The sequence below is a fragment of the Pleuronectes platessa genome, chromosome 10, assembly GCF_947347685.1.
Source record: "Pleuronectes platessa chromosome 10, fPlePla1.1, whole genome shotgun sequence".
Lineage (NCBI taxonomy): Eukaryota > Metazoa > Chordata > Actinopteri > Pleuronectiformes > Pleuronectidae > Pleuronectes > Pleuronectes platessa.
The window spans coordinates 23,620,441-23,764,619 of NC_070635.1; the positions used below are offsets into that span (position 1 = coordinate 23,620,441).

Genomic DNA, 144,179 nt, shown 5'->3' on the forward strand with positions numbered 1-144,179 from the left:
TAGACTAATGCTGCCCCCATGTGGCCACTTACTTTTTTTCCCTTTGAGAATTATATTATTGGCAAGCTCATTATTCAGAATAAGTGAGCGATTCTCCAATTACAACCACTTAATAAAATATAATCTGCTGCCAATACAGCAGTGAAGAATGAGTACATTGGGAGTCCAAATATTAGGGGTTAATTAACCTGTTTACAATATTCACATGAAGCTTCATACACATAATTAACAAGTCGTGAAGCTATATTTACTTTATGTTCAGTACATATTCACCTAGAGCACTAGCATTTTCCCATAACATCTAGTGTGGAAGATGCATAATGTGAAGTATCTTATTTGATTTGGTAATGTGTCATTGGTGATCCAGTGTACCATGAGTTTTGAAAAAATAAAAATCTACTAGAAATGTCTTCAGATTCATGGTATCAATATATAGATGACAAGAGGGCCTCTTCAGAGCATATTTATTTACAACAGTTTTATGTTCAGAACAATGAATCCACTCAATATATCATTCAAAGCTAAATCTACCCCCAAAAAAACAACCAGTTAGTTTGTCAGTTTATAAATCGCTAATATTAAAAACCAGCACAGTTACTATCTGCAGTTGTCTTTATTTTACATCAACATTTCCCCAAATATCCTTGGTAAAGTTATTAAACATGCAAGACAAATTCTTAACATATCAAAAAAGTGATGAAAACATATTAAAATGATTTACAGAGGCAAAACACTTAAGGGAAAGAAAATACTTGACATAGAAAAATCACTATAGGCAAAATAAAGCTTTAAGCTGTTTTTGAGTTTCTTAATTTGATATGATACACTCATAAAATGTGCTGCTGTGTTAAATATGTCAATCCTAGAAATTTCTCAATTCATACTTTGGCTGAAATGAATTTAAAGTCCCAGATTTAAGACTAGTGAAATGAACATGTGCTGTTTTATCAACATAGATGTCACAATTAGCGTTCAGGTAATAAATGCATGAAAAAGGGCCATGAATGAAGTGTGTTCCTAAGAAGGCATCCCAAGATGATGTCAGGTTGACTCAGCCTCAGCTTTCTTCAAATGTGATGCGCAATGGAAAGAATGGATGAACTCAATGGCAGATCTAGAAACAAAAAGGAAATAACTATGAATTCAAATCAAAATAAAGCAAACAAGCAGCAAGAGCAAAATAGGAATTGAACGAAAACTGTGAAAAAATAAATCTGGATGAAAAAAGATATGCTTTTTCAAACATACATACACTGTACCTGTGTTACTGCGTGAGGATGATATGGACTCAGGAATCCATCCAAGTTGAGGGAATCGTATGCTCCGGCCAACTGAGTATCTGTGCTCAGATGTTGTCTAAGGGACTGAGGCAGCTGTCAAAGACAATAGAGGATAAGCAACAGTCAATTAGCAGCAATTGGGATTTTTGAACTGAATAAGCTGCTATCATCTTGTGTGTGGGATGGCGTACAGAAATGGCTCTGATGTGAAAGAAACGCAAAGCAAAAAATTATAAAAAAAACAAATTTTAACTTACAAGAACCAAAATAACAGGAGGCAGGTCTGTATGGGAGAGGAGGAGCAAGTCTGACACCATCTTGGGATTAATCAGGAACACTTGATTGATGGTGAATATGAAGAATCCAAAAACTTAGTGTGTAAAAGAAAGATGAACTCAAAAAAAAAGAGCAAAAGTCCACTGAATATAAATGAGTACAAAGCAATGACAGATGTGATTCTAACTTTAGGCGGTCTGCGTAACAATAATTCTGGCACTTCTTCTCAGTCTTGTATTCTTGTAGTGTCAAATTTTTTAGTATCTCACATGTGTATTTTTATTGGGTATTTTATTTAGTTACCCAGACACCATTTCACATCAATACATTCACAAACAATCTGTCCATATTCTATACAGACATTTAGAAAGTTGAAGGCATCAAAGTATTTTTGAATCTGTTTAAAAAACTATGTTGACGTACAGTATATCACACTATACTGTCGAAAAAAGATACAAAATAGACATATTTTCTTGAATGTTTAAGGTAACAAGGATTACTGGAAAAATATTTCTGTTTGACATACATACCTTATATATTAGTTTCAGAAAGCAAGTACACAACTTTTTAACATGTAAAATTAAAACTGTGGTCACTTAAAAAAAGCTAAATTCCATGCCTTGCTTTGAAAAATATGAACAGATTTTTGGAATCAGTACTTAGGGAAATTCATATTTTATATATTTAACAATGCTTGATTATGTCTCCATATATGAGGCAGATTTTTTGACATCTGCTATATATGAACGAATCAAAAGCCAATAGTGACCACATGCAGGGCAGAATAAATAAATAATATTTTCTTTGTTTCTGTGTCAATTTTTTTCCTATAAGAAATGCAACTCTAAAATGCATTAGTATTGTTGGTATAGTTGTTAGAAAGAAAAGGAGCTAATCAGAATCTGCGGTTGTAGCCAGTTGAAGAGGATGAGAAGGAGGAGGAGGAGAAGTTCATGCTGAAGCCAGAGCCGGCATCGATGCTGCCTCTCCTCGAGCCTGTTCGGGATCCGGTCCTTGAGCCACTCCGAGAACCATAGGCAGATCCAGAATTACTGACATTGTAAGGACTGTAAAGGCCTTTGCTGGATTGTGAGGAGGCCTCCAGAAGCCTTAGGCTAGTTCCTTCCTCGATCATACTTCTGTCCATTGCATCTTTGAAGGAGATTTTCAGTTTGGTTTTTGGACATGTTAGGTATTTAGAATAAGCACTGACATCTCTTAGTTTCTGGGCAGTGCGGGCATCAATTGTGCCCTTCCTGATGGATTCATCAAGGGTCACTCTGTCCTCAACGTCAGGTTCAATAAGTCCACCAGTAAGATATTGGATCTCAAGAAAACGCTGGCCAGCCTCGTAGTATAACCAGCCCTTCTTCAGAGCCTGGGAGGCAGACATCTTTACTTTGGTTCTTGGGTCTTCAAATCCATTGAATGCTTTTTGAGCCAGGTTGAGGCGATCAACAACGATTTTATCCACAAGACCCTTTTCTGCTGCATCAGTGACTGACAATCTCTCGCCACTTGTCGGATCAATTATTCCTCCTGTGCATGCCTGGGCCTCCAACAATCTTTGGCCTGTGATGTTGTCTACCAGGTTTCTGTGTATTGCCTCTGTGACAGACACTTTCTCCAGCGTGTCAATGTCTAAGATACCGGCTATGGGGCCAGTCAACTCTGATGGGTCATTCCATATGATTGCAGGGGCTTTAACGGAGGGTATTGGGCTCATGGAAGAGGAGAAGGTGGAACCAGTGGTGGAACCAAAGGAAGATGATCGTGAACGGAAGCCACCCATATTTCCAGACAGCATGTCAGCAAATTCTGTGATGGACAGATTTCCAGATCGGTATGTTTCAAGAGCCTTTTGGTCAATGAGACCACGTGAAAGAGCATCATCAACATCATACTGTCTCCCTGACCTCCTGTCAATGATAAGGGATTTGACATTACCATCAGAGGAAGTCGTTGTGATCTCTTCCCATTCACACTCTTGCTCAGCAAGCTCCAGGTAGGTTTGATGGTCAATGAGTCCCTTCCTGTAGGCCTCATACACAGTCATTTCTTTGCCAGTCTCTGGATCTACAATGACTACTCTGCGTTTGCGAACTGAGGTTTTGGAGGAGGTCTTCCTTTCCCGCTTCTTGTCTTTCAATAGCAGGAGCACCAGGCCAGTGTCAGGATCAGTAATGCACCTCTCCATGAGCCCGAGGTAGGTTAGGTTTTCCTCAGTGTTGGGATCAAAGAAACCTTTGGTATCATCAGATGGATCGGTCAGGATCTCGTTCATTTCCTCATCAAAGAACCCACGTTTGTAGGCTATCTCAACTGGCACTCTGTGACTTTCCTCTGGGTCAATGATTCCACCTGTGGCAATCTGGGCTTCCAAGAGACGGATACCATGATCTTTCAGGATGAGCCCCTTTTTCATGGCCTGAAACAAGGAGATTGTATTGCCCGAATAAGGATCTCTATATCCAGTCACAGCTCTCTCTGCAGAGAGAAGCTTGTCTTTGAATTCTGGACCTACAATTCCCATTCTCACTGCTTCACTGACAGTCAGTTTGAGATTTTTGATTGGGTCAATGACAAAGGCAGTGGCTGCCTGGGCCTCAAGTAGCTCAAACGCAGTTCCTGGCCTAATCATGTTCTTCTTCATGGCCTGGTAAATTGATAGACGTTCCTTTGTGGACTCCAAAAACACACCAGCAATACAGCTGGTGCCTTCAAGGTACCTTGATAGCCTCTCGCTCACCTCCTCCACTGAAATAAGACCTTCATTCAGTTGGGTGACAGTCTCCTGATCGATAATTTGTGACCTGAGCAGCTCTTCCATTGTGATTTGTTTCCTGAGACCTTTGAATGTCAGCCTCTTGTCTCCCAGTGAGAGGAGTCGCAATCCACCATCTAACTTGCATCTCTTGAGCAGCTGTGAATATGGTAGTTTCTCATCTGTGACAGGGTCAACAAAACCTTTAACTTCACTAGCCAGTTTCTCATTGGTTTCCTTGTTGATATAGCCTCTTTGTATGGCAATGTCTGTTGGCAGATGGAATTGGAATTCAGGATCAATAATACCACCAGTGGCAGTCTGTGCCTCTAACATTTTCAGAGCATAATCCTCTGGAACAAGATCCTTCTTCATGGCCTGGAAAAGAGATATGATTTTCCCACTGTATGGATCTTTGTATCCTGTGACCGCTCTTTCTGCTGAGAGAAGTTTATCATGGATCTCAGGTCCAACAACACCTTTACGAACAGCTTCATCAACAGTGAGTGTCTCATTCTTTACTGGATCAACGAGGAATCCTGTCGCAGCTTGGGCTTCTAGGAGGTTCATGGCTACTTCTTGTTTAAGAAAACCTCTCTTCATTGCTTGGTATATGCTTACCTTGGAACTTGAGTCAGTTGTGACCCCAGCAACACAGCCTGTGCCGTAGAGATACTGTTTTACACTGGTCATCTCCATTATGTCGCGAATATTCCTCTTGCCCTGTTTAAGAAGGTTATATGTCTCCAAGTCGATGATGCGGGCATTGTAGAGCTCCTCAATAGTTATTCTTCTTCTCAAAGTCTTATATGACAGTGGACTGTCATTTCGAATTATCTCCCTCTGCTCCATTATCTCAATAATAATGATGATCATCCTCTCTTTAGTGATTTTGCCAGAGCGATATTCATCCATTAGCTTCTGCCTCTCCGATTCTGGAATCATATTTGAATTCATGACATCCCAGAGGTTCAATGGTTTATCAGCAAGGCCTTCAATTGGAATATCAATCTGGGTGTCGGTCAGGTCACTCTCCGTTTGTTCCTCGGTGTAGAGGTATGTCTTCTCCACAACAGTTGGCGACTGAGGTTTGGAGAGTGGGAGGATGTACAGGCCAGTCTCTGGATCTCTTTGACATTTGTTTTTAAGCTGTCTATAGGTTGCATTCTCGTCACTTTCTGGGTCTGAGAAAGCCTTATTATCATCAGTTGGTTCAGATAGGGTCTTTGCAACTGCTTTGCTGAAAATGTTCTTCTGATATGCAACATCATCTGGGACACGATGGCTATTTACAGGGTCAATGATTCCTCCGCTAACCATTTGTGCCTCCAACAGTGGCATGGCGTGCTCTTTTAGGATGAGATCTTTCTGCATTGCTTCAAACAGGGAAATTTTGCTTCCTGTGAATGGATCTTTATAGCCAGTGACAGCTTTTTCTGCAGAGAGGAGTTTTTCATGTAGCTCTGGACCAACAAGGCCTGACTTCACTGCCTCATCTACTGACAGACACTGGTTCCTCACTGGATCTACAATGAACCCAGTTGCAGCTTGGGCCTCAAGAAGTGAAAGCCCTGTGGTATGTCTGAGGAGCTTTTTCTTCATAGCCTGATAAATGCTTATTTTCTCTTTTGTTAGCTCAAGGCAGATTCCAGCAATGCTATCAGATCCCTTGAGGTATTTATTGATGTCGGGATTCTTTTCAGTGACTTGTTTAGGTGTTGTTTTGCCTTGTTGAATGAGCTCGAAGGTTGGTTTGTCAATAATTTTGGAATCATACAGGGAGACTGCAGGGACAGGGGCTCTGAGTCCCTTGAAGCTGGACTGTTCTTGTTTTTTGGCCTCTTTGTCATCCACAATTGTGACAACAATTTTGATGATCCTTTCAATTGTAATCTTTCCAGACCTAAACTGTCTGAGGAGGTCAAGCCTTTGTTCCTCAGTGAGATATTCAGAGTTGATGATTTCCCAGATGGTCATCTTTCTGCCTTTAAATGGTCCAGAGTCAATCTCAACAGTGGCCTGAGTCATAGCCTCTTTTGTCTGGGCTTCGGTGTATGATGGCTCCTCCTTTGCATTGATTGCTTCATCAGAAAGAGGAAGAAGCTGGAGACCAGTTTTCTCGTCAGTGACACATCTCTTGAAGAGCTCTGAGTAGGTGACCTTTTCTTTAGTGTTGGGGTCAAAGAAGCATTTAGTTTCATCAGTGGGACTGCTCAAAACCTGTTTCATTTCATCATCAAAATAATTTCTCTTGCAGGCAATATCATGTGAAATGCGATGGCTTTTTACAGGATCAATGATGCCACCGGTGGTCATTTGGGCATCGAGTAGTCGGATTCCTTGTTCCTTAGGTATGAGATCCTTTTTCATTGCTTGATAGAGAGAAACAGTTTTTCCAGTGTAAGGATCTTTGAAACCTGTGACAGCTCTCTCTGCAGACAGGAGCTTTTCATGCAGCTCAGGACCAACAACACCTGCTTTGACAGCTTCATCAACTGTGTACTTCTGATTCTGTACAGGGTCAACCACATAGCCTGTTCCTGCTTGGGCCTCGAGCATAATCAAGGCAGGCCCCTGCCTCATTATATCATTTTTCATGGCTTGATAAAAGGACATTGTCTCTTTGGTTGAGTCAGTCACTACACCTGCAATGCAATTTGTCCCTTTCAATGCTTTATGGACATGCTCCATTTCAGACACCTCTTTGACTGTCTTTTTGCCCTTGTTTAATTTGTTGAACAGGTCTTTATCAATGATTTTGGATTCCAGAAGCTCAGCGGCAGGGACAGGTGCTCTCAGACCATCAAAAGTAATTTCCTTCTTCTTCTCCTTCTCCTCTGCAACTGTAATCACTATCTTAATGATCTTTTCAATTGTGATTTTGCCGGTCTTGTATTGCCGGAGGAGGTCCTTCTTCTGGTCCTCAGTGAAGTACTCAGAGTTTATTATTTCCCAAATGGTGACTGTCTTTCCCTTGAATTTTCCAAATGGCACCGACACAGTTGTGTTGCTGAACACATCCTTGGTCTCCTCCTCAGTGTATATGCTTGAGCACTGAGCAGCTTTGTCTGTGATTGGCAGGAGTAACAGACCGGTGTCGGGGTCAGTGACACATCTCGCCATTAGCTCAGAATACGTCAAAGGTTCCTGAGTGCTGGGGTCAAAGTATCCCTTTTGATCCTCTGAGGGGTTTTCCATAACCTTATTCATTTCTGCATCATATTGTCCCTGCTTGTAGGCGATTTCATTTGGTACACGGTGACTATTGATAGGGTCAACGATGCCACCAGTTGCAAGCTGGGCCTCAAGGACTCTGATGGCATGATCATGCTCTGTGAGACCCTTCTTCATAGCTTCAAAGAAAGAGATCTTCCCACCAGTATATGGGTCTTTGTAACCAACAACAGCTCTCTCAGCTGAAAGCATTTTGTTGTGCAGTTCCGGGCCAATCAAACCCTCCTTAACAGCCTCATTAACAGAAAGTTTCTGATTTTGAATAGGATCTAACATATAACCTGTAGCCGCCTGTGCCTCAAGAAGGATCAAGGCTGTGCCTGGAGTAATCTTTTTCTCTTCTGATGCTACATAGATGGACATTTTTTGCTTAGATGGTGTCAAAACACCGGCAATGCAATTCTTTCCTTTCAGAATTACTTTAAGTTTTTCGGTTTCACCAAGCTCTTGAGCAGTGGTTTTGCCATTTTTCAGGTTGTCAAAGTCCTTTTTGGGTAAAAGGCCAATTTCATGAAGTCTGCTTGCAGGTACCTTATCTCGAATACCATCAAAGGCTAATGGATCTGGTCTCTTTTCTACACTGTCTACCACATCGCTGGCATTTCTGCCATTGTAAACTGTACTTATTGTCTTAACTACTGTTACAGATTCTTTGGTGACTTGATCTTTTTGTGCGTCTTCAAGCTGCTGGAGCTTATCACGCAATTTCTGGTTTTCCTCTGCGAGAATCCTTTCCTGCTCTAGTCTCTGATTTTCCAGGTCCTGCATTTCTTTCTGCTTGCTAAGCATTGAGGTCTCAGCCTCTTTCTGCCTATTTAGGGCTGCATCCATGGTAGCCTGGAGTTTCTTCTTCTCCTCCTCCATCTGCTGTCTCTGGCGCTCCTGTTCATCCTTGAGGGCCTTGGCCTTTTTGACCTCTTCTTCAAACTGGCTCTCCAGCTTCTTTTTCTGGTCTTCAATTAGTTTCTCCTTCTTCAACAGCATTTCCTTCTCAGTCAGGAATGACTGCTGAAGCACTGTTTTCTCGTGTTCCATTTGTTTCTGCTGTGCATCGGCGATCTGATAGAAAAGCAAGAGAAAACAAGTTACAATAGGTTTTTGGCTGAAGCACATAATTAATTATTTAAAAAATATGTACAATTTGTGTATAATTTGTAATGGATAAAACTTGCACAATGCACTATGCTTATGCAATTAGAGATCAGAAATATTCACCAGTTGAAGTTATATATACATTTTTCAATTTCTCAATGTATATTTACGCAAAATACTACTGAACCAATTTTTTACAACATTTTGTGGAGGCGTGGGGCATGAGCGAAGGACATTCAATTATTGAGCAGGTCCTGAAAAAAAGTGTGTTTCCAGTAATGATTCTCTCCTTGGTTTAACATGGCCATATAGGTCTGGGCAGAGACATGCCCTATCTGAGCTTCTGAAAATATTTAAATTTTCTAGCATCCCAAGATTTAAGATTTATTATTGTACTGCAGTATTCTTTGTATTTCTGACTACATAAATATATATATATATATATCATGAATCGAAATATTTAAATGTTATTTCTAAAATATCTTATAAAATGTTACGGTAAAACCAAATTCATTTACACCATGTTACTGTCCTCTGATATCCTCTTCCAGAGAGGAGTTCACGCCTGGACCACAGCGGACATTTAGGCTAAAAACATGGAATAAATTATCTTGTTTCGCGTCGAATTTGAATGTCAGGGCATACAGACACCACAGGAGCAGTATGGAGGCCTGTTATGTTTTTATTCTGTAGTTTGTTTACGTTTGAAGAATTGGTCACTATTTACTTCAATTTTTTGGGATTTGGCTCCAACACTGTTTACCCCTGAAACTCCAAAAAGGTTTTGTGGTCTCGAACACTTCACCCACCCCTCAATCGCTATAGTGGTGAGTATTTTTTTACATGCATTTCAATGTGAATATAGTCAGCAACCTTCAGCGACCTTCCTGGAAATTATATTTATATTTAACTTCTTTTGTATGTAAAGTATATGTAATAATACTCACATTTAAACCTTCAATCTCTAAAACATTGTGCAGGCCTGGATCTAGACTGCTCAGATTGGGAGGGGCTATTAGACATCAGGGTAGGACAACTTTTGACAACAGTGGACTTTGTGTTGAGAGTTTTTCCAAGTTTTAAAGAACGCGCCTCAATAGGAAATTCAACCAAGCCATTGTATAATGTAAATATTGAATATAACAATAATACTACTAAAAGTGATTATTTTTTACACTTGCCACACACAGACTAGTGCAACCAAACTGTTTTATGCCTGCACGGAAGCACACATTCAGGTGAAGAGATCCAGTGAGGAAGCTATGAATGGACGCTGCTGTAATTAAACACAACACTGACGATTATTTAATGAAACAGGTGTCATTGGTTTAAATATGTTACAAAAGAAGTTCAACAGCCAAGTTTAATTTTTTAGATGAACAAACTGTGAACAACTGGAGACTTTGGCTTGGCTGTCCTTTAAGTAGCACCTGAAGGCAGCACTAATAATAATGAACGTTTGATCAATCTGTGCTTTTTATGAATGGATATCGGATCATTCAATTGAAGATCAATTTTAATCAAAGTATAGTTTAAAACCAATTTGGTTGGCAGAGTAGAAATTTGGGTGGGCATTGCCCCAGCCGACTTCTAGATCCAGGCCCGACATTGTGTTACCTACTGTAATCTGCAAAAACTTAGTTGAGTACAAAATAAAACATTCCTACAACTTTTTGGCAGCTCTGCCTATCGAAAGGTTACACTTGACTTCAACTGATTCACAGAACTTAGAAAATATAGAAAAAATATTTGGTCAGTTCAGAAAAATCCCCCAAAAATTATCTCTGGATTTCAAAGCAATGGGACCAGCAACGTGACAAAATAGTGAATCATTGAAGCAATGGCCCTCTGAGTAGAGCGGCTCTACATGTATGGAGATTCTTTGGTAAATTATTCAGCATATGTTTAGACTTTTCACTAAATTGGTTGAGGATTGTCATAGTTTTCAGCCATTTTACCCTATTGTAAATAATGAAAGGTTCATCTATTTTATGTACTGCAAGTTCTGAACCTGAAAGAAATATGAAGCATGTCTTAAAATGAGGAAACATTCCAGGGTATGAGGGGACATTCAAGATGTGATTTGCATGAGCACAGTGCACTGTAAATAAATACAATTTCATTCATAAAGATTCGATTTCATGTTTAGTAAAATAAGAGAAAGATATAGAGAAATTAAAGGAAAAAGAGTGTTAGTTTTCTGATAGAATTCACAATGACATAAGCTGCTTTGTTATGCCATTTTTGACACAATACCTCTTTAGACTTATATTGAAGTTCCTCAGCATCCTGTTTCAGTCTAGACTTCTCCTTCTCTAGGTCTGCGATTGCTTTTCGTAAATCATCAGCCTCTTTACTGGTATTAAGTCTGTCGACCGTCATTTTTTCCACGACTGTCATTTTTTCTTTGGTGGCTATTTCAGTCTCATGAAGACGAGCAGCAATTGTGTCAGCTTGTTTCCTGAATTTCTTTGCCTCCTCTTCAGCTTTGGCCTGGGCTTCACTGAGCTGAGAAACCTGAAGCTTGAGTTTTTCAGCTTCAGCTATTATCTCCAATTGCCTTTTCCTTTCCGCTTCAAGGGATTTCTGGTACTCCTCAGTTTCCTCTTCTAGACGCTGCTGCATTAGTTGTTTATCCTCCAGCAACTTTTGTGCCTGCTGTTGAGCCAAGTCCTTCTGCCTTTGGAGCATCTCTGCCTCAGCTTTAAGTTTAGATGCCTCTTGTATGGCCTGCATTTTCTCTTTGAGCATTTTCTCTGCAAGAGTTCTTTGATGATTTAGATCATCTTCTGCAATCTGTCTTAAGCGTGCAGCCTCTTTGGCTTCTACACTAAGTCTAGCAGCGTCCTCTGCAAGATTTTTCATAGTTTCAGCCTCTTCTTCAAGGAATTTTTGAGTGTTATCTTTATCTTTCTTGATGAGGCGCTGGTTTTCCTCCTCAATTCTGATTTTTAGTTTGAGAAGTTCCTCCATCTGAATCTTGACTTTGAACAACTCCTCCTCCACCTGGCCCTTTTGTTTGACAGCATCATCAACCTCATCCTTCAAGCGCTGCAGCTCTTCATCCAGGACAGATTTCTGATTATCAGTTTCATCAAGCTGAAGTTTAACCTTTGTGAGCTCTTGCTCCACTTGGAACTTCTGCTTTAATGTTTGCTCTGCCAATTTTTTGTGCTTAGCCATTTCAGCGTCGGCATGATGCTTCTGCTTGAGTGCTGAAGTTTCTGCTTGTGCTCGTTTGGCAGCTTCAAATTCTGCCTCCTTCCTCATTCTCTCAGCATCCTCTTGAGCTTTGGCTTGGATTGCAGCTTCCTGCTCAGCAGCTGCTCTTTGGCGTTCCGCTTCTTCTGCTTGCTGACGGAAGAGAGCTGCCTCTCTCTCTGCCTTCTCCTTAGCAGCCTCTGCCTCCTTGGCAAGCTGCTTGGCTTTTTCATATTCATCCTTAAGCTTCTTTTTCGTGATGCTGTCTTCCTTCTGTTGAGCAAGGACACTTTGAACTTGCTGCTCAGCTGCATTGCATTTCAAGGACGCTTGTTGGGCTGCGACAATCTGTTTTTCAGCTTCTTCGTCAGCCTCATCTTTCTGCTTTCGGGCTAGTTCTGCTTTCCTTTTCAGACGATCCAGCTCATCCTGGGCTGTCTTGCATTGTCTGCCTGCCTCTTCTTCAGCAGCTGTAATCTTTTTAACCTTCTCTTCCGCTTCCCTCCTCCTCCTCTCCTCCTCAAGGGCAAGCTGTCTTAGTTTCTCTGACTCCTCCTCTGCTCTGAGCTTGCTTTGCTGAGTTTCCTCTGCAATGTTTTTCAGTTTGTTTAGCTCTAGCTCCAGGTCAAGTTTTCCTGATGAAGCCTTCTCAAAGTTGAGCTTAAGAATTCTGATCTCTTCCTCTACAACCCGCCTCTGTTTGAGTGTGTCATCCACTATGGCCTTTTGTCTTTCCATTTCAGTATCAGAGGATTTCTTGAGTTGAATAATTTTTTCCTCAATCTCTTGCTTGTGCTGGTTGGCCTGGTCTTCCAGAGCTTTCCTCTGGTACGCCTCATCCTCAGCATGTCGCCGGAGCCTCTCATTTTCTGCCTCCTTCTCTTTCAGAGCAATTTCGGCTTCTGTTTTTAAACGAGTCGCGTCACTTATTGCAGCCAGCTTCTCTTTGAGAATTCTCTCAGCCTCTGCTCTCTGACGAGCAGCCTCTTCCTCAGCAACTTGTCTCTGGTGCTTGGCCTCCTCTGAAATGGCTCTAAGCTTGCTTGCCTCGTCAGCCAGGTCCTTCATCTTGGCGGCTTCAGCCTCAAGAAGTTGTTTGCTCTTCTCTGTGTTGGACATGGTCTCCTTCTCTGCCTTGGACTTGAGCTGAATGAGTATATCCATTTCACTCCTCACTTTGGCCAGTTCATCCTCCAGCAGTTTCCTCTGTTGTTGAGCTGCAACAACTTCATTCTTCAGGCGGTAGAGTTCATCTTCAAGGAGGGATCTCTGCTGCTCTGCATTGTCAAAGTCTGCCCTAAGACGAATCAGTTCTTGTTCTGCAGTGAGTTTCTGTTGAGCTGTGCTCTCAGCAATCTTTCTCTGCCTCTCCAGCTCTTTTTCGGCCATATCCTTCTGCTTCAGGGCTGAGTCTTCAGCTTTGGCTCTCTTCTTAGCCTCACGCTCAGCCTCGTCTTTTTGTTTTTCAGCTTCCTCTTGAGCAAGGCTCTTTTTGTGAGCTTCTTCCTCAGCCTGGAGTCTCAGGCGGAGGGCCTCATTTGCTTTCTGCCTCCATTTTTCAAGCTCTTTTTCGGCCTCTTCCCTGGCATCATCTGCATCTTCCTGTTGTCTCTTAAGATGTGCTGCTTGTTGTTGCAGCTGAAGGACAGCACCATGCTCCTGTTTGAGGGATTCCTCTAACTTTGAGGTCTTTTCCACAAAGGAGTGTTGTTTGCTCTGGAGCTCAGTGGCAGCAGTCTTCTGGGCTACCTCCTGAGCGACCTTTATTTGTCTTGCCTTTTCTATTTCTGCTTGCTTCACCTGCCTTTCGGCCTCCTCGGCCTGCCTCTTTAGATTTTCAAGGTCTTCCAGGGCTATTTGCTTTTGCCTGGCAGCTTCCTTCTCTGCTTCAGATTTCAGTTGGAGTTCCTCCTCTGCCATGCGCTTTTTCTGGGTCTCTTCCTTGACTTGTTTGCGGAGCTTCTCGGCTTCCTCTTGGGCAGCCTTCCTGAGTTTCTCAGCCTCGGCCGCTCTCTCACGAAGTTGCTTGAGCTCAGATTCTGCAGTCGATTTTTGATGTACAGTTGTCTCCAGCTGAATCCTAATAAGGTGGATTTCCTCTTCAATCTTGAGCCTGCTTTGGAGAGCTTCATCCACTTGTTGACTTTTGTCGTTGATCTGCTGCTCTGACATGTTTTTGAGCTCATGCAGTTCCAGCTGGATGTTGTGTTTTTGTTTTTCTGCATCTACAGCAGCATTTTCTCTCTTGCTTACTTCCTGCTGCATTTTGAGCTTCAGCTCCTGAGCCTCTTTCTCAGCTTTGGCAATGGCCTTTGCGTGACCTTCGGCTAACTGCTTCTGTTTGTCTAACTCGGCCTGCATCTTGGCCATTTTTTTCTGCTCTTCCGCTTTGAGTTTCTCTGCAGCTTTCTGCATTAGTGGAAGCAAATGGTAAAGAAAGGATTAAAATCAAGCATGACAGGTTAAAGGTAACACTTTACACTAACCAGCTCTAAACAGTGTGGCTTTAAGTTGTAATTACTATAGTAATTACAGCTTAATCACACTGGAGCGATTTAATGTACTGTATTACCCAGGCAATGTTAATGTTAAAAAAATTAGCTCAAAGATCAATCACTAGATGCAAATTAGATGCACAATCATCACAGTTATGTTAATTCATGATGCAATAGAAATAATTCAAGACAATTCAAGACAATTCAGGGAAAAATGGATGATGGAGATGTATCAATAATGTATGGAAACAAAATGTCACTTCACAACACACAGCAAGAAAATCATATGGCATGCAACTGTAGCTGTAGCATTAAGTTCCTAAAATTGCATAATGAATGATACATATATATCAAAATCTACATTGTAACTTAAATGCTTAAATTGTTGACAGCTATATTCCTGTTATCTTGTGTATGCAGTTAGACTTTCTACACATTTATTTTATAATCAATATCAAAATACTATTAAGTATAATACTATGTTTAATATGTATTATTAGTAATGGTATTGTCAAGATTCTATTTCACTTATTGTGTTGTTTGTGTTACTATAGATTGCAATACAATCTGACAATAAACGTATTGTGTGCAATTTGTAACATAATTGTGCTTAACTATAAGCATTATTCACACCATTCACTTAGTGTTTTTTTTATATTTCATTCCATGCACTCGGGGGTTCTCTCTAATCACAAAGTGGAATGAAAAGGGAAAAAAAAGTCAAGGATAAGAGGTTCAGACGATGTCATGGTTAGTTCAAATCTAGCTTATGACTGCAGTAAGTTTAGTAAGCACTGCAAATTAAGTTAACTAGGCTGACTATGCATAAACCTTGAGTAAGGGTGTTAGTGATGTGGAGACACAATAGATAATTGCATTAATTTTCTACATAATCCTGAAGTGAAAGCAAGAAAATGGAATGGAAAGACAAGAATGTGACACAGGTGTTAGTGACAGAGGGAATGGACGGACAGCACAGAAATACTATAACATAATTTACCTCTTTAATGCTGAAACAAGTAAAGCGTTCATCATGGCAAAGCACTGGCAAGCAGTTAAGAGAAGCAAAGAAACGATAAAAACATTAGGGTTAGAATATAACGTAAAACCGTAAATCTGTGTTAATTTAGAAAAAGAAGAGCTGAATACCATGATAACCAGTGAGAAACGACAGAGTCCTAGTTTAGATTTTCTTTAAAATAAAGAAGCCAGTGGGTGAAGGAAGAATAGAAAAAACGAAAGAAGTGAAAGAAAGAACCCCTTGTTTTGAATCTACAATTGCAGACAACACACACAATGAATGGAAATGGATTAGATCAAGGATTTCTGATCATACACTGTGTTATATTTGTTCATTCTAGTTTAAGACATTGGGAGTCAGGAAGTCAGTGGCTTCCAACTGAAAAATGTACTTCACTGAATCCCCATGAATCACATTTGTATGTAATATATATTCCTTTCTCTTTTTATAGACTTTAAGTCTTCACATGACCACTACTGTCAGTGTATAATATACTCCAAAAATATTTGTTCAGCTACAGCATGCCAATGTTTCATGCATAACCAGTGCAAAGGAACTGTTTTGTCACCCGTACATTAATGTCATGTGTGGATATGTGTGTGTGTAAGACACACAGACAAAACTGCGTGCATTCATGCGTTTTGGTGATCGGCGGTAAATTTGTTTGTAAGACGGTCGGTCGATTATTTGGTTGATTTGTTAGCTTAATGTTAGAATTTAGTTTGTTTGGGATCCTTGGCCTGATGTCACGCACCTCCTCGTTCTCCAAGCGGCGCTGCGAGTCGGTGATGAACTTGATGTACTGACTCGTTAGAGTCATCAGCTCACTGTACCTGGTCCTCAGTGTTACATACTAATACAGGGAGACACAAACAGCACTTAAACATTTGAAATTATCAGTGTATTGCATGCCCTAGGGCTCCTGGAGAGAAAGGGATGTTGTCCTTTATTTGAATATTCAGTATTTTCTAGAAACTGGAACTAAAATGTTTTTGAAGGATCATACCTCCTGAATAATGTTGTCAGAAGCAGAATCCAGTTTGGATTTCTTCACGGGAGAAGTAAGAGGCTCCACCTGAGCTTTGTAGGCGACCAGCTGGAGTTCGTAGTCCTATTAGATGAATAAAAAACAGTCTCCATACATCAGTTATGTCACAGACACTTTTAATAAATGCTCCAAACTAGAATATGTACAACATTTAATGCAGACTTTTGTCCTATAGTACTCACCTTGATTGTATCAATGTATGCTTTAGCATAATTTTGACACTCATCAACACTGTCTTTGTTCTTCTCAATCTCCTCCAGCAGTTTCTGTTATGAAAAATAGTTCAAATAAGACACATGAATTTGTTCTTTTTTATTTTCTATTCTCAATTAAGAACCCCAAATAAAAAAAAGGGCCATGGTCCAAACTCGATTTTGATCATTAATTGTCTGATATGTCGAACCCAGAAGTCACTGTTTCATTAGCTGTTTGTTAAAGGCAGCTGGATCAGTGAAATGTGACGATAATATTCTTCATCGGAAAGACTCAGACAGTGAGAGACAGAATCAGTAATAAAATATGAATACAATTATACCTTTTCCTGGGCAAGCTGCTCTTTCAGAGTTTTGCTGTCAGTGATGGACACGGCCTGGATCGTCTCTTGCCTTTGCTTGGCGTCGGCAATCCAGCTGATCAGCCAATCGTAGCTCTCGCGATAGTAGCCCAGCTGGCGGCCAAGCTGCTCCAGCTCCCTCTGGCGTAGGTCGACTTGGGTGAACACTGCCTTCCAGCGGTCCTGGAGGCCGGACAGAAGTTGGCGATAGTGGTCCAGCTCGGTATCCCGCTCGCTGTGCACACGGTACATCTTGTCGCTCACAGCGGACGCTTTCTTCAGCTCTTCCTCCAGGGAATCAAACACTGGCTGTTCACTCTCGGCCTCAACCCGCATTTTCTGTAGAAAGATTTGACGAAAATAGATATATGGGCCAGCGGTGAGCAAGCATGATCACCATAAATGATTTAATTTAATATTTCAGAGAACTGAGAGCTGGTAAAAGAATCGTATGCAGTGTACCTTCAGCTTAGATCTGTAATTCTCTACTTCCTTGACGTCACTGGGCACAGTGTGAACGTCCCGCAGGCAGTCCTCATACTGCTTGAGAACTCCCTCAGCGCCCTGGGTGTTACGGATGACCATATCCACAGTCTTCAGCCTGGGACAAGAAACAATGATTCCATAAGTAAAGGAGTACGACACTGGCCCATTTCCTCTGAAGAGTGAGTGGTGGCGGACTCACTTGTCAAGATAAATGGAGGAGAGCATGTGGGCGTGGTCCATCTTCTGCACAGTGAGCTCGAGCTCTGAGCGCAGCACAGGAGCTGAGGCAGACTGCTGAGGGGAGGACAAGACGTCCTGTGTCCTCACAGTTACTTTGTCCAGATCCTTCTTGAGGCCCTCAAGCTCCACCTGCACTTTCTGTATCACAGAGGAAGACAATAAGAGTAAACAATATTAAGAGTGTCGACCTGATTGAGTTTTAACATAAACTAGGACATTTTCTGTGCTGTGGACCGGATTCCAAAAAAAAAATACTTCAAATATGCTGGGGAAAACCTTACAACTTTAACAAACATGTGTAGTGATTCTCTAGATCGACCAGCAGCTCTGCTCTGATTTTATTGGTTTGGTCTCAGCGGGAACGAGTGCAATCCCAGTAGGAAGGAGGCCTGCAGGCTTACAATCTGCTATTCTCACTGAGCAGCGTACAAATTCAAGATCTCCAAACAGCTGCTCACTTTCATCGCTCATCAATAACACCTTTATTAAATTTTCATTTCGCTTCTTTGCCTCCGCTTGTCTTTGTGATTTCTTTAAGGGTTTTGTTTTGCCTCGAGGATCACTGAGCTGCAGAGGATCATGTTGTGGATGATTTCCTCTGCAGAGATGGTTCATTAAGTCTTACACCAAGCAAATATGAAAACTAGGCTAGTAATGGGATAATTTATTAACACTGTCATGAATCATCATAGTTCAGATATAATGCAGAAACATGCAATAACCATTATTTGAAGGTTATTTTCTGGGTATTTCTCAGCAGTTTTTAAATTGAGACACATTTCCACTTTTTTTGGACTGTATCCTCACCTTAATGAGAAAACAAGTCTACAGGCAACCCAGCAGATTCCTGCCATGTCTAACACAGAGGAGAAGCTGGTAGAAGCTCCCCTGTCTCTGCTGGTTATGTTTCTTTTATGATAATTTTCCTAATTTCTCAAAGTTAATATGACATGGATACTATTTTCCCCATGTCATATTGCTGTTTAAACACATTGCAGTAAATTAAACTGCATTACCTTCTGCTCTGTTGTCTTCTGAATGCATTCCTTCAGAGGCTCCTTGTCCAGGGGTTTGCGTATGCGAGCCACGGTCTTGGCCTCACAGTCCTCGATGTGCAGACGCAGGTCCTTGATCTCAGAGATGTAGTTCTTACACAGAGACTCGTTCTTTTGACCTGTGCAGTAGCACACACATTGGTTTAGAACTACAGGAACACACTAAAGTATACTGATACCTAGAGGTGAGCTTGAATGCATGGTAAGTTCAAGAATGCAAACAATAAGTTTGGCTGACATGACATGCTACTATGTAATGTTAAGGATTTGATATTTATACATTTTATTTCTGTAAACTTATAGCAATGTTCAGCTGCAGTGCATTACAGCTCGATCGTACATGCAGCTGGTCATGTGTTGGGTCTCAAACGCACACAGCTCCATATTCCTTTATAACATAGAGTATATAGAGGGTATTTTCTCCCAACGTAATTACACTATCATGTATTAGGTTGCTGCATGGCAAAAAGCACAACATACTGTAGTCTAACACACATCACATGGGTTATATTTGGTGCAGATCTGCCAGAAAAGCAGCCTGCAAAACCACATGCAGTCACACAGGACTCTAATCTAAAATTCAAACATCTCGACTAAAGCTCAAAGCCTGTACACACACGAGCTTGGTGAGCTGCAGCTGTGCCTGGCTTTAATTCACTCACCTTGGAGCCTAACAACCATTTGTCCTGAAAGGTGAATTGACATCATCAAGTTGCTGAAAACCTACTGTACCTACTTTATATATACAGGAATAATGAAAAGCTGACGCGTGGTGTAGGGAAATCATTTCTACCTTTCTCCATGGAGCGAAGCAGGTTGTCGAAATGCTGGGTGGACTTGGTGTAGTCTCCCTCGATCTGCATGCGGTCGTCAGGGCCAAAGAGCTGTGAGTCCTGGCTGTCACGCATGTAGTCCTGGTAGTGCAGCTCTAGGTTCCTCATCATCAGCCTGTATTCCTCTGTTTTCATGGTCCTTAACTGCACAGAAGGAAGAAAATAGGATAGGATATAGAGGCAGGAGTTCACAGTGTGAAGAGGGTGATGCGGTAATTTGAGTTATTTGCAGGGAGCCAGGCTCCTAATCCTATTTAGGATTTTGAATAAACTGTATATATTTATTTTAAGAGTTTTCTCTTCCAGTGGAAAAAAATTATCCTGTAGTTATGAATTCAACAAAAATCCCTTATTACATGAGCTGGGTGCAATATAGTTATCTAGGCTGAGGTTCAGGTTGTAATTAGTTTTTTCCAGTTAGATACTATATTTTACTGAGACCTTTATGTTGCACATTAAGGTCAATGTGTGGATAAGTGTAAAATGGTGTTAGTCCTCACCATGGTGATGTTCCAGGATCGAATCTGTGTGAAGTCTCTCATCAGGTACTGCCAGGACAACATGCTCTTCATGTCAACGTGGAGCATCTGCCACATGGTCACCATCTGCTGGTGACCCCCGTCCAGACTGGAGGACGAGAGGAATGTAAATAGTGGAGGAATTAAGAAACAATTGACACAATAGAATTTACTCAGCATGAGGTGTCAGATATTGGATAATCTGTGTTGAAGGGCATTTTTCTTCATTAACTTGTTAGTAATTCTAATTTGGTGTCTCTCAAAAAGTCACAAGACGACTAATCAAATCCTCTGAGGCAGCAGTTGTACGATCATAAGACCACATGTCTAACAAACCCTGCTCCTTCAGAGTCTTGGGAAACAAAATACAGTGTGTCCGGTGTGCACTATATATATATATAGTTTTGCACATTATATATATATATATATGTGCAAAACTGTTAATTAACCTAGCAGTTTAATGTCACTATAGGTATCATAATTGCTGGATTAGTACAACTACTAGTAAACCTAGAGAGGTGATATTCTGGTAGATGGAACGAATGACAGTGTATAACAGCTGCAAGAGTAAGCTAGGTAATGTTTTCACCTCGGTCTGTTTGTTTGTAAGCAAGATTACCCCAAAACTCTTGAACAGATTTCCTGCTAAACTTGGTGGAAGGATGTGGTCGGAATCAGAATCAATACATTAAGGTTTTGTTCAGCTCCAGGATTTTCTTTTAACTTTTGTCAGCATTTTTAATCATTTAGACTTGGAATAAATCATGGATTTTGATGAAATAAATCTTCATTTGATTCCACTTAAGGGTCCTGTTGGTGGAGGAATGCACTCTACTGAGTGTCATTCTACTTGTACTATGTTCTCACCTGGACACACTGTCCACAGCCTCCTTGTTGACTGGAGGTACAATGAAGCAGACAGAGGGCACCACCGCCTCGTGTCCTGAGTGGTTCCGGACCTTCCACTTGAAGGGCTGGGAGTTGTTGAGGAGAGCACACTCATCTCCTTTATGGACAGTGATCTGAAACAGAACCCAAGAGTTGAGATATACACCTTGAAGAAAAAACATAGTCAGGCTAACATGACCTCTCTGGGCTGTGAATGATGATAAGTAAGTGGGGAGTGGTTAGTACGTGCTCTCACCTCTTGTTGCTTGAAGTCACAGACAGCCTGAATGGGCATTTTGCCTTTGATGGGGGTTGTGGGGTTGCGTGGTTTCAGCTGGATGATGGATTTGGCTCTCTTGTTCAGGCCGGTCACCATTGTCTTGAATTCATTCAGCTCCTCCTTCTCTTCCTGTTGCAAAGAAATGAAGTCAAACTAAATAAGACTAAAATAATAACAACATTTCTGATGTTAAACATGAGCAGTAGGATAATTCTGCATTTTGAATTAACAACCCTATCTACACATTTTTACTGTATTCATCACTTACCACAGCATCCTGCAGCAGGTCCTCCAGGCGTGTGGCGGTTGTAGAGCGGTCGCAGCTGTATTTCTTTTTCATGGTCTCTTGCATTTTCCTCATCTTGTCCTGAGCCTCCTTTACGTCGGCAAAGAACTGTAGAAAAAAGACCGTCACCATCAGGGAAATAGAATTTGAATCTCAGTTGTGGGAATGTTGATGAATGTTTACTTTAACCAATGGAATTCCGATCAATGTCCCTGTTCCATACCTGGTAGTATGCTGTGTTCTCTTTGAGATGAGCCTCAATACAGCAGCACAGCTGAAGGAGCCAGCTCCACTGAGTCTGCAGGGCAGCTGTGAAGGCCTGGCATGGACAAAGAAGACGGCAATTAAGTTGGGGACTCACTGAGATGCTTTTATGCTGTGAATCTTTACTGTTTAATGGGGTGATGAGGAATTACCTCGACTGTCTTCTTGCCAGGATGTCCATCCCTTACAAGTTTGTCTCCCAAAGTCTGGATATCATTGACCTTCTTCTCCCTCAGCTCCAGCTCTCGCATGAGCCCCTGAAGAATTGAAATGCAAAAGTAAATCACGACCTTGCTTGGGATGACAATTGCGTATTCATTCAGTTATTTAATATTAGAAAAATAATCATTGAAAACTCACAGAGTAGTTGTCTTTCTTAGCAGTCATGTTGGTGTTTCTGTCACTCCAGTCGAAGTTGACATCCTCCTCCTCTTTTTCATTTAACCACATCAGCTCCTTGGTGGAGGAGCTGACAAAAGAGTGGAGTAAATCCAGGTTCCTCAGGCGGGACTTGGAAGAGTTCTGAAAGAAAGAAAAGAAAAAACAGTTGGACACAGATATAAAAAACTTTATTTAAATAGCTGTCATACAACTACGAGTTAAATCATGTACAAGTGCTGTGCTAAAATCTAAATATCAGCCCCGGAAAAATGAGAAATAGGAAAAATATTCACCAGTAGTTTGGCGTACTGAAGGTCCAGTTTACCCAGGTATTCTTTGTATGCGACCTTGCTGACAGGTGACAGCTGGCTCTGAAGAACATGAACGATGCAACAATGTTTAATTTCAAAATAGAAAGCACTCTGGACAATATGTGATCTCATAGGGGGAACTACCTCGTCAGCCCTGGCCCGTTCAATCTTGGATCGGAAGTCCTCCACAGTCTGGTTCAGGCCTCTGTGGCTGCCCAGCTGGGACTCCACTGAGGGAAGATCAGATCCCCACTCTGCGTCATCAATGCGCCGCTGGTTCTCCTCCACCCAGGCTAGCAGGTCTTTAACGTAGCGCAGAGTCACATCGTCCAACTCCGGCCGCAACTTCATGGTGGACTGCTGGGAACTCACCAGGTTGGTGTGAGATATGGTCACTGAGGACTTCAGGCGAAGGTTGTAGTCACTGCGCAGGTTGACCAGGCGCTCGTGGATGTGGTAGACCCTGTGGACATCAAAAGACACATGTTTCATTATGGTCTTCATATGCTAGACAGATGTCCTTAGTGTTAAAGTCATTGTGCTAAAAGTTCACTTGAAAGTAATACACGGAGCACCCACTTGCGGTACATCTGTTCAGCCTGTGGGTGGCGCCCATCCTTGAGTAGCTGTACATCGTTGAAGAGCAGGCGGATCATTTTGTCTGCCTTGTCCAGCTCCCTCTCCACCTCTGCCGTGTGCTTAGCTGGTTTCCCTGCATTCAGCAGACGAATGTCCTGAAGGGATGGAAGACAGCAAAAATAACAACTTTCATCTTCTTTTGAAATCATAATCACATCAAAAAGTTGTTAAAGTGACACAGTAATGCCTGTTTGAACTCTTTGTAACTTCGTGAAGTCATATCAAAGTGTAGTATTTCTAATGTTAGACCTGGCTAGGACTCACCGTCTGCAGCAGGGTCTCCAAGTGGCTGAGTTGCTCATCCCACACCCCAGACTCCATCTGGACTTTAATGACAATCCTCTGGAGTCTCTCAAGTCTGAATTAAATAAAATACAAACACCACCGTCATCATTTTAAGGTTCCAGCAAAACAGAACAGATTATATAATAGTTTGTTACTCATCATTTTGAATTATAAGACATTATTTTGTACAAATAATGATAATAATAATCCTTGGCAGAACTAAAAAACTGCTACATCACATGTTAGACGAGCAGAAGCTGAAGCTCACATTGGGATATCAGACATCAGTCGAAACACTTACGGACATCTGCGTTTCAGCAAATACTCTAATCTACAAGGGTCGGTCACAAATGCCATATCACAATTAAAGCTCCAGCTACTACGACCAAGGGTTCATCTCAAACTCCCATTGCATTTTACAAAAAATACTCAGAGTAAGATACACATCTCTTTGCTTCCTGACAAAGATGGTCAAGTCTGCTCATTCAGGCATTCCAGGTCTCAGGACCATAAACAATGCGGTTAGATGACCCAGCAATCTTGTGACACAAACCATCCTGTTTGCTAGACAGGACATAACTCTGGTTATAGGATATACAATTCATCTTCTGTTTCATCCGACCTAATCATATCTTTCTGTGTCCAATCATGAGAAACTTTTCTCTCTCATTTTATTCGAACCCAGCAAAAACAACAAGCAAGAGTCTTTCACTCGGGCTGTGTCCGAAATAACTCCCCGACCATTATGTAGTCCACTATTTAGTGAGTTTGCCGTTTTATAGTGTTTTCCAAATGTTCAGTGAAATTGATTTATCCTACATAGTGCACTAACTGTTTCACATAATGCATAATTTTAGTCAACAATATTGAAGATATCTCCTAACCTATATTATGCATTCTTTATTTCTGTATTGTTTCATGTTTTTACATTACATATCATCTTGCTCAAGCTTTAATCCAAAGTGACTTTTTGTACATCTACACCTACTGATCAAAGTCTACACTTTATTATGTCATATTGAAAGTAGATGGTATATCTCAAGGAGTTTATTCTAATTAATCTAATTGGGACAATCAGTATCTGTCTTGGTCCTCACCTCTCAAACTCTGTTCTCAGCAGTCGCTCTCTCTCAAGGATGGCAACATGGAGACGACCCCATTCTTTCTCCACATCAATAGGATGGTAGGTTGGGGGGACCTTCAACTGACCACTCTGCACAGCACTCTGCAAGCAGGTGGAAGTATAACACATAAGTCATTATGCACATGTCGATATGATCGGACAACCGAATACTTGGTAATCCAAAATAATCTGGAGTTTGATTTAGCTTGCCTCAAAGGACTGGTAGATGTGTTTGGACCGGCTCTTGTCGGTCTCCTTCACCGGAAGCTCAGTCTCTTTGAACTTCAAGAACTGACGCCACAGAAGCTGAGGGGCAGATGGCACAAAATTTATATTTTACATTCAGAAATTTTTATTTTACTTTTTGTTCATTTGATACTTATACGTTATTAATATGTAAGATAATAATTTACCATCACTTAAGTACACAGAGTGAAACCCTGACTTTATGTGAATTCAGGACACATCATTATGTTGCTGATTCAGGGATGTGTTCTGTATGTACTGTTACATCACTGTGGAATTCTAATTTCCCAAACTGGATGAGTCTATTCAGCACATCACACTAGAGTTCTAATGGCCCACTGTGACTGAGGTTAATCCTCTGTAAACATCATTCATGCTTTCCCATGACCGGTGTAAATTAAATTGAACGCTTGTAATGAGTCCAATTATCGTCCCTGCTCAGGTCACCAGAGAAAAGACTCGATTTCTTACCGGCCTTTGCTTTGATGTTTTTTTTTTTAAAGAAGCACTGACGCTGATGATAATTTGACTTCAGAGACAATAAAGAAAAATACTGAAGTCACGGCATGCTTTTGTTGCATAGCACTGACAGGGAGTGGCACAGGGGTAATTCTCCTGAGGATTAAGTCCGACATTAGCCTTTCAGCGCCAGCTCTGCCCCACCTAAATTGCAACAATGTCTGTAAATACTGTTTATTCTGCCTGCCCAAAGCCTGCCATTTACTATAGTGAGTGCATTGTCCTTCTAACAATGGATGAGCACCAAAAGGTCTCACAATACTTATTTGATCTTATTTTACAACATACATTTTTTTTTTCATTTTCAGGACTGTGTAACTGCAACAAAAACTGCAACAACAAAACTCATAACAAAAACTATTATCTTGCCTAGAGCCATAATAGTCACATGTCGTCAGCATATTGGCTCACCTCTATCTCCTCATAGCTGGCGGGGAACTTCCTTTCCTCGAATATCATGATATGGTGGCGCATCCACTGCTGCAGAATCGTCACCAGCTCGTAGTACTCCTGCCAGCGCAGCTCCAGCTCCTGCAGCCAACACAGCAGAAAAGAAAGCTGATGGTGAAGACAGCACAGACAGAAGCACTATTCTTCTTCTGCGTCTCCATGTTCGATCCCTCACACACCACGCCAAACTCAATTAGGTGGCAACAATCTGGGTCTTGTGTGAACGGACAGAGAGCAGGGAAGACGTTGATGATGGAGGGAGTGAGGGAGAGAGAAAACAATGGTGGAAGACGGACAGACAGAAGCATATTTCTCCAATTCAGTCTGTTGGCAGTCGCACCCATATTTGTCAGGTCAATTATTACTGACAAAATTTTACTTTTGCTTAAGACCCCTTTAACACCTGTCATTAAATGTGTTTGGTAACCAGGTTGTATTTAGTTAAGATTGTAACCTGACAACATTTACACTTGGTACACAAAAAACGAAAACAGATGGAGGAAGATGGTATCCATCAATGACACTGTAATATTATCTCATTTTCACAAGTCACAATGGCTAATGGGAACTAACTGCCATAGTCTTTGTATGGCGTTTTTGCATTCGCAGTGTGGTCACAATGGTGAGAGGTCAATTATCTCCCGACTTGTGCTCTATCTGATTGCTATCTGATCCCATGAACACAATTAAATCCCGGGTTTAAATGGGGAATTTCATCAGGACCAGTTTTAAAATAAAAGTGGAGTTTAAATGCCCAAAATGCCATTAATTTGTAAAAATTGATTTAAATTAGGTTTTATGTGAGCAGATAAAATATGGGCCTGACCATTTGGCGTCTGCAGTGTAAACACAACAGGCTGCTAATTTCAAGATACTTGGTTTCACAAGACTTTTCACAAGACCCCTCTTTTCTCTTTCAAACATTGGTTGGAAAACACTCCCAAAATAAGTGTATTTACATATAAGCTGGGTCACAAGCCACAACACAAAACAAGTTCTGCTCACATTCCCTCTGGCGCCATCATGTGCAGCAGGTCGAGGCATGGCATCGTACAAGGATGATACGTAGGTGATGATGGATTTCTCATCAGGATGAGGGACATCCACATCTGACAAGATACAAATATTATGCCATCTCGTTATTTCATAATGTAAATTAATCACAGGCAGTAGAAATATTGTATCTTCACACACTAAACCGGCTTAATAACACAGAGACTGAACATTGATCGATTAAAATTACACACTTGCCAAATGTAATATCTAAATCTCTAAATATTTTCAAGATTCATGGGAACATGCTTTCTGATACAGACATCAGCTCAAACCACATTTTCATTTCTGGATTTCAAAGATTTCTTTGAGTGAAATCACAATATTTTTCAAAATAATTGCAATATCATTTATTGTTACAGTTTTTTTTCAGTGTGGTGTTTCTGTTGAAAATTATTTTGGGCCAGTCTTACCCTCAGGGTCCAGGAGACGGGTCACTCCCATCTCTCTTTCAGCCACATTGAAGGCCTGTTCCAGGTTCTCTATGTTGTTCTGTCGGTACACTTTGCCCATGTCGATGTGTCTGGGACTAGAGGAACACAAAAATGTGGTGTTGGTCAGAGGGGGTGAGTTAACCTTACATATTAGATATTGATTAGAAATATAACACACATTGACCCGCTCGGTGCAGGCCAGCTCACTCAAATTTCTTAATACTCAATATATTTGCAGCTGCTGCTTTTCTGTGTAAGCGTCAACAGAGTCCAGCGTTTCACCTTCTGACCAATCTGTACTAGCTACTGCATTTTTTGTCCTCTGGGTATTTGACTCGGGCAGATGTCAGAGTCATCTATAGGTGGAATACAAATTAGACAGCTAACATAATCACACACTTATAGTCAGCAGCCAGGCATAGCCTTACTCCCAGCGGAGGCAAAAGTTCACGTCTGCAGAGTGCAAACTGAATGCATCACAAATGTATGTATATATTCATGTAATTAAAACAAAATCTCATAATTTATGGCAGCTTCATATGCATCATAAATTTTAACTTATATTTAGCAGGCAAACACAGTCTATGTACAGAGAAACAGTAAGAGCAGATCCATACAACTGTCTAATGCAAGTACTGGGCCATCCTGCATTTTGTCCATAAACAGGAGAAGTCTCCACAGAGTAGATTTCCTGCACAGAGGACCTCATCGCTGGCCGAGGGCAGCTGCTCATGCTGTGGCCCAGTTCCCCGCTGCTTGAGTGAGCCCTTGAGCTGTGTGACCCCCACCCTGAGTCCCAGGAGGATCCCTCTGATGGTATATCCTCACACAGCATGATCACCCGGTTCCCCACATCTCTGACAGATCCTGACACGCTGCCGGTGAAGCCCACGCTTCCCTTTTTCTTTTTAGTCTTCTTCCTTACACTGAACATCTTAAAATCTGGTCCTTGTTCAGTGGGACGTTTAAAAGCTTAATCTTCAGCTGGAGGCGTTAACTGAACCAGATATTTTTGATGGATTGATTGCAGCATGTAAATCCATATGCGTTTTCTCAGGCGTCCATCATCGTGTGAAGATCCTGTCAATCCTTCTGCAGGGCTGCAGAGGTGGAGAAGCCTCCTGGTGGTGCAGTCAAGCTACTGCCTCCTTTTTTAAAAGACTAATTCAACTGTTGCTTTCTGAGTTTAAAATGTAAAGCTTCCCAAACCTAAAACCTAGACACTCTCAGTTGAATGCCTATTCTGCAAAGGGATACCCTGAAGTCCAAGGAACGACGCAATGCCACACTTTTAATGTAGCAGATATTGAGTGCTACAGTACCGCCCAAACACCACACCCCTGGTATTTATGAAAGGTTAATCCAGCCTTCGGTGACTCAAAAAAATGTAAAAGGAAAAAAGTTGCTGGTACACGCTCAGGTTTCAGAAAACTTGCCCCTGCAGGTATCTTTTTCTCTCAACCCATAATAGCTATAAAGAAATACATCATACTGAGCGTTTTGTTTTCTCTCATCTAATACCACTTTTCTCCAGGTTGCTCTCCAGACTCATTTATAAAGAAAAGCAGCCAATGGTGAATTGTATTGACAAATCTTCCTGAGAAATGGATGCACACTCATTTCCCATGAGGCAATCGCACACAAAGAAATCCCTAAGAACTGATTGAACACAGCCGCTTTTAGGATACGTAATGTTGAACAGTGGATATATCATGTTTTTACTTTTTAATACTAGGCTTCTAACAATTTTAATTAGCAAATCATATTTAATAGAGGACTTATCATCTTGACATGGCACCAGAAGATGATCCTTATTAGTCATAGTCAGTGCGTCTCAGTGATATTTCTCGCCTAAAGGCATCAGATGTTCAGAGAGGCATGAAGACCCTTTTCATTACAGCAAAATGAGACAAGTAGTGTCAAGTTTGATAACCTGAAAATGGGTCAAAAGAAGTTGTTTTAAAGCCTGAGTACAGCAGAAATATCAATATTTTAGCCTGAGTGGATAAATAAAGCTTTACTCCTGTATATCATACTGCTGATGATATTTCCATTGATATGAATAAGATATAATAATATAAATGTCAGTTCATAGATATTATGTCCAAAATTATTTAAGGAGTGAATACATCTTACTGAGAGTAGAATTAATTTCAGAGCGAGTTCAAACTGGCATCATGAAATGTGACAAGGTTGAACTCCTGTTGCTCTGCACTCCATGTTCAATGGTACGTACGGATGGTGATGTGTCGTGACAGGCATCAACGTTACTGGTCTTATCTAAAAAAGTAGATATGAATTCCTGCATAATTAGGGATATATCTATATGTGTGTGTGCATGTGTTCTGAGGAACAGGGCACACGTTGACTTTCTGCACTCCATTACAGGATGGGTGGGCGCATGTTAGTGCAGTGAGCTTTAGCAGGCCTTTCAGTCAAGACCACTTTCTTTCAAATAAAGTTAATTTCTATGAAGTTATATTCATTTGTATGGCTCTGTTCTGAGAACTCCCTGCCCTTCCACGTGCATATGTGGGAAGCCAAGAGCACACCTCTCTAACCTTGACAATCAATGACAATGACAACTCCACTATTAGGTCAGATTCAGTATGAGAAGAGTTGGTGGGTTGTGAAGTGGTTTGCAGTGGAAGCAGGAAGAGTAGGCAGGGTAAAGCAGCTTAAATAAGGCGTACGATATGAACTTTTGCTAATGTTGTTAATCACTCAGAGGTAGGGCACAAAAGTCCAGCATTCATTCAAACGGGATAAGATCATATTCAATGATGCAGCACAGCTTCACCTGCATGCACTATTAACCTATAAATTAAGCCAGAAAGGTTTCATCATTTTGTATGAAAAGGAAAGTTGCTAGCAAGCAAATCTAGTCCAGGTGAACAGTCACGATACCAATCAAATATATTTGAACAAATTCCCTGGCCACACTCACCAGTGTTTGTGTATGACGGCGTTGAAGAGCTTGCCGTCCCTCCAGCTGGTGGTGAAGTTGTCGCAGCGGATGCCCTGGTAGCCGTCAGTCATCCTCTGAGACCAGAGCAGCAGCTTCTCCTTGGCTGTCATGTCCTCTGATTGGCCGTTCACCTGGATGTCTGCGATCTGAGAAGATAGAAACGAGTGTCAATACAAACAGGGACAAAGAGTTTGTAGATGTATACTAAAGAAATGTGGAAAAAATGTGTCATTAGAGGAAATCAAAAGATGTGAATTACTGGATTCCCCTGAATTAAAGAGAATTATTTGACACCAAAGGTTAATTTAGTCCTAGAGCACTGAAGACACCAATCATCCCTTCACTGGATTAGAGTTTTAGATATTTCCTAAGCTATTAACGGCTTCAAGTTGCTTCTGACTTGGCTTGTTGGCTGCAGCAGGATTTCTGTCTGGGAAAATGCAAACTGTGGTTGTGGCATCCGGATTCCATTTGGGGGAAATTAGGAACAGCAAAGATGAGTCATAGTCATCGGGTTTTCCATTTAGTACGTGTCTAAGTGAATGTGTACTCGTGTGCGAGTGCTGGTCCTTGTTTGTTTTCTCTTGGCATGAGCATGAAAAGCTGAAGAAGAACTGGACCCCCACCCCCCGGAAGTCATATGGAGTTTATTTCCTATGTCTATTCAAGATCTCCTTATTTACTTATATTCAGTCTCTCTCATTTTGAGAGTATTATTCACTCATCTCTTTCCCTTGAATCTCTTTGGCTCTAACAGATCCCCGAAGATCGTTCCAAACTGTTTGCACTCAGACACACTGTTGCTGCATCATGAATGTATTTCAGTAAAATTGGGTTTATCATATTGTAGGATCTAACACTGCATGACACGACAAGAGGGAAAACTCTTCACTCCGCTTTCATCTCTATGACTCACCAGTAACCACCACCCAGCTCACTCTCTCTTTATCTACGGGGAACAATGGTACCTTCACCACACCACACCATTCTTTCCTCTGTGTGCCACCTTTCCACAAACTCGACCTGTATCATCTGACATTAGTGGGGGTGCCCCTCTTTATTAGGCTATTGCCCAGCGGCTTCTGCCAGGCAGCTCTTGGTGTGTATGGGCTGTGGTTGGGAGTGTCGCATATCAACATGTCCCACACTGACTCTCCCTACCCTTGGGAGTCCATTTATTTCCTTATTCAACAGGCTGTGCTTTCATTTTGAAAGTATTAGTTCTTCATTTCACTTTCAGATTTTGTAATGCTTTGCCTGTCCTGCCCTGCCCTCCTCGCTCAAACAGATCCCTGCGTGCACGCAAAATGGCTCCGCTCCTGCTCTAACAGCACTCAGATACACTGAATGTCCTGCACTTCAGCTCCAGTGCTCCTCCTTGTGCTCAGCTGCTCTCAAATTGAAAGAACTCACAGCTGAATGAAGGATCAAACTCAGAGTGACTCATGCCAATACGCCCCTGATTGTGTTGGATTTCCTTATACTGTTTATACCAGACACTAAATACCAGACTTAGTTTCTTTGTTATGATCTCTTCCAAGACCCCAAAGTGGGAATGAAACACTTTTGATTAGAAAATGTCTTTCATGAGAGGGATTTTGAAGAGAGGAGTCCATTGTGATTGTTCCCAGGAGATGAAATGGCAGGTGACAGGCGCAGTTTCCCCAAACAAAGGGAAAGCGATAATATAATGGAACACAGCACTGACAGCAATGGAGACCTGGAAATGGAGGATGATGGTCCATATTAACCCCAGCGTCAACTTGGGGTTTCCATCTGCTATGTCATCATTCCTGATGTTAACGAGCTTGACCTGGGGAAAACAAAATAGTTGTATTGTCATGAGTACACCATCATCAGAATACACACATTGGTTTGCCAGGTTTTCAGGGTTGAAAGTATCATTTCATAGGTCGTACCTGTCGGTGTCTGAGGAAGTCCAGTGCTATCTGTACATTCTGCAGTTTGTGGAATCGCATGCGGCCTTTCTCTCTGGGCTGTGGAGGGTGGAGAAGAGAGAAAGAGGTGTTTAGTTAAACTTTCAAGACTAGACTACCATACAATCATATTTTTGGATACTCATGATCGAAGGGGAGAAGCATCCAATCAAAATGAAAAAAGGACTTAGAAGGATAACACAAAGATTAACTGGCGAATAGACAAGAATAATTTTGAGTGAACAAATGTTTCAAAATGATGCTGCTTTCCTCGGCTTAGTCCTCGTTGTTCGAGAGAATATCATTAATATAATAAGCATTATATTTCTGTACTCAATCTCAGTTCAGAACTTCAGTTCACTCTTACGAAGTTCCAGTATATTATATATCTAGAACAAATAAAAGAGCTTAGAAATCATTCTCCCATCCAAAATACTTTCCGAGGTAGGCGAGGTGGAGCAAATCAATACTTTGTTCTGTTATATAAGTGTTATGGGTTTTCCTATTGTATGTGTTTATAGTATGTTTCTATTTATTATTTATCTTGCTTTATGATAACTCTTGACCAAATCAGGTGCAAATTCCTGTGTGCAGATAAGTCTCACACTGTCGGTATACTTACCTAGACAAGGGTTTTTTATGAGATTAATTTAGTCAAAGCACAATATTAAACTTGTTTATACAAAGCATTAAATGTGTCTATCCAAATCATTTGCATATCCAATGTTTGGTACATATTTCCTATAATTTAATGCATAGAGAGAATACAGAATGCCATTTTTCCAAGTTCTTTATAAGTTCTTTAGGGAATTCTCCTTCACATTCCCTCAGAAATTAAAAATCATTGATTTGGAAGTGGAAATAAACAAAAATAAAAGACAAGCCCAATAACAAACCCTTGGCAAGGTTTTGCTTTATGGGGGCCCAATAAATTAACTAAAGTTGCATCATGCTTAGTTTGTCTATTGGAATTCAAATTAATGTAAATGAATAGAACATAAATATAATGGCTCTGAATTCAAGACCCTAACCAAATACCAAAGAGAAAGAAAGCTAAAGCATGCAAAACATAGTACTGCTTATACCAAAAACTGTCATGATAAACAATAAACACATACAGCAGCAATGTTGGTAAAACCAGCCTGTCTAGAAGAGAAACAAACAAAAACTGCTATATCAAACCTGATTGCTGTGGAGGTTTGGTTACCATGCAGAGCAAAATTGTTGCGAAAGCGCGGGTGAATCGTAAAAAATAAAAGATGTCTACTTAAAATTACAAACCCACTCACCAACCGAACGCTCCTGACCATGTCTCTCTCCCTGCGCTAACCCCCAACAAAGAGCCGGGCAAAGAGAGGAGGCGAAGGCCAGGCGGCAGCGATTAGCACACAAACACGAAGGTTAAAGGGAGTTGAGGAAGAGGAGGAGTAGAGAAGAAGAAGCGCAGATCAGAAAGGAGTACAGTGCACACACACACATACACACACAGGCCAAAGTGAGGTTAATGTGTTAAGGCTATGGAGGCATTCAGAGGATGAGCAGAGCGAGAGCCAGTGAAGGATCTAGGATTTTCTAAATCTGGAGCCATAAAGGGGGCCACAATTTAAAGGGGGCCAATTATATGAACCAACATTCATGCACAATTCCTGATTCAGTACGGTGCAAATTTATGTCATTCCTTGAGTAAAGCCACACATCCGTAAATGTATATTGAAAACTGCTCCTTGTTCAAGCACATTTAGTTTAGGTAATGATAATTCTCATAAATGATCATATGTATTGTTAAAAAGTGACTAGATTATTTATTTGCTACTGACAGGACTATTGGGCACAGTGGCTAATCAGATTTCAGCTGGGGCCAGTGCCCCCTGGATCCGCCCTTGGATCCGCCCCTGGAGAGTATGATAAAGTACAGCAGCAGAGAAGCTTCTGTTCAGGTCTGAACCAAGGGTTTAAATTTGAGCCTTGACATTTTAGTTCAAGACAAAAAGGAGGAAAATATGCTGGTGAGATTTTGCTCTAGAGACAAAGTGAAGAAGATCACAGACCAGTGACCCCGTACAGTCACTTCATAAGCCTTTGTTTGGCAAAGTTCAGCTCAGGTAAAGCCTCTGACTGTCAACACGGCTGTGATTAGTCCAATTTATTACAACTGAGATTGCATTCCAGGGTTATTTAGAGATAAGTAAGCTTTCGTAACAGGTAAGGATCAAAGGTGGAGGTAAAACGATGCATATTAGTCACTCTGAAAAAAAATATCTAACACCATGGCGATACTCACTAGTGTATCTCCAGAGAGGACCTCCAGCAGAGAGATCAGGTTATGTCCATCTCGAAGGTCTTCATACAGGTCGGTCACGTGATGCTGTGACTGCCGGGACAAAATGAAAAACAGAGGAGGGGTCACAAAGGTTAAAGATCAGATCATTTTAGTGAGTGGTTGAAACACAAGCACTGTGATTTACAGACCCACACCCTAACTCACAACTCATTTAACTGTACAATACGTAATTCTAGTTATACAATTTAATGGCTACACTGTGCAACCCTGTTACTCTGAGTATATGTTTGTACTGTGTATATTATTTCTATACTATTTCAAATATATATACATGTACTTTCTTTCTTTTTGGAGGTTTACCTATTTATTACTTTGACTTTTGTCTATTTATTGACTGTCCTCTTTGATGCTGCAACACAGCAAATTTCTATTTAATAACTTAAATTCATTTAAAATGATTGTATTATAACTATTAAATGATTATCTTATCTTGTCTTGAGGAGAAGGGCTCTTATGTAACTGTAATCTAAATTATTTGTCATAAACTACTGTAACAGTTAATGACTGAAGCAGAACATTAAATCTCACTGGTTCTGACTATTTCAGAAGTTAATGGCCACAAAGTGTCACATTGTCACAGACATATTGTCGTAAAATTCATGGCAACAGCATGCTCATGGAAACGTGCAGTTTTTGTGACTTAGTAAATTACTTTCACTTTCAACCTAATGAGGCGTCGAAATTCACAGCCAAATTACAGGTTTTTATTTCAGGATCTTAAATTGCAACTGTCCGCTTAAAGAGGTGCTTAACATAGGTTTCTTAATCTGTTACCTCGCTGTGTTATATACGTTTTCTCACTGCTCAGATGTGTTTTCTCCTCTAGTTCAATTCTACACAGGTCAAGAATGCATAGCCGATAGCAAGCCAAGCCCAACTCTGCTGCAGATGCCAAATGGCAGCTGCTATCATAGCTGAAAAGTGATGGATGGGACTGTGATTAAAACCCAGAAAAGGGAAGGACCAAAGGCACCAGGGTGAACGTAAAAATCTGCTAAAAGCCCAGACATATTTATCTTGAAGGTGTTTGTGAAACTAATAAGGAGCAGAAAGCTGTAAATAAGGGAGGGGACAGTTTTCAAGAAAGTCAGATAGCAGACACACAAAGTTTTTTAATGCAGCTGCTGCTTGTACATGCAAGTACCTACCTCTGGTCCTCTCCGATGCTGGGGGATGGTGGATGATAGAGGGATGGATAAGAAATGGAGAAATTGAATGAACGGAAGAAAATGATAATATAAATTAATTAATACAAATGAAATTAATGAAATAGAAAATGGGATTATTTGATGATAAGCATGACATTATGAGGCAGAAAGATGAAACGTGGAACAGTTCAAACATAACTTTTGTTGTTGTTAAATGAAAAATTCCGTTCTAAAGTGGGTGTGTTTGGTCATGTGAGGGGAGAAGGAGGCCTCAGCCCCAGAATGGAATGAATGCTGATTTCCGTTGCAAGTTACAACAGTGGCCTATTTATGTTGGCAAGAGATTCAAAACAAATTATCCAACCTTTGACGTGCTCCTGCCTGCCTGCAGAGAGAAGGTAACCAAGACTGTGACCACTAGGGTTCACTGTCCACACACCGTAAAGTCCTCTACTTTATAGAAAGTGGCATGTTTGCATTGTTGTTGACAGTCCAACAGCCAAAGGTCTGAGAGAATAACACAAATTAATAAAATACCAGATTCTGCACATGACATATTCAGTGCCCATATCTAGGAGACTTTTAAACAGCTTTTTGCTGTGTATCTATCTGCAGCCAGTCATTTACCTTCACTATATCCATCACTAGCCCTCAATCACTTTGTCCTGAAGAGGCTGCTGCACATGAAAGATGGGGGTCAAAACTACAAATTGGCCTCTCGCAGACAAGACGCTGCTCTGTAAACTTTTCTAGGAGAAAATCGTTATTGCACATGGCTGACAGACCCTCATCCTGGGCCCTCTGCGCTGTCTGGGGAGACAAAGTGCTTAACATACCTCAGGGTTTACATAATCTTTACATCAGCCCAACCTCTCAGGGGAACCCCTGTTAATCGATAGCCATGCATCTAGTATCTGAGATCAACTTGCAACATTCATAGTTTTTGATCCGATCAAGTGCAGTTTGTAGGAATCAGCTAGAAAATAGATTTCCATTCTGCAGGCGTCTGACTTCCCACTCAGTTCCGCACAATAAAAGAAAATGACTGAGCAAGGGAAACCACTCAGTGGGCCTTCAAGGCTCTATATGGCCAGCCATTGACTGCCCCTAAGCCACCAATTAAACCATTAAACCAGTTTAACACCAGTTTAACCTCAGAGTAGCACCCTTGAAACTCAGAGTTAACACCTTCCCTGCCAAACATGTGAAGAGTATGACTCTTCACAGTATCTACTAACAAATAAATTGTAGGTCTGTTCTGACTTTCTGACACAATGTTTGCTTATATTACATTATTATTATTATTATTATTATTATTATTTTCATTGAAGACATAATGCCACAAGTTAAATTAGTGTGAATCATTATGAAATCTCCCTGCATCAATGCAAGCTATTTATTTTAGGCCCGGCATGAATGCAGGTAGCCGCCCTGACCCAGGATACTTTGCACCACATGTGCTACCGTCAGCCTTAACCACCACGGGCTCCGGGCCGAGACCACAATTTGCCTTTTTAGAGGGAGCAAAGTGAGTCCAGATGTCTCCGAATCACCCGCCACAATTCACAATGAACGCTTTAGAGAAACAAGGGGGGGTAACTCCAGTATGTTGTCATACATTGGTAGCCGAATACGGTAGAACTGCACATTCATGGAAAGGAAAACAATCGTTGTACTTATTTTCTTCCCTCTTGTTCCATTTGTGAAAAGATGAATGGCTCAGTGTCTGTGGGAGTGAATATACAAACAATGTGGAAGCAGTTAAGTGTCAAGAGGCTGTCAATGTGTTGCTGCCAATGGAAAAGTGGCACAAGCACGGCTATTTTTACTGCCCTGTTGGAGAGAGTATATTGTGTTGAGAGGTCATTTTTCTCCCCTAATGAGGAGCTCCTGAGTGAGGAGTATGGCCTGTTTGACTTTAACCTCATCCTGACCTGCATGCCTCCTAACATGTGTGATGCATTGGATGCTTCTGAGGCCTTGGTTTGAGAATAAAGTGTGAGTGGACGAGTGCTGATGGAGGTTTCACACAGACCCTACGCTGACGACAGACTAGTCTTCTTGTAAACCTTCCGCATCCCCGTGCAACGCTGACAACCAAGAGTGAAACAATAGCCGCTAATGTAGGTTTATGTGAGTAAGGGGTGGGGGTGCTGGTAATAATTCATCAAGAGACACAATGCACAGGTGAGGGATGGATGAGATTTTAGACAATGGTGGACTCACGGTCTCTCAATGTAATCCACAAAGCCAAATGACATTCTGAGACAATTCTGTTGTTACAGCCTGCACACACAAAATCAACGTAGTAGTGTGCTTTCAACTCAAAACTCCTAAATCAAAATGTTATCCCATGTAATCATTGTTTTGATAGTTATCCAGAGCAATAAACATTAAGAGCACATCTAAACTCTTGCCAACATAAACATAAATCAAGACCAACTATTTGCAAATGTAAGCATTCATTCTGAATTTAGAGATCAATCACCTCTCAAAATCTCACCACATTTATTAAATGCTCAACATAGAATTTTGTGGTTGAGGACTTATTATTAGGGTTTAGACCACACGCTGGGAAATGGACGTTTTGATATCCCCTGTGCTTGTTGTGTGAGAGCAGTTTACCACATCGTTATGTTGGAAAAAAGCTAAATTTGTTCTAATTCATTGTTCAAGCTCCAATTGATTCTCCACAAGTGTGCTTTGTTCGTAAGAGAGCTCGTCTGGAACATGACAGTGAGGGCATGTGTGGGCAGGAATGAGTGCATGAATATGTCTTCTGCGTCCAATAAGACGGAGTGAAAGTTAAGGATGGGTCCTTACCTTTATCAAGTGCTTGTTCACCCATTTTGTGAAGGTCTTTTTCTGTACTCGATCTCGTTCATCTGCAAGACAGAGAAACCACAGATGTGAGAGGTGTTTGAAGAGAACCCCCTAACCTTACCCTGTTAGCGATGAGTTTTGTCTAATTAAGAACAGAACAATTAGCTAGTGGCACGTTTAAAATAACAGCATATGATTGATGCATTCTTACACATCAAGTTTCCCTTTCAAGTTTAATTTACTTTATATAAAAGCAACAAACAAAAGAGGAAATCCCCAAGATACCAGACGGGTTGGATTTGTGTAGGACATGCGGAATTTATCACTGGGTGGAAAAACACACCTCGACTTGTACGTGCCTGCATCTGAGTCAGACTCCATCAAATAATGCTCACTGACGGCAGATGCACCCCTACTGTCTGGGAAATGTAACATTTGCCAAGTGGTGACCCACTCTAACACAGCTGCCACCATGTGCTCTTGCACAGAAGAATAAAGGAAATCACGCCCAAGGCAACATGTAGTGTAAAAACACTCTGCAAGACGTGATTTTACTATTAAAGAGTGCAATTTTTTTTTCAACAAGAAACAACAAGGTCTTGGCGAGGGACACACCTACTAATACAACAAACCCGCATACCTGCTGTGCCTGTGATGTGTCCCTGTTGGAGACATGGCAAAAACCACGAGGTGTGTCACTGCAACATTTATGATAGGCACAGTGGAGGGATCAGAATGTTTCTCGCTCCCTGATGGGAACCGATCTAAAGGCTGTGGTCTGATGAGCATGTTGTAACCCAAGTCTTTTCTTTAATGTGGAGCTCACCTTCACTGACTCACACACAATTCACATTGCACTAGACGGAACTCAGAACAACAGAGCCTTCTATGTTATCAGTTTAAGGGCAGTGATCCAACTGTCCACTGTAGATTGACACGCCCAGCAATGAAACGCAAAGGGCACAAATTCAACTTTAACATTAAATCCGCGCCCAGAGGCTACTTTTTTTTTCTTAGGAGGGTGTCAGATGTGTTATGGAAGTTTGTTTCCATGGAAACCCCATATAGAGACCACCAGACTTTTAACATCCTCATTTATCATTTAAACCAATAGGGGCTGCGCCTCATGATGTAACCTCTGTGTGGCTCCATTTCCTGTCGAGGGGGCAAATGTCACAGTCTGAAGAGACCGGTGAGAGACTCACACACTCACTCACTCACACACACACACACACACACGCACACGCACACGCACATGCGCGCGCATGCACGCATACTCACCCACCCATACAGGGCAACAGGGCAATAACACTTGGGTGTTTCACAAACTCTGTTGTGGACTAACGCAGTTCACCATGGCAGCTACACCCTGACCTGTGAGTCTCTGCATTCACATCATATTACTCAATACTGCTTGAAGTAATGCAAGTCTTTGTGGACTCATTGCTCTTCACAGGTGAATGGTGTGTGAGAAGATAGGGGCTGCATGAACGACCAAGTATCAGATGTCATTCAGACACAAAGAGCTTTCAGTGAGGTGTGGTGTTTATGATCCAAAACAGCACGGAAGTTCATAGCAGACAAAATACTGTAACTAAGTGCATTTACTTAAGTTAAGTACTTAAGGTTGAAACTTATACTTCACTAAACTCCAGGGGCAATGTTTGTACTGACTTATTTGCATTCCTTTGATTACGCAACTATCGTTTCAAGTTAATTTGACGAATATAATTTTGCGAGCAAAACAAAGACTGTATAAAATATGATGCATTGTTGATGATATAATCGAACTGACTAGTTTATTCGGGCAAGATATAAAAATATCCAGCAGCAATTAGTGTCCAATCATGTGATCAATAATGACACTTTGCCATTTTTCTACACAATGAGTTATTATTTCTCAGTAATCTAATTTCTAATTTAATTTAATAAAGGATCTAAATATTTGGAAGAACTGTAAAATGGCATCAGTTTGAAGCGTTCAAGGGGAAAAACAGAATGATGATCGAATATGGGAAAAAATAAGGAAGAAAATCTAACACATCATTCATCTAACATAAGTTTCCCCCCAAAACACATGCATGTCACATAACACAATGTCTGAGAGGAAGCAGCTGATGCATTAGATAAAGGTGTAGTATCCTGCTTTAAGTGGCTGTGTGGGGAAACACTGGACACTCCAATCAGGATGACCACATTCGTTATTTTAAATACGTCAGATTGCTCTAGATCATGTAACAACAGTCAAAGTACCTGTACCATGAAAGTGTTTACTAATGTAAAAACCAAACCTTATTCAACAAGCTACCCAATAAAGCTCCAACAGCGACTTCTTCAGACTCTTGCAGACAAAAGCCTACAACCTGAACATTGTCCAACGCTGAAATTACATTAAATGCTTCCTGGAACATTTAATTCCTGCCCGGCAGCCTCTCACACACATGGAAACACATAGATCCAGATTAAGGTTTGCAATTAAGCTGTTTTCCATTAACTGCCACCATACTGGTACCTTTCCTGCCGTCTGTAGCCTTCAGCATCCCTTGGAAATACCCATCGTCAGAGTGATTCCTCTCCCTGCCCATGCTGTCAGAGGAGAAATTCCTGTACTTCTGCTGCGGAGAGGTCATTGTCACTGATTGTCGGCACACACAATAATAATCCCGATGTTAAAATCTCCTTGGTGTTTTTCCCCTTGATTGGAACTTCTGTTTTCTCGCGTCTATATCTGTCCCACTGGCCCTCAGCTTGTTCCAAAGTGTGCAGTCCTGTGGCAACAACGCAGCACGTCACAAACCCTCTCCCTCCTTCTCTCCTCTCAACCTCCTCACTCCCTCTTTGGGTTCGGCTCTGCCCTTCTTTTTCCTCCGTAAGTAGTTTTTTTTCTTTCCGGCTTACTCTATTCCTTTCGTGGCAAATGGTGCCTGTGGGCTATGAAGTCTGGGCCTGTCCTTGTGTGTGTGTGATGTGCGAGTGTGTGTTTAGTGGTGCTAGTGTGCAGAGGACATGGTGGGTAGGGCTCTGAACACACCCCTTCCTCTAGCAGTCTCAGGCGAGGTAGAGGAGGGAAAGGCGTGGATGGATGAGGTGTGGTAACTTGCAGGGACTATCACTTAATCACTTCATTTGCGCAAGAAAATACAGACGCGCGCTGAGTCACTGGAGATATAAAAAATCATAAAAGATGGTGCTGATAACCTAAGTCTAAAAAGATGAAGGTTTCTCAGTCACACACAGATACATCTCGTGGTTAATCATTATTTGTTCCCGGCATTCCTCAGACATTTCTCATTAAGAATCACTGATCGACAGGAAACAGTGGAAGGATGGGGAAGAGATAGTTGTGGGAAGGGTGGCTTTAGATTCCAAACGGTGATGTATGGCCTCACCTAGTACATCACCGAATTACTGAGAAATACAGCCGCTTGTAAATAAACTTTGACTGCGTTTGTGCATCTAAAGATTGACGAGTCTAATTAATCATTTGGAAGGTATAATTCCTGTGGTGAAATTGCGTTCATTTCTTTTTCTATCAATGCTAGTTCTGTCTAGTCAATGTTGCTCCCAAGTTTCTCATGTCTGATAACAAACTGTACTGCTCTGTTAGGTCTCGCCTCTTAGACTCTTGGTGATACCTGATGTGACCAGAATCGTTTCTCAGCCTTACAACACATTCCCTGATTTTTCATATTTAATAAAAAAATAAAAGAACGCATTATGCTTCACTTGTGATCCAGAGCATTTTGCCAGGAAGTTACAGAAAGCGTTTTATTATGAGGTATAATATGAGCAGTTTTGAGGATTATTACTTTTGCTTCACTAGAAAATTCTGAGCAAACACAGAAATGCATTTTAAGCAATGAAGTCAAATCAAATCTACATGACAAACAGAAATTCCTTTTTGGCAGTTTCATCAGCTACATTTCTGCTAAAGCATAGAGTTAGCATGAATAGAAAACAATCATGCAGCGAGTAAAATAATGTCACCAATATATTCAAAACTAATATTAATGAGCTTTTATCACCGACTGGTCATACTAGAACAAATATGGCCAATTGCAATATTCTCGAATGTATTAACTTAAGGAATGGTGGATTCCATTGCTTATAAATGCAAATATTCTTTTGTAAGCGGGAAATGTAGCTTTTTTCTATTTTAAAAGTAACATTTTCTTGCTGCACATGCAAGTCCTGTATTGTCCATAATGGTCCCCCATCTATCTAGTATATGTACTGTATGTCCTATGTCCTCTGCTAAATCCTGCCCCTCGAGCCCGAGGTGATATATACGCCATGTGCCCCACCCTGTCTGACATCACTGGCATCTAAAAACACTTTTTCTTCCAAAGTTTTGGAAAAGACCTGTATGAACATGAAGGTACTAGATGTGTCAGTGTAAGTCTCTGTCGGTGATTGAAAAGTGTGTGTGAGTGTGTATGTTGACTCATTTATGCCACGCTAGCACATTTTGAGACACACCTTTCTAGTTCCTTTTACTGTCTAGGCAAGCAAAGGAATTAAGGAGTGGTGTGTGGTTAGATTAGAGGTTGATTAAAAAGGAAAAGGAATCAGACAGATAAGAAATTTACTCTTGTAAAATACAGACTGAAACGATACATGGGATTTTCTAAAGTGAAAGGTAAATTAGAGGCTCATTTCTAAATGAAGAACTGAAAAAAAAGAACATTTAGTTTTTTCAAGGTTATCTGAGATGCAGAGGCAACAGGAGAAGGTAACTGAGAACTTGTGACGTTCGGTGGCAGTGGAACACTGACCGACACCCACAGTGCTTGAGCTGGATTCCTGAACCTCATGGGACACACGAGCAGGAAACCCAGATGGGATCCAGAAAGTGTGGAACATCTTAGTCATGAGATCTTTCCTCCATAAAGGAGGCATATCATTAAGGTCTCAACATGCTTATTACTCTGCGCCCTCATCTGGCTTCATCCAAACCAGATGGCACACTTGGGAGGAGGAAGAGCATGGTGAAAATATGTGGAGATAATATTTTCTCAACGGGAAGTTTGAGTCTATGATGAAAGTGACAGGGATGTTGGGTTTGTCCCTGTTGTTTGCTGTGTCTCGAATTGGACACTGTGTGACGCATGAATTCGGATAGGGTGGGATTGTCCCAAATCAAACACACCCCTTGTTCACTCAATGAAATAAGAACCCTAACATGTGACTTGTTGCCCGCCAAAATATTACTGGCTGCTTTGTTGACTTAGAAGTGAGTTTTACTTTCGCGTGTGGACCCATCAGACTTTGACATTACGCCACCATCTGCTCCATTGACAGATCATCCTCTCTTACTTCTAGAACTCGTTTTTGGAAATTCGTAAAAGACATTGGTGCCCATGACTCTGCAACCAATATGCTGTCCGTTGAGGATGAGAAGCGTGGAAAATCCTTTGGAATATTTTGAAGGCGCCTACTTGGTCGTTACTTGCATGAACGTACTCATGCAGTCAAAGATGAGGAGTGGGTCCCAGCATATGACTTTGATACAGTGGACTGATTTTACAGGCTTTCATTCTGAGGCAGCATTTTTTGGCACTATTTGTCCATTTGTTAAGCCAACATCTGGTCGAAAATAGGTAGAATTATTCATTGTCCTTAGACCATGAGTTGGACTGACTTTATTCTTCCTCTAGCACCATCGTAACGCTTTGGCTTTGAGTAAAATATTCTCAAACACTATTGGATTAAATCACAATCAAATATGTATTAGATCTTCATCTTGCCCTTAGCATGACTTGTAATGACTCTGGTGATCCTTCATTTTCATCTAGTGCCATCTTCTGGTGGAAATGTGTAGGACAAAACACAAATAATAGTATTACCATCAACTTTAGTTCTACTTAGCAATTGATAATTGCTGACATGCAAAACTAAGGCAAACATTACTATACCAGGTGACCATTAACATGCTTGCTTTGTCACTGTGAGCATGTTAGAATCCTGAGGCTAGAATTTAACATTATGCATATATACTGTCTTGCGGAGCCACTAGCATGGCTGCAGGGACCTGGTTATGTTGCCAAACTCTGTTATTGTGAAAATGGTTTGGTGTTATTATCATAAACAAGTCTGTCCGCTGACATCATGTGTTTGTTCTATCGCACTCCCACGCCTGTGGTCCTGAAAACCACATCTCAGTGAATAAAACTGTATCAGAAAGTTTTTCCAAACTTATTTTTAACTTTATCCTTTTCTATCAATCTGGTAATCATAAACAAAAGTTACATACAGGAAACTATGTTGTGTATATGCCTCTAATGAATAGTGGCGATTGCAGTTATTTAGGGTAACAACCGCTTACATTTAACGATTAAAAGGACTCCAAAAAAAAAAGACAAACAAATGAGAGGAGAAAAGAATTCTGAGAGTGTGTCATTATGGTTTTTCAAATTGCTCAACTGCAAAGCAAGTACAAGGGTTTGGATAGTGGGAGGACAGAAAACACCTTTCATTCTGGAGGATTAAGAGCTGCAGAAGGGATTTGCTCTCCCAGGATAAGGTTACATCTCCTCTACTACCATTTTCCTCATCCCTCTCTTCTTCACCCCCCTGGTCTGTCTTTGTCATTTGCGGTTTACCAACATTTCTGGCCACCCCACCCAACAACAGAAAGGAATGTTGCTAAAACTAGGAGCAGCCTAAACACACCCAATACCATCACCTAGGTTGTTCTGTGAAGAGGAGGAATGATGAGAAGGAGGAGGAACAGAGGCAGTGAAAGGTAGCAGCCAACTGAATCACAGCACGCACACAAAAGTGTAGTCGCTGTGTTTTGCAGAGGTATCCTCAAGGCGAGACTGGGTTTGGATCGGTTGGGATTCAAAAAGATTTAAAGAGCTGTGATGCTCACTGCATGACTCAAACAGTCTGGCATGTGGCACCATAATTAAAACATGTTTAAACCATTTGTTGAATGCAACCTGAATGAATAGTATAATTTAATAGAGAAATCATCTGAGGCGTTGTCTACACTACTGTGGATATTTTCTTCTCCATTTAAAAACTGAAATTCTGTCCACACAACCTTTACAAAATATCTGTCCACAAAAGAACACATAAACAAGTATGCAGGGCCAGTATGTGGCGACAAAGTCTACATCAACACAATGCAAAGAGGCTGTGGTCTCAAAAGTATTGAGCTTGGCAAACACGTGAGAATGCCAGTGTGGTGCAGTGATGCAAAATGTAGCTGTAAAATTGAACCAAACATTGAGAAAAAGGTATATAGCCAGTTTTTTTTTTTGTTTCTGATACATGCTCATTACACAAAGGAGAAGTGGGCAAGAGTGAAGTAAGCTGCGACTGCGTAGATTCCACGATGCTTTGGAGGGCATTTATAAAATCAGTTTTTGGGACTTAAAACACTGTTTGTGTTTGGATGAGAGGCCCAAACAAAGAAGAAAAAGGTTGTTTGGTCAAATATCTGCATTAGTGGGGACAGGTTGTTGAACACATTACAGAACATAACAGAAGAATACAATGTCAAAGGCAGCTTGTTTTTCAGTCAAGAAAACCTAATGAGTTTTCAAAAGTTACGTTGTTATGATATAATTGTGTTTAATTCGCTGTGAAGTTTGTTCAATTAACCAGGTATCATGCACTGTGTTTCTAATCCTGTTCTTTAAAGGGAACGATAACAAGTAACTCTAAGTGACTGTATGTTGGACGTTTGGATGCTTTTATGGTCTTTTAATAACGATGATTTATTTTAATGGTAATGTACCTAACTGATTAAAAATAAAGAATGTTCGAAATTTTTTAAATTATCAGTCTGAATTTATGAACGAGATACACACAAGTTATAAACTCAACAGGCCGACACACAGGGTGTTCTTAGTGTCCGATCTTATCACAGGGATGGTCATAACTCTACCATGAGTCACAGTCCAGTCATCATCCGCACTGATCTCCAGCCTGACAGCCGACCTCAGATGAAGTCTTCAAAATTAGACCCAACGATGGAGCTGCGAACCCAATTTAACTCAGACTCAACAAGCCTGTGGATTAGCCACAGCAGCTGAGTTTTAATATAGCTCAGTTCTGAGCTGCAGACGCCTCGGTGGAAAGCCTCACATCTGGGGATTGTTGCCATTACTGATGTTTCATTTGAGGAATTCTAATGTAACAAGGTTTTTTGGGGGGAAGTAGGAGAGGAAGATGATGTCTGAATGGCACAGAGTAGGACATTTAAAAAGCATGTGGCGCCCTCTGCAGGTCAGAGGAACAAAACACTTGCAGATCAACGCTGAGGTAACCGACTGCAGGAACTGTGTGCGATTGCAAAGAAGTAATATGATCTTTGCTTGAAATTAGAGCTGACATTGTGTTTCATTGTGGTTCACTAAATGAGTAAGTATAAAGAGCAAGTCAGAAAAAGTGGTGAGTGCCAGAGTTTTTAATTAACATCCTAAAAATGGCCTTTTCACGGCTATAAATCTAAAACGCTCAAAACCATGGCTTTGGATGTGATTAACACTTTTCTCCTGCCTTGTTTCCTACATCCACACAGCGACTCTCTTCTTCAACTTTTCCCAAAGGCTTTTTTGCTGTGCTGTTTTGTCTACTATGAACTATCACCGCTTAGTAGAACCCACCTCTTCGAATGTCAGCTGGGATTGGCTCCAGCCCCCCTCCCCTGACCCTAAAAGAATAAGCGGTATATCTAATGGAAGGTTATTTTAGCTATAGCCTAAGTATCAGGTGATTAATTAGTCATAAATCAGACCTAATTTGTTATGGAATAAGCTGTGGACTATTCCGTGAAATATTTGTCTCCATAAGTAAGCCTGGATCACATAGTAGGTCTTTTGTTTCCATTGTGATCAATGAAGCCATTATTATGACAACTGTTTTTTCCAAATGCCAGCTCAGCCTCTGCAGTTTCCAAACACCCGTGAAAATGTGGAAAAAGGGAAGTCGAGAGACGTTTCTATGGCAGCCAACAATTAAAAACACACAACCCCATGTACTGACGTATAGGCTACTGTTGCTGAGAAATACTCATGGCTGTATTTTTAGATATAGAGGTGGGGGAGTCTCCGATGACTGACTGATTTGACGTGGAAAGGAAAACACCTTCCTCCTTCCGCCTCCATAATCTAACCAGTAGATGGGGCCAGAGCACAGCCACGCCCCACTGCCTCAGAGAGGAATGTTCTATGACTGCTTCCTAAATAAAAATGTTAGGGTTGGAAAACAAAGACTTTCAAAAAATTATAATATAAGACAGGAGATGATAAATGATTATATTTTCATCTATAAAACTTCATAGGCATGCTATGAAATATCAACAGATCTTAAAAAGGGATTTAACTGGGATATAACAATGAAATATCCCAAAATATAAAAAGAAAAAATTCCAAGTAAACAAAGCTCTGGTCAATTGGAAACATTTTCCAGACAGAAACCATCAACAAAACATTTTTAGTTCTAGGGACATCTGGGGATCATTACATTAGACAAAAAATTGGAAAAAAAAAGTTAATATAAACATCGTAATACTGTATAGATATAAAAACTGCTACAGGTTATTTTGATTTCACATCAGTCTATAGTAGCATTAAACAATCATCAAATATGGTAATAACAGTTGCAGTAATGTGTAGGTTACGATGATACATTATACTTGAAGTGATGTATAAGCAGTAGGTGAATACAGTATGTGAGCCATTGATCTTCATGTAAAGTAAGATTTCCAGTTCCCAGTCAACCTTTCTTGGATAAAACCTGACACTCCATGCTGCTCCTGAATCTGTTCATATAGGTAATGCTGCTAAGAGGTGACCACAACAACCACTCTTATTGAAGTTAGTCATTTACAACTAGACAATACTACAAGCTTTGCTTTTAACAATCTAGCCTCATATATTGATCAGGTGTGACCTCTAGTCTATCGAACTGCACGTCTTTTATTTGACATACTTGTTATTGTGCTCAGGAGTTCCCTCAGTGCCTCCTCCCATCATAACACAGGTGTGCCAAGGTACCTGTGGATGGTCGTATAACATTTGCATTGCGTGAGGTTGTTGTTCACTTATTTTACTGTGGGATTTATTGCAGCAGCAGCAGGAGCTGGAGGCGAATATCTGTTCGTCTCTTTACGTAACAAAATGTTCGGCGCAGTCTGTAATTAAATAGGTTTTGAGACGAACAGATGTTATAATGGTGACTATAAACAATCTGAGAAGCCATAAAAGTACCTAAAAGGTATAATTATAAAATAGACTAAATTTGTATATTTACTTTATATCTATCTACTGAATGTAAAGTTAGTCACATTACGTAAAAGCGCAGTAAGTGCTGAATTTGTATCATTAAAATATAAATACACAAATTAATGTGATTCCATTAAATTAAATTATAGTGGATTAAAAAACTAAACATGGATTAAATAGATGCAATAAAACTAAAGAAATACAATATATCAATAAGGGAGGGTAAAAGCAGCATGTTATGAAGTAACGCAAATCTGTATATGAATTTTATAGGATTGCAGGATTTAGCCAGTGGATAAAAACTATAAAATTACATGCACAAGGAGAAGTGAAATCTAAAACTATTAACCTTTATTTTCTGTAGGCCTGACTCGGGTAGTAACAACAAAAATTACATGCACAAGGAAAAGTGAAATCTAAAACTATTAACCTTTATTTTCTGTAGGCCTGACTCGGGTAGTAACAACCACGTGGTTCCACCAAGCTGAAAATACCAAACACCAATAAACTACTTCATCCCCACCCACAGTCCATAGGTCCACTCTCTGCCCTCACCTGCACATCACATCTGACTGTACACAAGTTCCTTTCTCTCCCTACGAGCTGGTGTAGGGAGACTCTAAAAAGAAACGGCAGCCACTTTATGACTGCAGCAAGTTGCCCTGCCCCACTCACTTATGGACAAAAGATAAGATAACAGACTGGATATTCAACATTATTGTCATGACATCTTTGCCTGTTATTTGTCATTGTATTTTTCTTTTTGTCACTAGTGTCATGTTTTATTTAATTAAAAAAACATTTGGCTCATTAACATCTAACCATTTTCTCCAGTTACTTTTTTAAATGATTTTATTTCCTCTCAGGTCGAGGATGGGACATCAAGTGATGCGAAATATTGTGTTTTTATAAGGTTTGTAAGAACTGCACCGCCCTTAAGTCCCCTATTTATCAGAGTCGGGCATTTGTCTTGAGTCAGTGTCATTATTTTTGTTTATGTACACACAGGCTGTTTGCTGTGTGCAGATATTGCTTTCTGAAGATCTACAAACCTCACATACTCAGCAGCTGCATCACTTGTTTGAACAGCAAAAAACAACAGACAACAAACCATTGCAGCGAACCAAGCAATTCCCTCCAGCACACACCCACACACACTTACTGTCGACAGACAGCGATAGGGTGTGACAGTTTAGTGCAGGGCAGAGCTGAGCTGTTCCCAGGTCACATTTAAAAGGGAAAGTGAACTGAATAGGCTGAGTTCTCTTCTTAGAGGACAAGGACCTCTAAAATCTGGACTGAACAGGAAGCTCTCTGATGTCCCACATGCTGCAATGGTCACAATCACTCACACAGCAGCATCTTTCATTCATCTGCTTGCAGTCTATTAATAAAATTATAAAAACTGTTAAAAACTGTGAGGAAAAAATGATTAATGGTAGTCTTGCAGTGGAAGGACATGCCTTATTACTGGTGTGTGGCTTGAAAAAAAAAAAGAATGTTTGTCTTTTTTATCCTTTAGTCTTTTAGTAAAATATTGTTTTTTAATTTCCAACCATTTCATTAAAAACTTTTCGTCAAGTCTATTATTAAATAAAAACAACAGTGCCTCTGAGCAACGTCACAAAACCAACCAACCACCACTTCTACATCACATATCATTTAATCATTTCATTCATTCATCCATTAAGAAGTTGCATTGTTTCATAACTTCAATATAAGGTGTAAAAACTGTTCACAGTTAGGATTGTGTTGCCTTTTGACAGATTCAGGCAAGCTGCTTATTGCCTGGTGTGGCGCCAAACTTAACTAAGCTTAGCTGCTAGCTCCAGATTCATTATCACCGTAGAGGGTTGGGATATTTGTTTCCATGACAACAATAACTGCACAGAGGTGACAGATGTGACCTCCAGCAACGAGAAGCTTGACTCACAGTCTGAAGAAACTATCACATAATAAATGACTCAGGAAACATGTATATGGGTTCGTATTTGATTATGAACAGATGTTTTCTATAGTACACAAACTCTATATAACTATATACAAAGGCCCCAGTTATAAACTGACGCTGACATCAGCATCTTTAGGTAAACTGCTGATGTCACTGTTTACTCGATGAACTACTGATTGCTGATAAATCGATAATGGGGGTCATGAGGGGTTTGAATACACTCCGTTTCCATGGTTACATTCCTTCTCATATATATGAACCAGGTCTAGAAGATTCTGTATCTGCCACATGTGGGTTGTTCTCACTCACTGGAGTTTGTTCCCTATTCCCACAGAACAGAAGAGCTGTGTCCAAAAGTCTTGTTGAGTTCCTCTGAGGCAGTAGTTCATTGTTTGTACTATGACTCATGCCTACTGCTGCACCAGTGGCAGTCTCAGTGGTGCAGGCAAATGAGGCTGCGTACATACACACATGGAAAAAATACACACACACACACACACACACACACACACACACACACACACACACACACACACACACACACACACACACACACACACACACACACACACACACACACACACACACACACACACACACACACACACACACACACGCGCACACATGCACACACGCACGCACACACGCACACACGCACACGAACACGCACACTTGTGTATAGTAAGTGGGAGCTGGATTTCTCCACAGTGGGATTCTGGCTGTGGCCGCTTCCAGGAAGTTTGCTGGCTTTTCCACAAACCGGTCCAAAGCCGCAGCCAGAATCCCCAACCACCGCTGCCCCCACAGCTCCGTGAGGGCCTGACATCCATCCCTAAAGGAGCCCTATGCTTGGCAGCATGTATGATTAAATGACACTCGTGGCCTTAGCATGTCAAACAGGATGTTGTGCTTTACCAGCGCTGTAAAAAATGACTTTGAAAATTCACAGCTCTCAACTGGTGTGAGAGCTTTATTTAGCCAAAAGAGACACATGTTGCCTGTGCCACAGAATGACAGCGAGGAAATTTCTTCACCGACAAATTAAGCTAAGCAAAATGTAACTTCCCATTAAAAGCCTGTAGGAAAAAACCCAGTGCAATATAACATTTAACATGAATTTTTAGTCTGATTAGCTGTTGCTGTCACGACTGCAGTGGGACTGCAACACTATATCTCGCTCGGCCCTTCGATGGTTGACATGCCATCGTTCACAGCCTGAGAAAGGGAAAACAAACACAGATGAAAGGTCAAAGTTCAGAGGGAGAATGCCGACTGATGGGCCTCGTGTGTTACACTCAGTATTTACAGTCTGACTCGGCCACGCCCCCTTTCCTCATGACCTTTCAGGCGGCCTCATTTCCACCGGGACAGAATGTTAACTTCCATGTTACCACCAGTCTCAATCTGAGCTCACAGTGCTCGGACGCAGACAAAATCCCAGCGGTGCAGTATCTGTTCTGAGTGCTGTAATAGGTGATAGCGCAAGCTGAGGACTTAGTGATTGCATAGAGGACAGAGCTGTCATCATGCAGAATGGACACCAATGGACAAGGGGGCAGTTAAGACCAGAAATCCCCCATGAAGAGCACAGATGAGCACGGACGCCAGCTGCCGCCCCTTTAACTCGACAGCATCTCGGAAAATAAAACATGAGCAGACGGATCATTACGACGTCCGTGTTGAGTAAACATCAACTGAGGAGCTGTTACAGCAGTCAGATATCAGTCTTTAGAGGACAGAGTCACATGACTTATGACTTTATCCAAAGAATCGCATTCTAACATTTTAAGATAAAGGATATTGTACAAAATACAATGTCCCTAAACTAGAGGCAGAGACAGTAGGTATAGTCTTACCACAGCCAAGCCAAGTGAAACCTGGGTCTTTGTAGATTTATTACAGCATACACTCTGAATTGTTGAGAAAGAACTACAATATATGGATACATTACAAACTACACAAGCACAACGAGAGTACCGTAAAAGGAACGTTAATATAATTAGGACCTACCTAAACATAACTAAACCTCAAACAAAACATATATATCAATTTTATTTACTTAGTAAATACAAAGGTTTTGCTTTTTTCTGCATCGCTTTCCGACTAATGTCTTGAACTGAGTTTCACCTAAACTTAAATATTATCTAAAGGCTTGATTCCTAGTCCTTTTTACTAGTCACCTATCTCTCAGACACTATTTTAGATTAGATTACAGGATGTGGAAACTTTCCCCAGAGATATTCCTGATACAATGACCAAGGGGATATAATGGTAAAACAATACCAGTCAGTAGATCATCTAGATCAGGACAATGAAACTTGTATAAAATATCATGAAAATCCATGTAATAGTCATTAAGATATTTCACATAGTTCAGCCAGAGATGGCGGTGTGCCTGACAAAGTGCGGCTTATATCACCGGGTGATGGACTTGGATCAGACGGCTTATAGTTTATCTGCAGTATTAGACGACACATTCTGCCCGGAGTTGTACGCATATACAGATTTAGTATTTCTTCTGGGTAAATCCTGGATAAAGTCTTCAAAGTGTTGCCAATGAACACACATTTATGTCCTTTGTTCCGGTTCAAAAGGCTGGCAGACAGTGTTGAGGACTGGCAGTGCCTCCTCCGACCTGGCCGGTGTACTAGCTATCGTGCAGGCACACACAAACACACATAGGCACGCACACACACACACACACACCCACACAGGTCTTTGATCTATAACCACAATGACTAGATATGTTTGGGAGGGACCTTACAAAAACATTGTTGCAATCGCATCAGCCACTCTGCAGTGCAACAATAGAAAATGAGCTATGTCGAGATGGGTGGAGCCTGTGCTGGTTTCGTGTCTGTGCACCATGAGCCAAATCAAAGGCCTTCCCACACTGTCTGAGAGGAATCAGAAGTTAATCCTTTTGCAACTCCAAGTAATAACAGTTTCTTCATATCTGCAGGTGGCAACGTGGCAGCATGACACTGGAAGGGCCCCAGTGACTGACAGCCTCCACGGTTACACATGAACGTGACTAATGCAGAGGGTAAACCTGCCACACGGGAAGTTCATATGGATTAGTAATATGACCTGGGCCGAACAGTGTCAAGAATAATACTCGCACATAATACACAAGATAAACAGACATTCAGTTTGCAATCCTTCCCTTTGTAGCAGTATCATCACCCAAATCAGCATTAAGACAGGCAGAGGAAGAGCTAAAGCGAACATGCTACAGCTCCTTTGTGACTACATCAACATGTTACTCCTCATTGGTTATTTAAACTTTTAGCCAAATATCTTTGGAGCAGCTCTCTTACCTTCCCTCTTTGGTTTTCTCAAGCACCAAAATATAATCAGGGAGACTAAGTGCCCCAAAACCACCAGGGCGGGGAGAGTGGGTGCTGGGGGCCTCGCAAGCATTTGTTGTGACAAATAAATATAAGTTCTAGGAGATGAGAGGGATTGAGTGTGGGCTGCTGTGACAGGTGGGCCTTAACTCAGAGAGGTGGGGGGTGAATGGGGGAGTAGGGCGGCATGGGCGTGTATGGCAGCAGGGACATTTAAAAAAATGTACTCTCCCTGTTGTTTTCCTGACCCTGGAGCTATGACTGAACGTCTTCCTCTGACCTGTTCAGCTGTTTTCAGACCTTTATGACACGGACACTAATGTACTGAGAAGAGCACGGGAGTGTTTACCTATCTTTGTAGTCCCATCTGAAGACAAATAATATCTTCAAAATTTTCCTAATCCAAATTCAGCTGTTGCCAGTGATTTGACAGGATGAAATAGAACTACATAACTTTGTCTGCTAATCTGATGGAACAATCTTATTTAAATAGCCACATTGTTATCAGACATGAGGCTTGCTAACTGCATCCTTGGCAGAAGATTTATTTTTGGAAAAAAAGGCAAAACCCAATAAAGACATTAATGTCCCTGCGTCAGTCCAGCTAACTGTTTCATCCAGTCCATACAGAGTTAAAAGACTTTGCAATTACAATGCCTCCAAATAAATACTGAATCTTTTTATTTTATCATATGAAAAACTGTCAACAATCTGATTGCACAGCAATTAAAAATGTAATGAAAAACACATTAACTTTAAAAACCCTGGCTCAATTTTCTAACAATATTAAGTACAGCTCAGCATTGATACTTTACAGGAGAATGGTTGATGGTTCCTCCTTTTACAGCTGAAATCTGAAGTGACTCACACAGAGACAAACTGGTATTTCTGTCACACACATGTAAACCCGGGGTTTGAGTTAAATGCGCTGTTTACAGGTTACCCCTACTTGTCAACACCCATCAGATGGCAGGAAATACACCTCCTAAAGGTGAAGGGAAGAGGGGGATGGCGATGGTGTTGGGGAGGGGTTGACATTGCCCCTACTGTCCTCGCCCATTTCTAACCACAATTCCACATACCTTTGGATATAGGAAAATAAATGAGGCAGCCAACCGAGACCGTCACATTGTGGACGGGGTTAAATATGGAATACAATCTGTACTGCAGTGGGTGAAGGTTGTCATTTGTTAAATGTGAACGTGTGAGTGTGGTTGTTATGTTTAGTGTGAGTATGTGCACAGACTGGGAACACAACAGGACTTCAGGCGGTGCGCTTGCCAAGAACTCAGCCAGCAGCCTGACAGATAGACAAGGTTAGACGCAGACAGACACACCACAGCAATCCCACACTGCGGACCTACCAGGTATGATCTTCATCAAGCGACAGGGAGGAAGAGGAGGACGAGGATGAAGTAGAAGAAGGAGAAGAAGAAGAGGAGGAAGAAGAAGAGAGCTGGGCAGAGGGGGAATGAAGAGAACGACAGGAGAGGCTCCTGTGTGTTTGCTAGGAACTGTTTCGTTTCTCCCTTGTGTTGGAGTTTGACAGCCCTGCGCCTGCTGCTTGGATCCGTCAGTCTGCTTCTCCCGGGGCAAACAGGAGGAGGGACAACAAGTCAAGCCTGCATAGGAAGGGGGCAGGGGCGAGGGGCTCACAGGGCAGAGAGGAGTGGGTGGCCCGGGGGGGAGGTGTGGGGGGCTGTAACTGACTATTAATATCCACCAGAGCCAGATGATCACACAGTGTCACAGTTAGAAACTGATGGTAGTGCTGTGGCGGGACACTTGGCCACGCTCTTCCCTTAGAGACACCCCCCTCGACAAACACAAGCAGACCCCCCCCCCCCCCCTCTCTCTCTCTCCCTCTTCCTCTCTCTCTATTTTATGATGCTGCTGGCAGGGCTATTCTGTGATATTGTGCCACATCTCTCAGCCAGGAAAAAGAACGATCTCAAGTGTCTGAGTACTCTGGGCTACACCATGATCAGCATATGCTACATTCATCATTGGGACATAATATTGTCAGCACTCATATAAGTAGACTGTTCACGACTATAGCACAAGAAGTATGGTTTTCTAAAATGATTATAACACATAGAAATATGTGACACAATTGGAGAAAACACAACTTAACAATGTCAATTCGTAACTTTCTATTTGAAATGTTTAACTCATGTTGCTTCTAATTCCTGCTCTTCTAGAAAAGTCATATGACACATCAACTATTATAAGATCGGAACTTAAAGTCTGATGTTTCAACTTTAAATAAGATGGATTAACCTGGATGTACTCATTGGTATTAATGGGAAAAACCACAGGTGGTAACATTAAGTGCACAGAAATAGCAACAAAGTGAGAAAATAGGGAAACTGAGTGGAATATTCACTAAAATCTGATCGCCTCGCACTAAATGTCCATCAGCATTTTCAAAGTTACTGATGCACAGATTGAGAGCATGACCGTAGCTTCCAGTGCTCATCCCCTGTTGCTTTAGGGATCAACGCAATGCACAACAGTATCTAAATATAGCTACTTTAAATAAAAGCATATGGCTTGGTCAGTTGTAGTGCTGACAACTGGCTCTGTTTCTCCGTAATGCTAAAAGCCATTCCACTGAGTGTCTGGAGAGCAGAGAAGGGGATCGTCTTCTCTCATGAAACGTGGACAGTATAGATGGATGTGATGTGCAGAGATGAAGGCAGCTATACCCAGAAACTATGGAGGAGGATTTACAGAGAATCGCATGGAATACCTCCATGAACATCCTCATGGGCATCCATCAACTCCTTTGCTCCACAGGCGCCCCATGAACATATCATTCATGTTAGGACACACAGCCGAAAGGTATTCTAAGCTTGTGCCCAGAGGGAAATACCTCTTGTCTCAATCTAGACCCATAAAGTGCAGTAACAAATTTTGTCCACACTTCATTTATCACTTATCTTGAGTAAGCAGGTGGTGAAGTGTCTCTTGATAAAATACAGCATAAATAGGGTCAAATCTTAAAGGTCAATTACTTTAATTAACTGAGAAATAAGGATAAATGGACCCTATAGAATACTGAACATGTGGAGGCTTAATCTTGAAAAAAAAACTAAACAATTCCTCTAATGTTGAAGTAATGTTAGTCATCGTCTGTACTAAGGCTCAATGTGTACCTTGGGAAATGACTAATGTCATAACCATCTTGTCCAAACTCAATATCTTCCACATGGGATCAATGACTCAGTTTCCAGGGTTTGGCCCGAGGTTCCTTCAATTCAACAGTAGTCTTTTATTTCTGAAAGAATATTTATAACAATTTCATATTGTAATGTTTCCCCTGCCCTCTCTCTCTGAAACAGCTCCTTTTCATGAGCACTTTTCTCTGCTCCTGTTCAAACCTGGTCAACATATCTACTGTTGCTGGACTAATGCCCTGTGCTTCAGTTTAAGCAGGCTGCTGTGTTGCACCTTCAAAACCTCTGCTCTCACCTTTCTGCTCTTGCTCTTGGATTTTTGTGAAATGACCCGGTCAAAATTCCCCAGCCTACAGGTTGCCACATGACGTCGACGAATGAAATGGCCACTGTCTCACTGCGGCCATGTTCACTTTTCCATATTCAATGAGTCACTCTCCAGCATGGATTGTATTTTCATCAAATGGTCCTTTTCCTTCACATTTGATTATATTTGAAGCATTAATATATGGTGATGTTTATTTCTATTTCATAGCATATTTAGTTACACCTCCACAGCTAGCAAGGTACAATTGTCAAAGGATCATTACTGTATTCATTACAAATGACATTTGTGACAAAATTCAGGAAATTAAGATATTTGAGGTTTGACCACATCATTTTTATATTTTTCAAAAGATGTGCTATCTATACAGGTTCTGTGGAACAGTAGGCAAAACATTCTGATACATTTCATGTTACTTTAGAAATCATATGGGGCTGTGGGTTCATGTCTTATCTTATTTAAATCTCCAGTAATCTCACATTATGCTGAGCTTGGAATAAATTGGTGTAACATTTGACACAATACAAGCATTTCAGACCGTTTCGTACCAATGTAAATATTCCCACCATCACCCATTCCTGTTTTTCTATAATAGCGTGTCATAGTTAACAGAAGGTAACTTTGTTTTCTGCCCTTAATGGAAGGTTTAAGTAAAGCATAAGTGGAATATGGGTTGGGGAGTGTTGCTTGCTATTACCTGCCATTATATTCGACATTAACATTATCCTCACCAACACACCAGTTCCAACTGGCAACTAAATGTTGGAAGATCACACGCAAATGGCTCATGGGAGAGGATTTTGTTTTGGTTGCTCATTACACTGTGTAATCACAGTGCACATTACAGTATTATTAGTTTCACCCTGGCCACGGAGATTTTCACATTAACGGCTTTGGACTGATATCATAGAGGTAATGTCTCTATCAAGTTTCATTCTCACTTTTTCTGTATTTTAAGCACTGACTCTTGTATCAACTGTCTCCCATTGTCACGAGTGTACATCAGCTGCCAACTCTCCACATAATCAGACCGAATGACTTTGAGCGTCCATTATGTTCCCCATTCCTTTTTTTCCTCTACTCAAAAAGGTCAGGCTCATAACTCGAGCCCCAGTGAGTCATGACATCAAAATGATGTGCCACCATAATGAAAGGCACAGAGCTGCAGCAACTGTAGCTGCTCATTTATCCAATCATGAAAGAATGCATGGGCATGATTTCATAGATCAAAACGTGGAGGACCTCAGTGGCATGTCTGGGAGTATAACTGGCCCTGATGCAATGTGTGGGCAGCTTTAAAACTTCTTACACAATATATACAACACCCTCCACTCACCACAAAATCAAAAGTGCTCCATGAAATAGTAAAGTATTCCCTTGAAATCGAAACCAGCTCAAAGAGCCCTTGTTTTGAAAGCAACACCTATGTTGCACAAGTCGGTTTTTAAATACTTTCCATCTTGCTGGTTTCCACATCACGGACGCAAAGCAATAGAAAAACCAACAGCTCAGAAGTAGATATACTTGACTGTAGTTATAACTCAAGGGTGTAACTGATTCTGCTGACAGCTATTTAATTTGCTGCATACCGAGAATACCACAGTCAGTAGGATAACAGCACTATCACACAATGTCTGTAAATCAGACAGATCTGTCTAACACTACTCATCCAATCTCAGGTAAAATGAAGGAGTACAGGTTTGGCAGCATTGCGCCACTTGACTAATGCAAAGCTTGACACCGAGAAAGAAAACAAGCTCTGTCTATTATATCATGTGAAATATGTATTTCTTGGAGTTTTATCCAGACACCTCTATTGTTGTAGCATTTGGCCTATGAGTCAGCAGACACTGGTGGTCAATGGACAGCAGATGTCAGCAGTGGGTCAGCAAACACTGTGGTGCCCTGATGGCACTGCTGTATCCATATCTGTTAAGTTGAAAAGCACATGTGGTTTACCATATGTATGAGTCATATCACGCTCATGTGACTGTTAAAAAGGGACGATGAGCACCACAGATTGAAAAAAGGATCCAGGCTGCTAATTGAATCCAGATCTCCTGTCACGTGAGGATCCAAACAAACACACCCATAGAGTTGTGAGCAAGCTATTCCAGCTTCCTGACTCTTTGTCCGTTGCTCACACCCACAGCAGGCAACGCCCATGTGAAGTGCTTAGACACCCTCTCTCTCAGGGATTCAAAAATAATCATAGCAGCCAAAACATCTTACTTTACTTATGAGCATTGTGAAATATTAGACATCATGCAAAATGAAGTCACATGGAAATACCTCATTATCATGATTCAATATGAGCAAATGCCAGTTTCACTTCAGCAGAGCCAACCACATGCATCACATGGCATCTTCCTTTGTACTTTCAGCAACTGTTATTTCCCAGATTCAACAGAAGAAGACTGCACTGCAAACAGTTCTGTTCTCACATTGCTCACATAACTCCCAAATCCCACGCATACCGTAACATAATGGTATGCATGCTTATCTCACATATAAGACAGGCTGAAAAGGAGAACTAAGGGAACAACCAGAGAACACAAACTGATGCCAAGAACACAGTATTACTGGAGCAAAGAGGAGAAAGGCTCCCAAATGAACCACACCTCCCTCTCAGTCAGTCCGTCAGTCAGGCTTTAACTTTCGCACAAGTATCTCTACAGGGAACAGGCGAGGCTGATTTTCAGAAAAACAGCCCCACCTTGTTGGACTGCAGGTCTGCATAATCTCATTCGGCAAAACAGGAACAGAACAGGAATTCCCCACCCCAAAAATTCAGATTTAGGGGTTTTGATAGTTAATAGAAGATAGAACTGCCATTGATGCATGTACATTGTGGGGACATTTGGAGTTGAGGTTTTAAATCGTAATAATCATTGATGTATATTTTTATAAATATATATAATTTTTTTTGTAAAACTTTCACCTGTTGCTCGAAATCCATGTCACAATGGCTGGGTGAAATCTGACAGCGTCTCAAATACACAGTGGGGTGTGCTATGGCACTGTTACTGATACTTCATCTATTTTAACACACAGATAATTAGATCACAGCCACATGTCAAAGGACTCTTCTCACCATGCCACTAAGATTTCACCGAAAGAGAAACTGCCTCTAGTCACCTTCACAAAAAAGAAACTGGGAGCTGTAACATGCAACTTTGAGCCATAAACTGTAATCAAACCACCCAAAATAACATAAGTCAGACATAATTACAATGTGGGTGTGTTCTTTGGAGTATTAAATATTTTAAATATATAACAATGTATGACATGCATCACAAGAGCTATACCTAAGACCTCCCACACAACCAAGAAAGGTGGGGACCTAGGTGCAGGCCCAATTAAATCACATATACAGAGAGTGTAGGACATCGCAGGAAGTAGGTTAACTGGCATGCACTCCAACTAACCTTCAATGAAGTTAGGCCAACTCTTCTCCTCTGGGTCCTCCAGTGAGTGGTCCCACTCTGCCTCAGGTGAGGCTCCCTGCACTCTGGCCTCTGCTGCCCCCGACAGTAGTGCCCGCTCTATGGCGAGTGCTTCCAAAACATCCAAGTCCAGTTCATCTCCTTGTGCCTCAGGTTGCTCAGCCTGCTTCGGTTGCTCAGGATGCACAGGTGGAGGTGACTGTCCCCCAGTTGCTTGAGGATTGACAACCTTCTTAACCTCAACTATCTCCTCAACTACTACAATTTTCTTCCTCATGGCGGCCTCTTCTGTGTCAGGGCTAACAGACACACAGGTGACACCCAGGTGAGGTTGGTCAGGCTTAGCAGCTGCGGGAGTGGCAGTGGCAGAGGGTGTGTCCTCCTTCAGGTCCCTCTTCTTCTTTTCCTTCTGCTTTAAGGCCTCAGAAACAGAGAGCCTTTTCTCTGTGCTGCGCTCTGCTGTCTGAGTGGCCAAATGTTGTGCAACTCTGGGAGGCTCCTCTTGCTTGACTAGGGGGCTGGCCTGTGCCTGAGCTACAGCTGCCTCTGCTGGCGCTGCTGACGCTAACTCTCCGGCTGCGGGTGCTTCCCTCGCAGTGGAGGATGTTTTTGGTTTTGGAACCTCCCGCTTGATTTTTTCTGCAAAGAGCAGTGTTGGCTCCACCTCCCCTTTGTCTGCTGGGGCCTCAGAGAGCACAGCTGCTGCCTGTCCGACTTCCTCACTGCACATTCCTTTAGGAGTCATCTTTGTAGAAACATTAGTGTCCGTCAGTGCAGAGGCCATGACAGGGCTGTCTTTAACTGTGTCCTGGGGCAATGATGTAATGTCAGTGGAGGGTAATTCCTCTGCTTCAGGCAAAAAGACAGGCTTTGTGTTTATAGTCTTTGCGTCTGGTGTCTTAGCCTGCTTTTTCCCTTTCCCTTTCTTCTTACCTTTTGAAGATTCCTCTGCAGCTTTCTCTGTGCTTACAGAGGATTTAGTCTCCGCTATGGGTCCGTGAGATTCTGACTGCAGTGCAGAGCTTTTCTTTTCAGATCTGGACCTTTCTTGTATTATCTCCACGTTGGTTATTTTCTCTACAGTCGCCGTTTCAACTTTGTTGACAGGCATTTCCTCGGATTTATCTGGCTCCATTTGCGGCAACTTACTATTTAACTCGCCTTTAGAGAGTAATGGTCCCTGTGCGATCGTTTCCTTCACTTGTGCTTCACCTGGAAGCTCCACTGGGGGCACTGTGGGGATATTTCCAATAGGTAATGAGGCTTCAGAAATCTTCTCAGTTAGTTTCGGGACTTCCTCCTTTGGTTTCCCATCAGCTTTTGTCAGGGTATCTTTTGTTTGCTCCCTCTCCACATTAGTTTGAACCTCAGCCTCATTTTTCTCTACAGGTGATGCCTCCTTAGTCTGATCACCATTACAAACTTTTCCTAAAGTAATCATTGGGGATTGTGTTGGATGGGGGGTACTTTCTGCCGGCTCTAGTAGGGCCGTGTCTTTAGAAGTTTTTTCCTTTTCCGCTTTTGGGTCCTGCATTTCCTCAAAGTTGACAGTCTTAGAGATCTCACCTGGAGATTTCTTCTTCTTTCTTTTTGATTTGGAACTTCCTTCACCCACTTGTTTGGTTTCCTTAACTCCACCAGTGGCATCAACATTTTGACTGAACTTGGAGTCCTTTTGTGCTAATGTAGGATACTGTACTGATACTTTAGAGACCTCCTCTTTAACTATGGTTTTACCTTTCATGACATAAGGAACCACCTTAACATCGGTTTTCTCCTCTTTTGTAACAACCTCTGTCACTGTAGTTTCCCCTTTGACTGGTGGTCCATCTTCAGCATTGGACAAAGGCGCTGAGAGAGTTGTTTTACTAAAGGTTGTAGTTGTAACCTCAAGTATCGAGGTTAGTGTGGTTGTTTTTAGGGGCACTACAACAGTCTCAGGCTTTGCTGAGAGCTTCACTGAGGTTAAGGTAGCATCAATGGGCTCCTGGGTCACAATTAATTTGGAGATCTCCTTTGGTGCATCAGTGGACAATACTGGCTCGCTGGTGGTACGGTCAGGAGGCTGTTCACTGGTCTCTAATGAAAAGGTTACGCAGGAGGTTTTCTTGGCCTTCTCATAATCGATCTTCAGCGTCTTCAGCTCTGCAGGTTTAATTGATTCCTCCTTCACATTTGCTTTCTGGGCCTTTACTTTGTATACGTCTTTATTAGCAGGTTTTGTGATGACAGGGATGGTGATGGTAGTGACAGTTGGAGGTTTGATGGTTTCCTGAGCAGATGCCTTTGTGATAACTGTCTGGGGCTTCACTTTATCAGTTGAAGTTTCTATTGTAGTCTTCACCTCTGCAGATTTAACTTGATGCACAATCACCTTTTCGGTCTTCTGATCTTTTACACCTTTATTAGCAGGTTTTTTACTGACAGGAGCAGCAGTGCAAGTGTCACTAAGAAGAGTGGAGGTTTCTTGAACAACAGCCACTGTGATAACTTCTTTGGGCTTTTCAGATGCAACTTCAGCCTTAACCTCTGCAGGTTTAATTGTATCCACAATAAACGTATTCATCTTCGCTTCTTTGACATCTGTAGCAGGACGTGTTCCGGCGGATGAATGGCTTGGGATCATTTCGTTAGACTTCATGGGAGTTTTTTCACCAGAGATCCTGGTCTTCTCCTTATTTGTTTTGGGAGTTAAGGTTTCAGATGGAATCTTTGATGTTGCACCACCTGCACCCACAGCGACTGCAGACACACTTAATGGTAGTGCTGCTTTTGAGGTCACTGATGTCAGAGTGGTCTGCGATAAATCGTGTTTCCAAGCTGCTTTCTGAACAGGAACAGAACTTGGGGCTTTCTCCTTTTGGACCCCAAAAGCTCTTCTCTCCTGTGGTGTTGTAGTTGGCCTCTCACTCCTCACATCAGGCTGCTGATGGAAGACTCTTTTAACCCTGCTCTCCTCCACCATTACAGCTTCACCTCTAAAGCTGCTTCCTTTCCTGAACAGAGGCTGGTCCTCACCTTCCAATGATGATGTTGGTCTGACTGATTCTGCAGCCAGTGGACGACCCCTGAACCTGGGGGTCCTATCAGAGTAGCTATCTCTCTCCCCAGGGCCCATCATCCTATGGCGGTAACCTTGACGCTCAGCCAGTGCATCTTGGCTCTCTGCTTCACCCCTTCGTCCCGGCTTGGGAACATAAGACGTGGGGCCTTCTACAGACTGGACCCCTGCAGCCCGTTGAGCACTGGATAGAGTGGTGGTTGGCTTCCTCACCCTCTGCAGGGACATCGGAACAATCTCAGCTGGCAAGCGGAGGTAGTCACGCAGGTAAACGATTCCCTCATTAGACAGGTACCAGTAGAAATGTCTCCATGCAAATGTCTCATTCACGTAGCCCCTGGACTTAAGAGACGCCATTGCACGGATTACTTGTAGGTTGCTCACACTTTGTACATCAGGATGCTTGATCTGAGGCCTTTTATCCTTCTTGGCCACCATGACACCATCTCGAAAGAGGACCTCATAGATAGCCCTGAGGTCCCGCAGGGGCATCAGCATTCCAGCAACCATTGTGCTTTGTGTCAGAAAACTCTCTCAAAGTAAACACCAAGGAAAGAGAAGGGACGTGTTAATGCCACACGTCCCTAAAGAATCCACTGGCAAAACCGGCTGTCACGTGTTTCTCAGTTCAATAAAAAAAAAATATGAAAGAACAAATCCTTGCAATCTTTTTTTCCTTACTTTCTTTTCGTCGTGTTTTCTCCTTCGGTTGTCTTGGAAGAAAACAAATATTCCTCTTTGAAATCTGGATAAAACAAAGTCAGAAGTGTACTGTCCCCATTACATTCAGCGTAGCTGAGAATGAACAGTCTCCGTTCTGCCGAGATGGCAATGACAGAATGGAAGAGAGGCAGTGTGTGTGAGAGAGTGCGCGCGCGAGAGAGAGAGAGAGAGAGAGGCACACTTCTCACTACAGCTCCTCCTACTTTCTCTCTCTATTTCTTAGGAAAAAAGTGGCATGGAAAAAGGTTCTCACTAAAGTAAATAGTGCAGCAGGAAGTAGGACGTAGTTAAAAAAAGAAATGTCTGAAATAATTTGATAAAAATAAGAAGAGTACAATCGAGTGACTAAGCGACGCTATTAAAGTGTGTAAGAGCACATGTTCTGTCGCTCTGTGACTTTTTCAGAGACGCCCACCCACACACCTCTGATATAGTGTACACACACACCTCTAAACACACACAACACGACTGTCTGACACACACCCTTTGGCTGACACCCAAGCCCAATGAATGGACTGTTCTTCACATAGATTAGTTACTGTATAACGAAGAGAGTCAACCAGTCGGCACGCACGTCCATCTTAGACATTGACTCCCTGTTCGTCTATGTAGGTTGTGTAGTACAAGGTGTCTAGTATTACACATTACTCGATCGGATATCACTGAAGAGCTTTTTCTCTACTCACGAGGCGTGGTTTTCAGATGTCGTTTCACACACTCTCTAAATGTGTAGAGTCAAGGGTGGCGACATTTGAGGAGAAAGTATATGCATCAGCGCAAATGTATTTGGGTCCCCTTTAATAGACAGAGACATCTTACAAATCTTTTTATAGACAGGAGTAAAGCCAAAACTGCTATGACACTACAAGTCAAACCCTGCAAGTTTGATATGACCCGTGCTGATTGAATCTAGTATAAATAAATATTTTTGATTCTATTCATATCTGTTTGTTTGGAGGGTCTCCAGGCCACCTGGAGAGGGAGGAAACGTAGACTAATCAGTGTTTCTCATTGCAGTTCATTATCGTGATGCAACAGGATGTAAAGCTCCCTAAACATGTGTTGGTGCTTCAGACGGCCAACATTAGGGCTCCGTTCCTCGATTTAGCCGAGAATCTCTCTTGCACGACTATATAAAGAACTGTGCATTATAGCTAACCTTTAAAGTCCTCTCAGGAACAGGATATCAGATTACTATCCCTGGATCACTTCCCTCTCCTGTACATCTGTCTCCCGTTCGTCTCTCTGTATCAGTGAGAGTGTCCTGTCACAGCCAGTCCAGTGACAGCCATACTGAAAGCAAAACTGACCATTGTTGGATAGATAGAGCAGAGGTACACATGTTCACTCGTATAACTGGAAAGACAGATGCCTGAAGAGTAGAGTAAGCAGACGGCACTGTGCTGGAACACAGTGATCTAGTTGCGAAATTATGGTCGTGGTGAATGGGCAGCAATGAAAAGATGCATTCCTACTGCAGTTTGAAACCGCACACACACACTATTACACATCCAAATACTGGCGGAAAAATGTTTTCTTTTTCTCTTTCACCATAGCAACAGTCAAACCAAGTGAGTCAGGTCTGAGTGAGGCACTTATCCGCTTTCGGGGCTGCAGTGGAGCAGCAGGTCATAAATCTGACGTCCAGGACAGCTGGACTACACACTTTCATTCATCATGCGGCAATTTGCAAAGATCTGTAATAAACTATTATCACATTTTCAGGCTTGTCTGACAGCAAAACTGTAGTCTTAACATACAGTATGTGCTTAGAGAAGTTATAAACAATAAATATAATTATATTGTTTAATTATTATTATTATTATTATTATTATTAGTATCATTTCCTTAGCAGACAGTATGTTAGGTATATGGACCTCACTCATCACTACTCTCATAGAGGAATTCCTTTCACACAATAGTTCCTTACGAACAAGTCAGTCTCGCAGGGGACGCCCCAGGACATGCCAGTATGTGCTCAACCTATAGCAGAACCATCCCTCATTACGGTATGTCATCAGTAGACGTGCAGGCAAAGTTAGTGTTTCAAAATAAAGGCTGGGAGGAGTTTTTGGAGCAGGAACAAAGGGATATTCAGGTTCCCAGTAAAAGAAAAGCATTTCTCTGTATTACGAAACAAATGATTTATCATTGACATGCAGAACTTTGCCCTTGCCTGGCTCTGAAGGAGAGTCGGTCGTATAGAAGGTACAAGCTGGTTGTGTTTGTGCATGCGTGTATCTGGCACATAAGCTTGTTAGCGTCAAATTAGCTTGGTTCTGAGGCTTGTAATTATTCAACCCATGGATTGGGAGGTCATATAAAACAACATGAAAGGAACTTACTAATACAAAAAAATACAAATAGGATGGAAAATAGACTTGCTGATCTGCTAATATGTCTCATCTGGGGTGATTTGCATCACTGTGAATGGCGCCTTTGCTCTCGTGCCTGCATATCAATGTGATTTCATGCACTGTTTATGCACAAAGTGTTCAGTGAACTTCAAACATGCCACAGTGACCCTTACTCTGGATGGGACCCAGTCTGTTCAGTCATCCTAACATTAAATATGCCAGAGAGGTACTGTATCAGCGATCAGAGGCATGAACATGATGTGTTTCTGCTCCTCAAACTGCTTAAGGGAATTTAAAGTAGTTGAAAGCAGGTTTGAGTTGAATTCAGTTTTATTAAATTATCATTAACAAAGTCTAAGAGGAGTAGTGGGTTGTACATCTATATTTTATTTAGAATTTAAGCAAACATTGCCACTGTCAGCCACAGATTTGGGCATGATGTGATCATTTGAAGCTGATAAAGGTGTAATACAATGTTGGGGAACTGTCTGAACACTTTTCTGGTTTGGAGTCCACTCCTGCCTCAAAGTTTGAGACCTCTACAAGTCTCAAAATAGACTTGTCACCACCAACTGATGGTGTCTGGCTACTTGCCCACCGTAAAGGCCTTCTGCCCCGGCGCTCTATTGGGGCTGCACACGTGCCTTCTATTCTGACATCAGATCCAAGCCACTCGAGCCACTTCCAGGGAAAGAAAAGGTCAGCAGGGTCTTTCTTATCCTTCAAATGTGCAGTGCATACTTTATAAGAAGGTTAATGAAGTCAAAACTATTGAGCAAGTGACCCAGAGAATGACACACAGGCATTTTGGATTAATTACAAACTCAGTGAGAGACCATTCAAATCATTAAATTGAATGCACAAAAGAAAAACCGATTTCTTTAATGTGCGGTAAAAAGTACCTAAAAAAAGTTACGTATCCTTTTCGAAATCATCACTTGCACTTTTGAAGCTTTTAAGAAAGTGGTCTTATTATATCTGGCTGAGCCTATTTTTATGCCTCTATGCCAGCGACAGGCTTGTCTTGGGAAATATGTTTTTTGGTTCTATGTCTGTCCATCCATCTGCCTTTTGGGAACTTGTTCAAATTTGTTACAAACTTGGACAGAAGAAGGATCCGTTTTGAAATAGGTGGTGAAAGGTCAAAGTCAGTGTGACCACAAGACATTTATTTTTGAGAATTCTTGTGCTAATTATGTCAATATACACTTGACACAACTTGTCTCTCAGGCTCCCCCCCCCCCCCCCCTATTTGTGGGACAGCTGTGACCCCTGATGGAGCTGACGCATGTTAAAGCACAAACACCTTCAACTGAGGAATCTGCTTAGGTTAGAGAGTTTTGAACCAGATCACATACAGTATACAGTAATTCTATTCTTATATGTACTTATTCATTTATTTCAATTGGTCAATGAAAGGAAATCAAGAAATCATTTACATTTTCAAAATCTAATCTTAAATGTTAGTGGTGCAATAAAAACACAAAGCAAATTAGTGTGAAAGTCCCTCTATAGACCTATAGTACATTCTATTGTGTAGAAGAATCAAGTCTTGATATGAAAAATTAGTAACCTTTTTTTCTGTAACTGACATAAGACTTAACATTAAAATAAATGTGAGAATTACATTTTGTACCCATCTTAGGGGTCTGTCCGACCCATGATCTATCGGACAGTTTGTTGACCATTTTCATCCAAACTGAAATATCTTTGCATTCATGGTCCCCAGAAAACTAAGTTTCTTGATTGTAGTGATCAGCTAATTTCTCCTCCAGCACCATTGGCAGTCTCTAAATTTATCTTTTTATAATTTTGGTTTACGTGAAATGTCTTTAATGTTGGATGAATTGCCATGAAATCTGTTAAATATTCGTGGAGTCCAGAAGGTACAACTGATTGATTTAGCTGAGGCCAAATCTTTCCTCTTGAAACAGCAGTGGCTGAGATTGTCTTTGGTTTTAAGTGAAAGCATACAGGACGATTATTGTAAACGTGTTGCACACATTCCTGGTCCGTTCTTGATAAACTTTGATAAACTCAGTTTGTTAATCCTTACACTTTTATTTCAGCACAATCATCAAGTAAAAAGTTCAAAAGTGGAAAACCTGACATTCCTGTCAGCTTTGTAGAGAATAAACATCAGCAACATTGTTTTTGTATGGATGTTAGCATGCTAACTTTAGTTTTAAGATAAAAACCTTGCTGTGTATATTGTACAACTTGCTCTGTGAGGCAACTTTGTGATGTTGGGCTATATATACATATACTAACTTAATACCACCCTCAAACCTGTGTAGGTCAGTAAGAGCAGCAGTTTCAATTAGAGCTCAAACACAGAGAGCAAGTGGCCTTTGAAATACCAGAGGCATGAAGCTGTAAGGCTTAACCCCTCGTGCAGAGGGGTCCCTGGACATGTCTGCGATGATCTAGTGGGCTTAATGACTGATGACCTGAAGGGACCTACAGGATATGTCCAATGCATGGACAGAAAGACCAGAGACAGTTTCATGAGTTGCTATAGCAAGAAAGTCTCGTAAACTGCAAACGGTCCCACCAAACACAAACCCACAGAAGTGTGCAAAACCACAAAGTGGTCCCAGACAAAGAGGCACTGTGTGTAAGAAGCTAGTGAACAGAGAGGGAGCGAGAGGTGTCTTTGGCATTTCCACACACTGCTGCAAAAATAAATAATCAACTGTTCTTGGAGAACTGAGGTAAAAGAAAAGAGGCAATTTATGATTGAACAAAGGACTTTGTTGAGGAGTTGAGAAGCACAAACAATAGACACTGTTCTGAAATCAATCAAGACAATATGCTGAAGTGCTCTTGTAGCTTCGCCAACCTCAACTTTTTTTGCCTCATGAATATCTTTGGAGTTACATAAGTCTCATTAAAGACAACTGTGGTGTAAAAAGTTTGTGTAACTTTGTGTAAAAGTAAGAGAGTTACCGTATATTTTAGGGAATGATTAAGCTTAAGCAACATAAAACTTGTGCTGACGTCCCAAGTAGAATAGCCTACTGTGTGGGTAAAGTAAGAAAAGCCAGCTCTTGTCTTTTGTCTCGCCAATATATGCAAAAATGCACATGGAAAATCTATAAACTGATGTGGGCTTGAGGTAAAAATGACAGGCCCTGCTTGTGTTCTCAAATCCACGAGTCACGGATCACACTGACTTCTCCTTTTCCAGAGTGGAAAGAAATGAAGTCACAGATTATGCCTCCCTTTGCCCCACTTGCCTACCAAAAATAAGCAGCAGTGCCCAAAAAGTCTTCATTCTTACTTACTGTCACTCTAATAAGCTTTCTGTCATGTGCTAGTTGTCGCGTCTCGATGTGTCCAACCTTACAATGCCCCCTGCAGCCTCTGAGACTTGGACAGCAGCCCACCCATGAGGGAGGTAAATGGGGCCAGACTGAAAGCGGGAGCAGTGTTGTGACAGCATCGACCATAGATAACCATGGAAACTTTTTCTTGAGCTGATGCAGAAGAAGCCAACGTTTTCATCACCCCTACTTCTCACATTTCCTCCTGCAGCATACTCTCTGCAAAGCAGAATAACGTCTTGTCATTCTGATGTCAAATTGAAAGAATTCAAGTTTTAGTGGTAAATACTGCAAAAAACTGCCAGCGACTACAAAACCGCTTTGTATTGCAAACAAGTTCCAGCAGTAAAAATCTGAACAGAAAATTTGAACCAGACTTTGACTCCTCTGTATTTTACTCTTGTGAGAGCGGGAAGCCAACTCAGCTAAACAGCAGCCAGGGATCAGAATCAGCATGCAAGAGATGGATTGCATTGTTGTGCAAGAGATCCAGGACATGCTCAACTCTCTGTTTAACTCTCGGTAGCCCAAAATGAGAAAACAATATTTGCTGAAAGTAGCCACACCTCTTTATGACAATGCTGAGAATCATTCACTCGCTGCATCCTGCCTCAGTTTGGACTTTTTAATATCCCTTACCTTTTCTCGGGCTGAGCCAGAACCGATCTCCAAGGGGATCACCTCTGTCCATGCTGTTTTGATTTGACATATAATACAAAGGCCTCAGCGCCTCCAACAGAACAGAACACCTTCCTTATGCTTCCAGTCCAGACCAAACTGCTACTACTTCGTTTTACCCTTATGAGACCTGCTGCAAGATGGGGCAAAAAAGAGAGAAGGAATGGGAGCCGAGGGGTACATTCAGGGTAGGGAGGGGGTTTGTGTGAAAAGAACAAGGGGATCTTTTCATCTCTGGCCCATAAATGCAGTGGAACATCTACACTATAAATCTGCGGGCCGTGCCAGGCTGGACACATCCTCTCTGCTGCCTCGGATACCCTGCCCCATGTCCCATACATTTAAAAGAGCCCACGCTTTATTACACAAAGATATACACTGGAGGCCTTGTTCGAGATATCTCACAAATTACAGGAACAGAGATTAAGATGAATGGTGGACCTGGGAAAAAAAGAAAACAGACTGAAAACAAAAGACAAGGAGCGAGGCTGCAAAAGGCCCCATCAGGGTTTCCAAAATACACCAAACAACAGCTCTGGCTTTGTCTCTTGCATTCTTATTCTCTGGTTTACAGGGAGCAGTTGAGTCTTTTATGGGTTGATAAAAACCGGTGAGTTAATCTTGAAACTGCACTCATGCAACAGTAGAACAAAGGAGCAACAGTCCCGTCATGTAGTGCGCCAATGCAAATTTCCTTTCAATTGCAAACAACCGCCAGGTGTAACAATATGTCAAGAGCAGAGGGATCAAGTCTCAGTTTTGATCTTTTGATCAGTTCTGGGTTATTTCTAGCAACTGTGGTTGAGTTTGACACAAAGAGTTGAGAAGTAATGTGAAGTGTTCAGGCTGATGATTAGTAGGGATGTCACTTTGTATTTGAATTTCGAACATTAATTATAATGTGGGTGTAAAAGTACTTCTGCTTCAAAATAAACAGTCTAGAAGCACATCAGACCTTCTGAAGTAGTTTACCCCCTGGTCCAGCAGAGGGTGGTCACTATCAGCTTGACCTATTGCAATGAGAGCACTAATGTGTGCTGAACTAAAATCCGAGCATAACCCTGCTTTCACTAAACTCTGATAAGCCATTAGATCAGACCAAAGACTGCATATAAAGATTGAAAGCGCATCTCCACTTCCTCCCACTTTCCCAAAAATCAAGCCAAAATATCCGGGATATGAACACCGGCAGTTGTGCAGTAGCGATTGGTGGGTGGAGCCACGGTAGCAAAGTTGTGACGATATACGCGCTCGACCAATTCTCAGTCAGTCTCAGCGGTTAATCATAACATTTCACCTTTTGATAATGGCATCAAATAGCTTATTCAAACCAAAATGCAGGAAAGCATAGTTGAGAAAAATGTATTTGATGTGTACTTTGACTTTAGTCGGTTGGTCCGTGTCCCACCTCTGAACATGGAGGAGGCAGGGTTTATGACCTATACTGAAGCCAGCCACCAGGTGGTATCAAGACGGTTTGGCTTCACTTTTCATTTCCTCCATCATTATATACAGTCTATGGCTCTGACACAATAACCCTAACTTTTTCTCTTAAAACAATACTTATGTAACACATGTACATTGAAAGAGGAGCAGTCATTTTCTCTCCAGTCCATACTGCCAGGAGGACATATATTTGAATGTGGTTATACAGTAAATAATGATGATCGAAACTAAAGCCACACACTGACACATGCTGGCTTTAGTTTTTTCTGACGTGGATGGATTAATTCCCTACACAGAGGTTCAGCAAAGAGCAGGAAATCTAAAAGACAGACTGAAGACTCACTCATATTACATGTTTTGCCCATGAGGACTGTGCACCCTCAATTGTAAGTACCAGGAATTATGAGTCATGTTTGAATATGGAAGGTGATTTCCACAAAATGGCGCCACAGTGCGGTTGGCGAGGACAGTATAAAATGGCCGTACGGAGTGCTAGTTGTGGTGGTGCCAGCCATAAGGCACTGGATAGTTTGAGCCGCACACAGCCTGTGATGAGTGGGTGAGCTCATGTTGTGTGAAAAAGCAGAAACATAGAGGGGTAGAGAAAAGACAGGAAGTGTGTTGGACTATGAAACCATATCCTCAATGAAACAAAGACACATTTTAGAATCAAACAAAAAAAAAAAACAGAGTGCAAAATATTTGCACTATGAGTCAGCGTCTGCAAGCCTCAAATGGGTGTGGTCATGCTGGTCTTACGTTGCTGTGGCAACACAGCCCACACGTTAGGCAAATACCATGTGTGTCCACGGTTGAGGTCCCAGGGAGCGTGGGCATGCTGCTGCCATGGGCAACGGGCTATCAAACAACAAACGTGGACATTAGATCCTACTCTGGCCTTAATGACTGGTATCGTAACCTGAAGAGACTGAGCTTTATTTTTAGACAGACGTTTATCCTCAGGATGCCTAATGAAATACAAACAAACACAAAACAGGTGCCTCCTCAACACACACACACACACACACACACACACACACACACACACACACACACACACACACACACACACACACACACACACACACACACACACACACACACACACACACACACACACACACACACACACACACACGCAGAGACAATAAGGTGATTTATTATCTTCACTTCCATAAAACCCATCTGGAAACAATGGATCGGTCACATTCTTTCTTTCCTCAGAGCAGAAAGACAGACAAGTCCGTCTTTCACAGAAGACAGGACTTTTATTAAACGTATTTCAGAGTTTGTCTGAAGAGAAAGGGCCTATTCTCCCACCATTTTAGATATTTTATCTTCGAGATGCACTAATGTGGAGCCTGAATCTCTGTATTAACTGACGCAGGACAACAAACTTCACTTCATCGAACCATTCATTCCGATGAGAGGCGAGGAAAGAGCACTGTCCCTGCAGCATACAACTACAAACACAGGTATGAAGTTAACCTGATTCAGCATCAACAGAGGATCTGGAATGTGACCAACGATGCATCTGCAAAAGTATAACTTCATATCTGATTGACTTACTGCCTGTACCAGTGTTGTCCTTGCTTTTTCTAAATGAGATTATATTTTTTTATTACAGAACTTCAGGTACAAGTATAATACCAGAGTTAAAAAAAACATACACTATCAAATGTACCCAACGTGTTCTTTCATGCAGCAATGACAAGAAAAAAATAAACTAGCCCGACATCAATGTCACAAAACAACGTATGGAATGTAGAGTGTATGGCAGTGATTAAAACACAATGAGTCAAAGAAATATTTCATTATGCAGGTACGGAACCTCGCCTAGTGGGTGGAGTGAGATGTGAGAATGTATCATTAAATTAAATTATGACTGTGCCCTCAATTTGTTTAAGGTGAGCTGTGTAAGAATCCCAGACGCTGGGTAACAGCAGCTCCTCGGCTGCAGGATTAATGAAATGTCAGGTGACTGTTGTTAAGGTGCTTTTCAATGTACAACACACTGGAATCAGTTAACATAACAGAACACAAAGTAACAGCGGTGGATCCAGAGGTTTTCTAAATCAGGGACCATGAAGGGGCCAATTATTAGGGTCCAACCTCCATGCACAATTCCTGATTTTGTGAGGTGCTCATTTAAGTCATTCATTTTTTACTGTTAGCTCTAAAGCTTCAGGCAAATGAAAACTGCTTTATTCAACAAAGCTTCAACATCCTTAACATATTGGCATATTTATTGTTAATATTCTTAGTAATATATTACTTTATTAAAAAACAAAAATGGCAGCCTGACTAACAGAACAGTCAGCACTAATGGGGCCAATCAAATTTCAGCTGGGGTCAGTCCACCCTGGCCCCGCCCCTGGATACGCCCCTGACATACTATAAGCCTCTTTGTGAGTTTACCTTTGTCTGACCTTGCTAGAAATGTCCTAAAAGATAATCTTATTTCATATCGGGCATTCATGAACCTCCCCACCCACAGTGTCCTCACTACGGCAGTGGATGGCATTTCACTTTCCTCTTTACTTCCTCTGGTTTGCTCCGCATCCTGTTTTCCACTGTGACACCTCCTGTAAAATTGCAGCTTTAAAACAATGGACAGGCTGCCCTTCCCAAACCAGTGAGCAGGAGCCTGCTCCAGTACTGAACCATGCAGTGAATTAATTCCCCGCATATGAGTGCAGCAACAAATAAGGGCTCCTGCATGAAATCATAAGGAGGTAACAATCAGTTTGCACTGAAGGGGGCGTGGCCCCGGTTGGGACAAAACAGCAGAGTAACTTCAGTCGACAGGAGATCAGGTTACTCCCACAGCAGCTCTGAGAACTGTGTTATGTTTTTGCAGCCTCCCTTCATGGTGCAGTCTTAGAAACCAAACCACACCATTTGCTCTAAATCGAGTTTACTGCAATGGATCCGCGTGTGGAGCTAAAAAGGTGTGGGGCCTCCTTCGTTGCTTGCACAGAAAACTGCATGAACAGTACACTCCTGTGGTCAAACTGGAGCTAGCAAGCGATGAGTGTTTCCTTGGAACAAACAGCAAGAGAAGTGTGCATAGAGCGAGTATCAAATGTCGGCAATGGCCTTAGAAGAGAAATGCAAACCAGCTCAATCACCTGGAAAATTTTACTCTCTTTGTAAAGCAGCCAGAGAGAGAGAGACCATGTGAGATATGACCGGGACTCTGCAAGAGAATGTTTTCACCCCAAGGGCATGAAATGTGAACCAGTGAGCACTGGAGACGCTAGGGCAGAGATGTGATGTTGAAATGTTATCACTCATATGAAGATCACCGGCAAAAAGTTCTGATGTGACGAACACACACACACACACACACACACACACACACACACACACACACACACACACACACACACACACACACACACACACACACACACACACACACACACACACACACACACACACACACACACACACACACACACTCTTGGCATTTTTGCTTTATGAGTAAAGTTCAAAGTATATGAAGAATCTTTGTTTGCCTGCTCTTCAAAGACACTCCCACTCATTCATTTAAAAAACTACTGATTATAATTATCCTCATATCATTTTCCCTCTACAGTTTATGTAAAGCCAACAATGACATAGACAGACATTTAACAGAGATCCAATGTCACTGTGACTAAATAATAGACCATTGCTTTCATGACACCTTCAGCTACTACAACACTAAAGCGAAGCAGTGAAGTGACCTGTTCCACAAAAGATGCCAGACTACACCCAGGTGTTACAGCCCCTTCATAGGTTTATCAGAGTGGCTGTAAAACATTCCAGATGTAGTTCAGAGGAAAAAGATGGCCTGCAAGGGCAGGTCCTGACCCAACCCTCCAGACTCATGAGAACTGAATCTTTTAAAGCTGAATAAACTGTTCTCAAGAAAGTAAGGGTGTAACACAGCAAACATCTATCACTGCAGTAATAAGACAAGTTTGTCAATGCATGTGACACTTAAGCACTGTGAATAATTAGGTTTCCAGCTCAAGTTGACTAGGGTCATGCCTAAAACATGAAGGGCTTAATTCAGGTAATGGTAAAAAAGGAGAAAATCAAGAAGCAAACGTCTTCGCAATGGACATCATAAATAAATATACATGTATTTCTCTGTGTGTAATGGTAATCCCCAGTTGTATTAATTAAATCAGAGTACTTATTGGCTGAGAGCTTCAGATGTTCCAGACCATCCACGGTGACAGAGAAACAACAGCAGAGATGAAGAGACACTCACCTGCAAAACAAAGAGAGACACAAAGTATTAGTACATTCAGAGCTGTGGGGAAAAAAAACACAATACACAGCTACACAATACAACCCTATTATATTTATTACAGAGGAAAGAATATAAGTATGAAATTCATTCAGAGTCACGCTGCAGTAAATCCCATCAGTTAAACTGAAACAAGCAAACACAGAGACAAAGATAAGGAGGTCCCCCATGTGTGTTGCATTAGCAGAGCACAACAGGAATGGCTACGGCCTCTGACACGAGCAAACACGTCAATCCAATGTGTGAATTTGTCACCCCATGTTGGGACACTGGATTACGTTATCGTGTTTTAATCTTCAGAACATGTTTATTGCTTCTCAAGTTATTTTGGCAACAAGACTAAATCTGGATCTCATGAATCCCGTTGCACAGAAAGAAGACTGGTGAGCAGGACTGACACATGTTGGGCGAAACACAGGTTCACTGGTTAATGTCACCATCTACTGGACAAACACAGAGCAAGGCAGAAAAAGAAAGCAGGTAAACTCCTAAGGAAAACAACAGCGAGAGGTAAAATCCTGACATTCATAGAAATTTGAATTTCTATTATTTATATGAAAGTGGCTGGTAACAACAATAGAGAGAGAAAAGCAGGAGTAAAATGTAACTTATCCATTTACAAAAGTTTTGAGGAACTTGTACCAACTACTACATCTCTAATACTGTACTTTTATCTTCAGAGCAGTTATTGACATCTAGCAGCTGGAAATACTGGTCACTACTTTTATACACAGAATTGTGATGAATGTATTTAATCCACCAAGAAGGTTACATTTGCATTACAATCATTTTCTGTCTGTTTGTCTTTTAGAAGTGTAATATGATTTTATTGAAGGGCGGGGTATGAGCAAAAGAAAGACCCATACAAACCAGCATTAAACATTAAGCAGAACTGATTTCTATCAGTGTTTGCAAAATGGTGCAGCTCCATTGAATTAACTAGATAGTTTGGCCTTGGTGAAGGTATGAGCTCTAGAGTGCCAGTCGAGTTATAATGTGTAACAAATGTTAAAATAAACTGGCAGACACACAGACAAACAAACATAGATTCTTGGACGAGGTAATAATACACTGCTATAATGCTTTATAATTGAATAAAATACCTCAGTAAATAACTTTTCTATGGAGAAGTTTCCAGTTTCTGTACATTTCTAAGTACTCCCACCATTACGAATGGTTACCAAACCCCCAAGACTATACTTTAAATATGTGAGAAAATAACAGTAAACAGGGTCTGATGGGGACATAAACTATTCCATACCTCCTCAGCAATAAAACTATTTCAGATGAGATTCCAGACATTTTCCTGTATCCTTCATGACGGGGTCAGCCCCCCCTGCCCTTGACTCTTACCACCCACGTCACTCTGCTTCTGTGCAGGAAGGACCCCTCATGAGCATACGTACACTTCCACTGTGCATGTGAGCTGCGTATGAACACCAGCTCTACCCCATCAGCCCTGATAGTGTTTCCCACACGGAACCAACACTGTGATAAATCATCACCTTAGTGATCAGGGGAATATCCCTGCTCTAAAACTGGACCTGTCTATCTTCTGGAATGGTTTTCAACAGCTGACTGTCACTGAGTGTTTATGGTGAATGTTTATGTTAAGTGTTTGACATTGCCAGTTAATGTGAGGATTACTGGGCAGGTTTTAAAAGTTTTATGGACAATCCACATCGTGCTGCTCCCTTTAAATGCTTATGTCTTATTTTTAGGGCTTCACAGTTTGACACTCACAGGGCAATGTTAAAAGATAATCCAGGAAAGATTAAGAAATTCAACACAAATGCAGTAGGACAATGTTTCTGAAAATACAAAACATTTAGAAGGGCCAATCACAGTAGATGACAAAGTCTAGGGCCTCAACTACATAACAGCTATTCTCACTATCAATTCATCTGCCAGTATTTTTGATTATTCATCGAATAAAGTGCCAAAGGTGACATTTTAAAAGCTGTCAAATGATCAACATGTGTCTCAGAAAGACAGCTTGACTTCCAGACACTGCAGTCATCATCATCTGTCACTTTGGTGGGTGTGACCATGTCCTATTGTTTGCTGGAATTTGTCAAGTTGAGGGAAGAGCAGCTTATAGGCTTTATAAACCTGTGATCTCTGACAGGGGACGAGCTACAGACTGTCTGCTTGTCAAGCTGATGCTGACTCAGCTTGCACTGTTCTGAGATCAGGTATTTGTAAGCATTCGCAGTGTGAAACACACTTGCGCATTAGAAATTTACTACGCAAGTCTTTTCTTGCTCATTGTTGAGAGGCAACAGCTGGTAAAAGCTTCATGTTTGAGAAGTTTGAGAGAGAAACCTGCTACACATATTTTGCAGATAGGTCATTTGTGTGCGTAATGTGCAGGCAACTGACAACTGCTGTCAAATCTAACAACAACAACGTGATGAGTAGTTTCATTTTAGTCCCTGCTGCTATCTTGGATGAAAGGGCTTTTATTGCACCGCAGTCACTGGTCTGCCTCACTTTTGTGAGACCCCCCTGTCACCAACACTGCACAGATGCACTGGTCCTCCTCACAATGATGACATAACACCACCGTGGTATTAATTACATATACAGAACTAACGGTTACCATCAGCCACTCCTTGCTGCTCTGCTACACACTGCACGCAAACCACTTAATCAATGACCCAGTCCTATTAAAAAGCAGAGATTCATTGTGTGTGATGACATTAAATCTTGTTAAGATATGGTTTCTGGCAAAGAAATTGGTGCACAGGAAATGAGAAAAAAAGAATTTCCTGAACATCCACGAGAAAACATCCAGCTGGAGAACTGGACACCAACAACATGTCCTAAACATCTTCACCCAAACAGACAAGTATGTAGAAATCTAAAGTGGTTACGGACATTATGTCCGTTTCACTTGAATAACTGTCTGCATTTGTTGTAGCAGCCCTACAGAGAGCTGACTTGAGAAAACTGCTGCTGCCAGAGTCATGCATCATGTTTTACACTATTAAACATTAAAACAATATATAAGACTTAACGTGGAACAACAGGATGTGAGAGGAGGCAGCCAGACTCTCCTCTGGAACATCCCATCATCGTCACATTTCCTGAACGGACAGTTTGCTGCCGGATGGTGTGTCAAGGACAACATGATGTTCCAAGTACACTAGTATGTTTAAAGGAAAGTCTGTCTTCTAGCCATAAAACTGTCTTCCTGGAACATCCATCTATTCAGTGTCAAAGGGAGCTCTAATGTACCATTTACAGAAGTGTATTTCCTTTTGAGGCCACTTTTTAGTTTTTCAGTAAATCTGTTAGCTCCCCAGGAAACGACACCATGTTCCATGATCTTCCACTTTGGTGAGGACAGTTTTATCATAAGAATAATTACTATCAGACCCATATGTCCTTAACCCTCAAGAAAAAACTACCAAAACCCCTTTCAGCAGGGGAAAAAACCCAGAAAGTACAAATGTGGGAACCCTTTCACAGGACGGACATAAGTACAATAGATGATGCATTCAAAAATATTGAAAGAGTAGTTAGACAGATTCATCTCATCAAGTTCCTTTACTTCAGAGCCTTCAGCCTCATCTCATTACACATCAGGGGATGGAGTTTGATTAGTAAGTTCACTCACTGAAAAAAGTGCTGATGAAGACTGTGAGCTGTGGTTGAAAGCTCTGGAAAAAGCCAGTTCCCTGAAACTGCTGAAAAAGGTTTTCTGAACATTTCAGTCTTATAGCTGCATGCAGTGTTAGTATAAGAGTCCACCTCCTGTCACACACATATATACAGCTTTTTGTTTTTGGCACACAAGGTGGCTGTAGCCAATTGGCTGACTTTGGGCAAGAGGCAGAGTATTTGCATTCATACCTACCTACCATACCTAGATTCGGGTCTACACCTGCAATTTGTTTCATCTATGTGCAGAAAAACAGATTGTTTCTGTCAGCTAAGGTAGTTTTTATAACACTGATGAACAGCATGAGATCATTTTTCCAATAAGTTTGGTTTTAATTAGTGATGCTTAAATAAGACATCCTGATTGACAGCTGGACTGTCACACCGCGGTGAGATCATGTCTTGTTTTGTGTTTTTTGTCTCGTCATTTCCGGTTTTATTTTGAAAAGTAACTCTCCTCTCGTTTCAGGTCACTTGCCCTTCCTCATGTGTCACCGGTCTGATCGTCTCCCCTGATTCCTGATTGTGTCCACCTGTTCCCTTTTCCCCCATGTGTTCATATAGTCTGTGTCTCCCTTTGTCTTGTGCCAGTGTGTCGTCTTTTGTCGTCATTGAAGCCCGAACCATAGATACTAGAGTCATAGTTTAAGTTTTTGCTTAGCCTCGTACTTATAGATTTACCTCAGTTGAGTGATTATTCTTTGTAGCCTTTTTGTTTCAGTGTTTAGTCTTAGTTAGGTTTATTGAATGAAACCTTGTTTTTCCTCCCTTTGGAGCGCTTTTGTTTTTGTAATGAAGCCTTGTTTTTCCTCCCTTTGGAGCACTTTTGTTTTTGTATCATAGTTTACTCTGTGTGGAGGATTAATAAAACATTCTCCTTACACATCCGCTCTGCGTCTGAGTCCTGCCTTTCGCCCGGCCTGACATGGACTGACTCACGATTGTTTGATCGGGTGTATTGACAGGAGCTCAGTACAGCATCTCTACCCGGATCGATGCAGTACAGACTCTTGATCCAAATGTGCAAAATGTCAGTGTTCGTATCCAGAACAATTTGGTTTTATTTCTGGATAGTGGGAGGAAGTGCAGACCTGTCATCCATCTGTATTTTCAGTATATGGTCCTATCATTCCATTCTGATAGATATTCTGAGGATTTATTGTTTTGTAGCTGTCTGGTGTAATTTGAAGGTGATGTAATAATGGTAAACACAGTGGACAGCCATGAGTAATGGCACATTGATTTGATGCAACACTTCTTCACTCAGAGGCTGCAGATTGATCAAGATATGTGTTTCTGCTGCTGCAGAAATATTTCATTAAGCAGCAACACTGTAAGAGTCACTCACTGATTCACTGACATTCCTGCTCTAAACACGGCAAACAGACCTGAGGGGTCCATGGCCCAAACTCACCTCTGTAATATAATATTTGACCACCCACTAGGAGCTGGTGACTGGAACCTGCGTCTGTCAACAACCCTAACACATTTCCACCAGTGTCAGTTGCACTGCTAACTGCCAGACAGACAAACCTCCACAAGCCAAGCATTTAGACACACACATTACAGCACCACTTCTCACTCTGTGGGAGGTCTTTGAGTCGTGCTGCAGCCTGATAGAAGCTCAGTGGGAACCTTTTCTCTCGGTAATCCCAGAGTGAGACAAGTGAAAAAAGCATCTTTGAGTGAGGGAAAAAGTCCTCCTCTGTGGGCTCTGGACTGAGAGTCAGCAGCTCGGCAGCGTCACACTGAGCAGAGAGTAATATACTGCTCAGGCTGCTGATACAGAGCATAAAGTGGCAAGTTAGGGAACAGTGAGCGACGACTAGACAGTAAATCTGCTCAAATCCAAGTGAACACAGTCAGTATCCATTTACTGCAGAGTTACACCTCTGCAGAATGAATCAATCTGTGATGCAGCATTTAGAGACCAGAGGTGCTGTACTGTATCTTTCAGTACAACAGGAAGTGCATCAGATACAGTAAAGTCGTTATGTCTGTAACTGAATGAGTATTGATTTCTGATGTTCTTTGAGTGATGCTCTTTTTCACTTTATTCTGTTCAGCCCTGGTTCATGCTACCACTACAGAATAGACACTTGGCACAGACGGGACTTTTTGACATGGGGGCTGCAGAAAATGTCTGGAAAATTGGGTCTTGACATTTCGTTGAGTTGTCTTTTCAAATATGAAGAAAGCACCAGGAGATTCTAGACACCAGCAGCAGCATTTACAGAGGGTTCAGGTGAGCAGTGGTGTCTGGGTAGATAAAGCAGGAGGAAGGACCTGATGTATACATTCTGCTGTGGAAATCAAAGTTTTGGTTTACAGCACATTGAGAACTGGCATTGGCCCTTATCACCAAAAGCATCCACTCTCTCACTGGATGTTGACCTGCTGTATTCTCACGTGAACTCACGTGAACACTTTCCGAAAATTTTACTATAGACATTTTTCTGGAACATGTCTGAAAACAACTTTAGTGGAAAACCACAATGAGGTACTAAACATAGGTTTAAAATTTTCGAATTTGCCGATTTGTTTAGGAGCGAGGGTTGAGCTTGAGTCAGAGCTCGAGGACACTGCACACACACCTGCGACTGGCACCCGCTGGACCATACTAGTCAATCGCAAAGTAATCATGCCCCAAGGCATACCAACCAGTGATCTAGAACATAGAAAAAGTTTACTAATGTTCTATCAAGTTAGAAGCAGCGTCCTTTCCCCTATATAAACTGACTTATTTTTGCAGTCACCCTCTGCTGGTTATTCAAGAGAATACAGGTTTCCAGCATTAGCTTCACCCTCCGGACCCGGAATCTACGTCAATCTTTATATTCAGTATGTGGTGAAAAACCCAACACCTGTGACCCTGACTCATCATCTGTGCATCTGCATCTGTAGGTCTGACAGTACCTGTGACTGTAAATGCTAAACATGAACTATTACAATGAATTCACAGGCTTAACATAAAGGCTGTGGCTGTGTGTGTGTGTATACTGTGTAAATTCATATGTGAATCAATGTTTTGGGTTTCCCACAGATCCCAGTGGATAATCCACGCTCATGTAAAATCTTGCATTAACTGCTGATACAGTGGGTTGAGTTACAGCTTCCACTGTCACCTCTCCTTGAAAAGAATAAAACAAACTCCAGACAACTCCAAGAAAATAACATGTTTTGAGGATTGGTATAAGGACAATAAAGCTGCAGTCGCCTCTATTATGTTGAACACAATCATTAGCAGCTTTAAACATGTTGTTCTGTGTTCCCTGCGAGTACAGACAAGAAAAGCAAACAGGCTCCAGAATATGGATGACACACTGATTCAATGAGAAACAAATGATGACTACAAAGTCTCTTACAGGTGCTATAAAGGAAAGTTACTGGTTCCCAGAATCTGCAAACTTTTCACAGACCCCAAGGAGTCTGGGGACCCCCATTTTTTTATTAGCTATTAATTACTTGATTATGTCGAGGAAATAGTGAAGTAAATACACATAAAGAGGATGTTGTCAAGATACAGAAAAATATTTAATGTTAATTTCAAGTTTCATAAACTTCATAAACTAAAAAAAAATTGTTTTGTTTCATCACAGACTTTGCATTCTTCTGTGGATCCTGCATCCAACAAGAAATGGCTGAAATCCAAGCAGGGAAATCCCCTTCAGATGCATCCCTCAGGCTGTGCACATATTCAGCTTGATGTATGCATAGCTTCATAACTGCTGGATGACTTAACGGTTTCAAATTCCAATACACATTAGGCTCTATTTATTCTGTAAATTACAACCAAAATAATCCCTATAAGACAGAACACTAGTTAATGTATGTGAAGCAACAAGTACAGGAAGTTTTTAGGCCAATACAGATATGTATTATGAAGATATTATTTGACTTTATACAACTCATATTTGTTTGGTTGTAGTAATGAACTGGGGAGCACGATGGTGGACAGTCATGACACTGTTTCAACACACATTTTTATGGCTGTACTGAAAAAGCTGTGTTCAATATACAGCAATATCAATATATCACATATTGATTGGGTTCTGAAGCATCTATCTACTGTTCCCATCAAAGTCAAAACGCTCCCCCCGAATATTCAGCATACATGCACAATCCATATACAAATATTACTCCTGCATTTGTTTAAGTACAGTAGTACAAAATGTATATATGGTTTTACGTTTTGATGCCAATTGTAAAATAAATAATACATAAAAGAAAACAAAAGCATATAAATAGAAAATCAGTTTTGTCTGTTTCAGGCTGAGGCCAAATTGAGGTTCAGCAAAAAATCCTGTAAATCCAGTGTTGCAACATAAAACAGTCACGCTCTCTGATTTGCAACATCAGCTGCAGTAGTTGAGTGAAATCAGAAATGTTAAAGGTATAACAGTGTTAAAGGTATAACAGTGTTCTCTGAAATCTGAAATCTGACAACTGACTTCAGTCTCCTGACAGGCACTGACAGACTCAGAAAGAATCCTGTGGATACTGAATCATGTGTTTGCTGCCGTGTGAAGAGTTTGACCCATGTGCAGTCACACCCTCAGTAATGTCCGCCCACCGTCTGCTCTCCACCTGTATCACTTTACCTCAGCTCGGCCACCTGTCCCCTTTCTCTCCTTTTCAGCTGCACTTCTGTTCAGTTATGCATAGCGAGCGTGTCTTACCTTTGCTCGAGCTGAAGGACTCCATGCTGAACATTTACAGCTACGTCCACCGACCAAGTCCCAACGGCCACGGTCACTAACTCTCTCTCTTTGTTTGATCTCAGTGCGTCTCGCCGGATCTTGATCTTTCTCTCCCTATCTGTGTTCCTTCTCTGCTCTCTCTCTTTCAAGCACGTCACACTGTGTAGATCAACGAGTACGAGTCCCCCCCAGCCCTCCTTCTTTTTCACAGGTCAGAGCCGCCCTTCATTATAATAATACCTCTGTTAATGTGTTGTGTGTATATGTGTGTGTGTGTGTGTGTGTGTGTGTGTGTGTGTGCGTGTAGCATTGGAGTGTTTGAAAAAGAGCTAAAATTTCTGAGCAGCAACAAAAGCAAACAAGGGTAGAGTTGAACCGACACAAAGGACATGAGTGAACGGATCAAATGCAATCCTGCAAAATCTCGTTGTGTCTTTGCTGCTGTGAAACATGAGATTAAAAATACTTGATAATTACAGTCACATTAGAATATTCATGGGGGTAGATGCGAGGGTTTCATGCAGCTTCAAGTGGGAGAGAAAAAAAGACATGTTCAAGGTCCACTGTATCGTGAGAGCGTGTCAGAGGAACGAACCAAGAGTCTCTTGTTCTGCAGAACAAAAAAAAAAAGTCTGGGTGACAAATTGAACAGAGACAGCAGTCTTTAGTGTTAAGAGAGTCCCACAGAGGCAGAGGGCTGCACTGGACTGGGGCCACATCTGTCCTCTGAGCGAGTCTTTGTGCTGAAACAACCAGAATGTATGAGTTGGGGATTACTGTAAAGATTTGGTGGGTGTGTCTGCGTGGTGAAACAGTATCTAGGTTTTCTATATGTGTGTAATCAGCACATTAAACTCTGAAATTCATCATCAGGCTTGTGATGTTCACATCGGTGCAAGTGGAGACATTGAAGTTTCTGAAAGTCTCACAATGCACAGTCAATATATATCCTATATCCTGTGGGAAGTGTAAATACTCCCACTATGCGGGTGTTTAACTGAGCGCCATTAAAAAGGGTTAATGATTAACATATAGTCTTAAATTGCAGCACAGCACAGCACAGCACACATTAACCCAACCTGGAGATTTCAGGTGGACCCTGGGGAGAGAAGTGCAAATTGATCCGGAGGATAAAGACTCAGTTATATTCTGTAAAAAGATTATACAAGTGGATACAAGTGAACTCTGGTCAAATAGCTGTTTAGGGAGAGGTCCTAGTTAAACTGGACACTGAAATCATAAGATGATGATGCCTTTATTTGTCTGCTCTGAGTCTGATCAACCCACTAATCCTGCTTTAAAAAAATCTGTCTTGTTTAAATAGTGTCAGATATTTTGTTTTCATTTTCACATATGTATCTGATGGAATCTGTGTTGATATCACTAAGGAATCACCATGAGGTAATACTGTGATAATTGATCATTTAAAAATCACTTATATTGATATTTATCTCCAACAAGATTATTTTTCCTATTTTTTCCTATTATAAACTTTGATCATCTTTAAATCTGGGACGCTTAGCCTCAGAAACTCAAACCATGCACAAGAGTATCTTGTTTGGTTTCTGTCTGAATGTTTCCTCACATAGTGAGCAACTTCAGGAATTTTCCATTCTTCGTATATGGCACTGCAAGCACCTTGAGTACATTTCCATCTATGTTTCAAATACTGTACAGCAGAGCACTTCAACAGGGGGTCCGCGGACCCCTGCAGGGGGGTCGCAAAATCTTTGGTTAATTAGACAAGTTTTTTTTTTTTTCAAATTTTCAAGACAATTTTCCCCACAAATTTAAATGTCTTTAAATAAACATTTACATGTATCCAACATATTGTGAGGCTGATATGACCCTCTGCCTGACAACCTCCATCCGTCCAAGATTAGATAAGTTGTGTGCTACCCATCAGGGTCCGAGATCTCACTAATGTGGGCGTATGTGTGCCATCCACAGATGGCTTGAGGATTCACTGTCTCTTCTACATGCATGTTTAAAATAAAAACATGAATCTGTGAATTACTTTAATAGCTCAGTATGTTTATAAATGGCAAGATGTATGTTTATAAATGGCAGTGGCATGGCCACCCTGTACCTTTCACATGTTTAAATTAAAAACATGAATAAATGAACCCTTGTAATATTTGATAAGCTTAGTATTGATTGCATAACAGGGTAGCTATGTTTATACAAGGCACCAGGCCCAGTTTAATATAAAACACAATTTTATACTGTGTATATATATATATATAGTAGGGGGTCCCTGCTCCATCTCTTGCCCAGTTTTGGGGTCCTTGGCCAGAAAAACGTTGAAGACCCCTGCTGTACAGTATAACAGGTAAATGTGTGTCAGGTCCATTAACTTGTAAGCACGTCCCTAGAGCCAGGCTGAAAATGAAGAGTCCGAGCTCCAAATGTTTTCCATCAGATCTTTTAATTCCCAATTACATTGAACTGTTCTCTCTTTATTCTCAACCTGTTCTTTCAATGTCTCTACTGACACTAATGTCACCGTTAGCTTGCGTTGCTGCCCCCAAGTGGCCGAACAAATATAGTTCTTACAGGTTTAAGAAACTTGGTATTGAGCCTCCTAGGCTACCACTTGAAGTTTTGATAAATAAAAACAATCATCCACACCCCCCACTGCCTATGTGAACCTGATGGACACTCTGCACCCAAAGCCACAAGCTGACACCCAGATTTTCACCTTCGACCGCAAAGTCAATACGAGCCACTTGGCTCCTTGACTTCTGTTTGGTCACGTTTTCCATGAGGGAGACACTAAGTGAAGTCCAAGCTGCTCCTACTTTAATGTGAGGTCTTTCCCCTGGGCGTCACTCTCACCAAAAATAGTTCAACAACAGAGAGGGGAAACTACCCATGATGCATTTTCCAGCAGGGATGCAGGGATAAGGAATGTCCTGAATTGTGAACAAATTGCTTAAAGGCATTGTGGAGAGGGGCGTGGAACCAGATGTGTCTGTGACAAAGCGCTGATGTTCCAACGTCAGAATAACACTTTAGCAGAAAATGAAACAGGTTAAATATACAGTTTAATGTCTCAGAGAGATTCTGGATTCAGCGCTGATAAACCACAGCTGTAACAAGCCTGACGTAGAAACCTCAGAGAGAGCCACATGTGAGGGATCCTCACAAGTGGCTCTCTCTGAGGTTTCTACGTATTTTTACCCTGTTAAAAGGGTTTTTCCTTACTCTTGCTGGGGGTTAAGGACAGAGGATGTCACACCTTGTTAAAGCCCTATGACGAATTTTGATTTGTGGGCTATACAAATAAAATTTGATTAATTGATTGACACATTATACATAGCTGATGAATGTGTTAGAATTCCAACATGGTTAAATACAAAGAAATGTTTGGAAAGAATGGACATGGAAACAATAACCTCAGACCACACAGAAGCACACACACACACCTCATTCGTTTGATGATAATCAAAAACCCCTCCTGTGAAAATCAAAATTTTCCATCTTAAAACGAAACATTGCAAACATCTAATGTCAGACTGGTCACATTAAAATAAAGAGAAAGTGATAGCAACTCAAATCACACTGATGACTGGTGTTAAAGGAGGTAGATAAATGCTGATGAATCAGATGTTATATGTTAAGTCCCTTCCTCTCTTTTAACGACCTGAAAATTAAAACCCTTGATCTCTGCACGACTTGATTACTGCAAAGCCTGCCTTCCTTTATATTGAGATAAAGTTGACAAATTTGGATGTGACACCATAGTTTCCTCAAAGTATTTAATTTTCCGCATATAGGGAAAAAAATTGAATACATGGGGGAGAAAATCCACTTCATAACTGGTGATAGTGAGCATTGGTTTTAGTTTAGATACTGAGCCTTTTACACAAAAGATCCCAGTTAGTTTGATGTCAGTTTTTTTCGAGTTGTTGTATTTGGTCTAATTAAATTCAGCATTTCCTCACTTCACTGAAGAGTCGATCACTTCTGATTCTGTTAAAGAGCTAAACTGCAAACAGTCCTACATGCCTGTGGAAAGTTCACTGTCTGAAACCTGTGCACATTCATTTATTCAAATTGTCAAGTAAAACTCATTGAGTTGATTCAATGACCTTCTGCACATCAGAGCAAAGAACCCTTTCCTGGTTCTGATTTAAAACATAACAAACATTTACACAAGTTAAAATCCACTAAATAAATCAATGAAAGTCTAAACTATCAGGGTTCAAAGAAAGTTTTTGTGTCTGGGTGCTGGTCTTTTATGCTCATCACACCAGTAACAGGGAAAAAACCTAGAAATAACACAAAACATTAGTAAGCCTCCGCCAACCACTGCTATTTCTGAAAACATGGAACGTATTTTCCAGACTCATATAAGGTCACTGTGACCTTTTACCACCAAAATCTATAGTTCATCCTTCAATCTGAGTGTTTGTAACTAATTCAATAAATTACAGCAAAGCATTCTTGAGATAATGTGATCAGGAGAATGGGAAGGATGGAAGGACGGCACGGACATACACAGGATGGACATATACGTGACGGACGGTAAATCGAAAACATAATGCCACTGGCTGTCGCCAGCACAAGGCATTATTTTGTATTAACCCATCCACATGTAAATGGTTTTGTATTTATATAGCGCTTTTCTAGTCTTGATGACCACTCAAAGCGCTTTACAGTACAGTTTTCCATTCACCCATTCACACATACATTCATACAGTGCATCTATTCGCAGCACTTTGTTATTCTATGGGGGCCATTCAGGGTTCAGCATCTTACCCAGGGACACCTCGGCATACAGATGGGTCAGACTGGGGATCGAACTGCCGACCTTCAGGTTGGTGGACGACCACTCTACCCCCTCAGCTACAGCCGCCCCTGTAGCACATCTCTGTGTTCTAACTTATGGACACCCGAATTACACCAAAGGGGCAGTGTGCAGGCATGTTATGTTTTGTTTCTGTTTTTCTTTGAACTATCCCTTTAACTTGTTATTCCTAAGTAGCCAACAATCAGCGTGTGGTCAGAATGAATGAGTCATTTGTATTTGGTCTCTTAAGTGGCCTATTATACTTCAAATCATTTGTAGTCATCGTTCATCCTTTTTGATAAAGACATCCAAATAAATAAACCCAAGACAGAAGTGACTGCCTCTGAGGATTAGTCAATGAGACTTTCTGATTCAACATCTCATTTAAGAAACCAAATCTGGGACATGGGAAAATGTAAATGGGTTTGATTTTCCCATGAATGCAGACTGGAGAAAAGCACACACGGCCGACCTATAAGAGGACTACACACTCCAAGTTCAAGGGCCCTGCTGCCGATCATTCCTTCAACTTCAAGTTCAAGCTCAAGAGTCCACAAGGAGATGTTCTTTGCAAAGCTGCAGAGACTCATAAACTGTCCTCCCAAATTTGAATCTTGTCCTCTTGTAACTCGAGTCATGATTCTCATCTTATTCCTTTCATGCTGCTTTTTTCTGGCCGTTTGTTGCCTTTTTTGGCCTTTTTTCACAGCCTGCTGTCTCAGATCACAGTTGCATTACTGCAATACTCAACAAGCCAACATTCATCGTGATCCAAATGAATGTGGCAGCACTGCAACACAGGTTTAATGCCTTAACACCGTTAAGGCAACATTTTCCGTTAAGGCACCCAGCTCCCCGAGTCTTCAAAAGCCTCCTGCTATTTTTTCCCTTCCTGTCTTTGTGCTTTTTCTTTCCTCAGTTGTTTCAGTGAAATCCAAGATGCGAGACATGGATCCAACATAGGAGCACTTACAAGGAACAGTCAAGAGAGTGAGCCGAGCAGTACATGTCCCAACAGTACCTGGGAATGGTGTCATTCACAGACTACTAGATACCACTGGATACCACTGGCCCTAAAACTGAAGGAGCAAGGAAATACAGTAAAATAATAAAGTTATAAAAAGTTGCTATGGATTTCATTGAAAGTCTGCAGGCTATTGAATTTCCACAGCATTCACTTTGTTAAGAGACTGTTTCTATAAACATACAAAATCAGTGAGGAGAATATTGGCAACATCTAGAGATCCTCACACCACACTTTTATGTTAATGCTTCAGTTGGTGTGGTGCTAGAGGAAGAGAGCACTGTTCTGTCAACACATCTGAAAGTAAGTGAGAGTAAATGATTTATGATGTTAATTAAGGCTGAAAACAAAGTAATAGATGAGCAGATCAGCCTTACACATCATTCATGTCTTCACCAGCTGTTTCGGATCTCCACCAAATTTTAGACACTCATAAATATCAGTCTCCTAAACAATCCTGCTTATTTTCATCAAGATCCATAATTTATTGTCTGAGTAATCAATGAAAATTTTGCACAGTGCCCTATCTCAATCTGTCCAGTAGTTCTTGAATAATCGTATTACCTAACAGACAAATGCAGAAGAAAACGTAAACTCTTTGGCGTAGGTAAGAATCTATTTTTATTGTGCCTTGCAGCTCTTGTGAATCATGGTCATCTTGAATCAGGATAGGTTATATGAAAATGAGACTGTTGTCCAAACCTAAGAGATCTCATTCCAACGGTATTTCACTGTCTCGTGCCCAATGACGAGCAGAACTTGATGACTGGATGGAAAATAACTGCCCGGTGCAATGACATGATTTTGTACATTCACATGAGAGTCCTCTCTAACATAACACACACAAGTACATAGGCCTGTGTTTAGTTCAGTAATGGTTCCACATATTTCCACAGGCTTGTCTCTCCCTCTCATGCACAGACACACCGCCCACAGCCCTGTGAGGTGCCACATTGCAAAGCAAACACACAGCCAGCAGGTAGTACCTCTCACTCTGCTGTAAAAATGAGTAACGCATTCTTCAGTATCCCAAACTGTGGCGCCTCCTTATTTCTGGCAGCCAACGCAGGCCTCAAACTGTCCTGAATGCAAACAGTGTTCCCCCTGTAATCAGCAAACTGGTGATAATGGGGGCAGCCAGTTTGTCACTGGCACTGCTCATCATTCACATGAATGCACCATGACGGCAGCGCAGACAGACACTTCAAAGAGTGACCTGTAAATGTTGACACGGCAACATGTGATTACCGGAACATAATGTCTTCTATCGTCTACCATATTCCATATGACTTTTCATTTTCAGTTTAATCGTGAGACATAAACAGCATCAATGTCAGGATGTTGTGGGAAATCCCAGCAAACATCTCAATTCTTCTTTCAATGGTTTGAGGTGAACGGGCACAAGATTGTTTTGGTTGGAAAACATCCAAATGCAATGTGGTTGACATTTACTGATTATGCAAAAACCTGGACTACCTGTCCTCTGTTTAACTTGCATCACTCCAGAGTTGATAAATAGCACAGTGTGTCACCTTTGCCATGGATTCTCCTGGTCAGGAAACAGAGGTACAGCAGGGTATGACGAGAAGGAAGCCGAGTGTACGTAGGAGTGCTCTTTAAGTGGGAAACAGGCATACGGTGGCACAGAAACAGGGGAAGTGAAGGCAGGAAGACAAGCAAAGGGCCTTTGTGAGCCATAACTCCTCCAATCACAGGTCAGGGAATTCCCTGTTACTCTGATTGGGGAGCTGTGTGTGTGTGTATGTGTGCTGAATGAGTGTGCAGCCCCCATGACTGACAGTGGGGAAAGGAAACCCATTACCGCACACAGAAAAAAATCTGTTATTGTTTTCAGGAATGGATAAAGGAAGAGGAGGGAGCCGCTGAACTCTGTCATGGTGCTCATTATATTTGAAAAACTAATTTTAGGTGTTCTCTCATGCTGTGGTGTTTCTGCAGGCTGACAAATGTGTACAGAGAATTTCCTTTCTTTTCCAAATAAATGCAGCAGAGACACATTTAAAAAAATCTAAGAGCATTTCCTGCATAATGAAAATTATTTAATTAATTTAATTTACTGTGCTTAAGAACTTTTTTCACATTTTGTAATCCTCTGAATGAAGAAGTTTATTTGGGGGTATCTTCACTTTTACCAAATTACATATATCATTAAATATCTGCACTTTCTGCTCAACTGATATCTTTAACCCAGAGGTTACAGGACATGTATTATGGGATTTAATTCATCACCTCTTCTTGAGCAACATTAGAGGATTTCTGAAACATCGACATCAACTCCACTTGACTGAGGAAACAGACAGGGTCTCCAATCCTCATCTCCACAAAAGCTGTCTGTTAAACCATATTTTTCACAGATCAGGTGCAGTGTGACAGATGAATGCTCCCACTGCAAACAGGAGCTGTCTGTGGATATCTGTTAGGACCTAAAACAGAGGAGGGCCTGTGGGGTTTTCAATGGCTTCCCTCAAGGAGTGAAAGGGAGAATGAAATTAATTCAGGGAGGAAATGGAGGAAATGGAGTGTAAGTCTCGATGCCTTCATGTGACTGTCCATGAATTGGCCTGTAACGCATACATGCATAAACCGATGACAATAAAATGTAAAAGATCTGATGGGTGAGAATTAAACTCTGAGATGCTAAATACATATGTCGCTCAAAGTCCTTGTCTGACTTTCACAGTGTGGTGAGATCCAATAAATTGTTTCCTATTAGTGGGACTGTGTTAAGACTCACACACACACACACACGTCTATAGAAAAACCCTAACGCAGACAGTGACACAGCTGTAATTATGGGAAGGTTCACGCTGTGACACTGATAAACCTGAAACGTTAGATTCATGTGATCATTTCTAACGTTCTGATCATAAATACCACCCAGCTTCTGCCACTATGATTAATCATGTGATTCTAAATCAAGTATGAGCTAATTTCCTGGGAAAAACAAGTGGGTGCTGGATGGCTGGGGTCTGAGTGCTAAGTCAGCGTGGTGTTCATTTGTCAAGAAAATCAATGTGACCACCACAGGCCTACGCCATCATTCTACCCAACCACCACCCGTCCCCACCCTATAAGGTTGGGGAGTGGCATCATCTCACCACAAGATCACATTTCGTCTTGACTTGGACCTTTTTGGTGATTTCATTTGTGAGTCTTGTGGGGCTGTATTATATTTTTACTCCAATGCTAAGGTGTTTTTTTGTGTTTTTTTTATCTTCCTGCAGAGCTTGTAAAAGTTGCCTCCGATACTCTCTATATGGGTCTGCAAATATTGCACAATTGTCTAGAGTTGTGTAATCTTGGAATGTATACACACACACACACACGACTGTCTGCTTGTTTAGAGGCTGCTGAGAAATATGCGACCAGCACATACCAGTTACACCTATTCGACTTTACTAACACTGTTTAGTAACAATGGCCATCATTACAATCAGTTTAAAGCTGCCTCCAGTTAGAGACAGGTCACTCATCGAGAGTCTGACAACAGAAACAGCAACGGCACGTGTGCATAACTTTTTCTGAGATGTCAAACCTGACGGGTCACATGCTGAGGACATGCAACTATAGGAGCATGCAGAGATATACAACAGTGAAAATAATGTGTGACATCTTTGTTGTCAGTCATTCCATCTTTTCCCCTATTTAATGCGAAAACTTTGTGCTGCAATTCAAACCACCTGTCACACACGTGCACACACACGCACACTCTCTAACACACACAGACACAGTAGAGCTGCCCTTTATTTCACCACTAACTAGAGCTGAAGCCAGCTGATGTTCAGCTTTGCATTGAGGGTTTGCATGGCAAATATGAGGTCGGAGCACAGATCAGTCAAAAAGTGGGAGTTTCAGTCCTGCTCAGTATTCGTCTCTGGTGACAGACAGTGACACAATGTTCTTTGGCAACAGCTCAGAGGTAGGGGAGAGAAATCCAGCATGTAGATGAGAGGAGCACCCTCTCTCTCTCTGCTTTTGTCTACAGAGGCTTTACGCTTTAAAAATGTCTCATTTTGAAATAGAAGCTGGGTTATCTGAAGCTTCCGCTGCTTCTCAAACAATAGCAGAGTCAGACACCCCTCCCTGCCTGCCTTCCCTCAGAGACACTATAACAAAATGTAATATCCACCCTCAATCTTTAGTTTCCAGCCTGAGTTGTTTTCATGTGAATCCAAACACAACTCTGTATTTCTGTGAATTAAAACCAGGAATGAAATACCTTTCAGAGAAGTTATCTCTTGTTGGATTGACCTGCAGCTGTCCATTGGGTCTTTCTGGCCTCCTTGTGAAGAATGATGTGAGTGAATGCTGTAAATATTGATGAGGATTCAGAAGTGTCCTTCCTGTCTTGCACAGCTGATGACAGAGCTGATGCTCTCGCTGAGCTGATCCCTGTGTGTGAACTTTCATCCTGTCACTGCTGGTCTGCTGAGCAGGATGCTGCTGCTCTGTTTTGGTCCCCGTCATACACCATGTGTACAAACACACACACACACACTTACGGTGACACACTGTGAAACACGGTCTGTCACACAACTAAACACACAAACATTTTGTGGGCCGGAATTTACTCAGTGCAAAGCTCCTCCCTTCTCCCCTCCTATTCTTCCTCCACCTCCTCTTTCACAGAAAAACAGGATTCTCAGTCTGTTAGTGAGTCAAATAGCAACCTTCCTCGTCCACAAACCAGCCAATCACAACAGAGAGTAAGAGTGGATTAGCTGTCAATTATGAAGTAGTTTGTAGAAGATACAGTTGAAAAAAAAGTAGTGGGTGGAGGCACGATTTATTGATTAGTTGAGCAAAAGACAGCGGAAAAGAGACTGTGTGTGTGTGTGTGTGTGTGTGTGTGTGTGTGTGCGCGTGCACTTATACTTATATATTTGCGCAGAGCATTTTAAGCATTGACCTAGGGCATAGACCTTATAGAGTGTGTGTGTGTTCGTGCGCATGCGTGTGTGTGTTCAATCAGACCACACCCTGCTATTCTTTTCCAGGATACGCCTCCTGCTCAAACAGACCGACCACAAACATTTGGAGAGATACAACAACTATCTCTCTGTCTCTCTAAGTCCTAACCAAACTTGCTTAATGCTAATAACCTGTTTACCAGCTGTGAAGATATGACCATATAATCACAATGATATCTTTAGTCACAGCAATAGAAGATAAAACAAGCATTGCAGCTATAATACAAAAGATATCCAGCATTTTTTTTTTAATGATGCTAAAAATTATAGTCAGTCCTATGCATGTAAAGATTATGGTGCAAAGAGACATAGGGCAATTCATTGAAAACCTAATTTAGTGCACAACCATTTCCTTGTATTACTGCACATATACATAAATAATTTAGTAATAATATTCTGTCCAAGTAATATGTAACTTTACATCAGCAGAAAAACAACAAACAGTATTTACATAAATAAATATGTAGTTTGTCCATGATCTCAAGGATGACCCATCCTCGTGTGACATCATATGATGACGCAGTTTATATGAACGTTCCAACTTGTGTTGATTTAAATGTTTAGTTAAACCTGCATTACCTGGTTAATTTCCTGGTCCCTTCCGGGGGAAGAGGAAATGATTTATTAACACAGGATTGACGTTTTATCACCCATTGTTAGAATTTAAGTTAAATAGTCGCAACACTTCTTGCCTTGTTTTGTTCTCCACCTTCTGCAAGGGAAATATCTGGTTCATTATCTGAAAACTGCTCCACTATGTGCATCTGTCAATTGCTAACTCTGCCTGTCAGCCATCTGGTGCTGCTAGTATACAGTTTGTTTACTATAGATTTTTTTCTGTGAGTAGCTGGGGCTGGAAGGAAGGATGATTAAACCAAAGTAGCTTGCCCAAGATAAAAACAATGATCCAACATATGCTGAATCAGATGAGCTGAGGGGCACTGTTCACGATCACGATGCTGAGGAAGACATAGGAACATGAAAGATGTAGAACTATAGCAAACATCTTAAAATAACCTCAGCTGAGAGTACCTACCTGCAGCTTCTTCACCCCGATGTAAAGCAGTCAAAGCATGTTTTTCTTAAAATCCTCTGACAAGCTTTTGAAACTGAGACAAACTCCACTAATCATTGCCTCTATTGAGCAAATTCCAAGCTGTCCATAGTAAATAAATTACTTCCTTTGTACTGAGTGTCTAGCAGAATTAAATGGTGAACATTCACCTCATTCCTCATCATCACCATGGAAGCCCTGCTTCTACCTTGAAGCACAGGCTGCAGTAAAGCCACAGGAAATGAATTAAACTGTACCAAATCAAAGTGGAACACAATACATGATGGCAAATCAATGTTTCCACTAATAATCTGTTAGCCACCGTCTCGGCTCAGACAGCAGGGAGTCTTACAGCAGAGCTATTATTTGATTCAGCGCTCGAATGGCCTCTTGTAAATAATGAAGGACGTCTGGGGGAAACAACTGACACTTTTTTGGCAGCAGGCAAAATGGAAGTCTAACTGTTCTGCAATTCAATCGTGTGTGTGTTTGTATGTTTGTGTGTGTGTGTGTGTTTGTGTGTGTACTGTAAGCCGTGTGTGCTTTTGAGAATGAGGTTTCGATGAAAAGCTTTTGGAAGTAGATGCAGCAGCCGTCTCTGAGTTCACCCTGAGGACTGTTTTTGTGTGTGTTAAGTTTTGTTGCAGCTCGCTATGTCTGACATCCGTGGCCAACTGGATGTGCGCCCATCTTTCGCTTTCCATTCCTTGTCACTTTGAGATGTTCCATTAGCGACACTTTCTAACCATACAATGGAGTAAAGGGATGTTTATACTAAATTTGTTATTAAGAATCAGCAGCACTTTCAACACTCATCAATATGACCGTTGTTGCCTCTGTGCTTTGAAGATGAGCAGAAATAACTAAATTATGCGTTAAATAGAAACCAAATATATGAATTAACAACATATACTACAGCATAAACAAAAACTTAAACAATGAAATTTAAAACTATGGAAAAAACAACAATAACTATTGTTATCAATGAATTCAAAATTGTAAAAAATTTAGGAATGCAGGAATGACCTGATAATTTGTTTCAATTATATTAAATGACCTGGATGAAAACTGCATAATCACATTTTTATGCTCTTGACATGCTACATAAGGCTCAACATTACCTCTCTGTAAGTACTGTTAGCAACACAATTGATAAGAACTGTGGACTGTTAAGCTACAGCGTGTTTGTTCTAAATATAAATTAAAGACTTATCAGGTCTCTTATCAGATCAGGAAATGAGCAGTGTGTGTTGCGGACAAGCCTCCAGTTTATTCTCTCAGTAATTAACCATTTCTGTCGTGCTGTGGCAGATTTGCAAACACCACACAACTTAAAAGATGGCCTGTAGCTGCACATGCAATCACAGATAACGCCTCTAATTGCAGGAGTAAATGGAGGAATGGAAATCTAATAGAGAGACTTAATTGCTGCAAGCACTAAAAAACCTGTGAGTAAGCTGTATCTGATGTGGAGCCAAATTCAGGTTGGGTGGCAGGTTTTGATGCTATTTCTACATATTGTCGTCATTTGATGCAGATTCATTAGATAGACTAGAGTACTGTCATCGCTTTCACTCACACTACTCCGCTCCCTTCACTGGTTACCAGTGGCTACCCGCATCCGTTTCAAAACATTGGTACTTGCGTACTGTGTTGTGAACGGATCAGATCCAGTCTACATTCAGGACATGGTCAAACGTTACGCCCCAGCCCGTTCACTCAACTCTGCTTCAGCCAATCGGCTTGTTGCTCCCTCACTGCGAGCTAAACACTCATCAAAATCCCGACTGTTTGCTGTCCTGGCTCCTAAATGGTGGAATGAGCTCCCCATCGACATCTGGACATCAGAAAGTTTACACATCTTCAGCCGCAAACTAAAAACACACCTCTTCCGACTATACCTTGACTAAAAAAGTTGAAAACTAGCAATTTAGTGGCACATATATGGCACTTACTTATAGCGCTTTCTAGTTTTGCTTCTTTTTTTTTATTATTATACTTTCTTGATTCTTGTTGTTCTGGGTTTGTACCCTCGGGGTTGATGCACTTATTGTAAGTCGCTTTGGATAAAAGCGTCAGCTAAATGAAATGTAATGTAATGTAAATTGCTTAAAGGGGTAAGGTAACATGGTAACATGGCCATAAACATATATGGCAACACATGCAGCAGAATATTATATATTGTCCTAATTTAACTTCTGACCTGCACCTAACATTTGGAACGTGCAGACATTTTCCGCTGGTATCCCTTTCAAACATTTAACAGACCTGCAGCTGCTCATATGGTTACACACTGCAACAAACAGCTTACACTGTCAAACACTGACTCTTCAGCTGTTCAAGGTTATGCGGATGAATCAGCCACGAGCTGCGTTTAAATGGGTCTTGGGACGAATGACAGTTATGAGAAGCAGGGCCTTTGTCATGCTACCCCCAGCCGGAGCTAGACTTGTTTGCTTCTGTGCATTTTGTAAGTCCAGCAGAGTCTTATAGCAGGATCCTGCCAATCTACACAAGGGTTTATGAGCAGACAGTAAATTGCTGAGGTTTCTACATTAAAGTCTGCAAAAGGAATCTTCCCTTAACCTCCCAATAACAGTCAAAGTCATCTTTCACTGCATCACTGATGAGTTTATCACTGCTGGACACGCAAGCTAGAATAGCTATCATGCTAGAATCCTGCCCGTCCTTCCCTTTACTGCCTTTTTTAGCAGTGTCAGTGAGAAGGTGAGTAAGTATGTGGCGTTTACAGTCCAACTATTGGAATAAATAATGAGCAAACATGCCATAATTTACCAAAGAAATAAGTACTACCATAGAAAAGAACACAAATCTTCAGCGCCTTATTTTTTTCTTCACACAGGTGGAGGCTTGAAACAGGTTTGCAGGCAACTATGAGTTACTGCATATGTTAAAGGTCCCACGACCAACAGAGATGCAGATTGGCTTCTCTGCATTGCCCTGTGATATACCAGCAACCTGACCAGGGTATACCCCAACTTTAACCCAATATCTCAGATGGATGAATAAAATGCTTACTTTATGTGAAAAGTTGCACAAATTTAATGTTTTCTGAAGTGCTGTGTTGGAGGTATACTGATGACAATATGGTTTAGAGACCCTACAAATATTTTGACCTGATGAAATAGACAAGTGTAGATTATTTTACAAACAGTATTTGTAAAATAGAGGTGGGCAATCAATGGAAAATTTACAGAAATTTAAATTTATAAGCTCTCGCCGATGTAATCTCATGTTGGTTAGATTGGTTACTTTCCCTGTGCGTGCGTTCACAAACTCTCAGGTTGCCGCATGTCCACCCTCCTCATTCCCCCATTGACCTGCGCTCAATTTACACTATGAGATACATAGCCTTGTTTCCTTGCTACTCTGACGAGCCTATCCATCCTTCCACTATCTGTACCGATTATCCTCTTGAGGGTCACAGGGGGATCAGAGGCCAATCCCAAGTGACATTGGGTGAGAGACAGGGGACACCCTTGACATGTCGCTAGTGTATCACAGGGCTGACTTACAGAGACAAACAACAATTCACTCTCACATTCGTGTCTAAGGACAATTTTGACTCTCCAATTAACCTAACCCCAATCTGCATGTCTTTGGACAGTGGTCAGAAGCCGGGGTAGGCCATACAGACACAGGGAGAATAGGATAAATCCACCTTCACCACCTTATTTCGCTGTGATGTGTCATTGCTCTTCACAAAACTATCAAAACTCTGCTTTTCGATACTAGGTTTCTCACATCCTATTTGCTCAGTCTGCATCAGACTGGTAGCCCTGTTACCGACATCCAGACAAAACATTCCTTCTGTCTGAGGTCACCCAGCCTTTCAAATCTCCGGCCCAATGCACCAGCTTAGAGCCTCAAGCAGCGTCAGCAGGAGAACTGAGCGAGAGACTGTCTGTGTTAGCCGGTGATGAAGCTGTTGAGCCAATTGACTGAATGCAACAGATCAGAGCGTGTCAATCAGGAATGTGGAGTATTGTGGACGGGGAGAATTTACTGAGGGCAGAAAGACCATGTCAGTATTTTTCTTCACAGTTGGGTTGGATGATGTCCATTGGATTGGCAAATGATGAGGCTCCAACACTACTAATCATTAGCAAACATCATTACCGTTAACCATGCAGCTTAGAAAAAGACTGGTGGTACATCATATCAGATTGACTGACTCGACTTCAGGGCGAAGTTAAACTTGCCTTCTGTCAGTTTGGCGGAGGAACTGGTTCTCCTCTTCCCATTGGGGGTTTTCTCCGGGTACTCTGGTTCCTCCCATGGTCAAAAGACATGCAGAAGCCATTAGGTTAATTGTAAAGTCAAATTGACCATGGGTGTGAATGGTGTTTGCATGTTGTAAGTTCTGCAAAATTCGGCGACCTCTCCAGGGTGTATACCGCTTCTCACCCAATGTCAGCAGGAATTCAAGCCAATCTCTAACCCTAAAAGGAGGGAGGATGGATGGATGGATGGATGGATGAATGGATTGATGGATAGATGTTCGGAGTTTGCATGCTGACTGCAAATAACTGACTTGTAAATGGCTAAATGACATTGTATTTATATAGCGCTTTTCTAGTTTTGATGACCACTCAAAGCACTTTACAGTACAGTTCTACATTCACAAACACATTCATACAGTGTATCTATTCGCAGCACTTATTTATTCTATGGGGGGCCATTCAGGGTTCAGCATCTTGCCCAAGGACACTTCGGCATGCAGATGGGTCAGACTGGGGATGGAACTGCCGACCTACAGGTCGGAGGACGACCACTCTACCCTTCAGGCACAGCCGCCCCTTGTCAAAGATAGTTTGTGAGAAAATAACCACTAATCTGTTATTCCTCTCAACAACCACGAGTTTCTGTAGTTGCAAGGATTAGACAACAGAGTGAGACATCTTAGCTTGGCATTCTCTAAAATGAACACTCATTGATATCATATAAATGGATGTAACTTACAGACTTCATATTTTTGCTATCAGCAGTTACCAAATAATACTCTGATCATGATAGGGGCCAAAGAAAACTTGACTGATAATAAAAAACATTGTGATGACTCTCAACCATCACTAATGGATAATGGCATTATCCATGGGCCCAGCCCTACTTCATAAGTCAGAGAATCCACAACTTGATCTCATGGGTACGTCATGTTTCAGCTTGATCCTAATTCAGAACAATAATAATGTTTTCTTAATAATCATAATTCTGCTGTATCTTCCAGCTCCATGTGTTGTGCTTTTCAATGGCTGAAAAATAATGTGTAGGAGAAGTAGAAACTTTTTATCTTCCCGTGTTGACAGTCAAACCTAATACAGCTGTTAAGAGCTCCCTGCTAACCTCCCTGCCATACTGGTATACGCAATACTGGCGAGGAATTCTGGGAATTGAGACAGAGGGGAAACAAGGCATAGAGCAAATGACCCTTGCAGGTTTCCTCCCATGCTCCACCCTTAGAGGCCGAAGACCAGATCCCACAGGGAGCTTCAATCTGTTTGAGGTCGCTCCCTATAAAGAGCCTGCTGTTTTGAGATATAGATAAATTACAACAGAGAGGCGAACCCTGGAAGGTTCTGCTGAGATTCACATCCTATTTGCAGGGGATAAATATAAGGAGTTATTTAAATGAAATACTCTTTGCAGTAGACAGTGGGCAAGCTGGGGCCCCAGAGTCCCCCCCACCCGCCCACTCTCAAGTCAATAGCTGAGTTAATAGCTTTAACTCAGATTTTTGGAGGTGAACCAAGACCATCACCAGAGGGATGCTGTCATCTCAGCTTTGTTTAGAAGGAACCATCAGCTGCTGAGTGAGAAGAGGCTGATCCAGGCTTTGATTAAAAGATGATCTAAGACTCCACTGACCTGAAAGATATGGAACATAAACATATTTTTCAGCTACTGCCCCCAATGAAAATGAACTCAAAGCTTTTGGGTTTTCCTTCAAGGCCCATTCCTCTGTTTTCTTTTTTCTGTCAGGTCCGTTGTTGTGAGGACAATAATCCACTAGGGGCTGTGCTTACCATCTAAAGTAGAAGGAAGACGACTTGACAGCAGACTGCATGATCCTTTCAGTGCAGTGGAGTTAAAGTGAAGTACGAGCATGACCAAAACATGAAAAACTACATGTTTGAGGATACTCTTAAATAAAAGAACAGAGTACAGAGGTAAATTCATGAATTGGGGATAGTGTAATATAAGGAACAAGTTTCCTTACATCAGATATTCACTAACCCTGCTGTGTTTTTACAGAGAGAGGTGGGAAAACTTCAGGGAGCTGTAAACTGGATGCTTACATCAGGCTGGAAACACTGTCTGTGCCAAGCTATGCCTCCCATGGGCCTAATGGGAAAGTACAGGGAGCTGGCAGAGTGTGTGTGTGTGTGTGTGTGTGTGTGTGTGTGTGTGTGTGTGTGTGTGTGTGTGTGTGTGTGTGTGTGTGTGTGTGTGTGTGTGTGTGTGTGTGTGTGTGTGTGTGTGTGTGTGTGTGTGTTTGTGTTTATGTAGTCAGATTTTATTGGTGGATCACACCCCTGCTGTTAAGTTTACTTTTTAGGCAGAACAAACAGGATGTCACAATAAGCTGAGAAGAAGAATATTGTACATAGTATATAGTGCAATGTGTGAATGATTCCTAATTTAATCTTTCATATGGAAGATACCTTTGGTGCAAGTCAATTGTTAAAGGTGAACACACTTAAACCATACTGCTGCCGAAATAAAAGGTTTTCCCACATACAACTTCTCCGAGCTCAATTATAAGACCATCACCTGCATCCCAACCTCAATAGCACAGGGCGTCACTTCATCACACATCCCATTCATCTGCCACTTTTCCGCAAATCAGGACACAGGTTCAGGACGATGCAGTAGGCCATCGCTACACCAAATGCAGAGCACCTAAATTAAAATTCAGGCTCAATGTCAAAAATGGTTTCATCTTCTCAAATGTGATGGTTCTTTGTCATAAAGTATTTGTGAGAGTGAAATATCTTCACTTTGGATTCTAAGAGAGAAACATTTTGATATTTCAGATGCTGGGATCAGTGTATCTTTGCTTTAGAAAAATACTAATATGATTTATTGGACGTTGTTGGAGATTACTTTTTGATCAGTGCACTTATTGACCAGTTATATACTGTGCCTTCCTTTAACCAGTATTTGAACAGAGTGGAATTCATATCGTGACTATGTTTCGTGCTGTTGAATTGGCAGGGACAGTGTTAGAGGCCAACATAATAGCTCCCCAGCAGCAGTCCTGAGACCTAACGTGACAACAGGCCTCTGCCGAGCTCAGCTTACACTCGACCCTTCATCTTAACAAACTGCTGCTGAGTGTGAGAACCACCTGATCAATGCTAAGAGAGAGAAGAACTGCACACTTCCTCTCCTTCATGAGCTGCTTTTTCTTCCTCTTAATTTCTGCTTACAATCTCGGACATGTTTCATTTCGGCACTCTGTCTCTCAACTTCCCATCGTGTCTCTCTCCCACACTCCCTGAGTGCCTCATCATCTTTTTCTGTCTCCGCTGTGCATGACAGGGAGTTTCTGCTGGAGGCGCCGCTCTGGCTACTGACCGCAAATGCTCTGCTCCCAGGATAGGTTGTCTGACAAATGTGAATCACTTCCTTTCCTTTTACACACCTTTCAGCCTTTCAAAGGATGACACCAACATGATCTATTATATATAATGACTCTTACAGCCTCCTGCCTCCTACTGTATGTTACACTAGATCCATTTGGTTGAGCTTAAGCTACATTTCAGATCTATTAAATCAGCAGTACAGTTATGGAGCCATCTGACTCGCTCATGGCTAGAGAAGGTAACACTCCCCATTGGCCTAGACTCAGTGGCAGAGCAGTCACCTTCTCTTGAAAATTTCAACAACTGCTCAAAGAGTTTTGAAATAATGAGTAAAACCAAACTAATACTCTGATCTGTAATCATCTGTTTGAACTAAAAATAAAAGGTGTAGCAGTCTGTATCTTGTAGAGCGGTGATTAATGCATCATTCAACTGACCAAAGATATCAAGAACACGACCGGGCTGCAATGATTGTTTCCATACACTGTGCTGTATAAAAAGAAGGATGACATGACAGCTCCCCAAAAGTTAAGCCAAATCTTCTTGATTGCCCCCTGGTGGCTGGGTGCAGTAAAGGAGACAAACCGAATGGACATAGATCAAACTAAAACGTCAAAGTACAGTTAAAATAAATGTTTCTATCAATTTGGGTAGTTTTTATATCACAGTAATATATTTTCAATCAGCTTGATAATGTAAAAACAGGGTGAACTGTCAAGATTGACAAGATGAAACTGACTCGCAATTGGTCGGGGTGGCTCCACACCATGATCACTACTGTTCCAGACTCTAAATGAAAATAATTAGCAGCACCCTTATCCAGGCTTTACTGGATTGTAAAGCCTGGATAAGGGTACATTGTTAGCCTGGATAAGGGTACATAAGTGGACATTGTTGTACAACTGCAGGAAGAGGAGATCCTTCGTCTATCTTAACATACTATAAGGGCTATGATTGATGCATAGTGACCACACTCTGTGGGTTATAATCAATTTTTTTTGATAAAATGAAAATGAAATTTTCTTTATCATTGGTCACATGTGTTGCTTTTGTACAAGTTTCAATGATTAACTTAACTGCTGTTATTCTCCCATACATTACATGCCTGCTATTTCAGAGGATTGTTGAGCAAGCGACACAATCTTCAGACCCAAGTTCAGAACTTACAATAATAAAAGCTCTATAATTCAATAAAACGAACATTGTGCTTGTACCTTGAAGACAAATTGCCAAACAGGAAGTGATTCTGTTAACGTTGTCGCTCAAGATGGGAGAAAGTCATGACTGCAATATGGTGAAATAAAAAAGAAAACGCATTAAAATGATCTTGCAGCGATTTGGACCTGCAACCGCTTGTCAACCACTGCTGTCATTTATACGAGGACGTAAATGGAGATTTGACTGGGTCGGCTGAGGCCAACCCCCCTCACTCCCACACAGACTGCTACAGTATTGGCCATTTATAAAATTTGTATTGTATTTAATGTATTACGTGTCTAAATAGCACCAAACTCAGTACTCCACTTATCATGATCTCTAACGATAAACATGCTAAGTGTGAAGTCTATTAGATGAATGCTTTGCAATGGCGTATGCATTCCATCTACACTCCGACAAACATTTGTAGGATTAGTATGCAGATTCAAACAATTTGTATTAATTTGAAGTTGACTTATTTTAAAGCACTACTTACTACAAAGGAGACTGATTCTGACTGTCTCTGGATAAAGGTAATCCTTTGTCATGAAACTATTCCTCTGATTTTGTCCTTTTTGTGTGTTCTCATGCTGCTCTGTAAACTATAGACTTTAAGAAACTCCTCTTATACTAAATGTGATGAACTGTAAAGTGTCTGATTTTGATATCGTTGTAGTTTTATGTTGGTGCAAACTTTGCCTTATAGCAAAACAAGTATAAACCCCTACTGTGTGAATAAATATACTGTCATATCTAGTAAACCACCATTAGTCCAGGTCTTCAGCTATGAATTCATGGTATGAATGTAAATGCCAGAGCGAAGGATCTATACCACCCCCCCATGTAAGCTCTCACGGTTCTGCTACACATCTAACACAGTCCTGCCTGTTATAACAGCTGTAACAACTTCACGTGAGAAGAGTAAAATATTACACACAGGGTTCATTCCATTGAAAGCCACTTTTCAAACATTTCAAGAGTAACATTGAGCAGATTCTAAGGTTTGCTGTAGATCATCTGGGGTCACAACTGTGTCATACACAGCTTGACAGGAAGGCCAGAATTAGCAGTGATTTTGAACTTTGAGATAAGAAAACAAGCATCCTGCAGGTTTTTTTCCAGGATTTGTTGTTTGACCTGCGGTGGGACGGAGAGGGGCCACACCCCTCAGAGACTAGGCGATAACTGGACACACAAACACACCAGAAGCCCCCGCTCATTTTTACAGCAGTCATCATCTCTGTAGCTTCTTTATCTGTGACACGAATCATGCCGTTTTATGTAACACCCGTTTGTGCAGCCCCCTTTTTGGTGAAACCGGAGTCAGCCACGCCATTTAGGGCAGTTTCTTTACGAACTGCATCTTCTGTCAAAGCCCAAAGGAACATGACTCTGGAAGGTATTCGTAGCCGCTAACAAGCGTTACTCATCCGGCTTTGCCATCTCTGGCCAAAAGAGATCAAGTGATCTGATAACAGAGAAGAATGTTACAAGTTGTTCCTCATGTTTGTTCCCCCTCAAAGTGTATGTGTGTGCTCTTGTGGAAAGAGGTGTGAGAAAGTTAATGCAGGATGTCAGTGCATTTGCATGTGTGTATGTGTGTGCACGTGGGGCACATTCCCCTCGCTGTCAGCTGTGTGGGGTGACCTGCTGTAGCATTCCTATCCCGTGTGGTGACCGTCACACCGTGCGGCTCCAGTTGCTCTGAATGCCACTGACCAGCAATAAACTCATTGCCTGTCAATGTCAGGAAATGACCAGACTGACCAAGAAACACACTCATAAACGCACACCACCCTTCATCATTAGCTGCGAATACACTATCACGCATCACATTGTGTGCGAAGGCGTGTTTCCATTATTACTCACTTTGAATGTAATAACCCTCAAGTCTATTTTAAGTCCTGTTGGCAATAAAGCGGAATCATTTCCACTTGCTCTGGCTTCAGCAGGATCTGGACGGTGTTCAATGTGAATAAAATTACTCCAGCTATCAAAAACGTCTTGTCTTCCCTCAACACAGCGCTCCTTCACAGACTTCTGTTCATTCCAGCCGCAGTGGAACAGATGGCACTTCAGCTACTGCATGTGTGTCGGCTCTCACTGAATTTCTTTCTTTCAAACTGTCAATGAGAACTGGCGTGCGTTCACAGGGGCAAAGAGGATTCTGGGCCTTCGCTGGCTTTCTTTGCTCTGCATTTGTGAAAGGAGGACAGGAATTATATCCGAGGTCAAACTGTGCCCTTGAATATAGATAAGGTTAGTTAAACAGCTCTTGTTTGAGATTGTATTTTATCCACGATTACCAAACCTCCTCAGGGGCAAATAAAATAATTCCTGTGGTGTCAGGATTTAAGACATTCCAATACTCACACTCAGAAATAAGGACTTTTCCGACCTGTGAAAACGTTGTGCGTAGTAGTAGTAGCGAATTGTATTATATGTTAATAATAACAGTTTTCCAACCCAGAACACTGAAACCTAATAAACTTCCTAATGGTGCTTTTCTGACCACATGACCCCGGATAATCTTCTGAAATTATCTAAAGGAGCTCTAAGTGAAGATCGAAATGTCAGAGTCAGTTGCTGTGGATCTTCTCTGGAGTTTCTCCTGCCAGCCCCTTCGTAAAAACTCATTCACCTCGACTAGTGGGCGTTGATGATGCTTCAAACACATGACACACACAAAACTGAAACAACCCAAAGAGAATACAAATATCTCAGGATGAAAAAGAGGAGACACATATGTAAGACACAAAAAGATTCAAACGTTTTCGTGTTTAGACGCGAAAATTGTGTCGATGTGCAGTAAACACAAAGACGTGGAATGTGTACATCAGGTCCGCCTCCTGCATGCTGTGCCATCACTCACCAAAATCCTCTGGAGATTTGTTATTTGCTGGGAATCTCCTGGTGTTTTATTCATATATGAATGAGAGATATCTATAAGAGTCCCATCATTTTTCTACTTCTATTATGAACATTTTTATTTTCATGCAGGAACCTCTGTCCAGTTTTAAAGATAATTATAGTGGGGGTTGGGAAATGAGGGGGAGGGAATGTTAATGTTCTCGCTGCTTCGGAGTTGGTGACTCCCCTGGGTTTTTATCTATAGCAATATGTTGCAGCAATGGTATGCATGTGTGTTGAGCTGTAGTGCATCAGGATGTTTTTGTTTTACCCTTCAACTTTTTCATAGCTCATTAGAGCCTTGAAGCTACAATCCCAGACCAATACTGAAAATAAAGCACCCCAGCGCTGCACTGCAGAACAAAGCAGCGGAGAAACACTGAGTCTTAACAACTCAGGTGTTAGAACCTCACTATTTCCACACAAATGAGTTTTCCACTTCCCCGCCATGAGACACAAAACCATGTGTTTCAACCCTTGTAAAAATCAGGGAGAAACTCTAAATGCTTAAACAGCAGAGAGAGTAACAGTGAGGCTCAAGGCAGACATCCAACGCTGGCAGGCTGCGAACCTTAACGTTGCTTCCATGTCAGGCAGAGAAGTAGCCCAGCCCGACAGCTGCCAGTCAGTCACTCAGTTAAGCTGTTTAAGTACAAACAAGATGTCAGATTGAATAGGATCGTAGGTACAGCCAATGAACTTCATTATCTAGCAATTTCAGATCTGCTGTGCTGCATTACACAGAGAGACGGCAGGTACACATCCGTCTGACTCAGCAACACTCAGGCAGGAGCACAGCAAAATAGCAGAGTTTAAATTGATTGAATCCAATTTGTGTTCCATCTTTATACACTAGTATCATATTCCCTTGTGGAAGTTGAAGGTGATATCATCTCTAAGGTACAAACCACAAGCAGTTTGAACTTTAATTCCATTGAGTCAGCAAAATACTGATGAGAAACATGTTTATGGACAATACAGTCCATAAAGTAAAATAAGGTTTATTAGAACTTTTCTTTATTATAAAAACGAGAAAGCAAGACACACAAGCAAAGACGTTGGATTAATGTGCAGAATACAAAAAAAATTCAGCGCAAAATTAAATAAGCTGTCGGCAAACTGAAAGGTTAAAGCTCCTTAAATGTTTAACTCATGCAGTCTGCAACAGTTCTTAAGCTTCACTAGTTCTTCCCTTTTCTGTTTCCTCTACAAAAGCAAGAGATCATACAGGTAGCAAAACAATCAGTAGTTTTGCCAGATCATCCAAACCACTTTATTTGGAGGCAAAGCTGAAAATAAACTGAGCCAGCCACTAAACCCTCATTACACAGGAAGCTGTGCATGCCCAAATACAGCAATAGTTATGACTCAGTACATACAGTAGGTATGTGAGCTGGAAAGGAAAGAGTTTATCTAAGATATTTCAGATAATATTGTTATTGTTTGCAGTCCTTCTCTCTAACACTTGAATTCGACAAACTGGTGGGTTTGATTAAAACCTGTTCGTGCTTCTTTGCCCCGTCTGACAACTTTTTAGTGTGCCGAGATTTCAGTAGTTAACTTGGTGGAATGTTAATTTTTCCAGTCAGCCTAAATGGAAAGTCTCAAAATTCCTTAGAAATCATTAAATTGAATAAAAACAGTCATCTTATATTTAAGTGTGTGTTCATCATTAATGTACTACTTACTCCTGTAAACATTAGGTATTATTTCCTTTTATTCCCCTCCCCTGAGGCTCTCTCTTACATTCCCCCTCTCACACACTATATAAGCTATTAAACCCCTGAGATTCGGCCATTATAACTAACAGCAGCTTCTGTTCTGCAAAATCGTGTGTTTGACAGGAAGGCCGACACATCGGAGTAGCATCCCTCCAGAGTTTTCTCTCCCCCGAAGGAATCACAGCATATTGGAGTTTATCAAGCTCTCGCCTTGAATAACCTCTGACCTGAGCTGCTGAGCTGTGTGTCACTGCTGATCTATCCCAGGCAGCAGGATGCTGACACACATGAAAATATGACAAAAACAACAAACAGCCCTTTTTGACCAAGCAGCACAGTACAATCATCATAAGCATTTTCTGACCAATAAACGCCACACACAGACACACCCTGCGTGAGTTTAATGTGATGCCTCATTTCAGTTGGTGAGCTCAACAGCAATAGTGTAAGAAATAGAGCAAGAGAAAGGTTTCGTGACAGAGATTTTCCCTTTCGGTTGGCATGGCACCATTTGGCTGAGCAGCAATTAAAGGGGGAAAGCTCCCCACATACACATCCACAGGTTTTGCTAACCAACGGTCAACTTTCCATGAGCGTTTTCACCTGACACTGACGTCTGTGCAAGGCTGACCTCTGTATGAATTCAGCACTGTGTGTTTGTAGTAGTAGTGGCCAGAGTGGGTTCCAGTAAAAGAACAAGTGACTGCAGTGGGAGATGGAAAATAACGATTTTAATGGCAGCAATAGACTTAGAACAGTCGTCATATTTACAAGGCAAGTATTGTAACGCTTTGAAATTTAAAGTAGGTGACACAATTTCATTAACAACGTTAGCATGGGTGAAAGGACTGACATATGTAACACATTGTATGATCCCGGGTCAGAATCTAAACTTTTTAATGCCAGCAGCAAAACTCATGACATTCACATTGGCTGTATGTTGTTTAGTATGCGCTGGCAAAATGTTAACCTGCTTTCACGCTGAACTAACTAGTGTCGCTGTATGCTCTGCAGGCCCTGTTCATACTTGATATCAATGTCAGGTAGGTGCCCATCTAATGTCAGATGTGAACTGAATGTTTAGCGAGCAGGGACATCAGCTGATAGTTCATACAGATACAAATCCACAGAGGAGACTGAGACATTACATTACTGAGGAACAAATATAGAATCAGTAACTACAAAATAGGTTGTTGTTATTTTCTTGATACTAAACAGAAATTCAACAAGAAAACATCTTTTAATGTAAGTACAAGTTCTTGGCCCCACACTTACAACCTAAAGTACACCCCCTTCTATTTGTTGTAGGTTAAGTGCTTCTCTCAAGGGCACTTGAACAACAATTGTCCTTGCTGCCCTCTTTATCAACACATTTCAACCTGTGAGTGGCAGCCAACACTCTTGTATGGCCAGCAGCTATCCACAGCTCAGGAAGCTAACATGAGTTTTCTTCTTTGAAAGTGTGTGTGATGGGAAAACCCAACCTGCTGGACAACTTACACGTTAAACAGACACAAACAATTAAATACTATATATGCCACTTATTGCATTTTTATTTACAGCCAATATTGACTCCACGTATTCATTCATTCATTCATTCACAAATGTGTGTGACAAACCACTTCCACCAAAAGTTCTCACTTCAGACCTTACACATACTGTTACTCATTCATAAATATAGCTGCACTCTATGTCTATATTTGGCTAAACGTTATTGTGGCAAGGGAAGCCTTCATTCACTGACTGCAATTTGAAAGAAAACATGAACATGATCATGGTGTTTAATCTCGTCTGACGCTGCTGTTTCACATCGCAATTAGAGTTCTTAATAATTCAATAATATTCAGCCTAAAGGATAAAGCTGGAATTTAAATTACCCTTAGACAAGACAATCAAGCCTGCCAAAAATAACACTTTAATTGGCAGACTGAAGGTGGCCACAGCTAAATTTAGGGGTTATTTTAAGCCCCACAGGGCATAGGACACGGCCTTACAGGACACACTCCAGGACAAAAAATGGATTCCAGCCGTAGCAGCGCACCCTCAGCAGTCCACCAGACTTGAGAGGGGCACTTCCCCCCTGAGGCAGTCCAGCAACATCGGCATCAGCTGTTAGCACAAATTGCATTAGAGGAAAGTGGGAAGACGGCCAAGCCTTTACCATTCAGCCAACAATTTAGAACAATGAGACAGCAGTGAGTAACGTTAGACGAAGCAGACTGACTGATTGACTACAACTGGATGTAGACCCATTTGGAAAATACTTCTGATATTAAATCCAATACGATTTTGTATTTTTTAAGTCTCAAAGCTGCTCTGCTATTGTAATTAATACCAACTTAATCTATAGAAAAACCAATATGACCAGAGAGGATACAGATGATATATCTTTTTGCCTCTGTGCTATTGCCTCCTATCAGATTAAAACTAATTTTAATTATAAATCTTGTTCTGCCTTCAGAGAAGAGCCAGTTTTATAAATTATGTTAAGCTAACTCAAGCGGGCAGTTCAGTGCATCTGTAACCACGAATGCATTAGCAACATTATTGCAATGAAAATGCTTAAATGACAATGATTCTTAATTTGACCATTTTATCATGTTGGTTTTGAGTGATAGCATGCTAACAGTAGCTAACTTTCACCAATACTATTATCATTTCTTCAAATAAATCTACATTTTGTTCTGATGAGGATGGTGATGAAAACTCAGGTTGGAAACATTGACATGACATGACAGGCAATCCTTCAAATGGTTGACAAGGCATTTCAATGTAAACCATGAATGTCAACCTAGTGACGGCGCTCATCAGTCTGATAGATTCCTCCTCTGGTGATCATGAATGAACAAAGATGGTACAAAATGAATGTACAAAAACTCATCCATGAAATAGTTCATGAGAAATATTTTATCTGGGCCAAATTCCATCCCTACAGCCACACTACTTTCATGGCAAATACCATGATTTAATATTTCAGTATCACAGTTGCAAACACAATGATGTCACACAAAGTAAGTGTTGCCAAGTAGTGACAGCCTCTTAAATACAGTTGAGCAATGACATTTCAAGGAAATCGTGAAACACCATTTATACCAATGAGGGGAGCTGTCACGTAAAAGTACGAATTGACTGACGGCTTTGAAATAGGTAAGGATCCACAAGTCAAAATTGTATCATCTACTTTGAATGCATGAATGATTACACAGGCAAATTATGTCTTTGTATGGCAGCATGTTGAAGATAATCTTTGACAGCATTGTAACGTCCCGTAAAGGTTTTACATCATATTAAAATGTTGTGGCCTGTCTGGAGGCGGTCGCCATCTAGATGTGAGGGTGACTCCAGTCCTCCCACTCGTCAGAAGGATCCATGAGATCCTAATGGACGAGGACGAGTAGGACGTGTGCTTACATTCAGCAGAGGTAAAGATAAGTTTCTCCCAACACAGACATTTGTACTGCTGGGTACCTTGAGAATGTTTACTAACCAAGTTCTTTCCACCATCTAACCCCTGCAGATACATCATCAAACACACAAGATATACAACCACACTGCATACATCCTATTATGGTGTCTACGTACAGTAAGAATGTGGTTCATGCGTGTCTTCAAGTCTTCTGACAGCTTCCCATGCGCAACAGAATTGTTGTGTGTCATGGTTGGAAAAAAGGAGGTGCAACAAAGTCAGACAGCTCGCTTATTGGCTGTGTCATCAGCGTGCCTTAATAAGGAGAGCAGGACCTCAGAGGACCTCAGACGATTGTCAAGGAAGGAACACAGAAGAACGTCTGGAAAATAAACACCTGCCACGCAGCCAGCTCCTGCTTCACATTACCTCCTGGTACTGCAGCAGTTCTAAAAACACACACCGAAGCTGCTCTCAGACATGAACTGCACTCCACATAATCTACTGACATTATATGGATTGGCTGTATGTGACAACGCCAATGTCCGGGTCCGTTTTCTCCTGCCAGCCCCCAAGTAAAAACAAACTCAGGAGAAAGTTCAGAACCCATTGTGCTGAATGTAAGTCCGAAATCGGCTCTACAGATGGATCCATGTACATGTATAGCAAATCGTTTATGATACTAATATATGATATCAAGTTAAATGTCATTCCCTTACTGATAAAACCAGTTGTTGACCTTCTACCCTTCTCTGGCATCTTTACTATTCTTCTGAATACATGTCAGAAACTCACTTTCCTATCAGTCTTTCACTCTTTCCACACAATTTGTGCCAACGCCCTTTGAAAAGATTCCTGTTTGACCTGATAACAGTGCATAGTTGCAGCTCAAACCCAATTATACACAATGAAAACACCAGTAGAAGCTACTGGTGCAGTCGCTGTATTTGCCAAGAGCTGTGTTTGTTTTCAGTCATTAAACATGTCTAAAATCATTGTACCAACAGTATACAGGTGTAAGAACTGCAACGCAAAGCAGCATTTAAAATAAGATGAGAAATAGAACAACAGCCAAAGCCGATATTTCTACAGAAATTCAGCACAAGCCGAGTAGCCGGGTTCTCACAAGAAGACAGAAAAAAAGAAAAAAGAAAACTGGGGCAATATTTATAGAGGAGCTCTCCCTCTTCCTGATCTGTTGGAACGGAACAGATGAAAAATGCAGCAGTAAAACCATGAAGGTATACTGAAAGAATATCAACATTTGAGACGTGGGAATGAAACTCTTCTCCAGTCTGAAATGAGAGCACCTTGAGGAGGCTGCTGACACCTGACAAGAACAAAGACAAAACATAAAGTTTGCAGAAAGATGAGCTGGGAATCACTGTCTTTGGTTGTGGATTATCTTTCCTAGACTTCTTCTTCACATCTCCATCTTTCTTCGGTTCATTTCCGGACTAAAGGAATGTTCCCAAAAAGAGGAAAGCATGTAAGTTAATCCAGCGGTGGCACGCTGGGCTGCCCACTTGAGGAGATAAAGGGATCAAATGAGATGAATATTTGAAAAGAACCCTCTGCTCTCTTTTATTGAAATCCACTGTTGTTCCGCAGCAACTGTCAATACCCTCTGTTGTGACTGGATACAGGAAAACAATCAGCGCAGCACACACACTTGAACTTACTGCCCCCCCTCTTCTGCTTAGTTACATCAAGGTCAAAGTTCAGCAGAATGGGTTTGTTGCTGCGGTCACATATCAAAGTGAAGCACAACTGCAAATCCACTGGACCCTTGCAACACACACACACACACACACACACACACACACACGCGCGCACACACACAGACACAAACGCAAACACTGCAGACAAGCAGCGTGGAAGAGTGACAGCGAACATGTGTGCCAATCAATAAAACACTCAGCAGTCAAGAGATGCAGTGTGCATGTCTGCCTCTCTGTTCCACCAATAAACACACACACACCCACAGGGGCCGGCTGATGAAAGGCACAGCAAGGTGCATGCGCAAACAGTCACAATTTTGCACCTCTGCAGAGTCAACAACCTTTAAAGGGTGTGAATAGAAAAAACACACACGCAGAGATAACTCTTCCATCATCATATGTAGCCTCTCTGTAGTTGTCATCACTATCATGTGAGTGCAGGCACCCACCTTTATACTTCTCTCTGACGTTTTCATAAGCCTGGATGAAGTCCTGCTCCTCGGCGTTCGGAGGCAGGTAGGCGGGCTCGTACATGGCCATGCCGGCGCTTTCACTCTCTTCTTCTTCTTCTTCTTCTTCTCCTCCTCCTCCTCCTCTCAGCTTTCTTCCTTCTAGGTCAAGCTTTTCCCTCTGTGTGTTTGGATGTGTGTGCGAGGCAGCCTCTGCTGTCCTGTGTCTGCTCTCTGTCAGCTGTGTGTGAACCCCTCACACACAGCACCCAACTTCATTCCACAGACCAGCGCCACACCCCCCCTCCTCTCGTCCATAGCCTCCCATAGCCTTGCTCAGACATCCTAATATAAATGTCAGGTCCCTCCTCTTAAAGATACAGACTGGAGCAGCAGGCACACGCGCACAGTGTGAATGCTCATCACGCACAAACAGAGCAGCAGCAGCAGCCACGAGAGCAGAGCAGCAGCATGAGGCGCTCTGGAAACAGTTCAGCTGAGTTAGACTGTGATGGATGGCAAACAGTTGGTACAAGACCACGGAAACACATGACATACTTCTCTTTCTGCCAAAACAAATATCAAGTCTTTTGAGTGGAATCACATCAAATAATGAAAATGACATTGTGTTTGTTAATTCAACATCAGATTATCTAAAGACAAAGATGTTTCAATTAATTATGGCGTTTTAAAATAACATGAAAGTTCTGATAACAGCCACAACTAGGCCTATCATGATACTGACACGATAGTTGAACCATATAGTGTCCCAGAAATAATGGCAAAAAAACAATAATATTTTTTCGTTTGAGAACTTCTTGTCTCAGTGTCCGGAGTTCAATCTATGTATGTGCAAAGTCTTTTTCAGTCACCAACTGAAATGCATCAGCTTTTATGGATTTCACTTATCTGCAATCACAAGCATTTAGCTGTTAAGATTTGCCAAAATATCACAAATGGTGAAAAAATCGTCAGATGTCGTTTCTCACTCATTGCTATCTAAAAATAAATATGCCATCACAGAATGCAACAAAATGAAAACAATACAGGCCTATGCAGAAAAGGAGATAACAAGGTGTTAGGCCACCTGTAATCCATCACGTCATGTGAACAAGTTTTTCACCCCCCAACACATCATGTTTCTGAAAACAGAAGCTGCAGAATCCCCACAACTCCTGATTACTCAGTTTTTCTTTATTATTTCAAAGATATGGTAGCTTTATTAGTCACTATGTCTTCATGTAATCACATTTGAAAAGGAAGCTGCCAGTTGCTAGAGGACGTAATCTCATAACAAAGAACATGTCCTCCCTGTTTGTCCTGCGGAAACACACTCCAGCTGGTGGCCGTTGTGTGTCAGCCAGTTTACTGCTAAAGTTGATGTCTGCAGCACAATAACCATATTGAAAAGGAGGCTGCTGTGTAGATACACTGTATGCCCTTGTCATTGACCGGGAACATCAAGTGTTGGCCACTGAATATCCAAGACCTGACAGCTGAGGACAGGAACATAGAAACATTTGAGTAAGTTTCAGCCACATGTGCCAAGACATCATCGGTCATCTTGATTTAATGCAATTGCTGCATTGTGGTGACAAATTATGATAGATTCACACAAGCTACTTGACAAATACCAGGATACTGCATCCTGCTATCAATACATCAAGCCAGATTGGAATGTAAAACTTCTTTTACAGCTTTTTGACAACATAGAGCTGCACTAGTTATGATGCTGGTGCACACACGAGTCAGTTATGGCACAATAATGGAGAATTGATGTAGGAAAAGGAAAATCCCTTCAGCTCAGCCTGTCATACATTTCTTTGGCAGAGGCCAAGCTCACATCAGCCAGGGCACTTTCCTGAGAGGAAACACAAGTCCACTCCAAACTCTCCGCTGCTGCACGTGTGTGTGTGTCGATATCTTTATACTTAGGACATTTTACTCCTAGAGTTACACACTGTATGTCTAGCATGTTTTACTAATAGTGTAGTAAAGACACAGTTGTAATTCATATTCTTCCTTAAACTTTCCAATCAAAGTTAGCCATATCCATTTTATTCTAGTTACTATACATAAGGACATGCTGTATAATGAGATAATCTGAAAACTGACAGGAAGGGAAGTAATTAAGGATTCTTTAAATATGAATTGTTAAACATGGAAATATGTAATGAAATGACATTATTCAGGATTGAAATGTGCACACAGTGTGTCCTGAATAAGAGAATGTAGATAAAGGATTTGTCAAAAGACCAAAATATCCTACACAAAGAGCCACTGGGCAGCAAATGTGCTTTAAAGGTTCAGTGTGTAGAATTTAGTGACATCTAGTGGTAAAGTTGCATGTCGCAGCTGAATATCCCTCACCTAACCCCCTCTTCCAAACATGAAAGAGAACCTGTGGTAGCCTTGTGTTGTCAAAAACAACTCAAAGGGTGTTTAGTTTGTCCAGTTGGAACTACTGTTCAAAGACATGGCAGCCTCAATAGAGAGGACCTGCTACCGAATGTATTTAATTATATAAGGTATTTAAAAAGAAAGGGCCAATTCTAGGGTAAAGAAAATATCAATTTGTACAATTTAGATGAAACACACTAGTGAAAACATCAGTAGCATTATTTTATATTCAACTTCTGCCAATAGATCCCTTCAGCTACACACAGGACCTTTAAAAGCCAAGAGTACATAGATGGATAAATATGCAATGACAATGACCTCCTCTTGAGGCAGCGTTTAACTCACTGCTGACACACACTGTCCCTGAGAGAGGGAGCAGCACGGCAGAAGAATGACATCAGCATGTTGACTCTAGATCCTGACAGATTAAACTGCACAGAACTAGACAGAGGCCAGTGTCCAAGTTAAATAGCACTGTGACATCAGTGTTCTACTGCTGGCTAATACATGGAAACTAAGTGGAAGCTAAGTGGAGATGTTTAAGACTTAACGTTTAGCACCGCTACCACTATTAACACTCACTGACACCGGAAACCAGCATCACACAAACACAGACACACACATAGTGACAATCACAAGATACTTTGAAGGGTTCTGTACTTTAAAGGGTTCCATTCCCAAACCGCTTCATGACGTCGGTTTAGTTTGTGAGGCTGTGACTCCTTGTGAACTCATGATGAGTGTTACTCAGATAAAAGTTGAGGACAGAAGGAAAAGCAGTATGTGAAATTGTGAGTGTGTATGTGAATATGGACCATTTCCAGAATTTATTTCGACACAACTTGACAGGTTCATGTAGTGGCTCAGGACACACACACACACACACACACACACACACACACACACACACACACACACACACACACACACACACACACACACACACACACACACACACACACACACACACACACACACACACACACACACACACACACACACACACACACACACACACACACACACACACTCCACGATCGAAGGCCAAAACTGTTGGTGCATGTTCCAGTGTGTGAACTCCTCAATAAAAGATGCCCTCTGCATTCCATACAGAAAATAATGTTGGTATAAAGGATTATTGAAAGTTTTATAGTCTTGCTAAACCAGTAAATGAGGATCATCAATTTATTGGGACGTTGTAATTCTACGTTTTCCATTATAATTATAAAATGTTAAGGTTGTAAAGCATGAATCTAAAAAAAATTCTGGATAATAAAATATTTTATAGCATTTTTAATCTTTAAACAGGTACAATCACAAAATGTTTCTCATTTATTGCAATCCCCACTGGTTACAGAAGCTATTCATCCATCCAGGAGACACACTACAGCACCACACTTGTGTTTGATAAACTGGCAGAGGCCAACTCACGAGAGAGGCGACGCTTCATCTTTAATATTATGAATCTTTTTCATACCACTCTGTAGCGACAATGTGACGCCAGTTCTCACAAATCACAGCAGATCCATTATATTCAAGTGTCAGAGGGATTACTGAAGAACAGCTCACTGCTGATGGAAAAGACCAAGGAGGAAACAAACAAAACCAAGTGTGCACAAACACAAATACACACTGGCCAACAGCTAGGCTGACAATGACAATACTGTGACAGCTGCTATGGTAGGAGACTAATTTCACCAGGTCTCTCCCTCGTCTGGATTTTGATGGAACGAAAACTATTTTGTCAATTGAGAAATTAAAGTCTTTATTCTTTCTATTTCCGTCTTGTACACTCCATCATCCCAAACAGACTTATTCTGTGTCGCTGTCAGTCGCAGAAAGACTATGATCACTATGAGCACAGCGAGTGAGTTGTGCATAAAGTCCAGGGACCCCTCCTCTAAGGCACACGTACAGTAAAGGCACAAGTGAAGGAATGCGATCTGTACACAACCACTGTTCACATAAGACCAAAAGGCAGCGTGTGATCTTCTCTGTCGACATTCTCAATGTGTTGCATGCAATGTTTAGTAATTCCATAAAGAAACTTTCCTTGTCAGTGTGTCATCTGTATTTTAGGAGCTTGAGTCAATCAGCCAGGGCTGGTGCCGACTGACTGGTGTTGCAGTATATTGCAATCACTGTGCAATGCTGCTCAAATAACAGTAAAATCATGAGTGAGAGACAAGCATAAAAACACAGACATAAAAACCTGGCTCCCTCCTCTGGATTTCCACAACACAACCGTATGTGATGCAGTTACTCTGCTGCTGCTGGTGTGTATCACAGACTATATAAAAGGTATATGTATCTGCCCAAACTCACACCACATGTGTCGTTGTAGCTCATTTACAGAATTTAAAACTGATGGCGAGGGTTCAGCGAGTCCCTGGCGCACAGTGTAAAGGGCAAGGGCATAAAGGTCACATCTGGAAATAAAGATGCTCTGTCCGAGGCACTGCCTCAATGAGCGTAAAAATGATTGTCTGCTGAAATAAGGCCGAGCATTGAAACGCAAGTGGCACAAGGAATCCACCATGTAGTCAATGCCATTTGAGACGTGTGTGGGAAATGAGACAGATTTTCCAAAAGCTGTGATGACTCTCCAACATGAGAACTTCCAGCACACCAGCACTTTTCATAAAGGATGCCACCTGCTGGGCAAGTGGGTTACTGCTGATGGCTGTGTTCAATTATCAACATGGAGCTTGATCTATGATGAGATTACATTTAATAAGCTGCTATAATGCTCCTGAGACTGCAGCAGAGAGTCAAAAATAGGTGGAGGTAAGAATTTGTAGATAAATCACACAAACCCTGCCTCCATCTTGATGAATATGATTAGGAATACAGAGAGGCTTTCATTAGTGAATCAGAACAACAATCCAGAACTGTGAGGTATAATTTAATAAAATGCCAGTGAATTCAGCTGCAATGTCGCCATGAATATTGCTTTATTCCAGCGTTATGAAAGCTGTCCAATGACAAAAGACCATCCTGTGTCTGTGCACTGTGAAGTGTGTGAAGTGGCTGGAGTACATGTTGAAGTGGGCTCCTCTGGCTGGAGATTAACACCTGCAAAGAGGAACTTTTTCTCTGGTCAGTTCACAGATCTGAAGACAATGTGTGACTACATTTTCTCATTCAGTGTGCAGCTGCACTGTTTAGATATATTGAAAATCTACAATAATCATTTCCAAATCTCAACCCACTATTTTTTTTAATTAAATATTAAAGGTCTTGTAAAAGTCGGATGTTACAGTTATTAAAAATAAGACAAATTATTTCAATAAATAATAACTTTTATTTCTAACTTGATCATGGATAGTTTACCAAGTATTTAAAATTTATATTTCAACTTCAACTGAGGAAATTCACCTAACTTGAACCTTAATGTTTTGTTACAAAAATTTTATTGAAATTGAATTTTTTTTTTTTTTTTCAATCATGTTAGAGTGTGATTATCGTTCCATGCAACAAGTGTGTCGCTGCTCACAGGGTGAACCTTTTTTCTGTAATGTGCATGAAAAACTAACTCGATTTCTATAGCCGTAGACTGAGCCTACAAGGATATGAAAACAAATTATTGACAATCAGCGCATTTCTACATTTTTCTTACATTCTGAAATATAAAAGGAAACCTATGTGGCATCTGTCTTATGATGCAGCATCGTAGCTTTCAAACCTCTGCGACAGGAGCCTGTCTAAGCCAGCAGTTCAAACAGTGTGTGAGTGTGAGGCAGCCGATGGACAGGAGAGGAGGGGACGTCTCTGAAATGTAAACATTGAGGTGCTTTATGGATTTACTTGCAGAAAAGATTTTAAAAAAGGAGTGCAGATTTCCAGATTCCCACTCACAAGGGGTCGCTGCTGGCCCACCTGTGATTAACGGTGCTAGTGTTTTCAAACTCATATAGATATCATGACTTAGAGACAAACTAAATGGAGACTCTCCGGAGGCATTGAACCTGAAAGGTCCTGGACGGTTTGAAACACTGGGTGGCTTTGTTCAAACCATACATGTAGATTGTTCTAATAATTTAGGTAATAAAGTAGACCATAAAACCTGCATTTATGTATTTCATAGAACAGCAGTCATATAATTTGGTTTAGCATACCTCCAAAAACACATTTAAGTGCAGTTTCCCCTTGAAATACAGTCTAAAGTTGTTTGGGTTATGCCCAAACTTTCAGTCACAACATTGTATCATACAACTGTAGCTTGACAAGTGTGATTATGACAATGTTATAATGTCACAGCTTACTCAGTTAGGTTTCTGGAAAATATTTCTAGAGATCTTTCACTTTTATATTGCTGTGTCCCTAAGGTGAAGGTGAATAGTCGACCACATGGGGGCAGGGTGGAGCGTCTGATCTTATAATGAGTTATGTTACAGAACATGGACTAAGTACGTGACAACTGGTCTCATGAGAGCACTGAGGACACTTCACATTCCTCTGACCAGGATCAGGGTTGACCTCTGACCTGTTCCTGTACCGACCCCACAGCCATACAGTTGCCAGTATTTCCTCTGTATTGCCAGTCAGACAGCTGACTGACTGGAGAGCTTTTACTGAATCCACTAGATCCAGCAGCCAAAGGGAATATTATATACCATCTTTATTTCCTAAATATGTTTCACTTTCTATTAAGACCTGTGGATAGGATGATCTGAGAGCTTCTCATCTTAGTTCCAGTTTCTACTTACCTACTGTCATAGTTCAAGGTAATAGATCCAGTGGTAGTTAACTAAGGCCCTCAATTAACATCAAGTCTTAATGAAGCTCTCATCTCATTTGAACAGCCTGTTCCCACAGGTAATTAGAACAGTGTCTAACTGCCTGTTTAAAGATCATTAGAAAGATAGATGTATATTAATAACTAATTCAGACATCTGTAAAGTTGAGAGGAGTCATCATGTATCAGAGACACTAGCTGACAAGACACCAAAAGAACACCTGACCTGTTCAAGTCGAGACACACACACATCTGCCAGGTCACAGACTCACAGAGTTATGTTGGCAAATATCTTGAACCATTTTGCTGCGTTTTTGCAGTTTCTTAAAAAAACGATTGGGATTAGTCTATGAATACAGCCAAAGCGACTCTGTGAGGCTCCATTAAAGCTAAATAAGAACTTTTCTAAGTAACAACTTTCTGCTTAGCAAGTACATTTGCTACTTTACACTTTCCTTTATACAGTTAAGCATTGTCCTAGCTGCCACACTAAGCTAAATGAGACTGATAGGCCACAGCATGGCTTTGTTGAGCTGTTTTAAGACTGAGTGATGCTTTGAACAAATGCCAACTTGTAGGGACGTATTCACAATCACAAAGCCACCTGCATTGTGTGTGACCGAACTCCCCCCCTCACATCCACCACATCAGTCACCTTCCGTCTGGGAAACGATTCCGGAGCCCCTGGCTCCACCAGACTTCAGAGCAGTTTCATCCACCCGGCTGTCAGGATGCTGAACTCTCTCCCCTCGCTCTCATGGACTGTACCATTCCCCCGACCCACACAACCACCATCAACCACTAAATCACTAAACCCCTAAACTACACTAATAAACCTGTACCCCTCCACCTACAGATAACAAGAACTGTACCATCCCACACATCCCCACCCACTGAACCCACTCACCTCCACCTCTAGCAGAAAAGACTCACCCATCACCCCACCACGCCCCCCCACCCACCTATATCACAAGCCAACCCACCTCTTACCTTCAAATAACTGTTACTGAATCTACCTGAACTCCTTTTCAATTCGAACATGCAGCTTTTGGTTGCAGTAAATGTTGCCTTCAAACAACCACTGCTACTATCTTAAACGGCTGTTTTACTTCATTCTGTGGATATACATTACTTTCCATGAAGTATTTTTGCACTTGTTAGATTTTACACTTTCGATGATCATATCTTACAACAGAGACTAGAACAGTTAATTGCAATCAAAGGAACCGCCCTCAGCTAGTTTAAATGTAGGACACTTTTTGCATTCTTCAGTTCGACAGATATACAGAAGTTAGAACTACGACTTCACAACTCTGGAAATGGGACCTTCTGAGGAGCATGTGAATGCACAATAAACCAGTCTTGGACACAACCAGAGAACCAGAGAGCTGCCTCAACCACACGTTGGGTGGCTCACAAACACTGTGTAACCCTCGAGCCCATGCTCATCATATACAGTCAGACAGTTAGTCAGTCAGCAGAGCCGACAACAAAAGCTCAGCCTCATCCATCGGTGCTGACACAGCCTGACATGGCCTTATGCAGGATGGAGGACGAGAAATAGAGGATGTGGACACAGGCCTATTGTAGGTGCTAAAGTTATCCAGACTTCCTCTTAGCCCGGCAGGAGCACAGCGTTCCAAAACAAACATGATCAAAGACTGAATGGGCAGAAATTGGCACGATGAAAATTAGCACGTTACTTCATTGAGGTGGGAGAACTGTACATCTCATTTCTGTGAAACAATGACAAAGAAGTCATACAAATACATGTTTAACTATCTGTCTTGTAATGAGCAATGTGAATCCTAATTTCCCCTGCAAGTCTCCTGCCATTAAACTGTTGAATTTTTTAGAAGACCTCATAATGAAACACTTTTTTCAAATAAATGTAATGTGGTTTCTCTATTCATAACCCCTCTTACTGGCTCTACTGCATTGAACTGTAATGGTGTCTATTAATTAACTTTGTTATTACACAGACATATGTGTACATGCCATACGATTTATGCCCTTCAAAGGGAAATCAAGATATCAAATTAGCAACGAGTCATCATGTATGAGAGGTAAAGATAATTCACTTTTACATGAAGCCTTCTCTGGATTCTTAGCTGTGTAAAAGCATCTAACACTTGGCATCAGGCCATCAGCACATCACAGAGATGGCCCTGTGCACCCAGCGTGTAAATAAATAATGTGCTCCCAGCATCCCTGCAGTGGAATTGGACAGGATCCCAGCCTATTGTTCCAGAAAAAGAAACCACACCTCGCACATGGAAAACTGTTTCTGCTGCTGTCCTTGTCTTTATGCATGTATCCTGTACAGATGGCAACACCAATCATCAGTCTGCAACGTAGAAAGAAGTACCTTACGCATGTATGTACAAAACAATACTCTTGGTTTCCTATTTTCCCACCTACAGTATCACTTACAAGGTTAATTGTTCCTCAGTGACCTGACATTTAAAGCTGCACAGAGCAGGTCAAGGCAGTTTAAAATGCATAGTAAGACTAAAGCAGACAGGAGCATCCCACCTGACCTTTAACATTAAAACTGTTCTCAACCCTTCCCACTATCACACAAAGAACTCAACTCATTTGCATGATTTTATAATATCTAAAAATATCACTGAAAAGCACACACCTAAAAACCAATGCAGTAATAAAGATGTGTGACCAGTTTAGATGTCAGTATCTTAAATGTCAACTAAAGTCATGTAGTCTGCCGAGTTCTACCCAGAAGGCAAACAAGAACATTCCCCTAACATGACAACGGCCCGACATAACAAGTAAATGTATTCTCAGTGGATTTTCATTGATGAGTTGCCATTATGAAATATTTGTTTCCCTCTCTGCTGATGAAGGATCTTATTTCAAAGGAATGAACCGTTAACAACACAACACCCCACTTAACACCCACTGTTGTGCAAACACGATCTATAAACCACTCTACATTATTGCTCACATTTCTCAGCTGTCCCTGTGGGTTAAAATCGCTCTTTTAAGATAAGTTGAAAAGCAATTTTTCAATGACCTCTTTTGATTTAAAGGCTGATGTTGGCTGCAGCAGTGACCACGGAGATGTTTATCTCTCCGTTTGGCCTGGTCACCCCAGAACCATAGACTGAATATAAAGATGTAAAACATGGCTGCCCACCCTTGAGTGAAGCCAAAGTGTCTTGGTTGCCAACTGGTGGCTGGCTGCAGCATAGGTCGTAAATCCTGCCTCCTCTATATTTAATAATGTGAGATAAGCCAAACTAAAAAGTCAAAGTACGTGTTAATTTAGCTCAAAGATGGTTTCTGTCATTTTAGGTTGTTCTTATCACACTGATCACACATATTTCCAGTAAGTTTGGTTTTCAATAGGTTCGTTAGTTGATGCTATAAAAAACGAGGTAATACATCATGACTGATACTGACTAACGATTGGTCAAACGTGTGTATCGGCGGGATCTCACTACCGCAGTTCCATCACCTGACTGCTACTGCGGCGCAGACTCTGGCTCTGAATGTGCAGGATGGTAGCACTCATTTTGGAGTTATTTGGCTTCAAGTCTAGATAGTGGGAGAACGATGCAATGTTGTTTCGCAAACAATCATTTTAATGGAATCACTGCGATCAGTGAATGTGCTCATGGTGTCGAAGTAAATGTTACACATTGAGTCGAACGTTTACATGCAGATTTGTGGAATTGACTGTACTCCGTCTTAAAGTGCTAAATTTGATGTGACGGGTAACTATTTATTTCATCCTAACCTCCTTCACTGCAAGACAAATAAACAATAAATCTGCCAGAAGATTCATCTTTGCAAATGTCTTTCTTCAGGACACAATGTGAACCTATTTTTTTTTTTATAACTACACTAATGAGCTTGCTATATGACAGCTAGCGGCTCAAAGAGCTTTTCTTTTCCTTCTACAGGAACTTCTCAAGATGTACAAGCCTTATGACGACTTGTAAGGTGCGAGCTAACAGTAGAGATTTGTGACTGATGCTAGCTTGTTCCCACCATGCTAGCATTTAGCGCGCCAGCTACAGTCTCGATATCATCTTGCCTCGACCACTGGCTCTATTGTAAGAGGGACAAAAATGAAAATGATGAATGATTGGAGCAGCGCAGCTCGAGTTGGCTGCCTGAACTAGCTCACATTTATTATCCATTCATTCATTTATATAATTATTCATTCCTGCATTTATTTAATCATTTCTACTTTAATTTTGTGTCCCTCATACTTTTGTACTAACTAGAGCTGTGAAAAATAACGCGTTAACGCGTTATGATTAAATTACAGGATTAATTCGTTATTTTTTTTTAACGCATTTAACGCATGCGCAGAAGGACCTTCCAATATACCCACAATTCCACCCACTCTGCACTAGTCGCCGCTCTAATGCAGTCAGACGGCAGCTGCCATTCAATCAAACAAAAAACATGGATAATTCTGATGAACCTGAGAACCTTCAGGACAGGAAGATCATGTTCCAAAAAAACAAAGATCGAGCATTCAATAAAACCAAGGTGATATGTACACTCTGTGGGAAGACGTTATCGTCTCACAGTAGTTATACCAGCCTAAAGTACCACCGCGGTAGGCCAGGGGCGTTCAAGTGCAATGCGCCAAACCAGCTTCACTCGCAGGACACATTGGGCAAAAGAAGCGGTCAGCTTTACTGTCAGAGAATGTGAACAAGTTAGTTTGCCTCACCAACTGGCTAAAGAACGACTAGCTATGAGGACCTTTAGAGGCATTAGATTGTGTCATGGTGTGGTTAATGGTTGTTTGACAAAAAATATAAAAAAATTCAACCATCCTATAAAAAGAATGGATAAGAAGCTCAAATAATTTCTGTTTGATTTAAAAATTAAAGAAAACAGTTGTATTCAACCATGCAATGGCTAAAGGCCTCAGTATGCTTCTCCGAGTCCGTTTCTGAATGACGGACGGACGGATCGGACGGACCCTTTTTGATTTATAGTTCTACGAGCCTTTTTGTTGTGAAAACAATTCACCACCAGAACAGTAGATGGCGAAACGGAAGTCGAGCTTAGACAAGCCTACCTCATGAGGTATATAGAAGAAGTCCACGCTGGTTTATTTACGTCCTCCCGGCTCCTCACACACAGTGAACGATGGCAACTAACAGAAAAAGGATGTTGATGACGCGACAGTTTTTGCTGAATAAAGTGACACCCAGCGGGTCAAAATGCTTTTGTTATCGTGTCTTAGCGCAGCGGTTCCCCGGTCTTGTTTCCAAACTGCGTTGCTAATTCAACAGCTGCAACAGCTTGAAGCTACACGGAGGCAGCTAGCTCCCCCCAGCTTCCACACACAGTCAGCACGGACACCCGATACTAACTACTACCAAGTGTTTGCTTCTAACCTGACGGTGTTTGAGAAACAGTGTCATGAGAGCCGTGGGAATAAAGTCAGCGGGTTTTTGCGCTGTTCCCACCGCAGTTAGCATGGTGGCTAGCCCGCTAGCCCCGTTATCAAAGTTCGTTATAACCTCATGTAACCGTACACACATGCTGTAAGTGCTCTAACCAGCCACCGTCAGCCGGACAACGCTGCTGGCTTAACACACTTGTCACATTAATCAGAGTCGTAGTTGTGATTTTGGTTTATTGTGATGTAGGGAATGGAACAGGAAGTTTCCATTCCGAAATGCTGGCGTTAGCGGACCAATCACAGCCAAGTGCTATCCGTGGGCTGTCCGTCATTTCGACGTGTAGTTAGAAAAATGAGAGCTGCACGAAAAGCTCTCCGAGGAGCCTCGGAGAGGCACGGAGAGGGCGTTCCACGTTGGAGAGGGCGGTCCTATCTGTCCGTGTCCGTCAAAACGGAGAAGCATACATTGGCCTTAAGAAGCCCAAATTCTGTTTAGGATGAAGATTATATTAATGTTCCATATGGAATAGCAAAGAGAACTGCTAAAGAACTGCTGAGTTGCAGCACCATTGTTTTGTTTATTTTTGATTATTAAAAGAAAACATGTTAAATATACATCCGTCTTTTGTCATAAATTGTTTGTTTTCACAAAAATATACAGAAAAATCTGTAATGTGATTAATCATGATTAATCCATAGAAACCTGTGATTAATTTGATTAAAACTTTTCATCATTTCACAGCCCTAGTACTAACACTTACAATACGTGTTCTCTAGCCTAGACAGTGAGGTCGAGTTGTACTACACACAACAAGTGACACCTTCAACCACTGGGGGTCAAATATTAGTCGCTTTTAGATACGGTTAAAACAAGTTTATTTATCCTACCTGCAATGCGAATCACAGCCCTCTCTGCTGGATCCAGGACGTCCCCTGAGGCCGACTTAGAGCGTCTGACCCTCTGGTGTTTGGACAGGTTCCAGGGCAGGGTGTCTCCAGGACAGGGGGCGCCGCTGCTCCTCTCTCCGTAGTTTTCCTCCTGTGGGGTTTGATCCCTGCGTCTATCTTTATGGGTCGCCATCATCTACCTATACCGGAGTGATAAAAGGGCAGTGTGTTTGATAACCATCATAATCCAAATCATAGAGAGCTTCTGGGTAACAATGATTTTCATTGGTGCTATTGTAGAGTATGTTCTTTGTAAAAGATATATTATTAAACTATTGATAAAGCTTAGTTTGAAAACCTTAGGAACAAGAGAAGCAACAAACATATAGTCCTGGTTATGATATTGGAAGGTACAGAAAGGAAAACTCTGCAATCATTGCTAACAAGTTGTCCAAGGCTTCTTAAAATACACAAAAACCCTTTAACGACACACTTATGGGTTAGTGAACCAAGCAGATTCAGCTCAGCTGTTCCTGTGTCAGCTTCTTCTTTCATGTCATGTGACCTCACTCCTCTAATGTTTAACTCATGGTTCCCCGCACAGCAAGATAAAACTTATAAAAGGGCTTGGTGTTAGAGAGTGCCATAAAATGCAAAATGCAGGGCACAGACACACTTTGTGTGGACTTTTAGAGATCGGATCAGTAGGCATCTACTGGTCTCCATGACCACAATAACAGAACTGAATGGACCTTAACCTGCTCATGCAAAATAGTGAGATGAAGAAACATTCCTAACTAAGCTATACACTGAAAGAAACATTTTGCAGCAGCTATACAGACTCCAAACATATAATCATTCAAAGCAAACAATGTGTTTGTAATATGACAAGCAGTATTCTGTATTATGATTATCATTGGGGAAATTGATCTTTGGTAAACTATGCAGATCTCCCCTCAACAAGAAAAACTATATCTGCTAAATCACTCACTGTTGATTTTGTTTTGAGTATTTGTTCAATCTCTGACTTTCGCATTGAGGTTAAATATTTACCAGTCATGTGCAGCATTATAGAGTAATAGAGCTCCTTATCAATCATCTTTATTACTGAAAAATAATACAACTCACTCCACGTCATATCATACTTTCTCTATTCCCTGTTAATATTTAATATGTTTGCAATTAAAACCCAACAGTTGGCGATGTAATAATAGCATTTAAAGGTGTGTGTTGAGACAAGGCCAAACACAACCAAAGGTAAGATACACACCTTAGTGGCTGGTCCAGTGAAAACACAACCTCCACTAATGAACCTGTGCTCCGCCAACACACAGTGGTTGAATGAGTCACTATCAGCAGCACTCCTAAACACTGTGTGTCTGGTAAAGAGCAGTGAAGTGGTGTTTCCTAACTGGCTGATCTGACAATGCCCTTCACTTCGAGTCAAGATGCAAATCTCTTTACTTTCTGTCAACGTGAATATTAATGAGAGCTGAATGACCTGGATAAAGACATATCTCTGTAAGTATTTTAGGACTGTGACACACCTAATGAAAGGGTTAATACTCTGCTCAGCGAGCTTTGTTGCACACATGCTGGTGATTGTATCATGTACATGAAACAACCACGTTGTATGCTCCAATGTTGTCACAGCTGACCTGAGTTCAAAGTGCAGTGCTTTATGAAGTTAGCTGTGCACATGCAAATGTTTTGGCCAGTTGGGCTCGAACATTGAGATCATGACAGAACAGGCAGACACAGATGGACGACAATATAATAAGAACAGCGCTGCTTTAATTAATTGATGCTAATTTTCCCATGTAACCACTTTATTGTTTCTTGTCTGGAGCCTTTTTTACCATTGACTCCCTTTAAATGCCAAATACAAACAATAGGCTACTGCATTAACTTGCTTCGGCATTAAATAAAGTGTAAAATTACAGTGATGTCATGGCACTTGATCCTTTTGGGATGAATATGCTTTTGTATTCAGTGAGAAATGTCCCACCAGCTTGCAGTTTGGATATAATAGATCACAATCATAGTTAAACTGCGGGTCCTCAAGTTCCTACTGACAGTATGATTTTTTTGGGTGTAAATAAAAAAAAAGGGGGCGGGAGGGGGCTGTCATCTGATTGGTCCCTGGGGCCAGGGTCAATTTGGTGCAATTGAACTTCGCATATTTTTCCTCAAGACTCCAAAGACAGTGTCATTTCAAATTAACCTTAGACTCATGCAACAAACTGATCCCATGAGGAACACAACAAAAACTTGTAGGATGATTCACCGAGTAAAGCATTATAAAGTACCTGTATTTCTTGAACGGTAAGGCCAAAGACAAACAAACACAAACACACAAACATACACGCGCGCACGCACACTGGGTCTTACCTTACTGCTGCGTCGGATCGGTGCGTAAAAAGCCTGTCAAACTGCCATCAATTCATGAACCGCTGCTCCACGCTGCGTCTTGCAGGTTGCAGCCAACCAGGACAAATACGAGTCAACGTATGGCAGCCTGTGTCTGTGTGTGTGTGTGTGTGTCTGCGTGACAGCGAATAGCACGTGTGTGCCGGTTATAATGAAGAAGCAGCCACTCCTCTGACAGGAGGCAGGACCGTGCAGGAGACCGTGCAGGAGACCCGCGGCGCTGGATCCGCAGTCATCTGATGTTTCTCTGCTGGACCTGCTCCCTCTTTCCCGTCCAGCGTCATGGCGACACCTCTGAATTCACAGGACTCTTGAACTCTATCCGTCATGCATGTGTTAGCTGACACCCCGAGGCTGCGACATGCCGCTCCTTACCTCCATGCCTGCAGAGGACACAGGAGGAAGGCGTCCTCCACCTGCAGTGGAGACACTGACGGAACCGATCGAGAGCAATTACCAGCGCCTCTCCACCAGCAGGGTCTGGTGCTGCAGTGAAAAGCTGCATGACTCACTCACTGCTCATGTTCGATTAGTTCTCCTGCTGGTCCCGGGCTGAGCACTGTGGACTCTGCGGGACTCTGCAGACCTGAGAGTGTAAGGAAGTGTACAGATTTAGAATGCAATGATGATGATTATGTTTATGATGATTTATGTGGAGACATAAAGCTTTTTCATGAACACATCTCGGTGGTATCACATGATTACGACATCAGGATGATCCTTCATAAAGTGTGTAATCCTCCTGACAGACCAATCAAGACCAATGGACAGGGGCGGAAACAAAACCTCCTCTGCAGCCCCTGTGCTGAAAGGGGGCCCCAGAGGATGGTGACAGCAACGAGCCCCAACGTCTGGTCCCTCTTCTGGTCGATCAAACCGTGCTGTGACAAGTCAGCAAAAAGAAGAGCGAGACAGCGCGCGTTGTAGGTTTTTATCATCAAAGAAGCAGAAGAAAATTACAAACAAGGTTCATTTGAAACAACATAACTTTAAAGAATTTAAAGAGTTGGACAAAAAGTTCAGTCTCTGTCATTTCTCTTGTCATTCATGTTCATGCAGTTTGCACTTTGTTTATGATTCTAAGAGACCAGTTTGTATTTTGGAATTTAGTGGTTTGGTATCATGCATTTCTTGGGAGGGGGAAGTTGAAGGGCCCCCTGGTCTCTTTTGCCCGCGGCACTCAGAGTCCCTTGAAACACCCCTGCATGTTATCGCCACACGGTTTATTTCTATTAGTGACAAAACGATCGAGTGAAAAAGTGAATTAATAAATAAGTAAAATCACGAGATTATGATTTGAACTCGACCCAATGTCAAATCAGCAAAAACTCACAAGAAACGTCTGTGTAGAGGAATGCAAGCAGGAGTCTGGAGATTCTTGGCAAGGATCCACGTCTGATGAAAACTTTGAGCTGGAAGAATTTAGCGGCGTCCCTTCACTCATTTTCACAAATCCCCATTTGCTTCCTCGGGCTCCAAAGCTGTGGAACAAGCTCCCTCTGCTGATCAGACTGGATCAGTTTCCCTTTTTTAATACCATTTGAAAAACACATTTTCATAAAGCGGCTTTTAACCTTTTATTGCTGTCCTAACTGAACTTTCAATTTTTATGTCTGTGAGGGACGTTCAGCCGGCTGACCGTTTAAGAGAATACATTTACGTGTTTGCTGGCATTTTTTGGGAAAAGAGAAGTGATATGTTGCCGGTGAAGTGATGCTGGACATTGAGTCGCCAAAGAAACAGAGCCACGACAGAGATGACACGTTTAAGAGACGTGTGTGGAGCAATTACCAGAAGAGTTCAACACTGTTCTTCAATTTACATTTGTCTGTAATAGAATACAATGAAACAACAAAAGACAACACACAGACGTTGCATGATCGCAGAACTTAGCAGGAAAAACCGGGAGCTTTCTTCCGAAAGGAAGAAAAACCACTTCAACATCATCCAGTGGTAATAAAGATGTATCACATGCAAACAGTCACTGAAGCTCAGTGAGCTGCCTCACACATCAACAGAGGGACACACAACAGAGCGCCATCCAGTGGCTGAAAATACAAATGTGCAGGGAAGATAAAATCATCAGTGTCAAAACTAACAGCCTGATGCAAAAGCAACTTTTTCACTAGATATATATATATATATGTATGAAAAGTCCTGGTTTGAACTTGTAGCGTGAGGGAAAACAGGGATAATGAGGGATTACAACAACGTCACCTGGGGAATTCCATGCAGATGGAAACCCTGTCCACATAGTGCCTCAGGCCACTGGCTGTTGAAAAGCCATCAGATAAAACATTTTGAAATTGATCAGTTGGCTATAAGATAAAATGGAACAACCATAAAGTAAAAAAAAATCACCAGGAGAAGGCTACTCCAAAAAGAGACAGAGGATGTCAGAGACCAAACAGGCACATATGTTGTAAGAATAAGTACAGTGGGATCTCATGCTGTGGCACTTCCAGTCACTGATATTTGTTCTATGCATAGTACAACATTTGTTGAGGAGCAGTTTTATGGAGACACTCTATTCATCGTTTACTTAAAATCTGCTATAGAGCATGTAATGATAGATCCCTCAGGATTCAACTCAAGACCAGTGTGTACTGAGTCAGCATTTATTCCTGTTCTATGCTGAACTATATGGTGCTCATTTTCAAGTGTTCGCCCATTCATGTTCGTTTTTAAATATTTTTAGGTTGAAATCTACCCCATCTCAATAAACTCAACGTGGTAAGACAAATTGTGTAGGTGTAAAATTAGGATTACTGGAATCAAGGGTTCAGAACCAGGGAGTCAAAACATATAAAGAGTCCCCAAGATGAACTTAGAGTGTATCTATATTTAGTCGCACACATACAGTACAGACACACACACACACATACACACCCTTGCTCTAATCTTAACCTAAGCTTCACCTTAACCTCCGACCCAAATGCTCTTTGAAGTGACCACTCCAAATTCATTGTCCTGTGACAGGGGCAGACCTCATTGTTCATTTTGAAGAGGAACCAATGATTGACCTTTGTTATAGGCAGTCACAGGAGATATACTTTATATATTTTGCTCTGTAGGACAGGGGTTTTCAATTGGTTTTGTCTCAGGGACCACCATTCTGACTAGAAAGTAATCCGCGGCCCACTGATGTGCCTACGCGCGCTCGTGCCTACGTGTGTGTGGTCCGCGACGGCGTGGCAGGGGGTCCGCGAAATTCTCTTTGATGTTTCAACACATTTCCAGATTACTCTTGAATATCGTATATTGAATATCGTACATTGAATATCGGCCCCCTGGTTGAAAACCCCTGCTTTAGTTGATTTTTCAAGCAAAAATGGTCGGCATTTAATGATCCAGTTCTCTGGTGTCTTCTAAAGTCTCTTTTGAATATATAAAATGAAGTCAGTCATAGTTGTTGGTGCTGAAGATCTATATCATGATGTCATCTTAAATGCAATACAAAAGTGCCTCATTCATGATTTTTGTATGAATTTACCAGTTTTACAATATTTTCCACTACAACTCATTACACAGGTTCCCAACGATCTCATAACGCCACTGCACCGCTGATATTAAGAGGAAAAAGGATTGCGTTATTGCTGCTCGAATTATCTCTATCAGACTTCTTTATTATGTACAAATACTTGATGCACAATGTTCTTTCTCAGTAACATGCACTTGTGGCCTTCTTGGGAGGAGGATCCATGTGGCTCCTTCAGAGGTTTCTACACTTTATTCCCCCTGTTAAGAGGAGTTTCACTCCTGTTGAGGGTGAAGATCAGAGGATGTCACACTTTTAAAGACCTATGAGACAAATTGTGATCTGTGAATATGGGCTACACTAATACAAATTTGAATTGAATACTCAGATACAAAGATATTTCTGTTATATTTTAAAGTTATTGTGCCTTTGACCTTAGTTCACTTGAACTGCCTTTGTCTGCCTTTGGTCCTGTGGCTTAATCTTAGATCAAATGAGATTGAAGAGGAGGGGTTCCTAGTGTCTAACCCACACTCGATACCAGAGTCCAGTGATCAAACGGAAGAGACAATGGACAAAGATGAGAGCATGATTAATCTTAAACTATATGCCAGACCCAAAACTAGTAACTCCAGGATTAAACAGGCCAAGCTTATGATATCTGAGCTGGAGTTCCATGACCTCATGGGTGAGAAGGAGCAGAATATGGCTCTTCTGTAACATGAGAACATTGTCCTGGTCGTCAAACTACAACAACTGCAGTCATTATAGAGAAACGGGAGAACGACGAAGCTAACTGTCGGTTGTTTGCGGCTGAAACGAAGCGAAAAGCTACTGTCCGCAAATATAATCGGCTAGAGCAGTGTCTCATTGCTGAGAATAAAAAGAGGGAGGGGGTGGAATCACACCTTGCCAAAGAGGAAGAGGAGATCTCCAAAGTCAGATCTGCACTGGCCCGACTTCAAGAAGAACACCTGCAGGTGACCTCCATCCTCACAGCAAAACTGACCAGCTCCCAGGAAGAGCTGGAGGCAGAGAGGAGGCTGTGGAATAAGGAAAAGCTCGAGCTCCAAGGGTCCCTCAGGGATGCCACACAGGCTGTGGACGAAGAGAAAGAGGAGATCTTGAAAGTCAGATCTGCACTGGCCCAGGCTGTAAAAGCCAAGGAACAATCACAAAGCCAGTGGGAGCGTGAAGTGTCCCGACTTCTAGAAGAAATCCTGCAGGTGACCTTCAGCCTCACAGCAGGACGGACCAGGTCCCAGGAAGAGCTGGAGGCAGAGAGGAGCCTGTGGAATCAGGAAAACCTTGAGCTGCAAGAGTCCCTCAGGGCCGCCACACAGGCTGTGGATGAAAAGGAGATTCCCAAAGTCCGATCTGCACTGGCCCAGGCTGTAAAAGACACAGAACAACCACAAAGCCAGTGGGAGCGTGACGTGTCCCAACTTCTAGAAGAAATCCTGCAGGTGACCTTCAGCCTCACAGCAGGACGGACCAGGTCCCAGGAAGAGCTGGAGGCAGAGAGGAGCCTGTGGAATCAGGAAAAGCTTGAGCTCCAAGAGTCCCTCAGGGCCGCCACACAGGCTGTGGATGAAGAGGAGATTCCCAAAGTCAGATCTGCACTGGCCCAGGCTGTAAAAGACACAGAACAACCACAAAGCCAGTGGGAGCGTGACGTGTCCCAACTTCTAGAAGAAATCCTGCAGGTGACCTTCAGCCTCACAGCAGAACTGACCAGGTCCCAGGAAGAGCTGGAAGAAGAGAGGAGCCTATGTTATCAGGAAAAGCTCGAGTTCCAAGAGTCCCTCAGGGCCGCCATACAGGCTGTGGACGAAGAGGAAGAGGAGACCTCCAAAGTCAGATCTGCACTGGCCCGACTTCAAGAAGAACACCTGCAGGTGACCTCCAGCCTCACAGTAGAACTGACCAGCTCCCAGGAAGAGCTGGAGGCAGAGAGGAGCCTGTGGAATCAGGAAAAGCTTGAGCTCCAAGAGTCTCTCAGGGCCGCCAAACAGGCTGTGGATGAAGAAACAGAGGCGGGAAAGAAATCAAAGAAGAAATCTGTTTTTAAACGATTCCGCAAGTTCCTGTGCTGCTCTGGAACGAGCTAAACAGTTTCTCTCTGTGAGGCTGCATGTTCTTCCGGTGCTCTAGTGAAGAAAAGAACATACACATACAAGATATAATTGTCATAGATTTTAATAAAATAATAGGTGCGTTACTCCGCTGGTCAACAATTGACTCTGCCCTTATGAAGTTTTCTAGTCATCACACTTAGAACTGATCTTTATAAGCTGCTGTAAAGATGATATTTATGTTCCTGGAGAAACGGGGCGTCGCTTCTTCTGCAACAACGAAGTTAAAGCACAGTGTTACTGTGTAGTGAATGTGACATACATAATTCAGCCTTGTTCTTAGTGTGGTAATATACACTGTTCTTTCATGCTGTTATTTAATTAATGTGTTAAGAATGACTGTGCCGGGATCGTGTCCCTTTAAATATTGATGTGCGCGATGACGTCGAGCCCAAGGTTTGCTGGGTAACGTGATGACGTTGCGCCCAAGGTTTGCGGGGTAATTTAGCGCCATTTTGTTGTCTGTTTTGAGCTACAAAAATAAACGGAACACAGACTTGTGTTTCCAACTTCAGGAATGGTTTTCTGCGTTAAAATGCAATTCCCACATTGGTGACCCCAACGTTTGTTTGCTTGACGTATTCACAAACACGACTCGACCATGACCGCGAACGCTGTTGCCCTCAAACTCCCCGAATTCTGGGAATCATCAGCGTTAGCATGGTTTGCCCAGACTGAAGCGCAGTTTGCATTGAAGGAGATAACCGCCGATACGACACGTTACTACTACGTTGTGTCAGCTCTCGGTAGCTCAACAGCGTCCCTAGTGGTGAGTCTCCTTACACGCCCTCCAGCTACGGAGAAGTATGCAGCGCTCAAAGCCCACCTGTTAAAGACTTTTGAACTGTCCGACGCTGAGAGAGCCAGCAGGCTTTGCTCCCTCCAAGGACTGGGTGATGGCAAACCCTCTGAGCTCATGGACCTTATGCTGGATCTCCTGGGCGTGCACAGCCCCAATTTTATTTTCATCCATCTGTTCCTGCGTCAGCTGCCTTCCCAAGTCAGAGCTGCGTTGGCCAACACCACAATCACTGACTGTCGACAACTGGCTGCAGAGGCTGATAAAATGTTCCTGGCAGGTCAAGAGCACCATGTCATGGCTGCGTTTCTTCCCACGCACACTGTAGACTGGACTGAGGGCAAGGTCAAGGCTTTTGCTGACACTAAGGCAGCCCTTGCGCACGCCACAATGCTGGCACATCCTTCTGCCACAGCCTCCATCGCCATCACCTCGGACGCCTCGGACTACGCTGTCGGTGCCGTCTACGAGCAGTGGGTAGGCGGGGCCTGGCAGCCGCTTGCTTTCTTCAGCCGCCAACTGCGTGCCAACGAGCGTAAATACACTACTTTCGACCGAGAGCTGCTGGGTCTCTACCTCGCCATCAGACACTTCCGTTTCCTGCTGGAAGGTCGACACTTCACCGCTTTCGTCAACCACAAGCCGCTGATCTTCGCCATGGCCAAGGTGACCGAGCCATGGTCCGCCCGGCAGCAACGTCAACTGTCCTACATCTCCGAGTTCACCACGGATTTGCAGTACGTGGCTGGTAAGGACAACCAGGTGGCGGACTGTCTGTCACGGGCTGTGGCAGGGGCCGTCCATCTTGGTCTGGATTACAGCCGCATGGCAGCGGACCAGACCACAGACCCGGACGTACACATCCTGAGGACCTCGACTACAGGTTTGAAACTAGAGGACGTGGTTTTTGGTGAGGCTGACACCACGCTCCTGTGTGACGTCTCCTCAGGCAGTCCTCGGCCGATCGTTCCCGCGGGATGGAGACGACGTGTTTTTGATGCCATCCATGGTCTCTCCCACCCTGGTTCGAAAGCGTCACAGAGGCTGGTGGCGGTGAAGTTTGTTTGGCACAGCCTCAAAAAGGACGTTAGAGACTGGGCTACCACTTGTCTTGAGTGCCAACGGGCCAAAGTAAACCGCCACACCAAAGCCCTGTTAGAGTTGTTCCCGGTGCCAGAGCGGCGGTTTGACCATGTTAACGTGGATCTGGTTGGCCCTCTGCCCTCATCTCATGGTTTCGCCTACCTGTTGACCATGGTTGACAGGACGACCCGTTGGCCTGAGGCTGTGCCGCTGACATCGTTGGCGTCCGTCGAGATGACACGGGCCTTTATCGGCACCTGGGTTGCCCGTTTCGGCACCCCTTCGGACATATCCTCTGACCGGGGCGCGCAGTTCACGTCTGAGCTGTGGAACGCGCTTGCCCAGAGCCTCGGAGTGAAACTCCACCGCACGACTGCATATCACCCGGAGGCTAACGGACTCTGTGAGCGGTTTCATAGGTCGATGAAGGCTACTCTTCATGCTGGCCTCAAAGACTGCAACTGGGTCGACAAGCTCCCGTTTGTAATGCTGGGCATCAGGACTGCACCAAAGGAGGACCTACAATCCTCATCCGAGGAGCTTGTCTATGGCCAGCCACTGCGGGTTCCAGGGGATTTTGTTCCTACCTCCACCGTTCCTTGGTCTGCGGCTCTCCAGCGTTCCATGCTACTGGACAATGCAAGGTTTTTCGCACCTGTCCCTACTTCCCAGCATAGCCTCCCTCAGTCGCACATCCCCGCTGGGCTTCAGACAGCTGAATACGTTTTTATTCGCCACAACGCTCACAAGGGACCACTACGCCCGCCCTACGAGGGCCCATTCCGTGTTTAGAAGACAGGAGACAAACATTTTGTGGTGGACATGGGCGGTAAACCGGAGCGACTCTCCATTGACCGCCTCAAACCAGCCCATTTGGACGTGGCTAGGCCCATTGAATTGGCCCAGCCCCCACGACGCGGGCTCCTCCAGCTCTGCATCCACCCCCTGCTCCCCTTCCTTCCAAATCTTCCACACTCCATGCACCACACCCGTGTCATGGCGGGGTACCTGCCACAGCAGTGTCTCCTCGACCCCCTGTTAAACACAGCCGTTCTGGCCGGTTAATTCGACCACCTCTCCGTTGATGTTTTTTCTTGTATGGTGAATTCTGGGGGGGACGTGTGTAGTGAATGTGACACACATAATTCACCCTTGTTCTTAGTGTGGTAATATACACTGTTCTTTCATGCTGTTATTTAATTAATGTGTTAAGAATGACTGTGCCGGGATCGTGTCCCTTTAAATATTTATGTGCGCGATGACGTCGAGCCCAAGGTCTGCTGGGTAACGGGATGACGTCGCGCCCAAGGTTTGCTGGGTAATTTAGTGCCATTTTGTTGTCTGTTTTGAGCTACAAAAATAAACGGAACACAGACTTGTGTTTCCAACTTTAGGAATTGTTTTCTGCGTTTAAATGCAATTCCCACATCGTCATAATCTGTGAGAAGATACTTCTGTCTGCAGGAGTGAGTGTGTGCGTGTGTGTGTGTGTGTGTGTGTGTGTGTGTGTTTATGTGAAGGGGAGGACTATTGTTCAGCAGGAGGCCTGAGATTGTGCAGAGACGTTGGGGAAATGTCAGAGGCACGGACAGACTGGACGTCCTCACTGGCAGCATGGTGTAGTCTGTTTTTGGTGCTTGTCAAATTGTCCTTTCTCCTTTATGACTCCTCTCCTCTTGTTGTTCTCGCTCTATCTCGCTTCTCCTCACCCACAGCGCTGTCAGTAATCAGGCTGGTCTCATCAAAATTTTGTAGGAAATGCTACTAAAGGTAATGAATTAGAAATCATATGAATTCCATGTAATTGTGAGTCAGGAGGCTGGGGACACGTGAGCTATGCGTTTATCTCTCTTCGTGAAAACGAAAAACATGGCTGACATTCATCTAACCCTAACCCTAATATGAAAAAATACATATGAACTCTGCAACACGGTGATTCAGCAGAGTGACAGCCGCTTGAATAAGCTGTTCCTGAACCTGTTGGTCCGGGAACGGAGGCCCCTGTAGCGCCTCCCAGAGGGGAGGAGGGCAAACAGTCCGAGACTGGGCTGTGAGAAATTGGGTTGTTAATGAACAAAGGTATAATTAACTTGCTCCAAAGTGAAACATGTGATTGTGTATAAAGCAAACATACATATTTTGACCATATATGGCCATTAAATACCACTTAAAACAGATTTGACAGATTTGATCCAGCTTGGACCTCAATGGGGTCTGAGAAAGTAGACCCCAGAGGGCCTGTGCTTAGAGCAAGATGAAATGTAAACTTTGTCGTAGGACAAAAGCAAAGACATCATCGTAAATGGGACACCCCTGTGCTAATGGGACACATTAGGGAACAGACGTTCCCTAATGGGACTGCATCTGTGCCCTCACAAGGTCCAGCAGAAAATATAAAGTATTACTTCAGGTTACGGGAGATGCTGAAGTGGAGAGAGATGATCCGTTAAAAATTTGCTTTAGCGCAGCCCAGCTCTATCAGCAAGATACTTGGTACTTTAGGTATGTCAAATACTTCCGCCCCAAATATTTTAAGATTTCACCTACACACAGTTGCACAAGCGCTTTCTGCCACCTCGAGATAGCAATAGATCAAAAATGCACCTGACTAAACTTAATTTTAAGTCCAACACATGAATGAAAATGGATTCAAGTGTATTTGCCTTTTAAAAACGTGGACGCCAGATATGAAAATGACATCAGGTTTATAGAAGCATTGTGCTTGGCACCACTTTTATCCAACAGTTGCAGCAGACTGCGTTCAAACTCCTATGTTAGGACCAGGTGGAATTCACTATATTTTTTCCTCCATATCAAATGTAAATGTTAAAAGAATTTCCAGAAGAACAGCAAATTAAATTTCACATTTCCATCCCGGTTTTTCAAATATTAAAAGAGGAGTGGAGATAAAGAGCTGGTGGAGCCAATTCAAATCAGGAAACACCATAGGACACATGTGTTCATCTCATTACTTGATTTGAGCAGTGTCCTTCTTCAGTCTCCTCACTGGTCAACACAGATCTGATGTTTTTCTGTGCTACTTCTAGCAGAAAACTTGAGTGACCTCTGTTTCCTTGACACTTTGTCGCATTTTGTTTGTGTGACCATTGTTCAGTTGTGCAAAACTGACTGTCACGCATGTTTGACGCCACCATAAAATGACCCAATTTCCATCTTCACCAAATGTTACACATTTAGAGTTAATATCCCCAGTGAAATCATGCAGCTGTAGCCCAGAACCTCTTGTGATCCATAGCACAACATCTTAACATGATCCGTGCCACATTTTGTTCTAATAAAGTGAAGCAGAGCAGAGTTAGGGAGGGTTTATAAGGGACCGCCAGTGAACCTGTTAAGGTACTGATTTTAGTTTTGACCCCAAAGCAGAGACTGAAATACCGGATTGGACTAAAGGCAGAGTTTATTGCTGAACAAGGCTGAGAGGAGCAGGCTGTGGAGGCAGGGAGCTGGCTGGAACACTCCAAGGGCTGGCATGAATGCCGAGCACCAGGAAAAGGAAAAACACTGCACTGAAAACAAACACCGGCGAGCAGCAAGTCACACAGGAGACCTGGGCAAATAAAGGAGGAAAAAGACAGTAAAGTCACCTCACCATTTACTCTGTGTTCCTCTCCACCAGACTGTTTTTCCAAATGACAAACCCTAAAATAGCTCAGTGGACAGGTGTCCCTTGGTTACAGCTCACAGAGACTCCAGCTCGCTGAATCACCATATAATTTAGTGCTGAACAAGGGATGCTGGGACAGTTGTGAACTGCAGTTAGACCACAGGAGTCCCCCCCAAATGAGCAGACCTGACCCCCATAACCTTTTCAAGGTGAATGCGTCATTTGGGGACATCCTGAGCAGGCGAGAGGGAAGAAAAGAGAGGCAGCATCAGTCCTACTGACTTTGTTTTTATTTTCATTGACACTCACTCACTGAAACACACATTCTCCTGCAACAGTCACAAGATGAACCCAGTCCAACACTGCCCTCCAGTGGAGCTAAAACAAACACTTCCTCAAATTCTGTTAAAAGTGGGATTGAGCTAAAGGGAAGTCATGGATTACTTGACCAGCTCCTCCAGACAACAGTCTTATTAAACCAATTGGAAGAAACTTTGTTTTATCCGCAAAATCTCAGACATAACATTCTCTACATCAATGAAGATTATCGTAATCCTCAAGCACTCAACATTCTCCAGCCATCAACTTCCTCACCCAGTGGAAATACCACCTCAGCCAGCCCCAGCCTTTTTCTGTTAAAAGCATCATAGGACTCTAAATTTTGGACGTCTTTCTGTGAAGGAAGGCACATATTTTCAGGTAGTGATCATGCCAATAAAACCATAAAGTAATGACAAAAATCTGGACGGCGATGGCAAACGTTATGTTCGGCCTATGTGATTTACATAAACAGTAAATGGAAAAACTGTGCTCTCCTCCGCAATGAGTCACTTCTTGAGAAGAGTGGCAATAAAAGGGGAATCAGGGCCCTTTCAGATGTTTGCTGTAACCTATGACTGTGTATCAGTGATATTAGGGTGGATATATAATGTAATTATTGCTACCCACCAAACACGCACACACACACACACACACACACACACACACACACACACACACACACACCACAAGCAGGCAGGATTCAGCAGCGGTCAGATGCACACACGGACATGCACAATTTACACATATGAGCTGTACTGAGGAGTTCTCTCTCTCTCTCTCTCTCTCTC

General features: G+C 41.8%; 1 protein-coding gene across 15 annotated transcripts; it reads right to left on the reverse strand.

Annotated features, from left to right (window-relative positions):
• Window positions 1–449: 449 nt before the first annotated feature.
• LOC128448984 (plectin) lies at window positions 450–116,365 on the reverse strand. 15 transcript variants are annotated; one of them, XM_053431921.1, is made up of 35 exons: window positions 116,097–116,365; window positions 38,473–38,534; window positions 35,650–35,667; window positions 34,442–34,531; window positions 32,143–32,220; window positions 31,932–32,036; window positions 30,203–30,369; window positions 27,235–27,350; window positions 26,774–26,877; window positions 25,730–25,849; window positions 24,764–24,859; window positions 24,528–24,655; window positions 23,410–23,503; window positions 23,086–23,240; window positions 22,651–22,969; window positions 22,489–22,566; window positions 22,175–22,336; window positions 21,967–22,071; window positions 21,774–21,869; window positions 21,533–21,658; window positions 21,241–21,393; window positions 20,964–21,118; window positions 20,079–20,205; window positions 19,539–19,722; window positions 18,707–18,864; window positions 17,650–17,828; window positions 17,427–17,565; window positions 16,947–17,303; window positions 16,594–16,677; window positions 16,370–16,474; window positions 16,118–16,216; window positions 10,903–14,256; window positions 1,538–8,613; window positions 1,260–1,373; window positions 450–1,114 (listed from the first exon to the last, which is right to left on the reverse strand). In XM_053431921.1, the coding sequence occupies exons 1-33, from the start codon at window positions 116,185–116,187 to the stop codon at window positions 2,452–2,454; spliced, it is 13,566 nt and encodes a 4,521-aa protein (XP_053287896.1). In that variant the 5' UTR covers window positions 116,188–116,365; the 3' UTR covers window positions 450–1,114; window positions 1,260–1,373; window positions 1,538–2,451. The 15 variants fall into 15 exon arrangements, with proteins under 15 accessions (XP_053287896.1, XP_053287899.1, XP_053287900.1 ...); XM_053431924.1 differs by lacking the exon at window positions 116,097–116,365 and adding an exon at window positions 95,281–95,586; XM_053431925.1 differs by lacking the exon at window positions 116,097–116,365 and adding an exon at window positions 85,201–85,338.
• Between the last annotated feature and the right edge of the window lie 27,814 nt (window positions 116,366–144,179).

Bases quoted from the DNA above. Each gene is read 5' to 3' on its own strand.
- LOC128448984 (XM_053431912.1), bottom strand. From the start codon at position 64,532: ATGGTTGCTGGAATGCTGATGCCCCTGCGGGACCTCAGGGCTATCTAT. The intron at 32,037-32,142 runs GTACGACCTATG...TGTTTTCCCCAG, and splicing joins ACTTCCTCAGACACCGACAG to GTCAAGCTCGTTAACATCAG. The intron at 22,337-22,488 runs GTGAATATTTTT...TCTTTCTTTCAG, and splicing joins TTCAGTACGCCAAACTACTG to AACTCTTCCAAGTCCCGCCT.